The sequence below is a fragment of the Ctenopharyngodon idella genome, chromosome 3, assembly GCF_019924925.1.
Source record: "Ctenopharyngodon idella isolate HZGC_01 chromosome 3, HZGC01, whole genome shotgun sequence".
Lineage (NCBI taxonomy): Eukaryota > Metazoa > Chordata > Actinopteri > Cypriniformes > Xenocyprididae > Ctenopharyngodon > Ctenopharyngodon idella.
In genome coordinates this window covers 49,348,012-49,492,190 of record NC_067222.1, presented here as the reverse complement: position 1 = coordinate 49,492,190, position 144,179 = coordinate 49,348,012, and the positions used below count along the sequence as shown (strand labels likewise).

General features: G+C 39.4%; 2 protein-coding genes and 1 long non-coding RNA gene across 6 annotated transcripts; 2 read left to right on the top strand and 1 right to left on the bottom strand.

Moving 5' to 3' along the window:
* Positions 1 to 29,684: 29,684 nt before the first annotated feature.
* LOC127508741 (NLR family CARD domain-containing protein 3-like) lies at positions 29,685 to 119,563 on the bottom strand. 4 transcript variants are annotated; one of them, XM_051887074.1, is made up of 9 exons: positions 118,650 to 119,563; positions 102,751 to 102,918; positions 96,678 to 96,800; positions 70,187 to 70,309; positions 68,050 to 69,933; positions 67,701 to 67,874; positions 42,393 to 42,578; positions 32,252 to 32,298; positions 29,685 to 31,995 (listed from the first exon to the last, which is right to left on the bottom strand). In XM_051887074.1, the coding sequence occupies exons 2-9, from the start codon at positions 102,900 to 102,902 to the stop codon at positions 31,475 to 31,477; spliced, it is 3,210 nt and encodes a 1,069-aa protein (XP_051743034.1). In that variant the 5' UTR covers positions 102,903 to 102,918; positions 118,650 to 119,563; the 3' UTR covers positions 29,685 to 31,474. The 4 variants fall into 4 exon arrangements, with proteins under 4 accessions (XP_051743034.1, XP_051743032.1, XP_051743035.1 ...); XM_051887072.1 differs by having other exon boundaries at positions 68,050 to 69,936; positions 118,650 to 119,561; XM_051887075.1 differs by having other exon boundaries at positions 42,405 to 42,578; positions 68,050 to 69,936; positions 118,650 to 119,558.
* LOC127508983 (uncharacterized) lies at positions 78,724 to 81,103 on the top strand. Its single transcript, XR_007929065.1, has 3 exons — positions 78,724 to 78,936; positions 79,287 to 79,364; positions 81,027 to 81,103. It is a non-coding gene; the product is annotated as an uncharacterized LOC127508983 (long non-coding RNA).
* LOC127508804 (uncharacterized) lies at positions 83,460 to 93,890 on the top strand. The gene is made up of 5 exons (XM_051887183.1): positions 83,460 to 84,449; positions 84,565 to 84,630; positions 91,507 to 91,644; positions 91,792 to 91,863; positions 92,285 to 93,890. Exons 1-5 carry the CDS (start codon positions 83,771 to 83,773, stop codon positions 92,494 to 92,496), a joined length of 1,167 nt encoding a protein of 388 aa, XP_051743143.1. The 5' UTR covers positions 83,460 to 83,770; the 3' UTR covers positions 92,497 to 93,890.
* Positions 119,564 to 144,179: the final 24,616 nt, after the last annotated feature.

Genomic DNA, 144,179 nt, shown 5'->3' with positions numbered 1-144,179 from the left:
TGATTTTGATTAATGGGCTTTCCTGCTGAAGGACTTGAGTGGGAAACGGTGGTTTCTGCAGGACACTGGGCGTCTGGTGATGAGGCGTTTTCTTCCTCCTATTGGCCCGTAAACCGGCTGCAGGTGGAGCCATGAGTGATGGGGAGTTAATTGAGCATTTTTGTTCATTGTTCAAACATTTAGAGTTTATATGCTGTTCTTTCTTGTATATAGTTAACTCCATGTTTCCTAAGAGCTGATTTATGTTGTTATTGTGATTGTATTGTTTCGTTTTGTCATTAATTTATTTTATTAATCATTGTTATATGCTTTGTATATAGTTCTGTGTTCCCAAAATAACATTTCTTTTAACCTGTTTCATTTCATTCTCATCTTTTATATTGTTTATATGTTATTATTCAGTATAAATATTACATCAGTATAATACATTAAATCATATAATACATTTTTAGGTCAATAATTTTATATATATATATTTTATATAGGGCTGCTTAAGAAAAGCGTGCACGCGCAAATCATCTTGACTAGGTAAACCTGGATCAAATTAGCAGGACTGCGTGAACTTCAATTACCTTTTATAAAACTGCTTTAACCCCAACTTATTTGTTAGGTTCATTCAAGTCAGGTTTGGAGTTCAATCCTCACTTTTCTTAGCGTTTTTTATGAAACAGCCCTCGGGTTAACAAATGGGACTTAAGTGTTACCTGTGAGCAAAAATTTACCTATGAAAATTACGTACATGTTTGTAGGTTACAGCTAAAAGAAACACATTTGACCTATAATATTTTAACGTTTAAATTATTTTCTGTAGAATTTGTTCTGTAGAACTTCTTTAATTAATCATATATATATATATATATATATATATATATATATATAAAATATAAATAAATAAATATATATATATATAATACTTTATTGTGATTAAACTTTTAATTTGTTTTGTACATATTTCTGTGGGTGTAATTATATATAAGGTCTGCATTATCCTTACAAAGAGGGACTCTCTTATTTTGATGGGTATTATGGTCTGAGTGTTACTGATCACTGCAGTAATGAACAAGAGAACGTGTCGTGCACATTATTACGGTTCATCTGAGTTTTCTTATGGATAGAAAGCTTACCAGTTTGTTAAGCAACCCTGAAAAGGCATCAAGCTCTTAAAAACGTACATTTCATGGTAGCTAATGTACAATAAAACTTCATGAAACTCATCAGTAAAGTTTCAGCCATCATTCTTTATATTACCATCAGGATCAGTGAATCGGGATAAAGGCTATGCATGAATTATGATCATTCACAGATCCCCAGCTATAACACCTCTACCTGACGCGAGCGGCCCAGACCGGCGCGATGCAGCATAAGGCATTATAATCATTACAAACAAACGGATTACATTATTAGTGTCCATGTACATGCAGCTATAGTGTCTACAAGCGGCACGGTGAGAAACGATGAGTCAGTGGCAGTAAACAGATGTCCCATTCAACTTGCACATGTATAATACCAAATGTGAGCCTGAATGAGCATCAGTGATAACAGTATGAGCCTCGGCATCACTATGGTTTTGGATCATGCAAATAAAGAGATTGCAATGCTGAAAAATACATTTTTTGTGTTTATTTTGGATGTTGTAAATAACTTTTACAATAAAAAACTATTAAGTCTGATAAATACTAATTAAGTCGCATAAAATATAATAGTTTGGCTTGGCTTGACATACAGTCTAATGGTCTTACGAAATATAAATTTTAAAACTCTTTTTACTGTACCATTGTTTAAGAACCCTCTACATACTTTCTAAGCCAATGCAGGACGAGACCGCCCTGATTGTAAAGCAAAACGTGATTGGTTGTAGCGAAAGTGTGCTGCGATTGGTCAGCGCAACGTGGCTGTTATCTGATTGGCTTGAGTAGTCGGTGGGTGGGGTCGACCTATTTTTGGATTTGTCTGCAGTCCTGACGCTAGAATTGTTCCAGATTCCACAAATGTGTGAGGTGATTCACAAATGCGCAGAAAGAGATCCACAAATGCACAGAAAGCAATTCACAAATGTACAGGTAGTGATTCACAAATAAATGCAGGCAGAGTTGTGCTTGTGACATAAAAACATATTTGTGAATATGTTTTTTTATTAGCAAATCTCTTTTTATTTAGTTGTGCATTTAATTAATTTTTGTGAAACTCCTAACATATATTTGTGGACCTCATTCTATTCATTTGTGCATACGATTATTTTTTGTGAATATCTTTACATTTATTTGTGGATCATAATCTATTTATTTGGAATTTTGCTACAATTCTACTCCCATATTGGGTCGCACATAAGTCGAGAAGCGCAGCGCCGCACCACATCTTTAAATTTCGAACACATTGTTTTCTATGGGGCCGTTCACACAGAACGCGTTTTTCCATTCCACTCTGTCTTTTTCAACATCTCGCGCATTCTAAAGCCATATCAGTTCAACTAAGGTAAAATCAGTTCAAACTTTTTTTTTATTTAAAAAAAGGCATCTCGAGACCTTGCGTTCCCAACCAACCCCCAAACCCAAAACAGCAAAGCGATGTTAAAGGGACAGTCAACACGTAATAAAATGCATTTATATTTTTTTCCCCGGCATCACCGGGGCCCTCCCTCAGCCCGGGGCCCTGGGCTTAAGCCCAGGTAAGCCCGTGCATTAATGCGGCCCAGAACATCACAATATAACACCATTTTGTTTCGTATGCACGTTTTCAGAAGGTAAATCCGATATTTTTTGAAACCGGGTCCCAGAGTTGATAAATCTGAAAACGCCGTCTTTGCGTTTTCATGTGTTCAGCCAATCCGTATATTTTGTGAAACAATGATGTCATCACCCTACATGTCAACCCTAGTCAGACAGCGCTAACAGCACAAAACAGCAACAACAACAACAATAGCGGACCCTAGATGCTTGTGTTCGTGCTGCAGATTTTCAACAGGCCAATTTTAAAATACAAAAAATAATATCTATTGCAATTGTTCATACATTAAGAATGTTGTGTACACATAAATTCAAATTTTAAATTAAATGATTTTAGTGTTTTTTTGTTTTTTTATCTAGATGAATTGGCCATAGCTTTAAAAAATGTCATATGGTGTGACCGTGATTTATCTTAAAATGAATTCATTTCCTTAACATGCTTAACGGTTTTTTTTTTATTTATTTATTTTTACATGTTCTCAGTAATTAAAGTGTTTAGAAACAAAGTATTTGCAGTTCTTTTGAGATTCAGCAAAAAATGACCTTATATTTTTGTTGATATAACTATAACTTCAGAGTTGCCTTCTTAATGTAGTTAACAGACTTATTTTACTGTTAATCGCATAAAACTGATAAAAATGTTTTAAAAATACCACTCACTTAAGCGTACTGTATTAGTGATTCATATTTCAGCCACAGAAATTAGATATTTGTAATTTAACACAGTTATTGCTATTATTGGTCGCACCACATGTGTGGTCACTCCAAATGACACAAAGACCTTAAATATAATTAAAAATCTATTTAAAGAGATCAATAAACAATCAATTTTATACAAAAAAATAGATTTAAACCAGATTTGATTCATTTCACAGGATTTTCTTAAACACAATTTTATAAAAAAAATTATATTAAAGACCCCCTGTGGTGAAAATCAAGTTTTTAATGTAGTTTATATGTCTATGTGGTGTTTTTAATATGCTTTAAGACAAACCATGTGCAAATTCATAAGTCAGCACCATTGCTTTTTTTTAGTATTTTATGTTTGAAACTGCAGTGAACCAAAGACAGCCTAAAACCCGCGGTTTGAAATCGGTGGTGTTTGTGACGTCACAGACTACCGTGTAACCAATCACAACAACGTGCCGGCAGGCTTTAGCATATCAGTAACTATGACTGCTCTAAAGCAGGAAAGTCTCGAGAGAAGCCAGGTTATTCCGGTGTATTTTCTGTTGATATGAAAAATTGTGTAGATTTATCAATATAGCGAGTCTATTACGATGTTATGATGAACTATTCGCGATTCATATGTCAGTCAGTGTGGAATCGCCCATCAAGTTCTGAGAGAGCTATTCAGTCCATTATAAATTCTGAATTTGACTGCCTCTGGAATGGATCAAACCATAGATATTAGCCTACCTGATAAGTTCAAGTAAATATGCTGTAAATCCGCACTCATTCAAGGATGTGCATTTATTTCATGTACGGAGAAGGCACGGTCCTGCAGGATTTTTGTAAAATTTTTGTGAAATTGTCAAACATCCATTTGGCGCATGTTCACAGAGGAAAACGGCTGCTTGTTCTCTCGATACTGTCTGTTTTACTGAGAAATCGCTTCAGGTGATTCAGTGAAAGAGCAGTCCAAATTAATGTAAGTGGATTCAGACCATTCTGCAAAGGGCGTTTTACCAATTCATAATTTAAAACACAATTTAAGCGTCAGAAATTAAACTGAATATACGAAGCAAAGCAAGCTTTTTTCTTAAATATCCACAACACAAACAACAAATTGCTCATCACTATAGTAACAGTAGACTCTCCGAGCTGGCCTGAGAGAGTGGAGGTGGGGCTAATTTGCATATTCATTGATCCGTGTATATTAAATGAGACAAGGGTGTAGAGTTACATTCAAGCTATTTTAAGGCATGAAGAAATTATTATTATTTTTTTTTTTAAATATGTCATTTTAGTGATCAAAGATGAGTTTTAAGGGATAAAATAATGGACTACAGGGGGACTGTAAAAGAATCACATCACAAACATAAGTGCACCGTTTCATTTAAGTTGACTTTCATTTAAGTTGAAATTAATGAATACTTTAATTCATCAAGGACACATTAGGCCTAAACTGATCAAAAGTGACAGTAAAGACATTTATAATTTCACAAAAGATTCTATTTCAAATAAATTCTGTTCTTTTGGACTTTCTGTTCATCAAAGAATCCTGACAAATAAAATGTATCACAGTTTCCACAAGAATATGAACATTGATAATAATCAGAAATGTTTCTTGAGCAGCATATCAACATTTTAGAATGATTTCTGAAGGATCATGTGACACCGAAGACTGGAGTAATGATGCTAAAAATTCAGCTTTGATCACAGGAATAAATTTCAGTTCACTATATATTCACATAGAAAACATATTTTAAATTTTAGTAACATTTCCCTCCTCTCCTAGCAAGGTGTAACTCTGTTCTTGCTGCAGGATCAAAATTAACACAAAGGTCACTATGAAATTTGTAATAAAAGTATATATTTGCAGAAATAACTAGCCACATACCAGCCGTTAAAAAGGTTATTTTTTTCCCATCTTTAAGACAGAGTTACAAACCTGCTCGCTGCTTCCATGGGTCCTTCACAAATTGGTATATGATGGAACGTCCTGTCTTTGAATGGATTTCAACAGTAAAGTCCCGAAGTGGTAGTTTTTTGATGGTCGCACCACATGATATTTCATAAAATGGACATCATCGGACAAAGTTTGTTTGTATATTATGATGGAAATACAAATATGAATGCTTTGCAATTTCATACAGGATTACAAAACAGGTTGGAAATCATGCCAAATAGTGCAGAAAATTAATTTGAATAAATTTAGAGTAATTTTTAAAGACATTTCCAAAACAGAAGTTATGGCCAGATGGTCGCACCACATGATATTTTGATAATTTAGTTATTTGTAATTTTCTGTTATTTAATGTTTTTTGAAAAGGTAAAGTGAGTACATGCACGAAAGAGGAACCACAAATAGATGGTATCTTTTTAGGCATTTTAACCAAATTTTAACTGAAAAATTGCAATCGGACAGAAAATGTAGGCGTCACATCATTGACCAATATTGTGACCTTTAGTTTGGAGGAAGAGAAACTGGGGGAGGGACTTTATTGTGTTGGATGTGTCAGTGTCACTTTGCTCACATCTGATTGGTCCAATTTTGGTTTGAGATCTCTTACCCAGAACAAAACCTGCCCTGGAGCAGGTTAGCCATGGAGCGTAAGTTACTATGGTGATGAACACCGCTACAAGCCAATTCACTTTCATGGTACCGAAAACCCAGGATTGGTGCAAACTAATCTGAAACTTACCTGGCTAGCCGGCTAATCCGACTTCATGGTACAGGCCCCAGGGGGCTTTGTTGGTACCATGATGCTGATCATCAACTTTCTCTGTCAACTCAGGCTTTGATCCTGAGTTTGTGGAGCGTATGCACATGAATGTGTGACATCAGTGGCAAACAGTCAATCACATGCCTTGCAACAGAAAGAAACTGTGATTTACTTCTCGCGAGAGAGTCAACGCGATTCAAAACTCTTTTGCTGAAGAAAATGAAGAATTTAAACGCATTTACACTAAAGAAGAAACTTGTCCATGAAAAAGGACAAATAAAAGAAATTATCTTGCTCTATCAGAGCAAGTGAAAATTGTCAAGTGTTTATATAGTTTATTATATACAGCAATAGAGACTCAAACATGTAAGGTTATGTAGTCATTTTTAAAGAGTTATCTGTTGATTCTACAGCTTACATATGATCTGTATATATTAATATTTATTTAAAATAAATGCTTAATAATAACTTAAACTAAAATTGCTTGTGTGAAATGGATTAATAATATAGATCATATAATAATTATTTAAATCATATATAAATCATAAAATAATTCTATAAATCATTAAAGCAAGACAATTTCATCGTTAAATATTTGTTTTCACTATATAGTGATCTTTAATGTGGAGGAAGAGAAACTGGGGGAGGGACTTTATTGCGTTGGATGTGTCAGTGTCACCTTGCTCACATCTGATTGGTCCAATTTCGGTTTGAGATCTCTTACCCAGAACATAACCTGCCCCGGAGCAGGTTAGCTGTGGAGTGTAAGTTACTATGGTGATGAACACCGCTACAAGCCAAGTCACTTTCATGGTACCTAAACCCCAGGATTGGCACAAACTAATCTGAAACTTAACTGGCTAGCCAGCTAATCCGGCTTCATGGTACAGGCCCCAGGAATGATGATGATAATAATAATAATAATAAATATATAATGAAAGTAAAACATCTAGGCCGTGTTTATAGCAGAAAAAAATGATTGCATTACATGGTGATTTTATGGGGGAAAAAGTGCAGTTCAATTTCTGTTCACTTCTGTTCTTGTGTGACATCTAAAACAGCCTGCATCAGTGGAAAATAATTGCACGTTGCTCTTTTCTAAGAAGCACTTGTGAAACCAACATAACAGGAAGTGTGGCGAGGTGTGAGTATGTGTCAAGCACATACATAAAGAACATCTGTTATAGCTTCAGGCCTCTGTCTCTATATTCTCATCCTTATATGGTAACATGTTTTATGATTGGTTTGAGGTAACAAGGAACAATTGTGGGGCGAAGGTGTCCTTCTGTGTGGAGCTTGCATCTGCATGTGAGTAACCATTCTTGCAAGAATAAAATTATCAAAGACATTTCTTGAGTGATTGTTTTCATTAGAGTCTCACCACTAAAGAACATAATTTTCCACAACAACAGATGGACTGTAATATTCTAACTAACTATTATTCTAATATATGCAGCGTGCGGGTGGGGTGCGTCAAATTATCCATTGGTAACAGATAACAAAAAAGAATGTTGGTCGAAACATCAGATTCTGTAAAACTTCACCCCAGCTGCTCACAAGTTCCACGCAAGTTATGGGGATGGTTGCCCAGAATCCTCGGCCATCGTCACCACAGGCAACATCCAAGAGATCATCCAAATAAGAATCCCTGCTGTTAATTTCATTCACCTGCTAGGTCATGCTCAGACAGAAAAGAGAGCGGTCAGAATAATCTGGGCTGAGGCGCACTATATAGAGTAGCGTTTCTCAACAGGGGCGTTCAGAGAACAACGGGGGGGCGTTGGAAGCAATTTTTGATGGGGGGTGTTCTTGGGGGGGCGTTCACGAGTTTACACCAAAGATCCAGGCAAGACAAGATTAAACTTGTAATTACTTGCAAAAGAATTGCCTACAACATTCTAAAATCTGCCAGTTTAATGCGACATGTTAGCTATGTATGGTTTCTTTTACAACGACTTATTATTTCAGTCATAGACTAGCGCTCAAGCACTGACTAGAATCCAGCACTGACAATAATCAGCATTCACGTGCACAAAAATGTGTTTCGCGCTGACAACAATCCGGTGGTGGCTAGAATCCAGCGCTGACTAATCATAGCGGAAGAATGGAAGGTTGACAAGCCATTAAAAAAGTATTGACTTATGAACCACTTATAGTATTTTCAAATATTTTAAATAAATCATGTTTCCATTCACTCAGGTGACAAATGAATTAAACTAAATATTGTCAAAATTATCAAAGAAATTCAATACGCAGACTCAGATTATCTTGAGTTTTGCGTTGTAGTTCAAATGCGTGTTAAGGTGATGGAAACAATTTATTGGCATACTCATGATGTGTTGTGACCATTTGTGTGTAAACACCATGGCATTATGCATTAGGCCCAACAAAGTCTGACAAATACAGCCCTTGACAATTCAGATGTTTAAACTCGTAGTCATTTTGTGCACGAGCGCATTCATGTGGAGGCTGCCAGTGTATGGGCATTTAATCATCCATATTTCATTAGTTCTTCTGCGTCTCCTCATAGAATTTTAATAAAACGATGTCCAAAAACACAAATAGCTCTCTCTGAAGTCTCCATCACGACAAGTTCCCTTCAAGATATAATGTGAAGCATGCGACTTGCACGCTTAAATTTCAGAAAGCATCGTCATCTAAGTTTATATGTGTAGTTTATATAAAACATTAAGTTTATATGTGTTCTTTATATTGTAACGGTCTAAACGTTACCAGGTTTTTTATTGTATTTTTTTTTCCTGTTTATTGAATTAAGAGGTATCTGGGTCAAGGGTAATTCCACTAGGAGCCGCTTGAGGGCGCTAGTGCACAATAGCTACCAGATATAAGCCCTAGTCACGTACGAGCAAGTTAGGTCGTTTGGTAGAGGGAAACTGCATGAATGGTTGAACTGACGCTACCTATATCTACTCATGTTAATGTCCTGTTTTGAGAACTCTTTGAGACTTTACGCTCAATGTGAGTATTGGCCAACTATGACTTGTGGTATTTGTAAAAAAGGTTGACTGATGAGAACTCTTTTTTTCTTTTGTAGAAAGGACTTTTTGTTTCTTCCATCTCATGTTTCGATTCATTGCCGTCGCGATTATACTCATGCACGTCTCCAGGGTAGCACGAGTAGCCAGTGAATGGGGAAAGACCACGCGGTAGCGAGGCTACAGCGCGTGGCCTAAAGCTAAACAACTCAGCGTTCAGCTCAGCGAGACGCCAAACGCCGTTGACTGTCTTCACCTCTCACACATTGGATTATATCATTGCATCGCTCTCAAAATACATCGTGGATTTTCACTCATCTCATCACTCATCATTCCAGCTCATCTAAAGTTGATCATTGACGATAAGTGTGCAGACAATAAATGAAAGAGACAAAGACAGTTTTTTTTTGCTTATTGGTTATTTTTGTGGCAATTATATGCACGTGTGAATAAAAAAGGAAAGAGTATATTTGTTTGGTGAAGAGGTTTTAATTTTCAGTACCGATTAAATTTCTGTTGAACCCCCCTCAGAGTAATATCTTTTAAAAGGGGAGGTATTACAATATCACAGGTTATCAAACCCTGTGTCAGGAGACTAAAAGAAAAAAAAAAATGGGTTGACAGGATAGTTTGTAGCCTATATTAAAAATAAAGTTAAGGCGATACACCCCAGGTGAATAGGATAAAAAAAAAAAAAATTATATATATATATATATATATATATATATATATATATATATATATATATATATCACTATTACAATCACAAAAGGGCAGAGACACTGGATGTAGAAAGTTAGGTGATTTATTTCACAACCAGGAGAACACCACAATAGCAGGTAAGTGAATGGTGAATCTTCAGGTGAATAGTGATAAACGGAGTGGTAATACTGTCCTTTGTTTTGTAGGTGCAGGTGGATGGCTGAATGTTGGTTTCCAGACACAACAACAGAGCTGGACTTCACACACGAAGACAGAACACACAGGAGGAGAACAGGAGAGAGGTAAGTAATCCAACGGCGTCCTTGAGGTGAGCATACAGGTAAGATGCTAACGAGACCGGACAATGAGCGTGTGTGAAAGAGAGTCCTTTATACTGACGGTGATGAGTGTGCTAATGACGTGCAGGTGTGTGTGGTTAGTATTCTGGTGACAGGGTGCGCTGTAATTGGGTGACGGTGGAGCCTGGCGTTTCTGTGACAATCACCATACTTCCCCAGCTGATTGGTTACATTAAAAATTGCAAACATTTTTTGTATTACAAGTTTTCTAAAATGTTATGTTTAAATATGCAAATGAGGCATTATCTAATTAAATATGCACTAATTTGCATACATTTCTATAACAAAAATCTGAATATTGGATGACGTCAAGTTCAAAATTCTTGTTTAATTTTTTGGACATATTAAATTCAAAGGTTTTTACAGAGGGAATTTTGGATATCTCTTTTTATCACTCCATAAATCAGAAAATACTATCAACAGCCAGAAAAAACAATATTTTCACCATTTTTTTTAGAAATAAAATGTTGTATAAGATCAGGCAAATTATATATAAACAAATCCCTCTGTAAAAACCTTCAGAATATAGATAGGAATAAAACTGTAAAGTTTGGTGTATATAAGTTCTGCTGAAGTGGAGATTTCTGACTCAGAGCAGGAGAAAAAACTCATTTTGAGAAAACGGCCTTTAAAGATATTGAAACCTATAGACGCAAATAGATAAAGTGCTATAAAATATACACTTAAAAGTGTATTTTGGATGTTTTCTTTCCACCAGTCTGAAAAACACTTTATAAAAAGCCAAAAAGTGCAAAGTCTCAAAATTGACAGGTGCCTGAAAAAAGTGTTTTTGCCTGTAGTGTCTCCCCTTAAAATAACAAAATTTGTTTTTATAAAATAATAGTCGAAAATGAATAAATATGCCAAATATATTTGACTTAATTGATTAAAAAAGCGAAAGAAAAAACTCAAATGACAAATAGTAGCCTATATGCTGAGTTAGAAGTTCACGGAAAGGAAACTGAGATGACAAAAAGCGCATCCTGTTTTCTTTATTTTGCAAAAGCACAATGTTCTGTTTTTAGTGTTGAGTGTACACAAATAAAAGTAAACTTTGCAGTATCGAATGATGTCCTACTCATATCTGTAAATTACTGAGTATTTAAGTTGTGTCTGCTGGTATAAAGAATCAGTTGAAGTGATCGCGCCGGCGCCTCGCGTGCGCACACAACATATTCTAGCATTGCAAACTTGACATCACAGCCTGTTCATTATCAAAATAAAATACTGTCATCCAAACATATAAAAAATTACACTGCTCATTTTAAATACTCCGTGGTATATGTGCTGTTCACCATGGCCGTTCAGTGTGACCACTGCTGAAACTGGTCCTGCCAAGCACATTTTTGCTCATGTGAAGAGGATGATTTTTTTCGTCGATATTGAAACGGGAGAGAAGTACAAATCCTAGTTTACATAATAAATGGTAGTTCAGCATCCAAATACAATATGGAAACACTTGAATTTGTGCCGAACGAGAGAGGTAGGCTGAGTGAGAACACGGTTTTTACTTTCAGTTTCGCTATAAATGAATTCGTTTTGGCTTATGTAGCTACTTATAAGTTTTTATTCTTGTTCTGTATATTATAGTATTCCTATACTTGGCTTGACTTGGTTTGGTTGCGTCAATTTAAAAAGAAAAAAAGGTCGCTCTTTAAAACAAAGTTTGACAGCCACTGCTTTAAATTTTGCTTATGTGTCGGAAAACACAAAACACGGCATGGACCACTTTTGGTGTCATATGAGATGGGGGATCCCCCAAATGACGTGCCGGATCAGATTTCGGAGGTGCCGGATCTGGATCCAGCTTGTTCCGGCACAAATTAAGCCCTGCCACTGTTCAGTCAAATCAAATCTGTTATTTGGCTTTCAGTGACATGCTTTTTAAGTGTGTGTGTGTGTGTGTGTGTGTGTATATGTGTATATAATATATATATAAAATATAAGCTGCAGTCCGGAACTTTTGGCACACTAGAGGTAAATAAACAAAATTGCAGGCATCTTGTACTGTGCAGGTACTGTGCTACTCCGCAGCGGTGCCGACTGGAACCAGTCTAAAATAGTCCCAATATAAACACTTATTAAAGGTGTACCATAGTGATTCAGGATAAGACAAATACATGGTTTGGAAAAAGGATTCATGATGTACTCGCTCATTATATAAATTTTGTACATTTTACGGCGTTAAGGGACCTGGATAATAGATAGGGGCGCTGGACCAAAAAAGGTTGAGAACCACTGATATAGAGGGAACAGCAGTGAGGGTCTAGTAACTTCAGGTGCGCTATTTCAAAATTTGCCTTATGTAGTTTTTATCATATTGTTATGAACATAATATCTAAACAATCAGGACAATTTTTTAGTGTGAGGTGACTGATGGCTAAACAATTATCAACAATGATATTGTGGTTAATTAAACAAAATGCTTTAGTGTTTAATTCTAACAAATTCATTACAATTAAACAGAAACTAATTGTCTTTGGACTTGAGAGACAGACTGGCATTCTGAGACCATGAGTTTGTTTGATAACCCTATTGCCACATTTGTTTTGTAGGCCTATTTATGCTGCTTATTGTGAAAACAAAATACAAGAAGTTTGTCAGTAGTCCCATCAGTATCAGTATTTTAACGTTTCTATTCATGTATTCCTTTTGTATTATTACCGTTCCGAAACCTATTTGATTAGAAAAAAATAACTGTCTTTTTGGGTTTTTTTCTTTTTTTTTTTTCTTTTTGGTAACACTTTCTATGAAGCCTCTATTTATAATGCATTATAAGGGTACTCTTAATGCATTATAATGCATGCATAATGCATTATAAACAACACTATAACATATGATTATTTATCAGTTAATACAATAACAGTAGTTATAATACATTATAATACTTGGCTATTTGTAGTTATAACTTTTAAGAATATGATGCATTATAACACCAGATGAACCCTGAATTTATCATGCATCATAAGGTTATTCTTATAATTCACACACAATGCCTGTAGCAAATTAGCTTAAAATAAATATGATAATTAATCATAACTAGTTATAATTAATTCTAAATATTTGGATCAGTTAATAAAATTAACTTAATGTAATAAAATGAATATTACTGTCACGATTCCTGTCAGTTCCTGGACTACACTTCCCATAATCCTCCCTGCCTGTCACATGCACACTCCACACCAATCATCATTTGCCACATACACCTGTAGCCTATTATCTGGACTATTTAAGACTCATTCACACACTACCTCATTGCGAAGTCTTGTTTACCCTGTGTTACAATTCTGAGCATTACTATCCTGTCTGCCTGTCTGTTATTGATCCTTGCCTGGTATTCTGTTCTGTGAAGTGATATCTGCCTGTCCTGACTACTGCCTGTATCCTGACCACGTCTCTGCCTGTCCCTTGCTGTACCTGTTTGTTCCTGTTAGACCATGCCTGTACGACTACGCTCACCTTTCAGTAAAGCTTTGCATATGGATCCCTGCCTGAGTCCAGCTTCATTACAATTACAACCAATGAACCTGTTTGGCCAATGAACACTAAGAAATGTTCATTTCCAGGTTATGGGAAATAATCTTATTGTACAGTACTACTCAGAGCTTGTAGTCAGGATCTGCATGATTGGGGACTCCAGTATGAGCATGAAACACAACTTTACATGTGACATGAACAAGATTCTATTAACTAGATAAAACACTTACTACTCTAACATTCACACACATACATGCATACAGTTTACCAAGGGAAAGAGAGAGCTGAAGCAGAATACAGGAAAGCAAGAAGTTACAGCATTGTTTGAAATTCATCAGATCAACAGCCTTGAGCAAACCATCAGTTTAGTTCTAACATGCCCTCCTTTAAAAGGGGTAAGGATACTTAATGTATCAAATAATGAGACTAAGTTTGGTACTTGCATGTCTCTCCCATTTGAATTAAAACTGTCCTGATGCAATTTGCGGAGGCTCCCGTTGAATTTTTGCTGATATTGTCTTGATGAAAGAGAACCAGTTGGATTCAGAGGATCTTTGGTGAATGGAAGGTCTAGGCCGAAGCCTGGCACAAGCTTGGGGTTCCTTAGAAGCTTCTAGCTTCTTAGCATCATCTTCACATCAGCATTTTTAAGTAGAAGAGAAGAGAGAGGGGGAAGAGAGCGTGGTCTTGTGATCAGTGATTTTAAGGGGTGAAGATGCCACATTAATTACCAAACAGGAAACGGAAGTTGGAGTCCATCGATACCAAACATGCTACCCATGTGATTTTAGTTAACCGTAGTATGCAACTCTGAAACAATAATACCAAAAGAGTTCAAAAGAGAGAATTAATGCATAGGCCAAAGCCTATAAAAGGAAAATCATGAGATGGAAAAATTGGATACATGTTTATACATTTCTCAAGTGGATATATATAGAATGTGTAGGATTAAAAAGGGTTTATTTGTTCTTCTCAACAAGAGTTAAGTCTGAGTCACAAATTCCTGAAGGTAATAAAACAGGAACAGGACACCTATTCTGCCTGTGTGTTGCAGTTGTGGGGGATGGGTTAACAGAACTTGTGAGGGAGAGTTTCTGGATTATTTATTAAATAAAATGAATAATTGTGTGTCTGGTCCAAAAATTATAATGTATTGTATAATCTCATGAATAATCATAAAAGCAGTAATAATACATACCTATTTGTAGATGTAACTATTAAGAATATGATGATTTATTTCACAAAATGAACAATTTTATCCACTTAAGTTACAATGGAATATATTTCCCATAGTTTAATATTTTAAAGTTTCATATCTTGACATTGTTTACTGAAGATCTGCATAGTATCATGCTACATCTTATGGAATTTTACTGCTTATGGTGACAAAAACAAAGTCTTCTTATAAACATCTAAAAAGCGTTATAATGTAGTAATAATATTTATGAGTGGTCTTTATGTGCTTTAAGTAAAGTAACAAAAGTTAAGTATTCTTATAAACATCCGTAAGATATCTTGAATGCTTTGAACTTTTTTTTATTGCGATACTTAGATACTTAGTGTTGATCTACCACATGTACATTTATTTTTAACCTATTATTTACATACAGCGTTAAAATGTACACTACTTAAAAATTAACAACTTTACTGAGGTATTTTATTTCCGAATATTAAAATCGTGGCAATAATGTTTTGATTCTATTGAAGGCATATACATATTTTCAGTCGCATTTATTAAATGTAGTTTACTCATTCTGCTAATATGAAATAGTATCGTTACGAAACTGCTCCAAGACTGAGTGAAGATCCAGATGCAGTTTTAATAGAGGGACAATCCTGAACCATAATCCAAAATAACAGGCAATATCCAGGCAGTCAATCCAAACAGGCAAACAAATCAGAGAACACAGGCAAAAGGGTAATCCAGAAGACAGGCAAGAAATCCAAAAACCAAGAGACATGAAACCAGATAGAATGCTCAGAGATGCAGTGTAACAACTAACAAAATCTCGCAGTAGTGATGTTACGTATGACACTGAAGCTTCGATGTGCGTATCACGCATGCGACACAATGTCTAGTGAAGCCCCGTTTCGGGGTGTGTATTGTTTCCCAGAGTCACGTGATCGACAACAAATGAAGCCTCACTTTCTGTCCAATCACGTGCGTGTTTCGCTTTGCGTATCGGAAAGTTCAAACCCCCAGATCTTACTTTATGAGTAGGTTTTCATTCAGACTTATTCAATTACATTTTTAAATACTCAGTCATACAAGTAATATGAAGAATACAAATTATTTCAGGAAAATAAAATATTTGCCATATGCAATTCATATATGTGTTTGTTTATTCTTCTGTTACATCTTATTGATATTCATACTGGCATTAAATGCCACAGTTTAATGGGTAAATTAATTTATCACAGAGATAAATTCACACACGTGCGCACTAATAGGCTTTTATTTGAGGACGTAACATGAAACTGTGTGGTGGCTGCTTCGTCCGACGAAGCTTCTTTCACAGGGTTTTGGCTGCTTTATTTTTTACTAAACACCAGATGGCGCTGTTTTCGACACTCTCAAAGCTTTGAATCTTTTCCAGAAACAATGAGGGGAAAGCCTCAATGCCACATGAGGCTTCATTTGCCCATCACTACTTTGCAGTGAGACACATGTGCTGTGTTCGAAATCGCCCCCTATACCCTCATTCACTATTCCCTACATTACTCCACTAATATAGTCCATTTGAAGGAGTGAATAAAACGAGTGAGTGAATTCGGACACTGAGTGCACCGGAAGGGCTGCCAATTTCGCATAGTTTGTGCTGTTGTTTAATAATCTTTTGAAATGTAGCAAACTGGCAGCTCCAGTAGTAATGAATATTTATGTTGAACTAGCATGTTCAAAACTTTTAAACGATTTAATGATTAATTAAAAAGGAATTTATACCTGTATGATAATGCTGGACCAGCGCGGTTTGGAAAATGAATGGTTGACTGATTCAGCTGCCGGGGTTTCATCTCCTGGCGAGACGCAGGAATGCATTCAGCGCGCAACTCTCACAGTGCATTATGGGTATTCTCTAGCCGTTGAGAGCGCATCGGTTGTACCCTCGTTATTGCGGTGCATTGTGGGATTGAATGAGTGCACTCAACATCGTCTGCTATGGTTTCGGACACCACTACAAATGGCTCTCCCCTCAAATAGTGCCCTATTTAAGGGTATAGGGGGCGATTTCGGACACAGCCATGGTGAAACAGGCTTACATAGACAGGGCTAATGAGGTTAATAACAGACAGCTGTGAACAATCATGGCTGATAGACCAGGTAGTGGGTTATGGGTAATGGAGTCTTTGACAATAATAGTAGTCCAGGTTGGAGTGCCCTCTGATGGCAATGGCGGGCACTCTCACTGGTGATCGTGACAAGTATTCACTCTGTTTGTGGCTTAAAATTGGATTTGTTCTCGCAATCTTACAGATTCTAAAGATTTGGATTACAGCGAACTAATAAATGTCTTTTGTGAATTAATTTTTACATTTTGGTGTATTTTACCAACACTGGGAAAGAGTACCTTTTCCATAGGAAAAGGAATGCTGCGGAAGCCACATGCTATCATAGGGAGGTTCTAAGTGGAGTAAACACATATTGACTAACCCCATATGGCCGTACTACATACAGTATATAAGTCTCCAAGGTGACTCTCGCACAGTTTGGGAGGAGGCTACATGTGGCAGAGATGGCAGAGCGGACTCTGCCAAGGGAAAGACACGGGCTTCCATTTAGGAGTTTTACCGTGGAAATTACACATATGGGATACCCTCGGGGTCACACATATGGGTACCCAGCCTAGTACTGGTTCACAAGGATACAACAGATGTAGGCCTGGCACCAGATGCTCCGCCACGTCCGGCCCCTGGGGGTGATGGAGGAATTCAACAGGGTTAGGGCGCAGCAAGCCAACATTAAGCCGGGGCCTCTTGGTGTTTCTACCCGTTTGAGGTGAGAACACAGGAGGATACCGGCTCAACACGAAGGTTATAGAATCTAGCGAACATATTGGGTGTTGCTCAGGGTGTAACTTTACAAATATCTGTCAACGAGGCACCACGTGCCAGCACCCAGGAGGATGCAACACTTCTAGTAGAGTGAGTGCGCAACCTGAGCAGGCAGGGCACACCTTGTGCTTGGTAAGCAAAGGCAATGGTATGCACTATTCAGTGGGCCAGCCTCTGTTTGGAGACAGCCTTTCCTTTCTGCTGACCTCCGTAACTGATAAAGAGCTGCCCTCTGAGAAAGTAGATCCTTCCTCAGAGGAATCCGCCAGGGAGGGGCTGTCGCCAGGAGCACCAGTTCTGGGAACCAGGTCCGGTTGGGCCAAAAGGGCACAACTAGTGAGACCTTCCCCTTGTTCTCCTTGACTTTGCACAGGGTCTGTGTGAGTAGTCTCACTGGGGGGAACGCATATTTGAGCAGGCCCCAGGGCCAGCTGTGTGCCAGTGTGTCCGTGCCAGTGAGAGGTTTCTGGAGAGGCAAACAGGTAGTGAGAGGTTTCCACTGGATATGCTCAACCCTCAAATGCAAAGCACAGGAATGGGCTGTGTCGAGGGAGAATCGAGACATGAAAGTACATATATTTCAGGTCAATCACTGCAAACCAATCTAGGGGACGGATGCATTCGAAAATGCATTTCCACGTCAACATTTTGAATGGTAGGTTGTGAAGGGCTCGGTTCAAAACTCGCAGGTCCAAGATTGGTAGTAACCCACTGCCTTTGAGTACAATGAAGTAGGGGCTGTAAAACCCTGACTTCATATTGGCTGGAGGGACCATCCTTCACCAGTACGACTGCGATCTCCGCATGCAAGGCATAGGCATCGACAGCTTTCACTGAAGTGAACTGGATGCCTCTGAACTTGGGGGGACGCTGGGCGAACTGAATCGCATAGCCGAGATGGTCCGAATGAGCCAGCGAGACGGACTGGGGAGTGCTAGCCAGGCTCCCAGAGACCGTGCAAGCGGGACCAAAGGGGAGAAGACTTGGTCACGCTCTCGAACCGTCCACTGCTGCCTGCTGGCGACAGAAGAGGAGGATGAGAGTGGTGAGGTTTTTCGCCATCCAATGTACTCTGTATCCTCTTGGGACCCAGAAATAGAGGAAGCTGCTCTTTTACTGAGAATTTGAGTACCGCTGGCTGTGATGCCAGTGGCAGAACAGAATTTGACTCAAAAGATTCTTCGCCCGGCCCTGCTCCGGGGGAAAAGCAGCCCCGCCCATCTCCGGGTTGCCCGGTTGCCGGGTGGTCACAGTAGAGCAAGCTGTGCCAGAGGTTTTTTTTTATTTTGCTGCAGGGGAACAATGCACTTGGCGACAAGCAGGCTGAGGGGCAGCCTACGAGGGACTCTAGTAGCTCTTGATTGCCTCTGCCTGCAGAGAACTACTGGGCACAGTCCTCGACAGCATCACCGAAAAGGCAACCTCATGAGATAGGAGCAACGAGAAAGCACACTTTCTTGGCATCGCGTAACTCACAAGGTAAGCCAGGTGGTGCTTCTGGACTATCAGGTTGAACATCGTCTGGCCGAGGGCCAGTGCTGTGATTTTAGTCACGGACAATAATGGCAAAGAGAGAACTCTGTGCTCTCGCCAAGCAGATCAGCACGATCTTGGAAAACGCACTCTCTGCAGAGCGCATTACTTGCCAAGTCTTCCAATAGCGCAAAATAAGCCATTGCACTGAGACAAACATTTTTCACAGCTGTCTTTTATAGGGTTTGACACCAATTATGCATCGTGTTTAAAACTAGACAAATGATAAACTGAGTGTTTTATAATTAAAGGAAACACAGGACATATGTGGATTGCTTAATGCATACATAACGCAAATTGAAAGTAGTCAGTAATATGAGATCACTGATTGGATGAGGTTAGAGGTTAATCCCGCCCCTAGAGATCGTTAGAGAGATAAGGCCACTATTCAATTTTTTTTGTGACCCCTCTTAATTTTTTTTCCTTCAATGCTAACTGAGACAGTGAATACGAACTGAGACACTGAATGCGAACTGAGACATTGTCTTTGTTTATTTTATTTTTTTTCTTTTCCTTTTCATTTGATATTCCAATTGAACAAGACACATACTGTTGTTCATATGGTGTTTGTTTTTGTTTTTTTCATTTCAAGAGTTAAGAAAAAAATCCAAAACTTATCTAATACTTACCTTTGAGTGGTTATTAGTTAAAGAACATGAAAAACGTATTTTCATTCATGTATTTGTATACATTCATGTATTTGTTACAGCTGAATTTATCAAATCAACAGAGAAACACTTTTGTTAGTTTTGTTGTTAGTATTTATTTTTTATAAATGCATTACTAGAAGAAAAATGCAGTGCTTCATTATGCAGTGAATCCTGAACTGTTTTGCCAACATAAGAGTGTGTTTAGTTTGCTGTGTTAATTGTTTTGAGAGCAATTGCATTCATTTGGAGAAATGGTCAAATCGATTGAGAAAAACTGTAATTGAATTAGGCCTATTCTCTAAATAAGAAACTAAAACTGCCAGTAGGTGGTGGTGATTGATTGATTGATTCATTCGATTTATTCAAACAGCTAATTCATTCAGGAGTGAAGTAAATGGTTCTCTATGAATGTTGCATTGAATAATTTGTTCACTCGATTCATTCAAAACGCAGATTCGGAAATGAACTGCCATTGTGTGTTGCTCTGAGACGAACAGTTCTGCTTGGTCTTTATATTTGTTTTTCCTCAATTTTGCCAACAAATATATATAAAAACAGACAATATGGTGTCTAAAATTACACAATATTAACATTTTATGTATTGAATTGTATAAAATCAGTAATAAAATCAGTAAAATCAGCACTTGTCCAATTCTGACAAAAATAGCGCTCGTGTGATAATTGCGCTATTACTTGTGTGATATTGCTTCACTATGTCATATGATGCAAATATAAGAAAAACCCAAACTGGGGCATTTTGCCCCCATATCTTGAATTTTAGGGTCATTCTAACTGCATTCTATACTGCCCTACAAAGGCAAAGTGCAGTAACTACTGTTGATATCAGCCACACCCTGCTTCATTAGGGAATGCAACTTTTCTATGCTACTTGTACCTCTTCTGCTTATAAAGAATAATGACAACACAACTGAGATTTGAAGATAAAGAAAAAAAACAGATGTTTGACTTACAGAGAAAAACAAGAGATAGCTGTTTATGAAGGACAGCTGTCATAAGAGATATATTGGAGGAAGAGACATGTTTGATAATTTGTTTGTGTGTAAACAGTGAAAAAGAGTTATGAGAGAACTGTTTATGGAAAAAAAAACTGAAAAATGATATATTGGAGGAAGAGACATGTTTGATAACATGTTTGTGTGTAAACAGTGAAAAGATGTTAGCTGTTTATGAAGTACAGCTGTCATAAGTGATATGTTTATAAACGAAAAATTATAACAGAGATAGCTTGTTGGAAATTATGTGAATTAAGTGATATGTTTATAAAAGAAAAATTATAACAGAGTTGGAAATTATGTGAATTAAGTGATATCTGTTTATAAAAGAAAAATTATAACGGCGATAGCTTGTTGGAAATGATGTGTAAGAAAAACAGAAGAATTTTTTTATATGAAAGAATGTAGAAAAAAAAACCCAACAACAGATGTTTGTATTAAAGAATGAAAGACAACTGGTATTGTAACGCCTTTATTAAAACATATATTAATTACTTATTAAAGAAGACAAGACAACTGTTATTGTAAAAGTACTTTAATAATAAGAATGTAGTTTATAAAGAAAAGAGACAAAACACTTTATTGTTATAAAGCTTTATTAAGAATATGTTTATAAAGGAAGACACTACAACTGTTGTTTTAAGATTTTAATAAAGCATGCTAGTAGAACAGTACAGACATAACATGTATTAATAAGAAAGGTAATCATTACTGTTGAAGGTTGTCTTGATCAGAGGAGAAGAGTCCGAGAACAAAGAGACAAGACCTCTATATATAGACAGATGAGGGGAATTCCAAAGAAGATGAATCAAGAGGTCAGATAGTCTATAAAAGGCTGGAACGAGAAGAGAACAAGGGGGGCTGCTTCGCACCTGAGGCTGCTTCTCCGACACCAGAACCAACGCTGATGATGTCTCCATCGCTGATATTGCCTTGACTGAAGAACTTTTTAATACTTATACTTTATTTAATTACTTGTATAGAATGTTTGTAGAATATGTAATGCTAGAAATACTAATGTAATAAATAAATGAACTTATAACTTTATAACTAAACTCGGCCTCATGTGGCATTAATTTAAGTCGTTGAGCCTGAACAGACCACGGAGAAGTCTTCTGTCTGATTGTAAGTATTTTAAAATGCTTATAATTGAGATCAGATTTGACTTGCTTACCTAACCTGAGAATAATAAAAATAAGGTAAAGGTGCTTAGAGACGCATCATAAAACACTACGCAAACACTGAAACTGAGAAAAATGCCTTTAAAGTTTTTACACCAGCCAGTCAAACATGTTGTGGGTAGATTAGTGGTAATGCATTCATGTATTGCCTTCTTAGGAAGAAATTGTTTATAGATAAAAACCATGACCGCCAATGTGATCTTTGACCCCCAAAATTTAGATACTGCACTCTGCCTTTGGATGACCTTAAACAACTAAAACACTATTGCAAAATCAAAGTACAGTATCTACAAACTAAATGTGTTTATCCAACTTTTTTTCATGCTTCTTAATATTGATTGTTTTTAATAACTGTAATACTTTTATTGATGTTTGCATGTTGTGAATGTTAAAAATGCTCCTTTTACCACCAAGAGTTTTTTGCTCATTTTATTTAAAAAATAATTCATTAGACCAAGGTTGCTTTAAAAACAGTAGTTAAAAATTTAAAAAATAGAAGAACAACAAACAAGTTGTTAGAGTGTGTGTGTGTGTGTGTGTTCCAAAGGCAGTTTTTTTAATTCAGGTTCTCCCAAAACTGACAGTGGATTCGAGCAGAGCTGTATCAGTTTCTTCAGACCAAGAATGCTTTAAAATCATTTGTTTTAAGAACATTAGTTTTAACCATTCATCTTAACAAAAACAATAGAACAAGTAGGTAAGATATACTTGTGTGTGTGTGTGTGTGTGTGTGTGAGTGAAACTAGGCCAGGAGGGGGGCGGGTGTCTGATTAAAACCGAATCTAACTTACATTGTACGCGAGCTGCGCAACACGACAAATGCCTCGTTCTTAATGTGTCATATTATGTGTCATGTCAAATTATATGTCACAGTATTGGCATAACATCATATGTGAACATAAACATATTCGCATACAGACAAACAACAACTTTTTAAAGAGATAAGCAACTTTTCTTACCGTCCACTGCGTTATGCCCTTGCGTTCCAGACGGAGTGGCTGTTCGGTCTGGGACATTTGATTGAGAACCATTATCCACTTCATTGGCAAGTTGTCTTAAAATATTAGCAATGTCAGCCATGGTACTTGCATGATGTTTTATGCACAATAACTTACACGCAAGACATTAAAATGGCGCCACAAAACCAAATTAAAGCGGGATGAAGCTTTGATCTCTAACTGTCCAATGACAGTGAGTGTTACAAGTGAGAGAGGGTTGGCTCTTCAAATTGAGGCGAAAGTTGATTGGTTGCTCCCACGTGTGTACTGTCCAATGGCATTTTACCACTCGATTGACAAATGGATGAAAAGCATTTGGCAAACCGACAAAGAAAAGCAACTGGTAAATAGAGAGAAAAAAAGCATTTGCCAAATTCTTTTTAAAAAAGCGATTTAAATGCGCATTTAAAATGATTTACTAATGTACTTTTTATTGTTTTATTGATCTATGTTTTAAAAAATGAATTAAATAACCCGTTTCAAATTTGTCTATTTATTTATACATTGAAAAAAGATTTTTTAAATTTATTGTTTTGTTTTATTAAACTACTTTTAAAAACAGGAATTAAATAACTTTAAATATGTCTATTAATTTGCCCATATAAAAAGTGATTCATTTATATACATTTTTATGTTTGAATTATTAAATTAATTAATTGATTCTTCATTTTATTTTTAAGTGGCACTCCTGGTCCTCCATAGTCTCTAGCAGTTTTTTGAAAATGGCTAAGGACTCAGCTGCTCAGATAGAGCGTGGTAGGTCATTCCACCAGCCAGGAACAGACCCGGAGAAGGTCCGTGAGAGTGATTTTGTGCCCCTTTGGGATGGCACCACAAGGTGCCGTTCACTTGCAGAATCCAAGCTTCTGGAGGGTGCATAAGTCTGAAGTAGTGGGTTTAGGTATAGTGGTGCAGAGCCAGTGGATGTTCTGTAGGCAAACATCAGAGCCTTGAATTGGATGCGAGCAGCTAGTGGCAGCCAATGCAAACTGATGAAGAGAGGTGTGACATGCACTCTCTTCGGTTTGTTAAAGACCAGTCTTGCTGCAGCATTCTGGATCAGTTGTAGAGGCTTGACAGTGCATGCTGGAAGGCCTGCCAAGAGAGCATTACAATAGTCTAGTCTGGATAGAACAAGAGCTTGGACAAGAATTTGTGTGGAATGCTCCGATAGGAAAGATCTAATCTTCCTAATGTTGTACAAGGCAAATCTGCAGGATCGGGCCATTGTAGCGATGTGATCTGTGAAGCTTAAACAATCATCCATCACCACTCCAAGGTTCCTGGCTGTCCTGAAAGCAGTAATGGTTGACAACCCAAGTTGAATTGAAAGGTTATGATGAAGTGTTGGGTTGTTATTTTGCGTAAAAAAAATATTATTAATAAATTGTAAATAATAAATAATCTTTTTTAAAATAATTTACTTGATTTTATGTCTCAAATCCCAGTCAATTATTCAATGAAGAAAGTGAAACTAAAAACTCAGCGATGAGCTCTACTTCAACATGTCCTGATAACACTATTTAACCTTAATTTATTTCTTAATATTTTTCTTGTGGCCCATACGTATTGAAAAAAATGGGAAGAGATGTAGGTGTTAAACAAGTTGTTTTTTAAAATGAGGAGTTAGCTAATCTTATTACAGCGCGTCGGTTATGCGTGATGCGCTATAAATTATTAAAGGGCAAATTTCCGGATTTATGGATTGCCGTTTACGGATTTGTGCGCGGACATTTACGGTCCGGAAACGTGCCTTTTCATGCAGTGAAAGTTAATCTATGATGATACACACAGACATCAAGAATCAGCGTATGAATCTCAACAATGGTGACAATCAAAAGTGCCATGCTGCAATGAATGTTAGGTGTTTTGTACTATGCTGAGATGACTCTACTTAATATACACAGATTTTATGGCTCAGATAAAGTCCAGTTTAGGTTTATTTCTTTGCTCTTGGCTGACATGTGGCATTGCTGTGGCCTGCTTGAGGCTCCGATCTGGCAAACAGAAATGGCCCACATTCATTGCGGAATGTGGGCCAGATCATCATGTCACATATGCCAGATGTGGGCCGACATTGGGCGTTTACACCTGGTCACTTCATGCGTTTTCTCTGATCAGATAGCTATCTGATTTATAAAAACGATTGCATTTACACTTGGCCACATAAATGTGTCTCCGCAAAACGGATATAAATCTGATCTTCAATTCCCACGCTATATGCAGATTTCATGGAGTTCACGTCACCGAAAGTAGCAAATATGAGCTGCATTTTATTGATCATCAGCTAATTTTAAAATCAAAGACCGCAGTAGGAGAGAGCACGGCAACAGCACTGGTAAGATCATTTAGTCTCATTACTTTAAATGAAGATGATTGTGTTTTGAGCGCCTGCGACTTACTTTCAGTTTGATTTGCGGCAGTTTGCGCGTTGTCTTGCTGAAGAGATACTCAGCTGCTCATCTACGGCAATGCGTGATGCAGTAGCACTGTCATATCTGACCTTAACATGTTATTTAGCCTATAACACGCTCTCACACGTTTATTTTTTAGTATTTTTGAGAGGAGTAAAATTTACATATGTGGTTTCAAAAGCCAGATGCATTTAGACCTGTTCAGTTTTGACTGGAATGCATCCCAGACCACCTCCTAAAGTGGTTTGAGCGATCGGATTTATATCCGTCTCTAATGCGTTTCGGAGGGCATTTAGACCTGGTCTTGCTAGCTATCCGATCAGAGAAAACGTATGAAGTGACCAGGTGTAAATAGGCCCATAATGTTGCTATCTGGGCACTTGTTTTCTGGGAATAACCCATTTATTGTCACCAATCAAAAGACAGGTTTATGTGGTTGTGACTGTGGTTGTAGTTTTCTATAAAAATAAGACCAGTAACATAAACATGAATATTCATAATAATAATAATAAATATAGCTGCAAGCAGCAATTACGGGGCCAAGCACAAAAAAGAAGCCAACCAACATGTCTGTGAGCAATTAAAGACCTATTAAGTTCATTTTAGGCAAAATAGCTGAAAAATGATATATACTGTCAAAAGTAAGGATTTACTGGTTCATCACTTTCGACCAATAGGTGGCGCTGTGACCAAATTAATGTGGTATGGTCAGAGTGAGGTGACAATAACACTTGCAAAGTTTGGTGTCAATATGTCAAAGCATTGCAGAGATGCAGAGATACAGACTCAACAGTCATTTTGGCATCATTCCTCTAATTCGTTGCTGCAGTATAGGAAAATGGTTATGTCTATCGACATGAAATCCATAAGTTTTTGCCGGCATGGTCTGAAGATGATACAATTAGATTTTGGTGAAAATTGGACCAATGGTCTAGGAGGAGTTTAAAAAAGTGTGATTTTAAAGAAAATCAAAGTAGTAGAGGCTTAGTTATGCTGACTTTGGCAAAATTGGCATCAATGTTCTCAGCATGACCCACGGAATTTAATAAGACCAGTCTCATTACAATAGGCCACATTTTTATAAAGTGATTAGCATTTTTTAAATGTTTCCTTATAAAATTTGACCACAAGGAGGCGCTATATCAAAACCTATTGTGTACCTTCAGAGCATGATGCCAATGGCACATCGTGATTTTCGTACTGGTACATCAATGCATTCATATAATATAGCATTTTATATCATAATACTGCATTGTAGTTAATGGAAATTTCATGTTTTGTTCAATTATAGCGCCACCAAGAGGCACAATCCCACCAATTTTTTTATGTGTCCTCAGGGTGACCCCATACATGTGTGTGTCAAATTTGGTGCAAATATCTCAGTTCGTTTTAGAGTTATAGACATTTATATGTATGAGATCATAAAAAATGACCCATGGATGACTTTGTTTTGATTTTTTTGCCACTTCCTATCAAAATTTTGACATTTGGGCTGTGACATATAGTTAACCAGCTTAGGTTTCGTGTTTCCTACGCTGGTTTCGTCTCGATTGGACTAATGGTTCCGAAGATATTCGCAATCGTTTTTTAAGTGCTAAATCACCACGCCGCACAAACCGTAAGTCAAAACCTAGCATGTTTGGTATCGTTGGACTCAGCAAGGATTCAGGAGTCTAAGGATGTGACTCATCTGAAAATAAGCCAACTAGATCAAAAGTTATAAGCATATGAAAAAAAAATATCCACTAGATCCACGTAACGATACGCTAATGCGTTCATAAAATACAGCATTTTAGCACAAAATTCAAATGGCCGATGGACAAAATGGCCGATATGGGAAAATTGGATATCATTTGACTTGGCATGATGCCCCGAATCCAACAAGACCAAATGTATGATTTTTGGACAAACCCATCAGCAGTTGTAAGCAAAAATAATCATTTTTTGTATCTCCGGACCAGTAGGTGGTGCTGTACCGAAACGCTGGATGATGCCTCAGGTCATGCTTGTGTACCAAGTTTGGTCTGAATACGATAAAGCGTTGCAGAGATACAGCATTATGTCTATTTTCGCAAGCGCTACGTAAAATTCATTTGCGTGTTTTTCGAAAACAGTTTGAGAAATCAACTTGAATTCCGTAATTTTTTGTTGGCATGGTCTGAAGATGATCTAGTTAAATTTTCGTGAAAATCAGAGTAACGGTCTAGGAGGAGTTCGAAAAAGTACATTTTTCAGAAAATTCAAAATGGCGGAAAAAATTTTCATGACGGAAAATTACGTCATATGGACAATCGATTCGTCTTGACCCAAGGAATTTTGTTTCTAACCCTTACGGTTCAAAAGTTATTAACATAAATATGAGTGCAACTTTGGACAGCTGGTGGCGCTAGAGGGATTGAGTTAGCTATGGAAACAGTTCAGACAGTCCTCTAACTGTGTGTCAAATTTCATAACTTTCCCACAAGTGGTTCTATGGGTGGCCATAGACTTCCAGAGCGGAAGAAGAAAAAGAAGAATAAAAAAAAAAAAAAAGAACGCCAACGGATACAATGTGCCTACGCACCTTCGGTGCTTGGCCCCTAATAATGAATTACAATGATTAAGCATATTGGCAATAATACAGCACAATAAAATAAGATTAATAATTAAACATGAACATTATTATCCTAAAACTAAAAGCAAATATAAGGTAGGACGTAACTTCTATATTATATGCGGTGCACAGCTGTAACCTGACATCTTGTAAGAACTGCAAACTTGTATGGCACCACCCTGTCTGGGCTATTGTTTACAACAATTTTCCCACTAAATATAGAGAAATACAGTGAACTTTGTTTCGAACAGGAAGATAACGTAATAATAACAAAAAGTAACTCTAGTACTGACAATATAATAAAGATATACAAACAAACAGAGGGTTACAGGCACACTTATTATGAATACATGCATATATACATCTTGTTACATCACGGGCATAATAATTATATAGTCGATGAGAAATTAATTCGCTCCTGTAAATGAGTTAAGTTTAACAAAAGCTCATGTGGTTAAATGTGTTTGAACAGCCACTAAAGACCGCCTACTCTCCGCCTGCTGACCTAATGCTTAAACATTATGGGAAGAGCGCTAGCCAGGCAGGATTTAAACTCGGCTAGAGACCCAAGTTTGGTTTGAAGATAAAAAACATACCAAGCACAATGTTTTCTCACCATTCCTGATTTCTAACACGCACTCACCGTTTTTGTGGCTGTCAGAGCAGAAACGAAAGCTGATGCTCTCTGTATGTTTTTCCGTCGTCTCCTGGCACGTTCATATGTAAATTGCACAAGCTTACTTTGTCCATTAGATCGAAAGATCTGGAAAAAAAAAACCCATACATTTACCCACCCATAGACCCTCCCCTTGAAGAAATCAGGACAGGAATGGTTGGAAGTGGACAAAAGAGAGATTAAAACACCAGGTGTAAACGGGAATTTGTCTCCCTTTTCTACTTTTTCTGATCCATTCGACCAAATCTTAATACTAGGTGGAAACAGGGCCTCTATTTGTCAATTGTGACTCTGTATGTGATAAAATGCTAATTCACAATCTGGATTTACATCTCACAATGAGAGTTTATATCTTAAAATGTGACTATACTGTACAAAGCTGGTTGAAAATTGGCAAAGTTGTTCTTTTAAGCTTTATTAATGTTGGTTAATAAAAGTACCATTGTTCATTGTTTGTTCATGTTCACATTACCTCTGTTCATTCCTTTTCATATGTCTCCATGGAAAAAAAGCTTTGACAAGAGTTGTTTGTTATGCATTTATGAAATATATATATAATTAAATCATAACGCGTTATGATCAATTATAATATAAATCGACCAAAAGGGAATTATGTGTGTGTGTGTATATATATATATATATATATATATATATATATATATAATTACAAAGGATTATAACCAATTATGAATATATATGGTCTAGAATTATTTCTAGTTTTAATTTTACTCTAGAAATTTTAAATTTTACTCTTTTGTCCAGCAAAATTATCAGTCTGATTTTTCTTGTTAACTCTTAAGAACGAAGTTTTTTTCTGGCCAAGGAGAATTCTCAGTTTTAAGTAGACTACTTACAAAGCATATAACGAGCAAAATCAAACGTTGAAGGGACTTGGATTCATCAATGAGCAGCAACACAGAGACAATAAAGCATAACTACAATGGATTTAATATATGAAACTACAAATATATATATATGGCTAAATATAACAAAGAATACATACATAGAATAAACCAAAGTAAAGTCAGGAAAAACAGAGGTGATCAAAGAATGGCAAATTACACACAGTTAAACCTTTGAGAGCCAGCAAGGAATCACTTCAGAAAATGTAAGCTTAAAACACAGCGGAACAAATGGTTCTATACTTGCATAGATAACTTTGGGTGCTGTAGTTCATACGCTGTTCTGCAGAAGTTCTGCGTTCGAGCTGGAGCGATTGGTCCTTTTCCCGAGGTATGGTCTTCAGTGGGATTTTCAAAAGGAGTTTAACTGGAAAGTAATAAGACCGAAAATAGGAAAAGGAAAAGCTCTTTGTCTCGTCCGAAGTAATGACGACTGGGAGGGAGGGTTGCACGTTGGTTTGTTATAGAGCAAAACACTACATTCCTCCTGGGTTGGACCAGCCAATGGCCAGCATGGATTTTGAAGTGGGAAAAAGCTTCTTTGTCTGTTTTTATGCCTTCATTTGCATAATTTATGAAGTGTCAGATCTGGGTATGTTTTTCTCAAAAGTACTTTAAAAGTAGAATAAAACATTTTACACTAACATAACATACATAGTTGGTTCAAGCATCCTGAGAGGTTTAAATCAAGATTAAACACGTTAGGATGGAATTACATAAGAAAGCACACATATGATTACAAGGATTTAAACTTATTCTAGAATAACTAAAAATCACAACTAGGCTAATTACACATGTGGACATGCATACATAAAAAGGGATACACCATATACTTTTTTGAAAGAATGGTTAACTTATAAGTTGCATTAAAAGAGTTTTCTCTATATGTGTGTGTGTGATGTGTATTGGGTAGGGCTGCACGATTTATCGCGATAAAATCGCACGTGATTTGGCAAAGGCTGTGATTATTTAATGCGTGGCTTGTCAGAGCTGTACGGCTCTGTGATCGGTAGTAAATGCTTCTCCATCTGAAAGCCAGAGGGCGCTCTTGTGCAGAAACTCAAAATATGCCCTGCAGCAGAAGAAGATAACACGCATCATATCGCTGTAGCTGAATAAACAGAAGATTGAAACGCTTTGATTAATTAAACATGACTAATAAACACACGACTGCCTTATTCTGTGTAAGAAGCCACATCATCTCACAGAAGGATGCTCAACTGTCGTTATGAAGTGAGTTTGGAGTAAAACATGTTATTAAATGTTGTCTTTTGTTGGACAAGATGTTAATAAATGCTTCTCATGTCTGAAAAGAAGTTTGACGCTTTTGCTTTTTCAAATGTACATTATAAGTGATTCAAACTTGCAGTGCTTTCAGATAGATTAGCATTTGGAGCCATACTTCATTGACAAGCCGCGCATAAAAAAACAATCGCAGCTTTGCCATTTCATAATCGCACTAAGAATCGCGTTTAAGCGATAATCGCGTTCAAGTTCAATGTTATTTTTCGTATCGTGTGATATATCGTGCAGCCCTAGTATTGGGTTTTCAATGACGTCTGGGGTGGCCACATGGTCTCTGTGGCCAACAGGGGGTCAAACTAGGAGGCCCTTTGAAGTTACTTTTGGTCCCATGAGGTTACGAAAGTGTTCCTGCCAAAACTCTCTGAGGTAGTAAACATGACAAAAGGGGCTACATGGCCCAGACACGTCGGAGCTATGTCTGTGAGTTACAGGAAGGAGGTCAAACGTCAAAAGCTTTCACAAAATTTAGAGTTGACTCGATCATTGTGATTCACTCCAGATGCTACAAATCTAACATAGAGACACTGAGGAATCATAAACCCTAATTCCAGCATAGAGGGGTTCAGTGAATGTGGTGTTGAATGTGTGTAAGTGTGTGAGTGTGTGTGTGTCAGAGACGCTGTAGAAGGACAGAGTGCCGGCCGACCAGTCCAGATAGACACCTACTCTATTAGAGCGGGATAAAGGGACAGGTATGTCTTTGTTTTTACTATTGTGCCAAGCACTGTATCTGTCAGCAATACAGAAAACACACCAGGATATTTCATTATATCCAAATCTACAGTGATTTCCTCCTCCCCTGCTGATTCCTTTATATGTCATTCCTATATAACTCCAGCCAGTCCATTCAGCCTCCCAGTAACAGCGTCCAGAGAAACTCTCTTTAGACAGAACCTGCTCATAGTGTTTAAATCTCTCTGGATGATCAGGATAAGGCTGTTGCTCTTTTACATATGTCAACTTCCTGTTGTTCTGAGACAGCACGAGACGAATATTTGCTGTGTTTGGATCCAATGTGACATCACAGGCATCTGAAGACAAAAAGATTAGACAAAAATGAATTACACATGTATGTGTGTGTGTGTAATAAAAGTATTAAATCTTAGAAGGCTAACACATGAACAATGCTGCTGAAGAACCTTCCCTCCAAATACAATTCATTCCAAATACATTTAACATTTTCAAGGTTGGAATTTGCGTTTTATGGTCTCAAGACATCACTTCATTTCTGGACTTATTAAGATAGTTGACAACACTATGAGAGGAAGAGTGAGGTACAGGACTTACATTTTTGCAATCGTGGTATGATCCTTAAACACGCTCTATGGTCCAAACTACAGAGAGACAAATGCACAAAGCAGATAGCAAGTGTTTGATTAACATTTTAACTGCTGGTGAATAGTTAAGAAAATATGACTGAGTAAGAGAAACTACTCTGGGACCCTCACAGCTAATGAGTCAGCTACAATGTGGCCTGAAAAAAAGTGAAAGGTTAATGTTGAAGTAAGCACGTTTAAGGGGAGGGGGGTGCGTTGCTATGGGCTATGTGCGTTTTGATTGGCTGACTGATTTTTCACAGTCTGTTCGAAACCTAAGCTCTCAAGCCATATATGGCGAGTGCCTACATGGCTTGATAGAAGGAAAAAATAAACCAAACAATTTTTTAAAACTTTTTTTCATCAATAATCAAAGCTAGTGTGTCGATTTAATTAAAAATCCAAATATTACATATTTTAAAATATAACAATTCATCAATGCCCGTTTGTCATGTATAATACACCAACCAATCATGATATGGCACAAGAAGTTCAAATTTCATTGGACAATGTGAAGTTGAGCGGTAATTTTCTGTTCTAATTCATTAATCAGTTGAAAATTACATGAACAGACGAGCTTGCATTTGTGGAGCGATTTCTGCGTTTTGTGTCATTTTTATAAATCAAAACGCATCTGTTACGTCCCTATGTGAGGTTTAGTTGTGGCGTAGGGTGTTTTTTTTGTATTTTGTTTTTTTTCTCTCCCGTTTCTTTTTTTTCTTTCTGTCGCTCTCTTTCACTTGTGCAGATGCAAGCTGATTGGTTGTCTTGGCTGCCAATCATCCGGGACAAAACGGATTGAATGTGATGACGTCAGGATGTGTTCCAATCGGTACGCTGTGCGACGGGGAGGGAGGCTATATAAGGGAAACGCCAGCGCGCAGACGGGAGCCGGCTCATTTGTGTGAACTTGAACTCTGTTCTTTGTATTTTGTTTTTTTTTTATTTGACCTTTTTGGTTGTTTTTCCTTCTAGAGTTAAGTTTGTTAGTGTTCTTTGTTTACCATGTGAACGTTGATTTTTTTCTGAATTCCCCTATGTTTCCCCATTTCTGAATGTTTGAAAGCTTTACAAGGTTCTTTACAAAAACGTGTTGAACTGAATTGGAGAAGGGTTAGGTAAGCATGTCATGTGACATACATGGTGCACACACTTAGTTTGAATTTTGTTTAGATACATCAGGTCAGGGATCTGTGCCACCCGTTGTATTTTTGGTTTGCTAGTTAGTGTAGAAAAGATACGACGTCTCGGACGTTGAAGATTTTTCTTTCTCTATTTCTTTTGTATTAGTTAGGTTCAGTTTATAAATGGATTAGAAAGATTACTTTTTGTTTTATTGCTTTCTTTCATTTGGCACGGTCTAGTTTCCCTTTGTTTCTCCTCAGTTCTTAAATACTGTACAAAATGGATGTTAACTGACTACAACGCACTGCACAAAACAATGCAGCACCAAAAGTCACATTAATGGTAAGTAAGAAATGTTCAATTCATTTAGTGTATTTATGTATATTGATACATTATCATAGTTAATGAAGCCCAAGTGCCTATTATGTGAAGCGTAGCCTGGAGAAATGGTGAAAGGACTTTATTATATTACCATTTTTGATAATTATGCAGCATTATGAAAAAAGTCTCCTAAGCTTATTACAATTTAAAATAATGGTTTTCTATTTTAATATACTTTAAAATATAATTTATTCCTATAATTTATGCTGTTCTTTTTTAACATTTTATTCATCAAAGAATCCTGGGGGAAAAAGTATCACAGGTTATAAAAAATATTAAGAGCACAACCAAAATTGATAATAAATCAGCATATTAGAATGATTTCTGAAGGATCAGGTGACACTGAAGACTGGAGTAATGATGCTAAAAAAAAAATCACTGAAAAAATGTTTGCTTCACAGTAATAAATTATATTTTGAAGTATATTAAAATAGAAAATCATTATTTTAACTGTAATAATTTTTCACAATATTACTGGGGGTTTTTTCCAGTATTTTTGATCAAACAAATGAGGGCTTGATGAGACTTCTTGCAAAAACATAAAATAGTAATGTATCCAAACTTTTGACACACACACACACACATATACAGTGGGTACGGAAAGTATTCAGACCCCCTTAAATTTTTCACTCTTTGTTATATTGCAGCCATTTGCTAAAATCATTTAAGTTCATTTTTTTTTCCCTCATTAATGTACACACAGCATTTTTGCAGATTTATTAAAAAAGAAAAACTGAAATATCACATGGTCCTAAGTATTCAGACCCTTTGCTGTGACACTCATATATTTAACTCAGGTGCTGTCCATTTCTTCTGATCATCCTTGAGATGGTTCTACACCTTCATTTGAGTCCAGCTGTGTTTGATTATACTGATTGGACTTGATTAGGAAAGCCACACACCTGTCTATATAAGACCTTACAGCTCACAGTGCATGTCAGAGCAAATGAGAATCATGAGGTCAAAGGAACTGCCTGAAGAGCTCAGAGACAGAATTGTGGCAAGGCACAGATCTGGCCAAGGTTACAAAAAAATTTCTGCTGCACTTAAGGTTCCTAAGAGCACAGTGGCCTCCATAATCCTTAAATGGAAGACGTTTGGGACGACCAGAACCCTTCCTAGAGCTGGCCGTCTGGCCAAACTGAGCTATCAGGGGAGAAGAGCCTTGGTGAGAGAGGTAAAGAAGAACCCAAAGATCACTGTGGCTGAGCTCCAGAGATGCAGTCGGGAGATGGGAGAAAGTTGTAGAAAGTCAACCATCACTGCAGCCCTCCACCAGTTGGGGCTTTATGGCAGAGTGGCCCGACGGAAGCCTCTCCTCAGTGCAAGACACATGAAAGCCCGCATGGAGTTGGCTAAAAAACACCTGTAGGACTCCAAAATGGTGAGAAACAAGATTCTCTGGTCTGATGAGACCAAGATAGAACTTTTTGGCCTTAATTCTAAGCGGTATGTGTGGAGAAAACCAGGCACTGCTCATCACCTGTCCAATACAGTCCCAACAGTGAAGCATGGTGGTGGCAGCATCATGCTGTGGGGGTGTTTTTCAGCTGCAGGGACAGGACGACTGGTTACAATCGAGGGAAAGATGAATGCGGCTAAGTACAGGGATATCCTGGACGAAAACCTTCTCCAGAGTGCTCAGGACCTCAGACTGGGCTGAAGGTTTACCTTCCAACAAAACAATGACCCTAAGCACACAGCTAAAATAACGAAGGAGTGGCTTCACAACAACTCCGTGACTGTTCTTGAATGGCCCAGCCAGAGCCCTGACTTAAACCCAATTGAGCATCTCTGGAGAGACCTAAAAATGGCTGTCCACCAACGTTTACCATCCAACCTGACAGAACTGGAGAGGATCTGCAAGGAGGAATGGCAGAGGATCCCCAAATCCAGGTGTGAAAAACTTGTTGCATCTTTCCCAAAAAGACTCATGGCTGTATTAGATCAAAAGGGTGCTTCTACTAAATACTGAGCAAAGGGTCTGAATACTTAAGACCATGTGATATTTCAGTTTTTCTTTTTTAATAAATCTGCAAAAATGCTGTGTGTACATTAATGAGGAAAAAAAATGAACTTAAATGATTTTAGCAAATGGCTGCAATATAACAAAGAGTGAAAAATTTAAGGGGGTTTGAATACTTTCCGTACCCACTGTAAATGCCTTCTCTATTAGTTATATTGACGGTTTGTATATAAGGATGTATGCTCTAAACATGCAGGCTATCTGTAACTGTATTTTGTAAATATTAAAATAATGTTAACTGAATGTGATGTGTGATTATTACATAAACATGCTCATTTATCTATTAGTATTAAGTATTTGAGATTTTTAAAAACGAAAATGTTAACTGTGTAAAACTTCAGTCCAAATGAAATCAACATCGTGTTTCACTCAACTGATATGTTGTTTCAGCATAAGGTAAGCAAACCATCTGCGTCGATTTTCCGTTAGTTTTGAATGGCGTGTCTGACGTTGGTCTTTGATGCTGTGAGAAACATTGATTCTAGGTTGATTCTGTGCTATCTGGGTGTAGCCTGAAAGGTTCAGTCTAAATAAATAAAGGCCCTATAAAGCCCCTGCACAGCGGCCAGTATTTACAGCTTTGCATCGTCCACACATCGGCCGGAGAGCATTCGCGATCAGAGGCCAACGTCTCGGCGACATTTTCCCAATTAGCAAACGCTCCCTGAGCTACGTCCCAGCGATGGAACTTTGTCCTTTGGGACAACATCGGCCCGACGTACGTGTGCTATGTGGGTATTTATATATATATTGTAATTTATACCCTATTCTCTATTAAAGTGTACATATGTAAATGTGGAATTACTTACCAATTACTGCAAATAAAGTAGAGATTTATCCAGAAATAGATCTACAATCACCTCAGAAATAACTCCTCTTGGCCACAGAGGGCGCGCGCGGGAAAGAAAGTGAGGGAAAACGCGTCATCACCTGAGGTGTGTACTTTAAGGTAGGATATACGCGATCAGCTGAGTGAACATTTGTGCACGCCTGTTCATCTCTCTCTCTCTCTCACTTTTTCTCTCTCTCTCAGATCATAATCTTTCAAGTAATAATGCTAACATTATGGTGATATGTAAATTTTCATGATGTTTTCGTTATTAAAATTTTGTTTCTAAAATGTTATTAGAATAAATTGTTTTCTGAAATGTTCCAATATACAGTAATAGAGATCAATGTAATATATGCCAGTAAATTTCACAGCAATATCATGGTGAACAAATATGCGCTGGTCCCCTGCTGTAACGTGCTGGTTGAGCAGAAACACACGACGAAGAAGATAAATCTCAAATGAGTCTTTACTTGGAAATCCAACGGGAGATACAGGTACAGGCAGGAACGCAACACAATAAGCATACGAGACCAGACAATGAACTGAGGGAAGACAGGAACTTAATACACAGATGATTAACTAAAATGACATACAGCTGTGATGATCTGGTTAATGTCCATGGTGACAGATTGTGGTGGAAAAACGGAACAAAGGAGCACATGTGACAGATGTAAACCAAAACAAACTGAATGTGACGGCGACTGTGACACATGCATATATTTATTATGAACCATCCATAACGGTCACGTCCGTAACGCATCATTAAGGTTGTTTAGAGCAAAAAAGTTAAATGAATTGTAAATCATAATTAGCATTGACATATTTTGTCTTTGCTCAGAAAGTATTAAATTATTTGTATTAATAATTATTATACAATATAACCTTAATCTGTAAATCGTTTGTGACAGCACTGAAGCGTCATGATTTCCTAAATATAGCCCTTATAAATTTAAAAGGCAGTGTTGTTAACAAAGTGATTGTATTTATATCTCAGTCATGCCCCCATCTTTCTGCAAAATGCTTACTGTTAACATTAAGTGTAAAAAAGGGAGTCTTTGATTCATCTTTTGAAAGCATGAAATATGTTTGGTTGAAAATGTAATTTCAGTATCTGTGCACACCTCATTTATGGTGAATAAACAAAAGCAATTTCCTTAAAATTTCCATGACAGCACATCAATACAATAAAATACAGACCTAAATGGATAACTTAGAACAGGTTTTGATATTTTGGTAAAAACTTTATTTTTTCATGACCAGGTTGACATTTGCATGGAATTGCTCAAATCAAACTTAACTGGGTTGTGACTGTAGTGTGCAGCTTTGAGCCATTTGCCCGCTATTGAAGGTTGGAGCAGTAGGGAGACAGGTGCCATTTTCTTTTGTTATCATTTTCTCCTGTTATTGCTAGTTAGAAAGTAAGGTAAGAGTAAGGTAAGAGGTTCTGTTGTTTATTTGTATTTATTTTGCAGGTTAATTAGATTGTTGTTATTATGCCTTACCCACTCCTGAAGAACATGCTTTCTCTTTATGTTGGAATTTTTTTTCACTGTATATATGTCATTTCTGGTTTATTGTAAGTAAATCTATTTAAATCTTATTTTGTGTACTGATTGCTGGGAACTGATCAAACATTCTCTTTGCCACTATTAACCTTTACTTTAAAATGTTACTTCCCTTTTGCCCCTACAAATCTAATTGGGAACGTAACACTAAAATATTATATATATATATATATATATATATATATGTATATATATATGGTTTCTTTTTTCTTTTTTTAACATTGCCCCTTTTTTACATTTGAGCCCCTGCCCCTGAGGAACTCTCTGCACGTCCCTGTGTTGAAGTGTGTAATTTCTGTGCCTCTAGTGGCATGTGGTAAAATAATGTTGAAAATAAGCATTTAAGCATTTTTACTTAAAGGCAAATGTTGCACTGCAAACATCAATGACAACTTTAAATTGTCAGTGCTGGTAAAAGCAGGGCCTTAAAGCTCTAATATACATACTCAAACATCTTGTATTATAATAGCAACACACCCATCTGAGGTCTTGGAGTCTTTTGGGGAGCTCCATCCTCCGGAGGTCGCATTTGAAGGCTGCATACATTGAGGCGGTCTCATTAAAGAAAAATAACCATTGGATTGCAAAGTAAGAAAGAAAATACAGTATTTTACACCTCACAAGGAATAATCATCAATTTTATGGTTACTTTTTTTAAATAAGACATCCTTGATGACGTATGCAGCCTTCAAATGCGACCTCCGGAGGACGCAGCCTCCGAACTGAGACGCAGTGAACTCTACTCCAGCAAAGTGTTTTCAGCCACATAATGTTTCTTTTTAGGTTTCAGACATTTAAATACACTTAAGCACCATTAAAACAATACATTTAGAGTTTATAAAATACACACTGATGTCAGACATCAGTGGAAGCAGCATTATATGACACATTATGTGTGTCATATCAGACACACATAATGGGCCTAAGTAACTATAAAGTTTACTCTATTATTCTTCCAGTTCACCAGCCACTTGTATATATTTCGGGAAAAACTGATGAATTCACTTGCTGTAAATCCGACTGACAGAAACACTGCGAACTGCAGCGCAAACTAAGATGGCGGCGCCCATCTTGCGTTATAGATCAAGATAAAGATCATTTATAAAAGGTTTTTAAACGATAAAACACACTCACTTACACATATTTGAGAATCGGAATATCAGATAGTTGATGACATGGCAAGCAAGTTTGTGAATATTTTAAATAAAAAAGGACAAAATAATAGCGATCCAGTCATACAGTGTTATAGACCCTTTTCACAGACTGTGATGACACGTTTTAACGGTCATCAATATCGTAAATCCTGCAAATTTTTTTATATTTTCATTTTTTAAAAAACATATGTACATTTATAACACTATACTTAGTATTATATTACCTTTGCATCAAATTACAAAAAACTAGTTAACACTGCTGTGAGGGTGTTTCTAATACAGCGGCTATGGAAGTGACAGTAAAAATGACATCTTTCTGTCTTCTGACTGCCGTTATCAATCTCACTCTATTTTTTTTTTTACTCTTTTTGAAGTTGTGAAAACACTATTGTGGAGTTTTTCTTTTGCTATTTGAGCAAATGGAAACACAAAAACTATATTTAATCAGGCTCGGTTCCTGGCAGCTAGAGAAGGGTGGGCTGGCAGATATACTGGGTGGGCAATTTTTATTTATTTATTTTTTGAGTGGGGGGGGTATACACGAAATAGATATAGTTGTGGTCAGAATTATTTGCCCCCTTGGTAAATATGATCAAAGATGGCTGGAAAAAAATCTGCATTGTATCCTTTTTTTTTTTTTTTAATTTCTTTTATTATTATTATTTTTTTTATTTTTTTTATTAAAAAAAAAAAAAAAAAGTCTAACCTTTCAATGAGGGGGGAAACACATTATGAAATAAATGGTTTTTACAACGTCCTTTTGCCAAGTTAACAGCTCTGAGTCTTCACCTATAATGCCTGATGAGTTTGGAGAACAGCTGACAAGAGATCAGAAACCATTCCTTCATACAGAATCTCTCCAGATTCTTCAGATTCCCAGCTCCATGTTGGTGCTTCTTCTCTTCAGTGTTCAGGTCGGGGGACGGCCATTACAGAAGTTTGGTTTTGTGCTCAATGACCCATTTTTGTTTTGATTTTGATGTTTGTTTTTGGATCACTGTCCTGTTGGAAGATTCAACCACGGCCCATTATAGGATTTCTAGCAGAGGCAGTCAGGTTTTGATTTTTTTTACCTGTTGGTATTGGATAGAATCCATATCTGAACAAAATGTCCAGGATCTCTGGCAGAAAATTAGGCCCACAACATTAAATATACAGCAGTGTATTTCATTTTACACACTTTTTATCCTTGTGTGCACCAAACCCATCTTCAGTGTTTGCTGCCAAAAAGTTTTTTTTTTCTTTCTTTTTTTTTTTTTGTTTCATCTGACCATAGAATTACAGAAAATGAGTGGATTGAACTGAAGAAAAGAAGCACCAACATGGAGCTGAGAATCTGAAGGATCTGGAGAGATTCTGTATGAAGGAATGGTCTCTGATCTCTTGTCAGGTGTTCTCCAAACTCATCAGGCATTATAGGAGAAAACTCAGAGCTGTTATCTTTGGAAAAGGACGTTGCAAAAAGTATTTAATAAAAGGGGGAAAATAATCCTTTATCAAAACGATAAACAATGCAGATTTATTTTTTACAGCCATCTTTGATCATATTTATGAAGAGGGCAAATAATTCTGACCAGCACTGTAGATAGGTAGATAGATAGGTCTATTCTTAAGAACTTATACTGAAGATTTTATAACATGCCGCTCCATGATATGGGAGTTTTTATCTTAAACTTCAAATAAAATGCTACCATTTTCACTACTGTCCAGTGAGAACTTGGAAAGTAAATACGACGAAAGCCTATATGTGGGCCGTTCCCACAGAAAACGTTTTTCCATTCCATTACGCTACTTTTACATTGTTTTTCAATGAAAACACATGCAAGACGGACTTTGACCGTTCTCTAGACCTGCGTCTCACGATTTTAACCGCAAAACCGCATTTAACCGCGTTCTGTGTGACTGGTCCAAAGATAAACAGCGCATTCTTCAGTGTTGCCTTGTACATTCAGTTTAACAGCATTAACAGCAAGCCAAAGAGGGCAAGGTTTTAAATGAACAATGCATATGCATTTTAAACACTTGCATTATATTCTTGCTCTGTCCATGCAATAAATGCATGTTCTTGAATTAATTTTAACTGCTCAACCCATTTTAGTATGCACTGACGGCCAAATGACACTTTAAATCAGTCAGAGCAATAGAAATGTATATATTAATATTTACAAGTAATTTAGGCTACAAATCCCTGTAATTCGCACCTTCATAGCACGGAAATTTTTCTGCCCATTTTGGCTCGTATGATTGTCAGCCTCTGCTTTTCCGCCACACACTGAAGCGTGCTGTAACGTGCCTTGCCATATGCTTTCAGCTAAGAAAAGAAAAATTAGCCTACTGCAATTTTCTTTTATTATTATTATTATTATTATTATTATTGTTTGTGTATTCTACAGCCCTTCATCAAACTCCTCAACACACAGCCCACCTCAGAATGTTTTGATTCAATGCAGAATTCATAAAAAAAAAAACTGATTAACGATTTCCTAAATTCTGATTGGGTGGGCAAGGCAGACGTTTGGGTACCCCTGCCCATGCCTAGAGCAGGCCCTGTATTTAATGTATTCTTTCATTCACCGCTATAGAGTTTTACCCAACTATGACGACTTCTGCTTTTGAGAAACCCGGAAATGTGAAAAGGGTCAATTGTGGTTGTGGTGTGTTACATGACACACATAACACGTTGCCATGGAAACAATAAGGGCAAACATTCTAAAATAACGGTCGCCTTAAAAAAAATGTACTCTGGGCGGTCAGTTAGAATATTTTAATCTCACGCTTGAAAGGGTTAAATTTAAATATATAAATCTAACAAACCCATAAAAAACCAAAAACAAAAAAAAACAAAAACAAATGATGACATCCCAAAAGTCCCTGTGATTTACTGGCCCTGCCTAAAATGTTGGGACAGGCTCCAGCAAATTTGTGACCCTACATAAGATGGTAACTGTCAAGTTTAGTTAAGTTCTGGGGAAACACTTCTCAACGCATAGATAAGAATGTATTTATACAAATAATTAAATGTGTCTTACTGCATCACATACTTGAGTATCTGCAGTGAGCAGTTTGGATCCATCAGTTTGTCATTAAGCAGCTGGGCTCCTGAGTCTCCTGGGTGATTGTAGCTCAGATCCAGCTCTCTCAGGTGTGAGGGGTTTGAACTCAGAGCTGAAGACACATAACCACAGCCTTCCTCTGTCACCATACAGCCAGATAATCTAAAGAGATATGTATTATGCTGCATTAGAATTACATATTAAAATTTAGAAACCTTTTATATGTCTGTATAACAGTCTATCCATAGAATGTTCTATGGTGACTGTTGAAGTCACATACAAAATAAGATTGAATAAACAACAAACTGTGTGCATATAGGAACAGTACTGGATGAAGAACAAAAGTCAAGCAGTTCAGTAAAAATACAGATAGTTTATTAAAATAGTGATGACTGTGAGATAAAAACAACAGGTGACTGTGAGACGGCATAGTAGCTGGGCAAAACACAGCTGTTCCGTTCCAGTTAGAACATCAAACAGGTTCTCCCCACTCAGTGACGCACCAAGAATCCTGTTGAAAGTGCACTAGTTATTGGCGATTCTATTACGTGAAAATAGAGACACCAGCCACCATAGTTGTTTGCTCCCTACATGTTTGCTGGGAGCCAGAGTGCCTGACAACAAAGCAAATTTAAAATTGCTGGCTAATGCTAATTGTAAATACTCTAAGATTATTATTCACGTCGGCACTAATGATGTCCGACTTTGCCAGTCGGAGATCACTAAAATTAACATTAAAGGGTCATGAAACCCCGTTTTAGCAGCAGTCAGTTCTCACCATAGTTTTGAAAAATGCTACAGAAGTGGGCATGGTTAAGCTGCGGAGTGGAGGAGGATGAGGGTAGACTGACAACACAGCAACAGCTTCTGATTCAGACAGTTTTATTTCGCTCTTATTTAAATAATTTAAAAAAAGCTTCCCACAAATGCACACTGCAATTACATGCAACACAACATGGTATTTGCTATAATTTAATATATAATTTAATACACAAATAAATGCGCAGCCATTCGCATTTTGTTCTCTGCATTGAATACGAACACGCTGTTGCATCTTTGATACATTTTTAGACTTATTTTGTGGTGTTTTTATAAGCCGTTTGATCGGTTAAAGAGCCGTAAAGACCGGTTACACTCACAGTGTGGATGAATCACGTTTGTGTCGAGACAGATATTGAAGAGAACTTGTGCGACGCAGAAACTCTTACAAAGCAAAAACAAACACTTGTTTTTGATCCATTAATGCATCTCTCACTATATGTGTAGCGTCTGTGCAGGATCAGCTTAGCAAGTCAACTATAAACTTTGTTAAAGTGTTACCTTCTTGAACTTTTGTTTGTAAATCTCACATTGGCTCTGGCCTGGCTGACATTAACAGCTCACTTGACACATTTTATGGCCGTGTCGACGGATCCACGAATCTCTCCCTTGTGACTTCAAAGGATCGCGCTAAACTCAGATTGAATTACGGCAAGCCATGCGGCCACATTCCAGACGTCGTCAAACTCCAATACATGTATGTGCACACACAGAGGAACATACCAGGACTCTCTTTAAGTCACATTCATTAAAATATGATTAAAATGTAATCCTGTAAGCCTGTATTTCAGTTTAATCATGTATTTAATATTAAGTTACGACTATAGTTGTGTGAATTGTACCCCAAACCTTTATATGCGAGTGTAAGACTGTATCTATGTCTTTATGTCTTTTTCACCCGGCCATGTTTAGGCTTGTTTTAAACCTCTCTGAATGTTCTAATTAACAATGTATGTTATGTTACTGTAAAATGCATTTTTCTATTCTTAATAGTATTGCGAAGAAAACGTACTCAGATCTGACACTTCATAAACTATGCAAATTAGGTCGTAAATGGAGACAATGAAAAAGTTTGCCTGCCAAACTTCCATCCTCGCCATTGGCTGGCGCATCCAAGGAGGCGTTTTGGTTTGTTTGTGTTTAAAAGACGACGACACACGTCCTTCCTCTGTTGAGTCTTCTTCATCCATTGAGTCTTATTCATCCGTTGCCCTCACTACGTTATCTACGAGACGGACTCTTCCTTCTTTATTTTCCGGTTATTTTACTCTTAAGTTAAGACCTTGTTTGAAAGTCCCACTGAAGAACCCTTAATCGGAAAAGGACCAATCGCTCCAGCCGCACGCATTGAAACTCCTGCAGAAAGACGAAGTAACCGCAGCACCTATGCAAGTACAGAACCATTTCTTTCAAAGTGCTTTACGCTCCATGTGTAAGTTGAGTTTCCTTGCTGGCTCTCAAAGGTTTTAACTGTTTGTAATTTGGCTTTTCTTTGATCACCTCTGTTTTCTTGACTTTACTTTCATTTTATTCTATGTATGTTCGTTTGTTGTATTTTTAGTCATATATTCGTAGTTCGTATCTATTAAATACATTATATTCATGCTCTATTGTTTCTGTTGCTCATTCAGAAAATCAAGTCACTTCTACGTTCCGATTTTGCAAACTGCTTTATGCTTTTATGCTAGAATAGGTAATTACTCTTCGTGGCCAGAGGAATAATTCCCTTTTATTACAGTCAATAAGGAAGCTAATAGTTTGCTGGACAAACTAGACCAGTCTTTCTCAATTAGCTATTAAACTAGAACTAATCCTGAACCATATATGTAATTAATTATAATCCGTGCTAATTAATTCACAATATATGTGCATAATCCCCTTTTTGGTCGATTTATTATAATTAATCATAACACGTTATGATTTAATTATATATATATACAGGTGCTGGTCATATAATTAGAATATCATCAAAAAGTTCATTTTTTTATTATAAATTATTTTTAAAAATGAAACTTTCATATATTCTAGATTCCCTACATGTAAAGTAAAACATTTAAAAAGTTTTTTTTTTACATTTTGATGATTAGAGCGTACAGCTCATGAAAGTCCAAAATCCAGTATTTCAAAATATTAGAATATTTCCTAAGATCAATCAAAAAATGGATTTGCAAAACAGAAAAGTTCAAGTTCTTTAAAGTATGTTCTTTTGTGCACTCAATACTTGATCGGCAGGACATACTACAGCAAATGACTTGCTCCTAGCACAAATTACTGCATCAGTGAAGTGTGGCATGGAAGTGATCAGCCTGTGGCACTGCTGAGGCACTATTGAGCCTTCAGATCATCTGTATATTGTTGGATCGACTGTTTCTCATCTTTCTCTTGAAAATATCCCATAGATTCAGGTCAGGCATATTGGCTGGCCAATAAAGCACAGTAATATCATGGTCAGCAAACCACTTGGAAGTGGTTTTTGCACTGTGGGCAGGTGCTAAAGTCCTGCAGGAAAAGGAAATCAGCATCTCCATAAAGCTTGTCAGCAGATGGAAGCATAAAGTGCTCCAAAATCTCCTGGAAGATGGCTGCATTGACTTTGCACTTGATAAAACACAATGGACCAACACCAGCAGACGTCACGGCCCCCCCCAAATCATTATTGACTTCAGAAACTTCACACTAGACTTCAAGCAGCTTGGATTCTGTGCCTCTCCAGTCTTCCTTCAGACTCTGGGACCATGATTTCAACATGAAATGCAAAATTTACTTTTATCTGAAAAGAGGACTTTCAACCACTGTTCACTGTCCAGTTCTTTTTCTCCTTAGCCCAGGTAAGATGCTTCTGACGTTGTCTCTGGTTCAGAAGTGGCTTGGTAGTCCTTTTCCTGAAGATGTCTGAGTGTGGTAACTCTTGATGCGCTGACTCCGGCTTCATTCTACTCATTGTGAAGCTCTCCCAAGTGTTTGAATCGGCTTTACTTGACAGTATTCTCAAGCTTGCGGTCATCCCTGTTGCTTGTGCACCTTTGCCTACCCAATTTCTTCCTTCCAGTCAACTTTGCATTTAATATGCTTTGATACATCACTCTGTAAACAGCCACCCCATTCAGTAATGACCTTCTGTGACTTACTCTCTTTGTGGAGGGTGTCAATGATTGTCTCCTGGACCATTGCCAAGTCAGCAGTCTTCCCCATTAGTGTGGTTTCAAAGAACAAGAGATACCCGGAATTTATACTGTAGGGATGGTCATTTAATGAAACTCAAATGTAAATATTCTAATATTTTGAGATACTGGATTTTGGACTTTCATTAGCTGTACGCTCTAATCAACAAATTTAAAAAAAAAAAACTTTTGAAATGTTTTACTTTACATGTAGGGAATCTAGAATTTATGAAAGTTTCATTTTTTAAAATAATTTACAATAAAAAAATGAACTTTTTGATGATATTCTAATTATATGACCAGCACCTGTATATTTCACCCATAATTTGAGCTAATTAATTAAATACCTGTAATTTGTTACATATGTGATCTCACACTCGTTTTTGATCCATTAAGGCATCTCTAGCTTATTGTATGCAATCTCAGAGTTTGAAGCGCCTGTCAGAGGATGAATAAGGCCAAAATTCCACCTTTCTCCAGTTCTCGTAGCTCTCTCTCGAGAAAAAAGCTTGCTACACACAAACAGTTTCGATGTCTCGGTAGTTGATGGCCAACCAACCGGTGTAGATTTTAAACCCGGAAGACGAAAATAGCGGGGGAAAAAAATCTCAAAATTAACCACTTTCCCCCTACAATTAAATCTAACAGATACTAACATTGTATTCAATGATGTTCATTACACATACCTCTGTTAAAATCTCAGAAAATTTTGTTTAGGGTTTCTTTAAAGAGGTGTGTGAACTTGCAAGTATGATGTTAGACACTGTAATTTGTTCTGGCAACCTCCCTGTTCGCCGCAGTGATGAGACACTTAACAGACTGTTATCACTCAATGGCTGGCTGTCTAAGTGGTGTCCGCAGAATAATATAGAGTTCATAGACAATTGGAAAAGTTTTTAGGGCAGACCTGACCTGTTGAAAAGAAATGATGTTCATCCCTCATGGGATGGTGCAGCTCTTCTCTCTAGTAATATGGCACATAGTCTTAGAGCTAAAACATAACAAACTGGGGCCCAGGTCAGGAAGCAGACAGACTGGCTAAACCGACTGTGGAAAAGGATTATTTAGAACTGTATGTGCACTAGTCCAGGTGGGTTTGTGTTTGCACTGGTAGCCTGAGGCAGGATTCAGTTCCACATTTTAATAAGTGATTAAGAATTGACAGCAATTGTCAGCACAGACCACAGGGCATTTCTTATTTAGGCACAGGTTGTGGACATTTGTGTAGATGTGGTCTGAAATTAACAAAGAATGAACAAAGATAATCAGTAGACAGTAATAATCGTCATAAGCAAGAAACAATTATATATAATCATATTCATACATATAAGTATTTAACATGTACTGCAAATAAACATTATTGTAGTACTGTGTAAGGCCACAAGGTGGTGCATGAAGCTCACAGATAGAAAGTAGGTGAAAGGTCATTGGGCCCTATTTTAACGATCTAAGCGCATGGTCTAATGCGCACAGTGCAAGTGCACTTAGGGCGTGTCCGAATCCACTTTTGCTAGTTTAAGGACGGGAAAAATGGTTGTTGCGCCCGGCACATGGTCTGAAAGGGTTGTCCCTATTCTTTAAATGAGTAATGGGTGTGTTTTGGGCGTAACACGCAATAAACCAACCAGAGTCTCATCTCCCATTCCCTTTAAAAGCCAGCTGCGCTCACGCCATGGCGTATTCGCTATTTACTAGGGCTGCACAACGATTAATCGCGATTAATCATTTGCAAAATAGAAGTCTGTGTTTACGTAATATATGTGTGTGTTCTGTGTATAATAATTATGTATATATAAATACACACACATACATGTATATATTTAAAAAATGTTATTTATATATAAAATGTATATTTATATGTAATATAAAAAATATATAAATATATATATTTATTTATACATGCATATATTTCTTAAATTTATACGTGTGTGTATTTATATATACATAATTATTATACACAGAACACACACATATATTACGTAAACACAGACTTATTTTGTCAAACGATTAATCGTTGTGCAGCCCTATTATTTAAAAGGCGGAATTTGCAAGCGGAAAAACTGAACGCATCTATAGTGAGAAAACGGATCTGCTCGTGCGCGAGCAGACCGTCTACGGGAAAAGCCAGATTCCACCAAAGCATTTTTATCTTTATTCATACAATAATAATCTTTTATATTGTAATCCTTTTATTTTTATTTGGCATGTTTGTGTGCTGCTGCGCTTCCGTGTGTATAATAAGCAGCATGTACGCGCGTTGTGCACCAGCATATAGGCGCATATTACTAACGCGCTGTTTAAATAACAAAATAAATATTGCACCATTGAGTTTAGACCAGGTTTCAGTTGGTCAATGGCGCAGTCTATTTCAGTTGCCTCAAAATAGTAACGCACCAACAACGTGCCTGAACACACCTCATTTTCAACTTGGGTAAATTTAGTTTTATATTCGCACATTCGGACTTCCGTATAGGCTACAATAACTTTGTACACTACATTGGACATTCAGTGGACGTTCGCAAGTAAGTATGCCATTAAAATAACACTTGCCCATTTTGATCGATTGTGAAAAATGTTGTAGGGTTACAATCGTTGGTTGTAAATATCATGTCGCTGTTCAGAATTTGCAAACATGTACTTTATTGCACATTATTAGAACGTTCTTAAACGCGGAAGTCCGAATGTGCGAATATAAAACCAACTTTACCCAAGTTGTTTTCAGACCAGCATGCCCATGGGCGCAAATACATTTGCTATTTAAATAACGTGGCACAGGACATGAAAATGATAACTGCGTTGGGCTGAAACTAGCAAAAAACAATTGCGCCGGGTGTATGATACGGCCTATTATATTTTACTGCGCCATTAAATAGAACGGTAAATATGAATTAACAATTCACACAAAATACAATATCCAATACTATGAATTTAGTACATACAAACATCACTTAAATCTATGAAGTAAAGAATTAAACTTGTTAGGAAGGCAATACAGCAGAAGAACTTGTACACGCGAATTGCTATTGCTGCTCCAGTGAGTAAACAAGCTAGCGGTAATATACTAATACAATTATACAGTTACTTGACAAACATAAATAAAGAGTCTCCTATTAAAGTATAACACACAGAAAGCACACTTACATTGTTTCAATGACTCACGAAATAAATGTCCACTTTATGGAAAATTATTGTTATTGTTCAGCCTCAGAACACATGATGCTCCCCTCTTCAGTGAGTGATCACTGACTGACGTCACAGTAACAAGCATGCTTATTGGCTGTGACTTCTTATCACCGACCATCTGCTAGCTGTCTCAAGTCACAGAAGTCAGATAAATCCCAACACATAGAGACTCTTTCACCTAGATATCATCACATAGAGACTCTGGCTATGTTCACACAAAGCCGGAGGTTACCCAAAATATACGGATAGGTTGTCCACACGAAAACGCAAAGACGGCGTTTTCAGATTTATCCACCCTGGGACACGGTTTAAAAAAAAAAGTGGTTTCACCTTCCGAAAACGCCGGATCCGTGTGGACGAAACGCCTATCAAATACAAAATTTGTCTCCGTGTGGACGGGGCCTCTGTCTGTTCCCCGAATTAGTAAATACAAAAAACTCCTAAATAAAAAACTAGAAGAACTCGGTCATCCGTGTCATCCGAAAAAATGAAGAACAGTTAGTACTGACTGCAGATAAAGTCCTAATTGTTGGTGATTTTAATATCCATGTAGATAATGAAAGATGCATTAAAATTGGCATTTACAGACATTCTAAAGTCTATTGGAGTTAGACAACACGTGTCAGGACCCACTCATTGTTGTAATCATACTTTTGATCTAATACTGTCACATGGATTTGATATTGATGCCGTTAAAATTCTGCAGCAGAGTGATGATATCTCAGATCATTATCTAGTCTCCTGTATCCTGTAGGCTGCAAAACTGACTACCTGTTACAAATGTAGCAAATTAGCTCAAAAGGGAAATATGAATAATTAATCATAATAATCAATTAACTTGATGTAGCTGAATTAATATTACAATTGATTCATTTGTTCGGCCAGCGAACACTCAATATTGATCTTCTTTCAACTCTTCAGAAAGGATATTTTCTATAGCCACAGAAAAAATAACTCTTTCTTAGCATGTAGCTATGTAATCGACACTGCTTATTGGTTAATAAGCAGATCAGAATCAAGTTTTATTTAACTAAATCATAAACACATAGCTAGATAAACACACACAGACATACAAATCACACATACATAGGAAATGATAGAGTGGAAATTAATTTGAACCGTAGCATAATAGGGGAATGAATCTATGAAAATAGTAATTTAACGAGCTGGAAGAACCATCAGTTTCTCACTATAAAGCACCTTTGTTAACAAAGGGGTGCAAACTAAATCACAGTTTAGTTTTGAAATGTCCGGTGCTGAAGTTGTAATCAATATCTTCTGCGTTGAATGAAGAAATGACGACGAACTTGCGCTGTTAATTTGACCCAGTTGTCGAGGAAGTTGTGCATGGCTTGAGTTGACCAGCAATCAGTAGAATCAGCAAGAACAAAGGAAGAAGACCAGAAGAGCATAAGAGTGATGTGTGAGGGGGCTTTTTAACCTCTACAGAAGTCACATCTTTGAGTTTTGGCTTGACCAATGAGAAAGGTGCAATTTCCAAGCGGGAAACTTTCAAGTGGACTCGTTTGCATGAGGGGAGTAAAGCCCCAAGTATACTTCACTTTCCGCACCCGGACGCGTCTCGCGTGCAGTTGCGTCCACGCATCTTTCAAAATATACTAAACCACAGATGTGCGCAGATGACCGAGTTCGACACATGTGTAGTACAGTTTTTTCTATGCTCTTTACCAGACATCATGTCATCAACGGGACATTGGCTGGGCAGGATCGAAGAAGAAAAATAGTGCATCCACCATTGCAACATAGTTTGGAAGATACACCAAGAGAACAGGAATCAAAAACAATGGAGAAGGCATGCTTCTGAGTTGACTTGTCTTGTTTTTGAATCGCTCTTTACACACTCTTCTTTGACGACTGCACATTGTGCTCAGTACTGTGCGTATTGTCACCTAGTGGACTCTTCTGTCCTTCTTGTGCATGCGCTGTTGCATGTACACTGTATGCGCAGTCTCAAAATTTGGGCTGCAAGCCGACGGGGTGTGTGGCTAGCCGCGAGCCTTCCGCATGACGAAAATTACGTCATGCAGGCAGTGCACGAACGCAGATGCCCGGGGCTTAAGCTAGCAGTTTGTGTCCATTTATACTCTGATAAATATAACAAACCTACAATGCATTCTATGAGATGGTGATGTCCACCAAAGTGTGAGTCATTAACCCTCAAAAACCGAGACGGCCGCCAGCGGCCAAAAAGAACTATCGTTCTAAAATGTTTAATAACTTTTGAACCGCTAATCCAATCTGTATGCTTTAAAATGTACCATAAAGAGGATTTTCGGCTTTCCAGTGATATCGCATTTATCTCATTCTGACATTCAGAGACTCTGTGGTGACACTGGTTACGTCATCAAAATCTGCAGCATTGATTCGTTAAGGCAATGCATGTGGTTTGTTCATCTAAGCCAAACAGGAACGATTGTTGATGCCTAGTCCCGCCTCCTATGCCCAGATTGGTTCAAACCATCATCATCTCAACCAATAAACATAGGTTTTGGTCATTTGAACCACGATACTATCATGTTTCTTTGGAAGTATGAATAAGCGCAAAGGTAAGCGCAAGTATTTGCGTGCGCGTCTGTCTGCGTGTATGAAAACAAACACAAAAATTACTTATTTGAATGAGAACACTCATGTTACAAAGCATGACTTTGACATAACATGAACCAAAAATGAGGATAAAACAGTTTCACATTGGATAAGCTATTGAAATTTATGTTTTCAAACGTGTCTCTACGCAGTGAACCGGTGCAATCAAATGCGACACTTTTAGTGAGGAGTACAGCCACAGGACTGATCTGTTTGGTTATTATATTATCTAAATACTTATTCTCTAATAAGTCACTTTTGCTTTAGTGTTCTGTTGTATAACATTTTTTTGTATTAATTTTACTCCCTGGTCTTTTTTGGACACACATTATCAATAAATAAAGTATACCTGTTTATCCCTAAAGAGTAATATTGTAGTTTTATCTAGAGTAATATTGTAACAAATGGCTATAACTTGCTTAGAGATTGTTAAATTTAAACAACATTTCATTTCAATTTCACTTTTTAAAAGAAAAAATTCAAACTTCAGGAGGTTTTTTGTGAGTTTACAGTGAAAAACTCAAGATTTTTGCTGGCGTTTTTTTGAGAATTTTATCCATTCTCAGACAAAATAAATGTAAAATTGGCACTTTAAATGAGCTAAACTGAAACTTCAAGTTGTCCTGTTTAAAATGATATATGGCACTTGATGCTGACTGCTAGAATGGGTTAGAAAACCAGAGAAAAGTGCAGGCGAGTCAGGATCCCCAAAAATGCTCTACGTCTTTAAGGGTTAAACAAGGAGTAATTTGATAAGAAACATCACCTAGATGGCTACATTATCTAACAGTTCTATTATTAGACATGCATAACACTATACAATATACAAAATAACAATATACAAACAGCAATGATACACTGGTGATATGATACTGGAGAAACACTGGATACTGGAGAAACACCTGTTCATTCATTTAGACATTTGTCAATGAATTAGTGGCAAGGATTCCATTTCTGTGGACTGAAGGTCTGATTCTTGTGGCCTGTACTTTTCTGATCAGGCACTATCTCCCAAGTGTCTTTGAAATGTACTACAGCATCGTGTCAGACAGTGCAATGTAGTGTCCCGGAGGAAAAATTCCATTCATTCATTGCTATAGCAGAGGAAGAACTGTCTAAACTCATTAAATCATCAAAATCAACAACATGTATGCTAGACCCTATACTGACTAAACTCTTGAAAGAAATGCTTCCAGAGGTCATAGATCCTCTTCTTAATATTATTAATTCATCTTTATCACTAGGATACGTACCGAAAACTTTTAAGCTGGCTATTATTAAACCTCTTATAAAAATAAATAAATAAATAAAAACTTGATCCTAGAGAATTAGTCAATTACAGGGCAATCTCGAATCTACTTTATCTGTCAAAAAATACTAGAAAAGGCAGTATTGTCCAAACTATGTTTCTTTTTAGAAAGAAATGGTATCTGCAAGGATTTCCAGTCAGGATTTAGACCTTATCATACAGTAGTACTGAGGCTGCTCTCATTAGAATTACAAATGATTTGCTCTTATCATCAGATCGTGGTTGTATCTCTCTATAAGTGTTACTGGATCTTAGTGCTGCATTTGACACTATCGACCAGTCTTTTGAATAGACTCGAAAATTATGTTGGCATTAATGGTTTGAACCATGGCATGGTTCATACTTATCTGACCATTATCAATTTGTAGCAGCAAATGAAGAGATGTCAATCACAAGTTCATGTGGAATACTGCAAGGCTCAGTACTAGGACCGTTGCTTTTCATTCTGTACATGCTACCCTTGGGAGATATCATTAGGAAGCATTGCCTTAGTACTCAACTCTATATTTCTTCACGCCCTAACAAAACTTACCAATTCACAAAATGAATGGAATGCATAGCTGATATAAAAAATTAGATGACTAGTAATTTCCTACTACTAAATTCAGAAAAAAAAAAACAGAGATTCTGATTATTGGATCAAAAACCTCTGCAAGTAATAACCTAGAATACTGTCTAACACTTGATGGCTGCTCTGTTAAGTCTTCGTCGTCAGTTAGGAACCTAGGTGTGCTTTTTGATACCAATCTTTCATTTGAAAGCCACATTTCTATCATCTGTAAAACCGCATTCTTCTATCTTAAAAATATATATAAACTATGACATATGCTCTCAATGACAAACGTGGAGCACTAAGTTCAAGCGTTCATGACCTCAAGGCTAGATTACTGTAATGCTCTACTGGGTGGTTGCTCTGCAGACTTAAAGGGATAGTTCACCCAAAAATGAAAATTTGATGTTTATCTGCTTCCCCCTAGGGCATCCAAGATGTAGATGACTTTGTTTCTTCAGTAGAACAAAAATGATGATTTTTAACTCCAACCGTCGCAGTCTGTCAGTCGTATAATGCATGTCAATGGTAACACAATTTATGAGAGTAAAAAAAACATGCACAAATCCAAATTAAACCCTGCGGCTCGTGACGACACATTGATATCCTAAGACATGAAACAATCTGTTTGTGCAAGAAACCGAACAGTATTTATATCATTTTTTACCTCTAATACACCACTATGTTCAACTCCCTTGAGCATGTGCACGGCATCTGGTGTGTGAGGTGTGTACGCGCTCTGGCGTAGTTTAAAGGATTAGTTCACTTTCAAATAAAATTTTCCTGATAATTTACTCACCCCATGTCATCCAAGATGTTCATGTCTTTCTTTCTTCAGTCAAAAAGAAATTAAGGTTTTTGATGAAAACATTCCAGGATTATTCTCCTTATAGTGGAACGGTCTCTCCAAACAGTTGAAAGTCAAAATTACAGTTTCAGTGCAGCTTCAAAGGGCTTTAAACGATACCAGACGAGGAATAAGGGTCTTATCTAGTGAAACAATCGGTCATTTTCTAAAAAAATACAAATGTGTATGCTTTATAAACACAAGTGATCGCCTTGCAAGTGCTTCCGCTTTCCGTATTCTTCAAAAAGCTTACGCTGTATGTCCTACGCCTTCCTTATTCAACTTATGGAACGAACGCAGCGCCAATTCTGTTTTTTCCGTAAACTACGCCAGAGCGCGAATACACCTCACGCACTGGAATGTGTGCGTGTGCTCAAGGCAGTTGGACATAGTGGTGTATTAGAGGTAAAAAATTATATAAATACTTTTCGGTTTCTTGCACAAACCGATCGTTTTGTGTCTTAGGACATCAATGTGTCGTCACGAGCCGCAGGGTTTAATTTGGATTTGTCTGTGCATGTTTTTTTTTACTCTTATAGATTGTGTTACCATTGACATGCATTATATGACTGACAGACCGCAACGGTTGGAGTTAAAAATCATCATTTGTGTTCTACTGAAGAAACAAAGTCACATACATCTTGGATGCCTGGGGGGTAAGCAGATAAACATCAAATTTTCATTTTTGGGTGAACTATCCCTTTAATAAACAAACTACAGCTGGTCCAAAATGCAGCAGCTAGAGTCCTTACTAAAATCAGGAAGTACCATATTAGCCCGGTTCTGTCAACACTGCATTGGCTCCCTATTAAACATCGTATAGTTTTTTAAATCTTGTTAATTACTTACAAAGCACTAAATGGTTTAGCTACCCAGTGTCTAAGCGAGCTCTTAACGCATTATAGTCCTTCATGTCTTTTGCAATCTCAGAATTCTGGCCAGTTGGTAATAAATAGAATATCAAAATTAACTGCAGGTGGTAGATCCTTTTCCTATTTAGCACCTAAACTGTGGAACAGTCTTCCTAGCATTGTTCAGGAAGCAGACACACTCTGTCAGTTTAAATCAAGACTAAAAACACATTTTTAACCTGGCATACACATAACACATTATCAAATATTTTCACATCCATTAAAGGATTGTTAGGCTGTATAAATTAGGTCAGCCAGAACGAGGAACACTTCCTATAACACCCGATGTACTCAGTACTCATCATAAGAAGAATGGCATCTACGCTAATATTAGTCTCCCTGTTTATCCCGAGGCTTACCGTAGTAAGCCAGATCCAGGCCATATCCAGATCAGAAGAAGGACCTGTGCCTAAACACAAGCACAATATATCCCTGAAATGTCAGCTAGGCCATCTCCTGTGAAGACCTTATCGACACGACAGCCAGTGGCATAGATCCCCAACAAAACCGTTTCCATACCAGCGTGATCTTCAACCAGATGGAACTGGATTAAATATTTGTTCTGATGACTGTTCTGATCCCAATCTGACTTCTGACCTGTAATGCTGCCTGAATCATTATCATGCACTGTTCATTGCTGGCCAGAGGAAAACTTAATAACTAATGATTTTTACAATGGAATAAAGCAATATTGAACTTAAGCTGAACAATGACACCATTTTCTTCTAGAGCTGCTGTACAGACAAAATTATGTTCCCTGTATCACTATAAAGCTGCTTTGACACAATCTGCATTGTAAAAAGCTCAAAATAAATAAAGATGACATTGACTTAACTTAGTTGTGGGTAATGAGAGTGGAAGAGAGCGCTGTTAATTCACTCCCCCCCCCACCTCCATTTCCTGCCAGTACTGAGACTCAAACCTCAAAAAAAAAAAAAAAAAATTCATTAGGCCATTTAGTAGTTCAGGTGAGAATTAAATTAAATGTATATGAATGCACCTCATATTATATTTAATAAGTATAGATTAAATCATTCTCAGAAAGACACAATGTCTGGAAAAGAATCAACTTTTGCACCATTTCAGGCCACTAGTTGACGCACGATCAACAGGTTGTTTCCCAGGCAGGATGCAGGTGTTTCTCAGAAAAGGTAGCAAATATCAAAAATCCATTCAGTAATTGGTGTGCAACGAGTTTTAATCATTGGTGCACAGCAGCTGATATTAAATCACTGGAAGATTTGGGAAATTTGATAGTGTTGGAACAATTTAAGAATTCAGTTCCGAGTTGCATAGCTACATATATTAACGAGCATAATGTAAAGACTCCAGAGGAAGCAGCTGTGCTGGCTGATGATTTTGTACAGATGCACAAGTCCACTTTTGTTGATTTGAGTGTTCGTGATAATCCTTCTACTTTCCTTGCCTAAACCTGATTGTGTGTTCATGGGAAAATTTGACCCGATTAAAACGTGCAATTACTGTCGTGAGAAAGGCCACTGGAAACTGGATTGTCCGGTCCTTAAAAATAAATCTAAACGTATGCGGTCCCCTGTTAAGCTGTCTGTTCCTGTCGCTCTGGTTCTGTCTGAAGGTAGAGACACTGAACAAAAATCTGTTGACTTTTTCTCTTCTTATTCTCCTTTTATTACAGAGGGGTGTGTATCTTTGTTTAGAGGAGAAGAGGAGATTCCTGTTAAAATTTTGCGAGACACAGGATCAATGGATTCATTTATTTTGGCATCAGTTTTACTTTTTCCTCGCAATCTCATACTGGTAAGAAGATTTTAATTCGAGGAACAGGGATGAATGATTTGTCTGTGCCTCTTCACATAGTAAACCTTCAGTCTGATTTAATCCAAGGTAAGGTTGTACTAGGTGTGCGACCAGCTCTGCCAGTTGAAGGAGTTCACATTATTTTAGGAAATGGACTGTTAAGTGAACGGGTCTGGGCTGATGGTCCAGTGTTTCCCATAGTTGCACTTAATAATACAAATGAAATTGAGCATGGTTCAGTGGATCAAGATGCTGTAGGTGTGGTCAATCAGGCAATGACACGAGTAAAGAGGGGTGAATTGAATGATCAAAAGGACATTTCATCAATTGTGTACTAATGTGTTTATACCTGATTTGTCCACTTTGACAAAACTGATGCTTACAAAAACATTGTTTTCATTTTCTTACTTCCTTGTTTTTGGAATTAGTTTTTGATTAATAAAGTTTTTTTTTGTGTGTGTGTGTGTGTGTGTGTGTCCCTTTTTGTTGCTTCCCTTTGAGCCAGGGGTTGTAATCAAGTTAACACCTCAAACTTGTTGTTCTTCTCCTCAAACCATTCCTGAACCATTTTTGCTTTGTGGCAGGGCGCATTGTCCTGCTGAAAGAGGCCACAGCCACCAGGGAATACCATTTCCATGAAAGGGTGTACATGGTCTGCAACAACGCTTAGGTAGGTGGTACGTGTCAAAGTAACATCCACATGGATGGCAGGACCCAAGGTTTTTTTGAGATTGCCCAAAGCATCACACTGCCTTTGCCGGCTTGCCTTCTTCCCATAGTGCATCCTGGGGCCATGTGTTCCCCATGTAAGCGACACACACACACCTGGTCATCCACGTGATGTTAAAGAAAACGTGATTCATCAGACCAGGCCACTTTCTTCCATTGCTCCGTGGTCCAGTTCTGATGCTCACATGCCCACTGTTGGCGCTTTCGGCGGTGGACAGGGGTCAGCATGGGCACCCTGACTGGTCTGCAGCTATGCAGCCCCATACGCAACAAACTGCGATGCACTGTGTATTCTGACACCTTTCTATCAGAACCAGCATTAACTTCTTAAACAATATGAGCTACAGTAGCTCGTCTGTTGGTTCGGACCACACGGGCCAGCCTTCTATCCCCATGTGCATCAATGAGCCTTGGGCACCCATGACCCTGTCGCCGGTTCACCACTGTTCCTTCCTTGGACCACTTTTGATAGATACTGACCACTGCAGACTGGGAACACCCCACAAGAGCTGCAGTTTCAGATCCAGTTGTCTAGCCATCACAATTTAGCCCTTTTCAAATTCACTCAAATCCTAACGCTTGCTCATTTTTTCTGCTTCTAACACATTAATTTTGAGGACAAAATGTTCACTTGCTGCCTAATATATCCCACCCACTAACAGGTGCCGTGATCAAGAGATAATCAGTGTTATTCACTTCACCTGTCAGTGGTCATAAAAAACAAACAGAATGCACATTCTGCCATCTCTCTCTCAGTGAAGTCCATTCTGAAACACGTCTGAAAATTAACTATAACCTGGCAAATACTTGCCACACAGACATGAGATATGTCTATAGAAAGCTTTAAGTGTGAAGTGATTCATACAAAATTATGATTTTGTATTATGAAATTATGACCATTATGATTAATTATAAATATAAATCAACCAATAAGAGAATTATGTATATATATTGATAGTTAATTACAACGGATTATAATTAATTCTGAATATATATGGTTTAGAATTAATTTTAGATAGACTGGTCTATTTTGTCCACCAAAACTTATCAGTCCAATCTTTTATCAACTCTTAAAAAGGAGGTTATTCTCTTATCCTACAAAACATAGCTAGCGAAATCAAAAACATTAAAGTGACTTGGGTTCATTCATGAGCATCAACAGAGACAATCAAGCGTGAATACAATGGATTTAATACATGAATATAAGAATACATACAACTAACTCTAAGCGAAGAATATATACAGAATAACGAAAGTAAAGCAAGAAAGAGCGATAAAAGAATGGCAAACTTACAAACAGTTCCTTGAGAGCCAGCAAAGAATCACATCACCTTATTAGGGGCATATAAACTTAGCGCATCTAAAATCAATAGAAACGGTGCTTGCATGAATTTGAGTGCTGAGTTTCAGATAGATACGCATGGATATTCCGTGCATCTGTGGCTGGCGTTCGTTGGCATCTTCCGTGTGTCCGCGGGAAGTTTTGAACTGAGGTAACTTGAAAGTAGGTATTGCCGAAAGTGGTCTTCTCAAAGAGGAGATGAGCATGCGATGGGAGCGTGATTGCCGGAAGACAAGAGACATACGGGAGACGCGTACGTGAGATGGCGAGAGACAATCGAGAGACAATAGACCAGACGTGTTGTTGTCTTTTAAGGACAAATAAGCCAAAACGCCTCCTTGGATGAACCGGTCAATGCCGAAGGTACATTTTGAGTGGGATTTTGGGGGGGTTTTTTGTCTCTTTTTACAACCTATCTTGCCTGATTTATGATGTGTCAGACCTGAGTAAGTTTTTACTCCAAAGGATGATAATAATAGAATAATGCGTTTTCTCGTAACATAACATACATTGTTAATTAAAGCATGCCAAGAGGATTAAATCAAGACTAAGCACATTAGGGTGGGAAGACATTAGAAAACACATATCTGGTTACAAGCATTAAATAAAATAAATGATCCTAAAATAACTCAAAATCATAACTAGGCTAATTACACCATGGGGACATGTAAACACAAAAGAATACATCATATATATTCTGGAATTGCATTTACTTATGAGTTAAATTCAGAGAGTTTCTCTATGTGTGTGTGTCTGTGTGACGTGTATTGGGGTTTTGGCCAGTGTGTCTGTGGTCACATTGCCCTTCACTCACCATGGGGTGCAAAAAGTTTTGAAAGGCTAGTAATCACTCACATCAAAGACTCTGTACCAGTTGATCTAGATAAACATCAGTTTGCCTACCGGGCTAATAGATCAACTGAGGATGCCATCTGTACAGCCATGCATGCTGCCCTTTCACATCTGGAAAAGTCCAACACTTATGTCAGGATGCTCTTCGTTGATTACAGTTCGGCATTTAACACCATCGTACCAAGTCAACTGAACAACAAACTTCATGTATTAGGACTAACCCCCTCCATATGTAGCTGGTTACTGGATTTTCTTACCAACCGCCCTTAGTCAGTGCGGTTGGACAAGCATACATACTCTACCTTAACTTTGAGTACTGGTGTGCCACAAGGATGTGTGCTGAGCCCCCTTCTTTATGCACTTTTCACCCATGACTGTCAAGCTATCCATGAATCAAACATTCTAGTTAAATTCGTAGATGATACGACTGTCATTGTGCTCATATCAAACAATAATGAAGTTGCATATAGGGAGGAGGTTCAGAATCTGACAGCGTGGTGTGACATCAACAACCTGGTCTTAAACATCAAAAAGACCAAAGAAATTATTGTGGATTTTAGGACCACTAAAAAGATCACCCACAGTCCTGTGAATATTAAAGATGAGGTTGTAGAGAGAATCCCCAGCCACAAGTTTCTGGGAGTTACCATTACAGAGGATCTCTCCTGGGGTGATAATACTGCATGTTTAATAGGCAAAGCACAACAATGCCTTTACTTCTTGAGAAAGCTAAGGAGAGCTAACCTTCCTCAGAAGCTGTTAGTCAACTTCTACAGATGTACCACAGAGAGCATCTTGACTAACTGTATGACAGCCTGGTATGACAGCTGTACTAAAGCTGCCAAAAAAGCTCTGCAGCAGGTTGTGAAAACAGCACAGGGCATTGTTGGCACTGATCTACCATCTCTTGAACATCTTTATAAAACTCACTGTTTGAAGAGGGCCAATAACATCATTAAGGATATCACTCATCCTTGTCAAAATTTGTTTCAGTTCCTCCCATCTGGAAGGCGCTTTCAATCAATCCGTGTATGCACAAACAGACTAAAAAAAACATTTTTTTTCCCCACAGCAATAACTCTGTTGAACTCTGATATGTCCCTGACCATGTAAAATTAGTTACCGCTCAATAAGTTCAACAATAATATTTATGCTGCCATACTTTAAATTACTCGTCTTAACACTGAAGTTTATTTTTATAGTAGTATTTATTGTATGAAGTCAATTATTTCACTATTTATTAGTAACTGTTTCATGTTTTTAACTATTGTATTTTAGTGGATGTTGTTGGTCATTTGTATTGTCTTCTTAATGCACTTTGGGGTTTGCACAATGACAATAATGTACTTGTAACATTGCCTTTGCTCACCATGGGGTGACCTAGGTGCTCTTTGAAGTTGTTTTATGTGCCATGAGGCTTATGAGAGGGTTCCTGCTTAGGATCTCTGAAGTAACAAAAGTGACAAAGGGAGATATTTGGCCCAGAGATGTCAGAGCCAATTTGTGATTTACACAAAGGAGGTCAAACATCAAAAAGCTTTCCGAGGCTTATAGTTGGTTTGATAATCTTTATACCGCCCAGACGTTACAACGGTAATTAATATGATTAGCGTTTTGCTTGACTACCTTATCAAACAGCTAATAATGTGTTGCTAATGTTACACAAACTATGGTCACATTCATGAATCAGACAGTCAGCCTTGTAACAATCAGTATCCTTAGAAAGGCTTTGAACAACTCAGAACATTAGTGGAGAAATGCATAGGCAATAGTTCATCATAACACCATAATACGCATCATACACCCGCCATATTATGAAATCTACCCGATTTTTCATATCAACAGAAAAACATACCAGGATAACCTTCTTTTGAGACTCCCTTGCCAGTCAGTTAATGATATGCTAAAGCCCACCGGCACGTTGATGTGATTGGTTACAAGGTAGTTTGTGACATCAGAAACACCAGTGATTTCAAACCGCGGGTTTGAGACTGTCTTTGGTTTACTGTAGTTTTAAAGAGAAAATACTCAGCAATAGTGTTGACTTATGAATTTGCACATGGTTTGTCTTAAAACATGTTAAAAACACCTCATTGACATATAAACAACATTAAAATCTTGATTTTCATGACACGGGGACTTTAAGATTTACCTCAGAATAAGAATGTGATTAATCCAGCTGCGGTAAGTAATTTATTCTCATTAGTTAACGTGTTGTTACATAAACTTGTACAACTATTGCCAGAAACATGTTGAAATATGAAATATGGGCAGGTAGGCAACCTTTAAATGCTAAATAAATATAAATGTATGACACAAGGATTGCAATTCAATTGAGAACGCAATGAGTAATTGTCAGGCAGTTTCTGTTGAATTAAACAACAAAGTTAAGGGGGCAGATAACCCAGTATGGCTTTATATATATCAGAAAATACCAGTGCATTTTTCTATGAATTTTCAACGAAGGCCAAGCAACCCTTTTGTATAAATCACAGTGGTGTGTTAAAAATGTACAATCAGTAATTAATCTGAGAACACCATGGTAAAGAGCATCCAGAGAGGTGAGAAGGTAAGAGGGAGCATGCTGATACACTACATCCCCATAATCAATAACTGGTAAAAAAGTAGCAGACACTAGTTTTCTCCTCGCATTGAGTGTGAGGCATGACTTATTTCTAAAATAAAATCCTTTTCTTTAATTTTTGCCTCAAAAAGTTAATATGTGAACTAAAACGTAGTGTGTTATCAGTAATAAAACAGAGGTATTTGTAATCTGACACTGATGTAATTAGACTCCCCTGAGAAGTCTGAAGAACAATGGCATTTTCTGAGGGAATTTTATAATTTGAGAATAACATGCATTTTTTATTTATTTAAGACCAGCTTCAAAGCACAAAACCTATTTTGTATGATGTCAAAAGCAGATTGTAAAAAAGCCACAGATTGCTGCTTAGTGTTACAACACAGAAGGGGACAGCGACACAGGAATATAGGTGCAGATGTTTTATTGAACAACCAGAATGATGACAGAGTGCAGGTAAGTGAAGGAAGGTTAATACGTTGGCAGATATTGTAGAAGAACTGATACTTGTCTTGGTTTTTGCAGGAATGGCAGATGGATGACAGACTTGGAGCTTGAGCAGACACAGAAGAACTCACGGGAGAGGAGGAGACAATGAGGAGTCGAGGGAACACACAGGAGACAGGTAATTGAGACTCGCATTATCAATATTAAAATCAAGACAGTCTATATATATATATACTAAATAATAATGGCCCCAACACCGATCCTTGAGGAATTCCCTTAACGACCTCCAAAGGATCTGAATGAATACCATCCACCTGTACACACTGGGTTCTTCCCTTTAAGTAAGCAGTGAACCACAAAGTTACATTCTCTGATAGTCCTACCGATTGAAGCCTTTTTAATAATATTTCATGATCTACAGTGTCGAAGACCTTTGAAAAATAAATAAAAAGACAAGCACAATGTTTCTTGTTATCTAAGGACTCCACTATATCAATTAAATGGCTGTAGATGTACTGTGGCCTTTGCGGAATCCAGACTGGTTAATAGACAAAATATTATAACTAGTTAAGAACCAAGTCAATTGTTCACTAACTAATTTTTTTTAAAGTTTTGGGAGAATACAAAGTTTAGATATAGGTCTATAATTATCTATTAAAGGATCACCCCCTTTTAATAGAGGAACTACAAATGCTGACTTCCAGATCCGTGGAATTTTGTTAGTTAACAAAGAAAGATTAAACAAATACGTCAGTAAAGGAGAAATACAATCAGCCGCTAATTTTAAAAACAACAGAGCAATATAGTCCAGACCTGGCAATTTATGCACATCTAATTCTTTTAAAACAGAATAGACATCAGAGGAACTAATTTGTTCAAAAGCAAACTCTCTTGGCCATAGATTGTGTTCTGCTTCGAGAAATTTTAAGTTTGAATTTATAGAATTGTTTATTTGAAGATACTATAAAATTACTATTAAAACTATTAAGCATTTGTTCTTATCTACAGTTTTAATAGAATCTTTCAGTTTACAAGAAGGAAGCTCTGTAGTAGTTTTTTCACTTTATAACTTGCTAAATATGGATATTTTTGCTTCAAAATGATGCCTACTCATTCATATAAAACAATATATTGATTTAAATTTTGTAAGACACTTTTTGTCAAGAAAGACAGTATGCGGGAAGCGTGAATCTTCATGAATAATGCTGTGATTCACACCTGAGAAGACAAAGACCCACATAATGACCTGCATAATGACCCGCATAATGAGCCCTTTCAGTCAGGTAGGTTATATGAGAGGACACTAAAAAAAAATCAAAGTACAAAGTAGTTTTTTTTTGGTAGTTTATTCAGAATATAGTTAACAATATAAATGAGACACATTTTGAATAAATGAGGGCACATTTTGAGTATAGAGTTTTACCTGGAAATAAATCCTGTTCAAAGATATAAGTGAATATCACTTACCTGGCATTCCAAGGTGTTTGGTGTTTCTGCACTGGAGAGTGGAAAAAAAAAAACCTATTCCTGCTTCCAGTCAGTATTATATTATATTCATTCAGAATGTCCAGTGTGGGCCAATATCTGGTCACTATGATTCTCAAATCTCTGAGATAAAAGAAAAAAACCCTCTGTGAGCATGCTGATAACAGAATCATATCATATAATGTCCACTCTTAACAGAAAACATGATTTTTGTGATGTTATGCATGCATGTATTTTTGCACATCATGTGAAGAAAATTTTGTATAGGCGTACATTTAAAATTACAGTACCAGTCAAAAGACTGGACAAATTACTATTTATAATGTTTTTGAAAGAAGTCTCATGCTCATCAAGTCTGCATTTATTTGATCAAAAATACAGAAAAAACAGCAATACAGTGAAATATTATTACAATTTAAAATAATGTTTTTCTATTTTAATATACTTATATGCTTATAAAATAATGTGTTTTTGTGATTCAAAGCATCTAAACATTTATATTACCTCTATTTTATATATTATATATAGAGCCTAAATGTTAATGTGCAGTTTAATACATTGCTAACACATTTTATTTCAGTATTTATTACATATTTCAGTCGATTTCACTCATCTCAGTATAGCAATATAGTTTAGGAATAGCTATGGCAATTTACTAATGTTGTAAGCTGTGTAGTAAACGAAACTGCACGTTGATCTGCCCCATTAATTCACAGATTGAGACACACAAAACTTGCAGGATTCATATTTAAACAGTCTTTTTGCGGTTTAATATTCACAGACACTATATCGTGATTAGAATTAAGAACTTAAGAATAAAAAACAACTTACCTTTCACAATCATCGGCTCTATAGTTGATCCTTGAAATGAAAGTGAAACCAGCTCTTCCTCTGAGGTAAATCCTTTTAGAATTATTCCTCACCGCATCTCAAAACGATGAAAAGTACATGAAACTGACCAAGCTTGATTTTTCATTTTTCTGAGCTGATGTTCACTCTGTTGAATGTATCACCTCAGAATTTGCGTCTGAATAGCACACCCGCTCCGTGGGAGTGGCTGCATTAGCGGATAATGAGCTGAGCCGCCAACATCTGACATGTCTCTCTTTTCATACATATTACAAAAAGAGAGAATATTGGTTTTCGATTTAACTTACATGTTTTAAAACCTGACATTTCAACGTTTCAACGACATTTAGTTTTTACTGTGAATGTACACAAATGAAAGAAGACATTCTATAGTTTCAATTGATATATTACTTCTGTCTCTATGACAAAAAATTTAAAGTATTTTAAGTTGATTTTGCTGCTATGTGAAAGAAATCCAACAAAACGCGCCGGCGCCTTTCCCAACTCCAGAGTGTTAATACCCCCCATGCAAATATGTAGCCTATATAATTCACGTTTCTATTTTTTTTAGTTTTATTACAAGAAGGAAATAATATAATACATAGGCCTATTATGAAATATTTTTAAAATGAAATACAAGGTATTAGTTCTGCATTAAAGCGCAGCCCATGAAAAAATAAACACATTTTTTACATTTACTGTAATGTTTGAATTCATCATAAACAGCAAATGCTTACACGAATGCTTACATTTACTACATGTGGTTATGCGAATGTGATTTTTAAAAATCTTAATGATTGTATTTTTTGGTAACGCTTTACATTACAGCCCGGAAAGTACTGCGTAATTACAATGTATTTACAGCATAACTTCCGGTAACTATAGTGTACCTATAAAGTAAGTACATGTAAGTATAGGGGAACAATATGTAAAATCTTGGGAATAAATGGGTAACAGCCAGGAAAATAAATTATTTATACTGTAAGTATTTTAGAACTAAGGGATACTCATACTATTACGATAGACAACAATCTTATGTTTGGGAGCAATTTAGACATACACCAGAACATACACTGCACACCTTTTTGTAATAATAGTGTACAAATATATAAAGGTTTTTTTTTAATTTACGGGGTAGGCTACATATCAGTGCATTTACACAGTATTTTGTTTTTATTGCAAAAGTGCACTGATTAAGTTGTTTCAAGGCAAGTAAAACTACAACTAATGCAATTTTTTAGTACTGGGGAAATATACTTTTGTTTCATATAGTTACAGGGTAAGTATGACATTGCGAGCTGTAAATGAAAGTGGTGCTTGTTACCCTCGTTTCATGTAGTTACAGGGTAAGTACAATAAAAAACATCATCACTGACTTCGCAACCTTTATTTGAAAAACAAAATTTAACTTAAGTACCCCTTAGTTCTAAAATACTTACAGTATAAATAATTTGTTATTTTCCTGGTTGTTACCCCTTTATTCCCAAGACTTTACATATTGTTCCCCTCTACTTACAGCTACTTACTTTATAGGTACACTATAATTACCAGAAGTTACGCTTTGAATATGTTGTAATCACGCAGTACTTTCCGGGCTGTAATCTAAAGCGTTACCGTGAAAACCTATGGTTATAGCACCACTTAGCGGTCAAGAAGTACCCGCGGTGACAAAAGTGCATTCTGGTTGAGTACCATCTTTAGCAAGTCAAAAAACACATTATGTTTTAACAGACCCTACCGAATAATATGAATAGCTGGAAAGCAAAATTATTTGTGCTTGTGAAAAAAGTAAGCACATTTGGTTGTGTTGGGTGTGAATCTCCCAATCTGTTCACAAACCTCAGTATCTCCAGCTGACAATTTGGACTCTTCAGTCCATTAGAGAGCAGCTTCACTCCTGAATCCTGCAGGTCATTGTTACTTAGATCCAGCTCTCTCAGTACACAGTTTGAAGATTGAAGAGCTGATGACACAGTTTCACAATCCTGAGCAGTGAGATTACAGCAAGCAAGACTAAAAGAGAGTAAAACAACAACATGACTTCTTAACGTGACTCTGCAACTTTTATTTTCAATTGATTACATTTCAAAAATCAGTAAGAATTTAGTTCTTGTTAATATGAATTATAATTCTTTCAGAGGGGATAATGCTGCTTTGCAGAAACATTTTCGTCAATAGTAATACTTACAGGGCTTTAGTGCAGTTGATCACAGCTGGTATCAGTCTTCTTCTCCCATCATCTGATGTGTTGTATTTCTTGAGATCCAGCTCATCCAGCACTTCCTCTGACATCTGAAGCATGTAGGCAATTGTTGAGCAGTGAGCAGGAGAGAGTTTTGTTTCTGAGTGTTTGTCTGATTTTACAAACTCCTGAATCTCTCTGGACAGAGACTGATCTTTCACTTCCAGCAGACAGAGGAACAGATTGATGGATCTTTCAGTGGAGAGTCCATGTTCATCTTTGATCTTCTCTTTAATGTACTTTGTGATTTCTCTGATGCTCTCTGAGCTGTTCTCTGTGTGTGTCAGTAGATCATGTAAGAGTCTCTGATTGGACTCCAGTGAGATGCCAAGCAGGAACCGCAGGAAGAGATCCAGGTGCCCGTTCTCACATTTTATGGCTGCATCTACTGCTCCTTTAAGCAAATTGTGCAGCTCAAAATAGGTTAATGTGTTCATAATAGTGAACAAATTGTAGTTAAAAACAAAGAAACCAGCAAGAAACTCCTGAACGCTCAAATGAATGAAGCTGTAGACTTTCCTATGATGAATCACAGATTCCTCCTTAAAGATCTCAGTGCAAATCCCAGAATACACTGAGGCGTCAGTGATGTCTATGCCGCTCTCTCTCAGGTCCTCTTCATAGAACGTAACATTGCCCTTCATCAGCTGTTTGAAAGCCACTTCAGCAAGTTTCACAATCACTTCTCTGTTGGACTGCAGGAGTTTCTCTGGATCTCTCTCTTCATACTTCTGATTCCTCATGTTGATCTGAATCAGCAGGAAGTGGATGTACATTTCAGTCAGAGTTTGAGGGATTTCTGCACTCAGATCTTCTTTCAGAAGCTTCTGAAGCACAGTGGATGAGATCCAGCAGAAGACAGGTATGTGGCACATGATGTGGAGGCTTCTTGCTCTTCTGATGTGTGAGATGATTCTGCTGGCTTGACGTTCATCACTGATTCCCTTCCTGAAATATTCCTCCTTCTGAGGCTCATTGAATCCCTGAATTTCTGTCAGACGGTTGATGTATTTGGAGGGGATCTGATTGGCTGCTGCTGGTCTGGAGGTGATCCAGATGAGAGCAGATGGAAGCAGCTCTTTTTTCATGAGGTTTGACATTAACACACCCACTGATGAAGTCTCAGTCACATCAGAAACTTTCTGAGCGTCTGAAAACATCAGTGTGATTCTGCTTTCATCCAGACCATCAAAGATGAACACAATTTTACACTCCTCATAAATCTTTGAGTCTAGATCTTCAAGTACAGGATGAAAGTCCAGCAAAAGTTTGTGAAGACTGTACTGATGATCTTTAATCAAGTTCAACTCTCGAAATGGAAGCACAAACATGAAATCTACATCCTGATTGGCTTTTCCCTCAGCCCAGTCCAGAATGAACTTCTGCACAGAGACAGTTTTTCCGATTCCAGCGATGCCTTTAGTAACAACAGTCTTGATTTGGTCTTTCTCCTCACATCCTGGTTGAGGTGAGGCTTTAAAGATGTCATTGCAGTAGATTGGAGTGTCTTGTAGGTATTGTGTTCTAGCTGTTTTCTCCATCTGTAAAAACTCATGTTCTTTATTCACTCCTTCACTCTCTCCCTCTATGATGTAGAGCTGTGTATAGATCCTGTTCAGGAGGGTTTTATTCTCTTGGAGTTTGATTCCCTGAAATAATTGTTCATACTTGTTCTTCATGCTGGTTTTGTGCTGGTCTTTGACTCTCTGCAGGTCTCCAGTCTCCAGTGTGTGTGTCTGCAGGACTGCTTCAGTTTTGTCCTGCCTGATGTGAGTCAGATGGTGGGATGAAGAAGATGGCACAGGTTTGATCAGATCTTGTACCTCCACCCTGCTGTAATTATAAAGAAAAGAGCAGCAATTGCAGTCATTAGAATGACCATTAAATACCATCAAAAATATATTGGTAACTAGATAGGATTTTTGCAACCCTCTTCATGTTGTGCATATGGTTGCACACTCCATTTTAGGATTTTATTTAGTGGTATTTAATTTTTGTTGTTGTTGTTTGCATTTTTTTACTGACTTTTTTTTATTAAAATAATTGTTAATCTGAGATGCACTACAACAATATTAATACTAACGGAGGATCAGAGGTCACTGGTCCATCACTGAATCTATAGGGTTCCATCATGGATGCATTGCTCTTCAGAGACACACCGCTGGGATCTGGAGACTCTGATCTCTGTCCCATCCTCTTGCTGATGCTGACAAAAGACAAACAAAACAGCATTTTAGAGCACTAGCTATACTGTATAACTTTAAAGCACCATATATTTACACTTATTAATTTACCAGACACTTTTCATCTAAATCCATTTACAAATAAGCAATAAAAACAATTCATCCAATAAAGACGGTAATATGAGAAAAATAAAATACAAAATACAAATGCTAAAGTACAAAGTTCTAAAATTGTACAAAGGGCATGCTTGAAAAGAGATAAAGGTAAGAAATGGTAAGTGAAAATGTATATACACTACTAGTGAGAGAGAGCGAGCTTATGGTTTAACAAAATTTAGTCAAGTGCTCAAAGAGAATTCTTTAACCCTTTCAAGCGTGAGTTTAAAATATTCTAACTGACCCCCCAGAGTGAGTTTTTTTAGAACGTTTGCCCTTATTGTTTCCATGGCAACGCGTCGTGTGTCACTTTCCTTTTTTATTTAAATATTCGCAAACTTGCTTACCATGTCATCAACTATATGATATTCCGATTCTCAAATATGTGTAAGTGAGTGTGTTTTGTCATTTTAAAGCCTTTATAAAATGATCTTTATCTTGATCTATAATGCAAGAATGCTATCTTAGTTTACGCTGCAGTTCACAGAGTCCTTTCAGTCGGATTTACAGCATGTGAATTCATCAGTTTCTCCTGAAATATATGCAAGTAAGTGGCTGGTGAACTGGAAGAATAATAGAGTAAACTTTATAGTTACTTAGGCCCATTATGTGTTTCTGATATGAATAAATGTCGGCAAATTATATTTGAATGGATTGTTATTGCTGCTTCCACTGATGTCTGACATCATTGTGTATTTTATAAACTCTAAATGTATTGTTTTACTGGTGCTTATGCGCATTTAAATGTCTGAAACCTTAAAAGAAACATTATGTGGCTGAAAACACTGCATAGTTGTGATATATGACAAGAGCTGCATGCGTCCGTCTCGCAGCCAATGCGTGAAAGCACAGTTTGAATCTGGCAGTTATGTGACGTCACTGAACGTTCTAAATCCCATATGTGGGACCGTACGCCCAGGGGCACAGAAATAAAAATCCCATATGTGAAACCGTACCGCTCAAAGGGTTAAACACATCTTGAAAATTCCAGGGGACTGTTTGGGAAAGTTTGGAAAAACATTTCACCATGGAGGAACAGTGACAGTTCAGGAAAGAGACTTTGTGCTTCTCTGTGATTTTATCACCACTCACCCACTGCAGGCTTCTGGAATGCACTGTAAAATAGGGCTGAACGATTTTGGAAAATAATCTAATTGCAAATTTTTTTTTAACCAATATTGCATTTGCAATTTAATAACTAGTTTTATAATCTAAACTGCTCGCTAAAATAAAAAGATCTTCAGAGTAATATCACCCTGACTAAACTAGATCACAACGAAGAAGATCAATCTCAAGTCTTTACTAGATAATCCAACAGGCAAACACAGATGAAGGCAGGAACACAACACAGATACAATACAAGACCCGAGGAAACTGAGAACTGAGGAAAACCAGGAACTTAAATACACAGACGATAAACTCAAATGACAGACAGCTGTGATGATTAGTTTAGTGTCCATGGTGACTGATTGTGGCAGGAAAACAGAACAAAGGAGCACATGTGACTAATGAAAACAAACAAACTGAAAGTCCATGTGGTGTGAGGGTGTGACACTCTTAAGCCTGTATTTTCCTTAACAATGAAAAAAATCAAATGTAACTTGTAATTAAATACTTTGAGAGAGTATTTTGTATTTAAAATACTTAAAATACATTCAAATATTTTATTCTCACATACAATAACTTTCATCTGATTGGCTGACGCTTGCGTTGGCGCTTGAAAGTTACGAAATTTTCAACTTCTGCCATGAGCAACACGAGTGAAGTGACGAAACGGAACCCACAATTCAGTTCCAAAATGCATGAAGTCACCCATTCAAAGTAAATGAGGAGCGTTAACGCCGACGGCCTGTGTGAATGCACCTTAAAGGTGGCTGCTGTTTTGATTGCGGAGCTTGTGACTGACGTCTGTCTAACTCCGCAGAGCATGAAAAGTGCTGATGACGTGTGATGTCTGGTATGAAAATATGGGCAGGTAGAACATTGTATCATTGCATTCGGACCGAATACAATGATTGGACGAACATTTTATTGTCCTACGCCTTCCACAGATGATATTACATATTTAGACGATTAACTTAGTAATTGCTAATAGGGTGAGAAAAGACTTCACAAATCACCTACCCTGCCTTTAATAGGACTACCAAATAGCCCATCACAGTTTTTTGGCTAGATGCAAGCAAATCATGTGACACATCCTATTGGATCCATTCTAGCAGGCTTATTGTGAACATGGTCAGAAGCAGGTAAAGAAGCTGCTTTTGTGCTCAGTCAAACTGCTTTAAGGTAAAATATACTATCAGATATTATTCAATGAATGTCTTTATAGGACAGAAGATTAATGCAAATAGCTAGAACTTGTGAATTGACTTGCTAGCTAAAGCACGACGTGTGCTGTCTAGTGTTGCGCGAAATTGCAGTTATACCCATGGGCACTGTGGATAATTGATGGACAGGTGGGTCAAGTAATAATATCATTATGATTAATTGCGAGAGAAAACACAGTTGGTCGTGTCTTTAATTAATGTAACCATTTGGGTGAAAACTGGATGTGTGTCAGTATATTCGGTCCGTGTGTTCGTTCTTAAAGTGACAGCAGCCTAATAAACCTGCTGCTGTCTGTCATTAATGTAAATCAAGCAACAAAAGAAAAAGACAAAATCACTCACTGCTCCTGACTGAATAACTTTAGTATCTTTATAAGGATCATCAATATATTTTTAATTCACACAGTGAGGACTGTGCAGTGGTTTTACATTTGAGTATTCATTTTCTGTATTATTTCCTACTTGAATGCTACTGTTAAATAGTTGTTAGTGTTATTTGAATGCTTTGGCTATACATAGCAACTGAGAGCAACTCTCTCTTACAAATATCTAACTTCACTGTTATTCTCACACTTCATGATTGTGTGTAAATTTTGTTTATATTTTTGTATTTTCAAATTACAAATTTTAATTAAATAATTTTTTTTTTCACAGCAGTATTTTGTATTTTATTTAAATACATTTGATGAGTAAGTATTTGTAATTAAATACTTTTTGATGTATTTCTGCCCATCTCTGCCCACAACGCATATGTATGCTCTCAATGTATGTAACAAAATTAAAACAATTGCATGTTAAGATTTTAAATATATAAACTAATATAGCTAATAACTAATATAAAACATAAAAGCTAGTAACCTAAACAATATCTTTATTGTTAATAAAAAAAATAAAAAAAACATATTACAAGCAATAAACAAAGAGTGCTTTCAGTATTTAAGAGTTCCTGAATGTTTTCCTTTCAAAATAGGCATTTTCTCTGGGCCAAGGCTCATTTAAAATGGACTGTGGCAAAGTGGAAAACTGTTCTGTGGTCAGACGAATCAAAATTTGAAGTTCTTTTTGGAAAACTGGGACGCCATGTCATCCGGACTAAAGAGGACAAGGACAACCCAAGTTGTTATCAGCGCTCAGTTCAGAAGCCTGTATCTCTGATGGTATGGGGTTGCATGAGTGCGTGTGGCATGGGCAGCTTACACATCTGGAAAGGCACCATCAATGCTGAAAGGTATATCCAAGTTCTAGAACAACATATGCTCCCATTCAGACGTCGTCTCTTTCAGGGAAGACCTTGCATTTTCCAACATGACAATGCCAGACCACATACTGCATCAATTACAACATCATGGCTGCGTAGAAGAAGGATCCGGGTACTGAAATGGCCAGCCTGCAGTCCAGATCTTTCACCCATAGAAAACATTTGGCGCATCATAAAGAGGAAGATGCGACAAAGAAGACCTAAGACAGTTGAGCAACTAGAAGCCTGTATTAGACAAGAATGGGACAACATTCCTATTCCTAAAATTGAGCAACTTGTCTCCTCAGTCCCCAGACGTTTGCAGACTGTTATAAAAAGAAGAGGGGATGCCACACAGTGGTAAACATGGCCTTGTCCCAACTTTTTTGAGATGTGTTGATGCCATGAAATTTAAAATCAACTTATTTTTCCCTTAAAATGATACATTTTCTCAGTTTAAACATTTGATATGTCATCTATGTTGTATTCTGAATAAAATATTGAAATTTGAAACTTCCACATCATTGCATTCCTTTTTTATTCACAATTTGTACAGTGTCCCAACTTTTTTGGAATCGGGTTTGTAATTAGCTGATTAGAGTGTGGCACCAGGTGTCGCCAATATTGAACCTTTTCACAATATTCTAATTTTCTGAGATACTGAATTTGGGATTTTCCTTAGTTGTCAGTTATAATCATCAAAATTAAAAGAAATAAACATTTGAAATATATCAGTCTGTGTGTAATGAATTAATATAATATACAAGTTTCACTTTTTGAATGGAATTAGTAAAATCAACTTTTTGATGATATTCTAATTATATGACCAGCACCCGTATTTTATGGAAGGTTCGAGTAGTGTGTGTCTGAGGAATTGGAAGCAAGCAGAATACGGGTGTTTCTAAAACACGCACAGCATCATCTCACATCTGTGATTAAAAACTAAGCTCAGAATCTATTCTGAAATTCTCAGAATCGATCCAGAATTGTTGGAGAGAGAATCTTTTCTCCCACCCCTTTTGTATAGTATGACCAACACAATATTAGATAGGTTAAACATAAACTCTTCTTTCGTGTAGGCCAAGCATTTAGTTATGCGTAGTGTGCAAAGTTGATGCTTCCTCTGCAGACTGCTTTACTCTCGTGTGTCTTGTGACCAGAGTGTAATCGCAGCTTTTGCGGTTAAAAACTCACGTTCATATCGCAATGTTATCACAAATGCAATTAATTATTCAGCCCTACTGTAAAACACTTTGAATACCGATATGGGTTTTTCTATAACCAATGCCAATGCCGATGTTGAGAGGTCAGGGTCAGCCGATGGCCGATATGTGCTGCCGATTTTTAGGCCGATATCTTGAAGTTTTCCCATTCATTTGCAGGCTAAAATGTCACACTAATAATAAGTGGATGCACAACATTTCTAAACTTAACATAATTTATTGAACACTGACTTGATTTACATAAAAGTTTTAGAGCATTTATAAAGCTGAATTTGTCAAGTTTGTTGGAACATAAATGTAAACTTAAATATACATTTAAATAAAATAAATACAACTTTATAAATAAAAATCTATTAAAAACTTTGTCATGTTGCACAGCCTTGTATGCAAGGACAGTGCTAAACTCTTAGTGATTTCTGACATTCTTGACGGTTAACGTTAATTGTGCGACAGCAGATATATACATATATACATACATATATATATATATATACATACATATATACACATACATATACATATACATACATACATACATATATATATATATATATATATATACATACACACACACACACACATATATATATATAGTGTGTGTGTGTGTGCTCTTGTTTTCATGACAAATGAGGACATTTTTATGATAACACACCTGCAATATGAGGACACTCGGAAAAATGAGGACATTTTGGGGGTCCTCATTTTTCCATGCTCACTAAACAGTTGTAGATGCTCCTAGAATGCCTCTAAACCAAAAACCTCCAATGTCCTGAAACATCACAATTTTATGACATGAAGTGTGTAAGTGTGTTTATGTTTTTTGCTCATTTGCGGATACGCCAACTAGTGGTCAGATCTGGAACTTTAACACACTTTTAACACACATTGATGACGCACTCAACGGGTCCTCATATATAACGTTTTCATAACCAAAATATTTATCAGTTATTTATTTATGACTTGTTAATTTGTTGAAAGATATGTGCTATCTATCCTGTGAAGCGTTTTTGTTGTATGCTGATGATTGTTGTATGATTTGAGTCATTGGTTTCAATAATAAAAAACAAAAAACGTTTTCATACACACCAACTTTTTAAGCTAGTTTAGAATTAGCCTACTCTAATTCACACATTCCACGTAATCAGAGTAAAATAATAACATCAATTTACTACTGCTGATTAAGTATCCTGTTTACTTTGTAGAGAATCAGTTCCTCAATTAATTGAAATTAATCAGCTGGATAAGATAATGTTAGCTTATTAAACAAAGAGGACAACATCATTAATAGGTGGGCCTGGGAATATCTGGACATGCATATTAATTAAAATAAATGTAATTAATTAATATTAAGAACTTCCTTTCAGAAACAGCATAATCATGCCACGGTGGGCCAGCATAAAAACACGGTCCGGATCTACCACATAAGGTGGAGTCTCTCCTGGTCTTTGAGTTGAAAACCTTGATTATGTCATAATCTATCAATAAACTATCAATAATGTTTAATATATAATTGGGAGTCTAAATGGCCAAATGACCAGCCAAATAACAGCAGTAAGTGGCGCTTTCCTCCCGTCGTCCGGTTGTCTGTTTGGACAAGTGAAGTGCGGCCTGCATGCTATGTGTCGGCTTTTCCCACATTCCCAGAGCCACCGAACGTCTCACGACCGTCTTACTGCTGCTGCTGCAGACTTCTCCTCAGGCATGACCTGGTAAGTGGTAAGTAATTACTTTTCTTCATTTTCAACCACAACGACAGTTATTCTTTGAGTATATGTTAAATTTGACCGCTCTTTAACAGAAATTTGTGCTTTTTTATTACACTGTTGTAGCTGCCTTTGCACAGTGTTAGCAAGTTAATGACATGCATTGGTGAGAAAATGAGTAACGTTAAGTTAAAGTTACATTTATTTCTATAGGCAGAGTAATACCATGTATACATCCTATTTTATTCAAGTATGGGTCTTTTTTGGTACTTGTTTTGCTGACTTTTTGTCTTTAATATCTATGTAGATCTTTGCTAATTGAGGAGCACATGGTCAAAGAGCATGTCAAAAAGGAGAACCAGACTTAGCCCTGAGGCTGAGGCTATTCAGTTTATTTTATCTGGAGGTGAAAAACCTTGTTTTAAGGTCAAGTGGATCAGTGATTTTAAAGGTATGTCATATGTGGTTAAAACTTAAATATTTATATTATAACCTAGGGTTGCCACCTGTCCCTTAAAATACGGAAGATTGCGTCCCGTTTTGAATCAATACGGGACACGATTTGTCCCGTATTTTCATAAACGGCCCATTCACCAGAGGTTTTCAGTTTGTGTAAGAGACCACTGCAAAAATTAAGTTTGTCTGGTTTGACATTTGATAGTATGTCTTTGGGTAAAGTTAATATTTTTGTTTCATTTCATATAATACTGATAACATTTCTCTCAAATTCTAAATAAAAATTTTGTTTTACAGACTATTTATTTGCAGAAAATGACTACTGGTCAAAATACCTTAAATAATGCAAAGAAAATAAGTTAATATTAATTTATAAACACAATAATAATCTGTTAACTTAAGAGTTCAGAAATCAATATTTAATAATAATAATAATAATAATAAATGTATAATAATTGTCTTTCATGCATCTTGGCATGCTCTCCACCAGTCTTTAGCATTGATGTTGGGTGTCTTAAGCCAGTGGTTTTCAAAGTGGGGGCCGCCAGGGGGGCATCAGCAAATTGAAGTGAAGATAAAGTGAAAAAATGATAAAAGAAAATAGCTATGGACAAACATTTTTGCAAGGAAAAGGCCTGACGAGCAGATAAAAATTTGCAGGGCTTAAAGTATTCCAGCACCATGCCGGATCTCCGGCGTGCGGTCGTGAGGAAAAATATATATATTTGGGAACTTGCATGCGGTTTAATATTTTCGAGTCAATTGATTTCACCTACCAATCATATGAGAGGAATGCAGCTCTAACTAACCAAGCCAATCTAAAGCAGAGCAGGGCTCTAAAAAGTTCAAGCTCAGGATTTTTTTTTTTAACTTTAACCCCTGAAATACCCACTTTAACCCCTTTTCAGGTTCTACTGAAGCTGTTTGTTACCCACAGCATTAGCCGACTTAACCTGCCACTGTGCAACACTAACACTCATATGTTATTTATTTTGTTAAAAAGTCTGATGTTTGTTTATTTTGTAATTTGTCAATATCTCGTTAATAGCGATTTCTTAACTAATTTTGGTTGCATAACTTGACACTATTTTATTAATTTTTCCTCAGGACGTGGTGTATTTACCTGCACACCAATTGAAAAGGGATCGTTTGTCGTCGAGTACCGTGTGGAGTTAATATCACAATATGAATAGGACAAGAGGCAGAAGAAGTACACAGAAAAACAAAATGCTTTCTTGGTTGATTTTGAATTGAACAATGCTACATGGTGGTAAGTCATGGCCTATACAAGATCAGTTATTCTCTAAAGCCTTGTGTTGTTTTGTGGAAAAACCTTTTGTTTCCTCCTACTTTAGCATAGATGCGTCCCGTGAAGATGGCTCACTGGGAAGGCTGGTGAATGATTGCCACAAGTCACCAAATTGTAAAATGAAAAGGTTGACAGTCCAGGGTAAACCTCATCTTTGCTTATTCGCAATTGAAAACATCCAAGCAGAGACTGAAATAACCTACGATTATGGAGATTCTCAATGGCCATGGCGTAATCTGGTAAGTAAGACCTCTTGATAGATCATACGATATAGGATCTGTTAAAATATAATTAGATAATTAATTTCCCTTCAGGAGTGTATGCTCCCCCTCAATATCTTCTTGTGGAATTACTTTACTGATGAAATTGTATACACTATGTTCAGTTAATTATGCACCATGAGGTGTGCTTGCATGCAACGAAGGAAAGATTCTTCAAAAAATAAAAGTAAAATACTAATTGTTTGATTAAAAGAAGTGAAGGAAGAAAAGGGTCTCTTTCTGCATTGATACTTTTTTAATTAAAACTTATTGTTGTATTATAGTACAATATATTTCTGACTGATAATTGTTGTTATACTTCATTGCAGACACCAAGTGGCATGATCCAGTCTCAACCTTCAGGAGACCCAGAAGTGAGCGAGAGATCCAGTTCGACCTTCCAACAGGTTACTACACATTTACTCTGGATTTCTTCTATTTTAATACATGTCTCACACAAATCTTATGCATCAATAAAATGCATTTCCACCTTCTTCAAGCAGACTAATGTGAAATGTTCAACAATCAATATTACCATCACTAGTTTCTGCATACTATCGTGTAGGGAAATTACCCCTAGCATTTGATAGATTTAGCTACCCCTCAAAACATTAAAAATTATCTTAATTTTCACAAAATTCAATGTTTTTAATTACTTCAAACACATGTATTGACCATGTAAGCTTCTGCTTATCAGTTTACATGGTTTAACTTCTAGGGAAGTAGATCCCTGTCCATTACTGTGGAGATTTTAGCTTTCTTTTACTACAACAGTATAACTTAGAAGACAGGAACGCTGACTCTTTGTGTGTTCAGTCGTTATGTCCTCATTTTGCTTTAGGCTGTGAAAGACTGAACTGTGTTTCAGACGATGTCCTGATATTGTAGGTTTCAACGTTTAGAGTGTGTGTGTGTTTGTACAATATCTGTTAGCCACAATATGAGGACATTGTTAGTTTTAAATATTTCCATAGAGTCTTGAATGAAAAGCCCAGGTCCTCACATTAGCTATTTTTACTACAATTTGTGTTCCTTAAATGCAAAGTTGATGCAGCCCTTGACTTCAGCAATGAGTCTTAGCCCAAAGGTGATTATGATAGAATGGGGGTGGGATTTCTTTGAACTGAAATAGGTAGGATCATTAGTTTGTTATAGTTCTGAATATTTCTGACTGATAATTGTTGTTATACTTCATTGCAGACACCAAGTGGCATGATCCGGTCTCAACCTTCAGGAGACCCAGAAGTGAGCGAGAGATCCAGTTCGACCTTCCAACAGGTTACTACACATTTACTTTGGATTTCTTCTATTTTAATACATGTCTCACACAAATCTTATGCATCAATAAAATGCATTTCCACCTTCTTCAAGCAGACTAATGTGAAATGTTCAACAATCAATATTACCATCACTAGTTTCTGCATACTGTCGTGTAGGGAAATTACCCCTAGCATTTGATAGATCTAGCTACCCCTCAAAACATTAAAAATTATCTTAATTTTCACAAAATTCAATGTTTTTACCTACTTCAAACACATGTATTGACCATGTAAGCTTCTGCTTATCAGTTTACATGGTTTAACTTCTAGGGAAGTAGATCCCTGTCCATTACTGTGGAGATTTTAGCTTTCTTTTACTACAACAGTATAACTTAGAAGACAGGAACGCTGACTCTTTGTGTGTTCAGTCGTCATGTCCTCATTTTGCTTTAGGCTGTGAAAGACTGAACTGTGTTTCAGACGATGTCCTGATATTGTAGGTTTCAACGTTTAGAGTGTGTGTGTTTGTACAATATCTGTTAGCCACAATATGAGGACATTGTTAGTTTTAAATATTTCCATAGAGTCTTGAATGAAAAGCCCAGGTCCTCACATTAGCTATTTTTACTGCAATTTGTGTTCCTTAAATGCAAAGTTGATGCAGCCCTTGACTTCAGCAATGAGTCTTAGCCCAAAGGTGATTATGATAGAATGGGGGTGGGATTTCTTTGAACTGAAATAGGTAGGATCATTAGTTTGTTATAGTTCTGAATATTTCTGACTGATAATTGTCGTTATACTTCATTGCAGACACCAAGTGGCATGATCCAGTCTCAACCTTCAGGAGACCCAGAAGTGAGCGAGAGATCCAGTTCGACCTTCCAACAGGTTACTACACATTTACTCTGGATTTCTTTCTTTAAAAGTTACATAATTCTTTTGGTTCTCATGTAAATTACACCCCTTTTTACCTTGCTACAACAAACATTTATTGTAAAACTTGTATTGTAAAACTTGTAAAAAATGTATTTTTGTTTAAAACTTCAGTATGTTGCGATTTCATCTCAATGCCATATGGCACTATGTTTGTAACATGTAAGTAAATTATCCTCAGGGTTAGGTTGAGCATAAAATTGTTCACCTATGAACCAAAATGATTTTCTTAATTAGTATTATGTATTATTTTGTTATTTTCAGTTATAGTACTAAAATACATATTTATTCATCTTTTCATTTAAGGCCAACCACTCCACTGGAATTGCATCCTTCCATCATGTACTTACTGCAGAGCAGGTGAGACAGCTACATTCAAAGTTATTTTTCTTCTTTAACTAATGTGAATATTTACTGTTAGGAAATAGTGTATAATTCCAGGTGAGACTACGGGTTTGTACACATGATGTTTGATTTGAACAGCTTAAACAGTGTCTGCAAAATCTGAAGCGTCATCATGATTGTTGTGAGGATCGTTATGAGAAGGCTGATCCAAGCCTAAATCAAACCATCTTGTAATTATAAGAAAAGTATTTATCTTTAGTATTTTAATGTTACAAGAACATTATTTCTATAACATAAATTAGCCTAGCCTTTTAAGAATAGCTTAATTTCTTACTCCAAAGACTTTAAAGAAATGTTTCTCAGATGGTTAATCTGAGAAACATTGACATCTAAATGTATTTACAATTATATTTAAAAAGATTTGTTTTTGCTTTCAGTCTGATGCTAAATTAAGTGGAGAGTATTAATTTGTATATAACATGTAGAATAGATATGATGCAAATTATTGACCACAGGTTCCTAGGTACGCATAAAACTGGCATTGGGGGAATACATACGCTATCTCGGCTGCAGTCTGAATGGAAGCGGTGTGATGTGAATTTGGGACAATCAGCATTAAGTGGATATAACTTGGGGTGAACATTTCTGTTTGATGAAAATTATTAATCATTTCAAAGGTTGGACCTCCCTCAGTCGATGATGGTGGATTTCATGATGAAAAATCAACAAGCTCAAATGACCATGTAATAAATACCAATAGACAACAATAATGAAATAGTAAAACACAAAACATATTAAGAAGCTCAAATATTACTTTTAATTTTATGGTTTTTATTAATATGTTTAAATGTTGTGTTATGCACAATGTGATGGTACTAGGATAACAATATTCTAGCTATTATTAAATGTTTAACTTATTGATGGAATTAGATGCTTTTCTCTCCATTTTCCTTTAGATCTCTAATGACATGACTGATGAATCTTCGGATGCAACCGACTATGATGATGCCAACTATGTTCCAGATTCAAGTGGCAACTCCTCTGACACAAATTATTCTAGTAGAGATCTAAAAATCATAGACAATCATCTTCCCCACAGAGTGTTAAAAGAAAAATCATTGGGGATCGATACAGCCCACAGTTCGGATAGTACCAACAGTTCCAAGGAGCAGAGAAGTTTTAGTTCCTCAAAGATGAGCAGCGGCCATTGTAGTTCAGTGATAAGTTGCAGTGACAGTTCATCAGAGAAGACCTCGCACAGCTCCATAAATGTCACTTCGTTGCCAAACACAGCAAAGCAAAGCAAGTACAACAAGAAACAATATTGTCTATATTGTAATAAGGCCATTTCTAAATTGGCAAGACACCTCGAATCCGCTCACAGTACACAGCCTGATGTCGCAAAGGCTTTCAGTTTTAAGAAAAGATCTCGCGAAAGAAAAGATTTGTTACGCTCTCTTAAGGAGAGGGGAAACTTTAACCATAATGCCACTGTGGCAAGCAGTGGTGTTGGAGAAATGGTTGCTTGTCGAAGACCCACTAGAGTCAAACAATCTAATGACTTCAGTCACTGCAAGTTTTGTCAAGGACTCTATGCAAGAGATAGTCTATGGAGACATGTCAGAAACTGCCCTCAGAAGTCTGTTGAGGTGGAGACTAGAGTTGGGCAAAAACGGATCCACATTGACCTACCAAAAGCTGATACAGTTCATGATGCTGTTTGGAAGATTGCTTGTGAAATGAACCAGGATGACATTTCTTAAGTTGTAAGGAGTGAAAGAGACATCCTTAGTCTTGGCGAGTCAATGTACAATGGCAGGAAACCAAATGAGAAAATAAATGATTACATACATCAAAAAATGAGAGAGATGGCTAGACTCTTGATAACTGCAAGAGCTACAACACCTTTGAAGAGCACTGAAGACCTTGTTATGCCCAGTAATTTCCCCCACGTGATACAAGCAGTGAGATCTGTTGCTGGTTATGACTTGGATAGCAACTCATATAAAACCCCATCATTGGCTTTAAAATTGGGTCACAGTTTGGCTAAGGTTGCAGGCATTGTGCAATGCAATGCCATCATTGCAAATCGCAATGCTGTCGCAGAGTCTGCCAAGCAATTCTCCACTCTGTATGAGAAAAGATGGGCGGAATCCATTTCAAGTGCCACACTGGGTACACTTCATCAAGCCAAATGGAATAAACCACATGTTTTGCCCTTTACACAGGATGTGTCTCTGCTGCACAAGTTTCTTGCTACTGAGCGTGCTAAGTGCATGAAGGACCTTGAGGAAGAACCCAACATCAAAAGCTTTGGGAATCTTGCACAAGTGACTTTGACGCAGGTGGTACTATTTAACAGAAGAAGGCAAGGGGAAGTTTCAAAAATGGAACTCCAGGCTTTCACATCCAGAAATCGTACAGAGTTGAATCCTGACATTATGATGGGCCTTACTGAGTTTGAGAGGAAGGTTGCAAAGTACTTTGCCAGAGTTGAGATTCGAGGTAAAAGGTCACGAATGGTGCCCGTGCTTCTCACACCTGACATGATCACTGCAATGGATCTCCTCATTAAAAACAGGAATGAGTGTCAAGTCCACACAGAGAATGTGTACTTGTTTGCACGCCCATGTGTGCTTTCCCATTACAGAGGCTCTGACTGCTTCCGCAAGTATTCAAAACAATGTGGTGCAAAAAACCCAGAGTCACTCACCTCAACAAGATTGAGGAAACAAGTTGCCACTTTGTCAACAGTACTAAACTTAAAAGAAAATGAAATGGATCAACTTGCTACCTTTCTAGGACATGATATAAGGGTCCACAGGGAATTCTATCGGCTTCCAGAGAGTACCCTGCAGCTTGCAAAAGTTAGCAAACTGTTGATAGCAATGGAAAAAGGAAGACTGTCTGACCTGCAAGGGAAAGGGCTGGATGACATTGAGATCAATCCTGGAGGTGAAATTCAGTTTTAAATGTAGTTTATAAGTACTTCTTATATCACATTTATACTTGTATTTAGTCTTTGATTTAAATACTTGGTCCAAACTGTTTTTTTTTTTTACCCAACCAGATGAAGTAGGCACGAGTGATGATGATTCCAGTGAAGAAACCATTGCTGACCTACATCAACATGAAGGTATACTGACTTATGTGATAATATACTGACTATATGTGATAATATCTTTAGGTTATGACCAGGGAGACAGACAGTAGAGACCTGATGATAGTGTTAGATGGGCTTAAAGGAACAGTTTTAAATAAATGTAAAAAGATGGGAGAGATTATGTATAAACATGGTGCTGAATTATTTAGAATCATTAATAGAAAGAAGGTGGACAGGTTTTAATCAATTAAGTCTAAACAGCAGCAAGAAATAAATAAATAGTGAATGAGAGAAGACAATTAAGAAAGCAATAGTTACAGTACATGATAAAGGTAATTAATGTTTTGCAAAAAGTCTGGTTAGCAGTACAGAAGGAGTAAGTTAGGACAGCCTTTTATTGGGATGTTAAGTCAAAAGGAAAAATGTAACTTTGAACATTTAAATTAAGAGGTAAAGTAAGAGGTAGAGGAATAGTTAACTTAAAAGATTACTCCGATACAGAAAACAATAGAGAGGTAGCCCTTCCTCTTGATATCCCACCATGAGGAGAGATATACTACAGTATACTTTTTGATATGAGTGGGCCTTTTCAAGCCAGCAGGTTCAGACTTCCACTAAGCTCTTTTGTTGTCTGACATTGAGGTTGATTTCATAGAATAATACAATCAAGTCAAGTCACCTTAATTTATATAGCACTTTTAACAGTATGGATTGTTTCAAAGCAGCTTGACAGTAATAATAGAAATTAGCGTAACAGTGAAGTTGCAAAGATCATTAGTCATTAACTTAGGGGCCGCTAACACGACACCGTTCTAACAGAAAACCCTTAACGCGCTCTGGCCGCCCAAACAATTATCCGTTTTCTCTGCGCAAACCCGCGAAAAACACAGACAGCGCGCACATGCGCATCACGTGTTCGGTCGATAGGGAGCTTTCCTGTAGCTCAAACAGTAGAGCGTCTAAGTTGCTCTGGACAAAAGCGTCTGCCAAATGCATAAATGTAAATGTGAATGCGCATTTGAATATATATGTGCGCAGGCGTGTAGTCCTTCACAAATCGACCATCAACAAACTACTTGTTAGGCCTTAAAAATGTATAATTCAGGAATTTTGTCACGTCTGCGTAGCCACGCGAACTGGAATTATCCCGACAACGTTTTATCTGTATAGAGGTAAAGGGAAAGAGGCCTTCACAGGGAGAGACTAGCTGACACTTCAGGACTGCTTTGTTGTCGTGTCCTGGCGCTGGTCCTTCATGAGATCTGGATCCGGCGGACTGCGGTAAACCTCGGGATAAACAGAGACTAATATTAACGTAGACGACAGTACATGAGTACATGAGAAGTACATCAGGATTTATGGGAAGTGTTCCCGGTCCCGGCTGATCTAAACTATGCAGCCTAACATTGAATTATACAAGTCTATAATGGGTTATGTGTATGCTAGGCCAAAGAGATGTGTTTTTAGTCTAGATTTAAACTGAGAGAGTGTGTCTGCTTCCCGGACAATGCTAGGAAGACTGTTCCAGAGTTTTGATGCTAAATAGGAAAAGGCTGTACCGCCAACAGTCGATTTTGATATTCTAGGTATTATCAACTGGCCGGAATTTTGAGCAGTAGACGTGATGGAGTATAATGCGTTAAGAGCTCGCTCAATGCGTTAAGGGAGCTAAACCATTTAGTGCTTTGTAAGTAATCAGCAATATTTTAAAATGTATCTTCTTCTTCTTCTTTCGGCTTCTCCCTTCAGGGGTCGCCACAGCGAATCATCTCTCCACCTATCCCTATCTTCTGCATCCTCAACACTTGCGTCCACTAGCTTCATATCCTCATTTATTACATCCATATACCTCCGCTTTGGCCTTCCTCTTTGCCTCCTGCCTGGCAGCTCCATGTCCAACATTCTCCTACCAATATACTCACTCTCCCTCCTCTGAACATGTGCAAACCATCTTAATCTGGCCTCTCTAACTTTGTCCCCCAAACGTCCAACATGAGCTGTCCCTCTGATGTACTCGTTCCTAATTCTGTCCAACCTTGTCACCCCCAAAGAGAACCTCAACATCTTCAGCTCTGCTACCTCCAACTCTGACTCCTGTCTCTTCCTCAGTGACACTGTCTCTAAACCATACAGCATGGCAGGTCTCACCACGGTCTTGTACACCTTCCCCTTGATTCTCGCTGATATTTTCCTATCACACAGAACTCCCGACACCTTTCTCCACCCATTCCAACCTGCCTGCACTCGCTTCTTCACCTCCTTCCCACACTCCCCATTACTCTGGACTGTTGAGCCCAAGTACTTAAACTCCTGTACCTTCTTCACCTCTTCACTCTGTAATCTTACTGTTCCATTTCCCTCCCTTTCATTCACACACATGTATTCAGTCTTACTACGACTGACTTTCATTCCTCTTCTCTCCAGAGCAAACCTCCACATCTCCAGGTTTTCCTCCACCTGTTCCCTGCTCTCACTACAGATCACAATGTCATCTGCAAACATCATTGTCCAAGGAGACTCCTGTCTGACCTCCTCTGACAGCTGGTCCATCACCATAGCAAACAGGAAGGGGCTCAGAGCCGATCCCTGATGCAGTCCCACCTCCACTTTGAACTCCTCTGTCTGACCTATAGTACACCTCACCACTGTCATGCTCCCCTCATACATGTCCTGCACCACTCTGACATACAATACCACAGCTCTTCTCTTGGCACCCTGTCGTATGCTTTCTCCAAGTCTACAAGCACACAGTGCAACTCTCTCTGACCATCCCTATACTTCTCTATCAAAATTCTCAGAGCAAAAATTGCATCAGTTGTGCTCTTTCTGGGCATGAAGCCATACTGCTGCTCACAAATTTCCACTACCTTCCTTAACCTAGCTTCAACTACTCTTTCCCATAGCTTCATTGTATGGCTCATCAACTTTATACCCCTATAGTTGCTGCAACTCTGCATGCCACCCTTATTCTTAAAGATCGGCACTAACACACTTCTTCTCCATTCCTCAGGCATCTTCTCACTAGTTAAAAATTCCACTGCTGCCTCTCCTAGACACTTCCAGACCTCCACCAGGATGTCGTCAGGACCCACTGCCTTTCCACTTTTCATCCTCTTCATAGCCTTCCTGACTTCATCCTTTCTAATCTTATCTACTTTCTGTTCCACAGAGTTCACCCCTTCTTTTTTTTTTTCCCTCTCATTTTCCTCATTCATCAGCTCTTCAAAGTACTCCTTCCATCTTCTCTGTACACTCTCCTCACTTGTGAGCACCTTTCCATCTCTATTCTTAACTCTAACTTGCTGCACATCCTTCCCATCTCGATCCCTCTGCCTAGCTAACCTGTACAAGTCCTTCTCTCCTTCTCTAGTGTCTAACCTAGTGTACAACTCGTCATACGCCTTCTGCTTGGCCTTAGACACCTCCCTCTTTACTCTGTGCTGTAACTCCTTGTATTCCTGTCTATTCTCTTCAGTCCTGTCCATGTCCCACTTCTTGGCTAACCTCTTCCTCTGAATACTATCCTGAACTTCCTCATTCCACCACCAAGTCTCCTTATCTTCTTTCCTCCTTCCAGATGACACACCCAGCACTATTCTTCCTGTCTCCCTGATCACTTCTGCTGTAGTTTCCCAGTCATCTGGCAGCACTACCTGACCACCCAGAGCCTGCCTCAACTTCTGTCTAAATTCCTCACAACATTCCTCCTTTTTCAGCTTCCACCACTTGGTTTTCTTCTCTATCTTTGACCTCTTCTTCTTGCAGACCATCAAAGTCATCCTACACATCACCATCCTATGCTGTCTGGCTACACTCTCTCCAACTACCACTTTACAGTCACTAATCTCTTTCAGATTGCCTCTTCTACATAGGATGTAGTCCACCTGTGTGCTCCTACCTCCACTCTTGTAAGTCACTCTATGCTCCTCCCTCTTCTGAAAATAAGTGTTAACCACAGCCATGTCCATCCTCTTAGCAAAGTCCACTACCATCTGTCCTTCAAGGTTCCTTTCCTTAACTCCAAACTTGCCCATCACCTCCTCATCACCTGTGTTCCCCTCACCAACATGTCCATTAAAATCTGCTCCTATCACCACTCTCTCACCCGTGGGAATACTCTCTACCACCTCATCTAATTCACTCCAGAATCTCTCTTTCTCCTCTAACTCACAACCTACCTGTGGGGCGTACCCACTAACAACATTCAACATCACCCCTTCAATCTCTAACTTCAGACTCATAACCCTGTCTGACACTCTCTTAACCTCCAGAACATTCCTCACAAACTCCTCCTTCAGGACCACACCTACCCCAATTCTCTTATTATCCACACCATAATAAAACAGCTTGAATCCTGCTCCTATACTACGAGCCTTGCTACCCTTCCACCTGGTCTCCTGTACACACAGTATAACCACCTTCCTTGTCTCCATCATGTCAGCTAGCTCTCTACCTTTCCCTGTCATAGTACCAACATTCAGAGTTCCTATTTTCAGTCCTATATTCTTACCTTTTCTCTTCTCTCTCTGACTACACACTCTCCTCCCTCCTCTACTTCTTTGACCAACAGTAGCCCAATTTCCACTGGCGTCCTGTAGGTCAACGGCGCCGATGGCGGTCGTTGTTAACCTGGGCCTTGACCGATCCGGTATGAAATTCAGAGTACTGATGATTCGCATGATCAAATTTGGCAATGTTTTATGCCAGATGCCCTTCCTGACGCAACCCTCTCTATTTATCTGGGCTTGGGACCGGCACAGAAGTCACTGTACTGTGACCCCCATGGCTAGATTCAATATTTTAAAATGTATACATTGTTTAATAGGGAGCCAGTGCAATGTTGACAGAACTGGGCTAATGTGATCATACTTCCTGGTTCTAGTAAGAACTCGAGCTGCTGCGTTTTGGACCAGCTGGAGTTTGTTTATTAAGCAAGCAGGGCAACCACCCAGTAGAGCATTACAATAATCTAGCCTTGAGGTCATAAACGCATGAACTGTTCAGCATTTTGCATTGAAAGCATGTGCCGTAATGTAGATATATTTTTAAGATGGTAGAATGCAATTTTACAGATGCTAGAAACGTGGCTTTCAAATGAAAGATTGGTATCCAAGAGCACACCCAGGTTCCTAACTGACGACGATGACTTGACAGTGCAGCCATCAAGTGTTAGACAGTATTCTAGGTTACTACTTGTGGAGTTTTTTTGTCCAATAATTAGAATCTCTGTTTTTTCTGAATTAAGTTGCAGAAAATTACTAGTCATCCAATTTTTTTTTACATCAGCTATGCATTCCGTTTATCTTGTGAATTGGTAAGTTTCGTCAGGGCGTGAAGAAATATAGAGCTGAGTATCGTCAGCATAACAATGAAAACTAACGCCATGCTTCCTAATGATATCTCCCAAGGGTAGCATGTACAGGGTAAAAAGCAACGGTCCTAGCACTAAGCCCTGCGGTACTCCATACTGAACTTGTGATCGGTGTGACATCTCTTCATTTACTGCTACAAACTGATAACGGTCAGATAAGTATGATTTAAACCATGCCAATGTAGTTCCACTAATGCCAACATAATTTTCGAGTCTATTCAAAAGAATGTTGTGGTCAATAGTATCGAATGCAGCGCTAAGATCGAGTAACACTAATAGAGAGATACAACCACGATCGGATGATAAGAGTAAATCATTTGTAACTCTGATGAGAGCAGTCTCAGTACTGTGAGGACACTGTGAAGACACTGCCTTTTCTAGTATTTTTGACAGAAAGGGTAGATTTGAGATTGGCCTGTAATTGACTAATTCTGTAGGATCAAGTTGCGTTTTTTTAATAAGCGGTTTAATCATAGCCAGCTTAAACTTTTTTGGTATGTATCCTGATGGACAAAGATGAATTCATTATATTAAGAAGAGGATCTATGACCTCTGGAAGCATTTCTTTCAGTAGCTTAGTCGGTATAGAGTCTAACATACATGTTGTCGATTTAACGAGTTTAGAAAATTCTTCCTCTCCTATAGCAATGAATGAATCAAATTTTTTCGTCAGGGAGACTACAATGCACTGCCTGATGCAAAACTGTAGTAGACGGTTGCATAATTATAATTTTCTCCCTAATATTATCAATCTTGTAAGTAAAAGAAGTTCATAAAGTCATTACTGCTGTGCTGCTTGGAAACGTCTGAGCTTGAAGCTTTATTTTTCATTAGTTTAGCCACTGTTTCAAATAAATACCTAGAGTTTTGTTTGTTTTCTTCTAACAGGGTTGAAAAATAATATCGAGTTCTTCTAAATTGATCAGGAAGATTATTAATAAACATATTTGTAACACGGAGTCAGCTTTGCAGCCTTAGCTAAATTAAGTATACATGACACTAGGTAATGATCTGAGATGTCGTCGCTCTGCTGCAGAATTTCAACGGTATCAACATTTATTCCATGTGACAGTATTAGGTCTAGAGTATGATTACAGCGATGAGTGGGTCCTGGCACGTGTTGCCTAACTCCAATAGAGTTTAGAATGTCTCTAAATGCCAATCCCAATGTGTCTTTTTCATTGTCTACATGGATATTAAAATTATCAACAATTAGTACTTTATCTGCAGCCAGTACTAACTCTGATAGAAAATCAGCAAATTCTTTGGTAAAGTCTGTATGGTGGCCTGTAGCCAGCACAAGTCTCAAACGTGATTTATCATTTACACTAGATATTGTTATATTAAGCACCAAGACTTCAAAAGAATTATATTTGAAACTAGACTTCTTAGTAATTCTGAAAATATTACTATAAAATACAGCAACACCTCCCCCTTTGCCTTTCAGATGAGGTTCATGTTTATAACCGTAATCTTGTGGGGCAATCAAACAAACTTATTGTCATTTAATGCTCATATTTCATTTTTACTTTTCAAAGGCTCAAGAACTGAGACTTCTGGGGATCGGACACTTCTGAGGCACTCGCATGCTTCAACCACCCTGGATCATTTGGGGGGCACTTCTGCCTCAACCGTCTTGGACAACGTAAATGTCAGCAACACTCAACCAAGACATGGTAAAATATAAAATGCGCCAAAATACAAAATGTGCATACCAAAAAGTGAATGTGTTCATAATGAAAACAATTATTTATTCTTGCCTTCACAGAGAGGGCAGTATGTGAAGCTTTTATCTGAAATATATTTAAATTCATGGTTTTCAGATTCCCAGCAGAACACAGCACTTCAAATGGTTACATCCCAAACTTCTTCAAAGGGCTCCACTGCAAAGCAAGGTAAATACTGTAAGCATTTTGGATCCACATTACTCTTTTAGAAAAATTTATTAAATTTAATGAATGCCATATACTATCATAACTACTAAATTATCACGACTGGAAATGGCAGTCAGGTATCCAAATCACAAGGCTTAGGCGGAGTCAAGGTACACAGAATAAAGGTCAATATAACACTAGGGGACTAAGACTGGGAAACAAAGGATGCTGGAACACTTACTGATACAGAGAAGATAAACTAGCATCAATAAATAGGGACAGACATGTGAAATAAAACAGGAAATACTAAACGGAGAAAAAAAAAAACTTATCAGAGAACGGATGTAACAAAATATATATTTTTTTATCAAATCCTCAATGTTTCACTTTAGCAGAGCCATTGTTTCATCTTTAATACATTTCTTTTGTTTACATCCGACAGCTGGGAAGGTGAGGAGCAAGTGGACAGGTAATGAAGTGAAGGCTGTGGAGCGGCACATGATTCATTTCATAACCAGCTGCAAGGTGCCAGGTAAAAAGGACTGTGACTCCTGCCTCCAGGCAGAACCAGTGGCTCTGAAAGACAGAGACTGGGTTGCAATCAAATACTACATTCACAACAGAATCATATCAATTGAAAAGGAAGATGAATAGATAGAACTAGAACATGCCAACTGTGGCTCAGGTGCAATTTAATTTCTGTTGAACTTAGAAAATTGCTCACTGTGTGCTGTTATAATCAGTGTCACCTTAGATATCCAGTGAAAATGTTGGTAATGGGTTTCGTTTTGATATTCTCATTTTCATTCAAGGATTGCTATTGATGATTTCTTGTACAAGCATTCCACCTAGTTTTGACTGAAGCTGCCATGTTGACATGTATTCATGAGGGCTATTGATTTTTTTTTTTTTTTTTTTTGGATCTGTCACAGTTGGTTTCGTGTTTGGCTTCACGTTTGTTTTAATGTCTCTTATTTTGTAATCTCGTCATGTTTCAGCTCCCGGTCTTGTCATGTGATTCCCTTCTCATCATGTGATCATGTCATATGCTTCCCTAGTCTTGTGTTATGTTCCTATTGGTTGGTTTAGTTGTCATATCCTGATTGGTTCCCTTGTTTCATGTGTCTTGTTCTCATTGGTTGTTGTAGTCATGTGATCCCGCTAGTCCTGTATAAATACTCCTCATGTTTCCATAGTCTCTTGTTGAGTATTGTGATTGTTTTCTGTAACCGCTGCCGGTGAGTTCTCTGACAAGTCTGTTCCAAGTCAGGTCTGTTCATGCTTCAGGTCTGTTCCTGCTTCAGGTCTATTCATGCTTCAGGTCTGATCCTGCTTTAGGTCTGTTCCTGCTTCAAGTCAAGTCTGTTCTAGTCGAGTCATCGTTTATGTTGTATCTGTTCACGTTTGGAAATAAACTGCACATGGGTTCATCACTTCAACTTGCCTCCAGTGGACCTACGTTACATTATCCCCACCCTTCAGACATTTTTTTTTCTTTTTTTTTTTTCTTACTACTTCAGGATCCATATCATAATGCATTGTTTCAATTAACTGACATCATTTTTTTCATAGAATAAGGTTTAAAAGTATATGTAATCTATACCCTCAGTGTCAACAAGCAAGTACTTAAAGGGATTGTTACTTTCACACATATTTCCCAGGTTTTCAGTGTTGCTTTGTTTTTGCACAAGTTGTTTAATGTGCTCTTTCAGCTATTGAAAAATCCTTATGAGTGGGTGTTACTTTTAACAGGCCTTGTGTGTTAAATTCCATTAACATAATTGGGATGTACATTCTGACATTATTAAACTGGTTAGCTGAACACACTGTAATGTTTCAGGCTGAAGCTTTAATAATGTATTCATAATTTTCTTCTTTATAGAATGACGCTAAAGAGAGTAGTTCTTTAAAGGACAATTCCGGCGCAAAATGAACCTAGGGGCGATGCATTGAGAACTTTGTAAGTGTACAAACAGTTTAATAAGAAGATGCTTAATAAAGACAGTACATTACACGTATACAGGCAGGAGCCATCTTGGAAAACAGTCTCGACCAGTCGAGCCACGAATGGCGTGCTAAGTGAGCTGGTCAATAGGTTTAAGTCAGGTCATCTCGCGTAGCACGGCGTTTGTGGCTTGACTGGTCAAGACTGTTTTCCAAGATGGCTCCTGCCTGTATACGCGTAATGTACTGGCATCTCTCCTTGATCAGCTAGCTGCCTGCCCCCTGAATACTCTGTGAAAAAGCCCAGTCTCGGGAGACAACACAGGAATCGTAATGTCAAAAAAACACTAGGTGCACAGGTTCTGCTCCAAAATACAACAAACCACATTCCAGCCAATCACCGACAAGATGGCTGGCATTTTCTATCGCAGGAAGGATGAGTTAGCTTTTATATATCTCTGAGCCACTCAGTTTTACTAGATTTTATCAACCTGTAAATATGAAAAAGGTTTACTGAGCATTGAGCATGCCTGTATTGTACACCGCTGCTTCTAATGTAGAAAGAAATTTCAAACATTTAACAGCAGCCAGATTGCAAATATGCACCCTATTTTATTCATTACTGAGTCTTTATAAGTCATTTAAATCTGAAAATTGAATGTGTATCTATGGGCCTCACAAATCACTTAAACATGAAATGACAGTGTTTGTTGTTATGACCTCATAAGTCACAAAAACCCAAACATGTCCTCACAAGTAGCATCAAAATCAGGTCTGCCCAAAATATAGCCTTAGACAAAATCTCAACAGATGGATCTATTCCTTGAAGCATTGGTAGGAAATTATTTGATAACCAGGTCTGTTGGACATTGGGAAAGGTATGTCCTAATATTTCATGTTTTTTTCACAAGTCCCGATATATCATGAAAACAAGTATGTGTGTGTGTGTATTATAAAAAATATATATATATATATATATATAATTTTTTTTTTTTTTTTTTTTTAATTCGCATTACACAGTTGATGGAAACACACGCAGATGCGCATATTCTTGAGCTGAATTTTCATTAATGCAAAGTTAGATGGAAACCCGCTATTATCTGCATCAAACCATGCTTCCGAACAAATGTCATACACTTCTGCGCAGTGGCGTAGCGCAAATCCGCAGGGCCCTCCGAAGGAAGGTTCAACCAAGAAGGGGAGCCAATGGATATCACACAAGAAGCAACGTGCAAACTTTGCGGAAAAGTTATGCCGGTAAAAGCTTAACCTCGGTTAAGGTGAAAGTAAAAGTGACGGTGCTGCCTTAACGGAGCATTTTCTCTCAGAGACGAATTTCAACATAATATGCTGATAACGGTATATAATTGTCTTAATTTATTCTATTATTTCTCTTGTGGCCCATACATATAGTGAAAAAAATGAGAAGAATAGTATTTCGTGTTAAACAGCTTTTTTTTTTAAAGTTGGTGCTTGAAGTAGCCTAAAGCTGCTCTTAATTTTCATTTATGACTGCAGTGTTAGGAAATATTATAGACTGTTAATAATTGTAATTATTGGTCTAATTCATTGTATAATAGACCTAAAAATGTTTAAAACATTTTCAAAGAGGAGCTAATAGCCTAATCTTTTATTATCCTCACAGCACGTCAGTTATGCGGTGATGCGCTGTGAAATTATTGCGGGGCAAATTTATTATAATAATTTAATAATAAAAGTAGCTTACCTAATAGTAATAATAATAGACTAGAAGAATGTAACAGGCTTACATTAATTGGAAATGCCAAATCCTCTTAATGTTGCTGTAATGAGGAGATGGAAGCAGTGTTGGAATCCATGTGCTGAAGTTTATTAGGAACAGTCCAAAAGGAGCGTGAAGCCAGGCAAAGGGTCAAAACCACAAAAACAGTCCCACAGGCAAACAGGTCAAGGGGTAATCCAAAGGCAGGTGTCAAAAAGGCAGGCAAGATGGTCAAACACAAAAGCAATCCAAACAGGCAGCCAAGTCAAAAAAGGAAATCCAATAATCAGTAATCAGAGAAAGCAGGCAAATGGTCATACACAAGGTAAACAGACAGTAGATACAAAACGCTCGGTAAAGCAGTAGAACTGGCCATACTTCACAAGGCCTGTTTGGTCATGCCATGCTTAAAATGGCTGCCAAACAGGAAGTGACTGTAGACTGAGCAGAGGGAGTGGCACACAGTCAGAATTCAGGCGAGGGCTACCTCTGCTGGTGTGGCATTAAAATTGCCAATATTTGTCGGAGTAACGTAGCCCTCAATCACGCTGCAGTGTTTGTGAGAGCTGCTGCCTTGTCCACCCCAAGCACAGAGTAAAATTCTCCGACTCTGATACAGGAAAAATAAAACAGAACTTATAACATTGGGGCTAATATGTTAGCAAGCAAGCTGCTGGTAGTTTTGGACTACAGTCCTTAAAGTTAACTACAAGTAAGCGAACCTTCAACCAGCTGTAGCATTATGCCAGTTCCCGACGGTTCTATGCTATCCGTTGTTTCTTTCACTAAGTGAAGCAACACTTCATAGTTTACTAGTAATATATAGTAAATATATGGCCATAGGACTTTGAAATATCAGAATTTAAGCCTTAGGCTACCTTTATCTCCCAGTACTGTTGTTGAATCTTCCAAAAGTTTCAATTCACATGCGGCAGCAACACATTCCACCGCACCAGTAACACAGGGCTGCCCGCGGACGTGCCTGGCTTTAAATTGGCGCTACTAAACACAGATATCGGCCGATGCCGATATATTAAAAAATGCTCATGAAAATGCTTCATGCTTCCTGCTATATCGGCCGACCGATATATCAGTCGACCTCTACTTTGAATAAAAGCATCTGTCAATGCTAAAATGGCCAGTGTCTTACCTGGGGTCAGAGGTCACGGATCCATCACTGAATCTATAGGGTTCCATCATGGATGCATTGCTCTTCAGAGACACACTGCTGGGATCTGGAGACTCTGATCTCTGTCTCATCCTCTTGCTGATCCTGACAAAAGACAAACAAAACACCATTTTAGAGCACTAGCTATACTGTATAACTTTAATGTGCCATATTTACACATATATATATATATATATATGTATGTATATATATAATATTAGCGGGTAAAATAAGTATTGAACACGTCACCATTTTTCTCAGTAAATATATTTCTAAAGGTGCTATTGACATAATTTTCACCAGATGTTGGTACAAACCCATGCAATCCACACATTTAAAGAAATCAAACCATAGATGTCCATAAATTAAGTTATGTGCAATAATGTTAAATGACACTGGGAAAAAGTATTGAACACACGAAGAAAGGGAGGTGCTAAAAAGGCATGGAAAGCCAAGACAATCAGTAATTAGAAAGCAATCATGCCCCTTGTCAGCAAAGTGTCACACAAGAAACATCTCATGATGGGTAAAAGAAAAAAGCTTTCTCAAGACCTTCGCAACCTTATTGTTGCAAAAAATATTGATGTCATTGATTACAGGAGGATTTCAAAACTTCTGAATGTTCGAATGAGCACTGTTGGGGCCATAATCAGGGTTTCTACAGGTTTCATCAAATCTAATTTAATGCTTTTTAATGTCTTTTTAATGACAATTTTTAAATTTTTAATGCCATATATATATATGTCGCTACATCTCGATAGATGACGTCATACGGCAATTAGAATATTCATCATGTCATTGTTAGGGATGCACCGATCCGCCTTTTTCGCTTCCGATACCGATTCGATATTCAAGTAATAATAAAAAAAAGTGCTAAATTGCCTAATAAACTGTATGCCTCACTTAGGGCTGTGACGGTCGGCATGGAGTGTCACCGGCGGTAGTCTGACGTGTATATATATATATATATATACACAATATATAATCTCAAAGGTCGCGTTAACTGAAAATTTTCCGTCATTGATGGAATTTTTTTTAGCAGTGACAGAAAAAATCTGCAGCCTGTCCGTCATTTTGACAAATTACTGAGGCTGATGTTGCTTGTAACTGTAACTCCCACCCCTGTCCAGTTGGTGGTGAGTGCGCTCCAGTGTGGCAGCAGAGCGAGTTCAGTCTCCAGAATAAAATGAAAACAATGCGTTTGATTACACGCACCCAGTTTGTCCATTTTATTATATATTATAATACTCATACTTACATAATTAAGTTTCTAATCCATTTCGTTTTGTTTTAAATAGTTTGTTTTATTTTTCTTGCTGCTGACTATAAGTTTATGGTCAACGAATTTCTGAGGTATACGTGACATTGTTTGCAACACTGATTGAACTGACGTGATACAGATTTCGGTAAGCTACTGCAACTTTCAACATATTTTTTGATTTTCATTCATGTTTATTTCCTTCTGTAAAGCAGTAAAGAGGAAGAGTAATCGCGTTCACTCATGATCCTCAAAGTGTTCAAGATGAAAACTGAAAAGTGACGCAGTCTTTAACTTTCTTTCCATAATACTTTCTTTTCATAATATAAATAAATGCATAGCCTAGGCCAATTTGTTTATCCTGTAAGTTTGTGAATAAATATGAAAATGTGGACGAAATCAGAAGCTATTAAATGTCTTATCATTAAAATATAAAAAAATTAAAATGATGCATGGTAATAATTATGACGGTATTTTTACGATCCTGTCCGTCAAAATGACGGCGAAAATCTAACGCAACCTCATATATCAAAAGTCTAGTGTAACAACTGTAAATAAACCAATAGCTTCACTAGCTCGGTAGACATTCAAAATAAACAGGAGTCCAGCTGATTCCTTCATCCATGAATCATGGCTTGTTTTTCATGAATGTTTGAGTCATAATACATGAACTAAATATATTTATATATAAATATAGGCTATACTATAAAATTAAAAGACATTTCTTTAAAATTTATAGCGGAGTTTTTTTAATGAGGCAGCAACATATGATAGACAAAAACATATGATGAACAAAAAAAATACTATTAACAATCTTTCATTGCGCAAAAGTATTATAATATGAACGGCTCCCATACAGAGCGGCACAAAGCGCTTATGCACATCCCGTGTGCAGAATGATGCGCTTGAAGCATCATGGAGTCACAGCGCGCAGCGGCAGTGCTTCGCATTGAAAAGTTCAAAGTGAAGATATATTGATGCATATTGTATTACCAGTATCGTTATCTACAGATGAAGTATAATAATAGAAACATTGATTCATCTTGGAGAGAGTTTCATTGTGTTGACTGTCGTAACCGAACGCGACACGCAGTTTGAATGCTGAATTGAGAATGACTGACAGCTGTAGCGGAGGGAGGCATTTACGTGAACTTTAATTTAACGGCTTAAATATTTATCTGTACCTCAAATTAAACTATGGAATGGCTTCAGAACACTTGGAATATAGTGCACAGAAACTTTATGGTGCTTTTTAATGTTTTTGTGCATTTTGTGGAGCTTAACAATAACACAGAATAGTACACGCGCAGTATCGGATTTGGATCGGTCCCATCCGGCTGATACCCAATCCGGCAAAAATGGCAGTACTAGAGCCGATACCCGATCTGAATATCGGATCGGTGCATCCCTAGTCATTGTTGTATTCGCATTCTGCCAAGTGTCAGCCCAACATTTGTTTGCTTCTCTGGTGCTACCCTTTTTGCTCACATAATATATTTTATTACAGCCAAATTCCCAATAAAATTGTTTCATCTATATATTTTTCTGTTTTTGTTGTCAGACAATATGAAATGGTGACTGAAACGCGGCCCATTAAGACTACATACAGGGCTCGACATTAAGCCTTTTCATTCACTTGTGCGGTTCTTGTACGATTCATGTAAAATGTATGATTCATCTTTCATTTTAAATTCTTAAATTCGATCAATAAATTTAATTAGAATAAGACACTAAGGGCTGTTACCAATCAAATTAAATAATTTACAAATTTACAATAAAAAAAGTTACAACTGCATTAAATAATGTTATGGGATTGTAAGAAATGTTGGGGGGAAAATGATTAAACAATTAGAAAATAAGTGAGTCATTCATTTAAACGATTCATTCCAATGGCTGATTCATTCAAGAATGAGCCAGTTGTTTATGAATGGGTCATTTAATCTTTGACTCAACCGATTCATTCAAAACACTGAATCATTCAGTAATGAAAACAAGGCTGAGTGTTGTTGGCTTTGTTTGAAACTATTTTTGCTGCTAAAATAGAACAAAAACAGTCAATGTTCCTTCTAAAATGTAAGTGACTTAATACTAACTGTTTGTTAACTGAACTGTTGTATGAAATCAGTGTCACGTTTTTAATCGTGACGGTAGCCTATTTAGGAAAACAGCATTCTTGGTCATGTGATTTTGCTTACCTGTATCAAGTTATAAAAACTCCACATTTTGAATTTTTACCGCAGTATGTTTAACTGAGTTTCTTTTTGTGTGTGCTTCGCTCATGTTTCCATTTCTCCTCGAGATGCTGCGCGAGCCTCAACAGCACAACCTTGTTATCGTCAGTACATTATACAGACTATTATTATCCACTATGGATCGCCACTTACATTAAATGTAATAAAATCAGTCATTCATTTTTTTTTTTTTTTGGTATTGATGTTTTAATCAGGTCCTTGCTTTAATCAGAACCTAAAATTCTCTTTCACTTGCCCCTTCAAAAAAATACACTTATCCCAGACTAATTGTCAAGCGTTAGTGTCGATCCCTGACATGTTAAACCAGCGCAAAATTCTGATTTATAATCGAGATGTTGTCTGACATAATCACCATACACATAAGATGAAGACAGTTGCTGTGATTTTGGCTATATGTACACGTAAAATGATCACTCAGGTTAGAAGCAATAGTTTCTATTTTATTTGTTCTCTGACAGAGCGCACAGCCTCAACTGAATGTGCTGCTCCTCTCAGCCACTCACTGAACAGAGCAGATGCAGAGAGAGGTGCGCCTGCGGCAGGAAAGCAAGACCTTGCGCTTGTGCGGCAGTACCGGGGAGTCTCGGAAGCTAGATCAGGTTAACAAGTATATTCGTCACAATGCGCTTTCTTGGAAAAAAGTCGCAAAAGGGGTCTGAGAAGTTGCTAAGTTGGTAACACTGATGCAGCCTTCCGTCTCCAGGTGCCAGCCCGCCGCTGTCCAAAACAGTGTTATGGCAATTTTGCACTGGACGGAGGCAATTACCAAACCGGTTCCGTGTGTATCACACCAATGTACATATTTTATGACAGCAAATCAAAGTTATTAATTATGAAGGCTATATTCAATGTAAAATTGTATTATTTTCCTTCAAAACTATCTAAAAAAATGTAATGCCTGTAGGAATAAAATTTAATGCTTTTTAATGGCATTTTAGGCCTTAATTTTCACAAAATCCATTTAATGACTTTTAATGCTTTTTAATGCCCCGCAGATACCCTGCATAATCCTGAAGTGGAAAGAATATCATTTCACCATAAAGATTTCTGACAGAGGAGTGAAAAGAATGATCAGAATAAGTTGTGTAAGAGTCAAGGAGCACTTGTGGACACCTTCAGAAAGACCTGGAATTGGCAGGTACAATTGTTTCAAAGAAAACAGTAAGTAATGCACTCAACCGCCCTGGCCTGTATGCACGCTCACCATGCAAGACTCCATTGCTAAAGAAAAAGCATGTTGAAGCTTGTTTAAAGTTTGCTGCACAACATTTGAACACGCCTGTGAAATACTGGGAGAATATAGTCTGGTCAGATGAGACCAAAATTGAACTCTTTGGATGCCATAATTACACACCATGTTTGGAGGAGAAATGGCATTGCACATCACCCCAAAAACACCATACCAACAGTGAAGTTTGGAGGTGGGAACATCATGGTGTGGGGCTGTTTTTCAGCATACAGTACTGGCAAACTTCATATAATTGAAGGAAGGATGAATGGAAAAATGACATTCTTGATAAAAAAATCTGCTGCCATCTACCAGGATGATGAAGATGAAACGAGGGTGGACATTTCAGCAAGACAATGATCCCAAACACAGCCAAGGAAACTCAATTAGTTTCAGAGAAAGAAAATAAAGCTGCTAGAATGGCCCAGCCAATCACCTGACTTAAATCCAATTGAAAATCTATGGAAAGAACTAAAGGTCAGAGTTCATAGAAGAGACCCACAGAACCTTTAAGATTTGAAGACTGTTTGTGTGGAAGAATGGGCCAAAATCACACCTGAGCAATGCATGCAACTAGTTTCTCCATACAGGAGACGACTTGAAGCTCTCATCACCAACAAAGGCTTTTGTACGAAGTATTACATAAATTTCAGTAAGCGTGTTTAATACTTTTTCCCAGTGTCATTTAACATTATTACACATAACTTAATTTATGGACATCTATGGTTTGATTTCTTTGCATGTGTGGATTGCATGGGTTGGTACCAACATCTGGTGAAAATGTCAATAGCACCTTTAGAAATATATTTACTGAGAAAAATAGTGACGTGTTCAATACTTATTTTACCCGTTGTATATACACTTATTAATTTAGCAGACACTTTCCATCTAAAGCCATTTACAAATAAGCAGTACAAACAGTTCATCCAATAGAGACAGTAACATGAGAATCGCTAAAACACAAAGCTCCAAAAGTGTACAGAGGACATGCTTGAAAAGAGATGAATGTAAGAAATGGTGAAGTAAAGAAGAACTTTTTTTAAAATGTACATGCATTTCTACAAAGAGAAAGTGAGTGGATAGTTTAACAAAATTTAGTGCTCAAAGAAAATTCTTTAGACACGTCTGTAAGGGACTGTTTGGAAAAGTTGTAAAGATCATTCCACCAGTAAGAAACAGTGATAGTGAAAGTTCAGGAAAGAAATTTTGTGATTCTCTGTGATGGTAACACCACTCACTCACTGCATGCTTCAAGACTGCACTGTAAAAGACTTTCAATAAAAGCATCTGTTAATGCTAAAATGGCCAGTGTCTTACCTGGACTCAGAGGTCACTGGTCCATCACTGGATCCAGAGGGTAGTTTCCTCATGGATTGATCACTCTTCACAAACACACAGCTTGATCCAGGAGATGGAGAACTCATTTTAGAGGCAGTGTCCTCTTCTTCTCTCTTGACCTGGAAACTCATTTTAGTGTTCTCCTGACTCAAAAAAAAAAAAAAAAAGCACTTAGAGACTAATTGCAGACCTTTTGTGTGGAAACAATTAATTCTTTAATAGTTTTCTGTAGTTAATTCTGTAGTTAATAAAAATTTTCTGCACTGTAAAAAAAAAAAAAAAAAAAAAGTTAAATTGAGTGAATTAATTTTTTGGTAGTTATCTTTTTGCACTGACTCAGTTAAGTTGAATTTACGTAGAATAATAAGTAGGGTTGGGAATTGTAAGAAAATTTCCGGTTCCGATTCCGGTTCCATTGAAATAATTAAACAACTAATAAAAAAATAGTAGTAAGGGAAAAATGCACAATACACAACTCAAACAGTCCTTTTTGTGTTTATTATTCTTGTAAAATTAATTTAACAGACTACTAATCTCATATTCGCTAACACTTTACAATAGTGTTCATTAGTTAACATCAGTTAACTAGGCTTACATTAACATGAACTAATAATGAACTGCATTTCTACAGCATTTATTAATCTTTGTTAATGTTAATTTCAACATTTACTAATACATTCTTAAAATCAAGAGTTGTATTTAACATTAGTTAATGCACTGTGAAGTAACATTAACAAATTATGAAAGGCTTTATTTTTATTAACTAACATTAACAAATACATTAACAAATGTATTGCTCATGGTTAGTACATAAATGAACCTTATTATAAAGTGTTACCACAGATTAGATAAGATGCTTGAACACACATGTAAGATCCAGACAGGTGAGACAGAATATTTTTATAAGTTGGATTCATAAAGACTTTCTTAAAGAATGATTCAGTGATAGACACATTTTTAACAGTAATTTGTTGCCACCTAGTGGCGTAACAATGCAATCGATACAGTCGTTATTTGAAGTCAAGTTACTTTCAGAAGGTAATATATTTTGATCGGTAACATCAGCGTTTCTACCTGAATAATAAACTTTTGTATACTTCTGTTATAATTGGAATATTTGTCAGAAATAATGATACTGTGCGTTTGAAAAGATTGTTTGTGAAGCTGTTAATATCTACACATGACAACTCTCTTTAGATCAGCGGCAGCGCGAACGCAGATTTGAATGTCACGATTTTATTTTTATCAAAGGTTTAATATACACGGGCAAATCGTTGTCATTTAGGAATCATCTCATGTGGGTGATACAATCGAGAGCTTGATCTTTTAAAGATTAATTGTGCAGCTTTGTGCATCTCTCTCTCTCTCTGTTGATATCTGATGTATATGAGTAGCGTGAGGGTTTTCACTGCATTAATTGCTATTATATTCATGAGGTGTGACATCTCTATTAAAGGATATGCTCCCCGCACTTCGCCCACCCATCACACCAGAACTGTTTTCAGAACCGAAACTTAGAAATCTTGCACGGTTCTGGTTCTTTTCAAAAAACACTACCGGTTCCAGATGAGAACCGGTTCTCGGTTCCCAACCCTAATAATAAGTATATTAAACTTACCAAATTTAATGTTGTTTGAACTTATAAAGATTAGTTGGATTAACTTTATGAAAATAAGGTGAACTTACTTTAAGTTTTCAGTACAAACGTTCCCTGTAAAATAAGTTTTTGTTCACGCAACAACTTTTTGAGGTACTAATTTCCACTGACTTATTTAAGTTTTAATTACTTAGAATGTTAAGTATTTTCAACTTGACAAATTTTGTTATTTAAACTTACAGTTTGTGTTAATGTTCATGTAACCTAACTTGGCTTATTTTATTAATTCAACCAAATAATTAATTATTTTATTTAAATTGTTCTTTCATGTCAATTGTAAATAATTATTTTATTTCAAATGTTTCAGCCATGTTTCAGTCGAGTTCATGAGAACTCCATGGGAGCTTGAGTTCATGGGAACTCAAGCTGTGTCGAGACGCGGTGGGAACGCCTCTGCGTGATTGCATCGTAAACTGTCTAATAGCGTAACGGAATGTCATAGGTGGGTGACGTCACAGACCAGGAAACTATAAAGCATACCCAGAACAAAGAACGCTAGCTTCTGTGTCTTCAGCAAGCGCTCTGTGTATCTGTTCTGTCTTATTTATTGTTGTCTATGAAAATCACAATATACATAGGCATTATAAACATTATTGCGAGCAGTTTAGACCGTGTGCTTCTCCCTACCCTCGTTACATCACGTGGCTTGCATTCCTCGTGGTTCGAGTCCCGCTTCTGCCGAGGTAGAACGGCGGCTCAGATCATGGGGTTCGCAGATGGATCTGGCAGAGGGGTTAGGGACAGGCACCGCCCTTTCTCTGCCCTCACCTGCCAGGTCCAGTGCCTTTTCCCAGGTAGAAGCACGCTCTGCGGTTTCTTCACAAATCCAGTCCGAGGTTGTGACGATCGATCTCAAGGATGCATACTTCCATATATCAATCCATCCTCAATACAGGAAGTTCTTGAGGTTTGCTTTCAGGGGCGAAGCATACCAATATCGGGTTCTTCCGTTCGGCCTAGGTTTATCACCCCGCACCTTCACGAAATGCGTGGATGCAGCTCTGGCTCCTCTGAGACTCCAGGGCATTCACATACTAAATTACATCGACGATTGGTTGATTCTAGCTCGATCCGAGCACATGGCGGTTCGACATCGAGATGTCATTCTCACCCATATAAGAAGGTTGGGATTCAGGCTCAACGCCGGAAAGAGTGTGCTCGTTCCATCTCAGACGACCTCTTTTCTAGGCGTGGTTTGGGACTCGAAGAATATGTGGGCTCAGCTCTATCCTGCCCGTATTGCTTCAGTTCTCTCAGCTATGAATGCAATAAAACTAGGCCAGTCTATCACTGTAAAACAGTTTCAGAGACTGTTAGGTCTGATGGCTGCAGCATCCAACGAGATACCTTTTGGCATGCTGTACATGAGAAGTTTACAGTGGTGTCTCAGGACCAAAGGGGGGGTTTTCCCTCTGGGGAAATCCGTTTCGCATGATCAAGGTCACACGGCGATGCCTTCGTGTCTTAGTCATGTGGAAGAAACCTTGGTTCCTGTCCCAAGGGCCTGCGTTGGGAGTTCCTTGTCGTTGCGTAATGCTAACGACGGATGCTTCCCTCACGGGTTGGGAAGCGATCATGAGTGGTCGCTCAGCTCAGGGTCTATGGCAGGACCATCAACTTTCCTGGCACATAAATTGGCTGGAAATGATGGCTATGTTTCGAGCTCTCAAACACTTCTAAGACCTGAGGGGCCATCATGTGTTGGTCCGCACGGACAACACGTCGGTGGTCTCTTATATCAACCATCAGGGGGGTCTGAGGTCACGTCACTTATGCAAGCTGGCCCATCGGAACCTCCTGTGGGCCCAGGGGAAGCTGCTCTCTCTGAGGGAGCAGACGTCCTGTCGAGGCAGGGTCTGAGGCCCGGGGAATGGAGAATCCACCCCGAGGTGATGGAGCTCCTTTGGAAAAATTTCGGTCGTGCAGAAGTAGACCTCTTTGCATCTTGGGAGAGAACTCAATGTCAGTTATGGCTCTCCCTCACTCATTCAGCTCCTCCGGGGCTGGATGCTATGGGACAGACGTGGCCGAGGCAGCATCTGTACGCATTTCCCCCAATCGCTCTGCTCCCAGGAGTTCTGGAGAGGGATTGCTAATATTGCTAATAGCCCCATTCTGGCTGACCAGAATATGGTTCTCGGACCTGGTGTCCCTTTTAGATGGTCCCCCATGGAGATTACAGTCAGACGAGATCTCCTGTCTCAGGCAGGAGGAATGATATTGCACCCTCATCCGGAGTTGTGGAAGCTGTGGGCATGGCCCCTGAGGGGGCTCACCTCATAGATTCCGGTCTCTCCACCGAGGTGATAGAGACCATTCTCCAATCGAGAGCTCCTTCTACGAGGAAATTGTATGCCATTAAGTGGACACTATTTTGTTCCTGGTGTGAAGAATTTCATCTAGACCCAGTCTATTGCACTGTGGGTCATGTACTAGAGTTCTTGCAAGAACGTTTCTCCACAGGATTATCTCCTTCCACCATTATAGTGTATGCAGCAGCTATTTCGGCTGGGTCATCTGTAGGGAGAAACCCGCTGGTCATACGGTTTCTTTGTGGCACTCAGAGGCTTAGGCCTGTTCAGCGCTCTAGAACACCGGCTTGGGACTTAGCCATTGTCTTGGAGGGTCTTACCCTGACTCCTTTTGAACCATTGGAAGAGGTTCCAGAAAAGTTCCTCACTCTAAAAACCATCTTTCTTCTGGCCATTTCATCTCTTAAAAGAATTGGAGACTTGCAGGCCCTGCCGGTTGCTCCATCATGCCTGGAATTTGCTCCAGGCATGGTTAAAGCTATTCTTCACCCAAGACCAGGTTATGTGCCTAAGGTCCCTCTTAATACTGTAGGTCCTATTATGCTGCAGGCATTCTGTCCTCCACCTTTTTCTCAAATCTGCTCACTGGACGGCCCTCACCTTTAGCCGTTCAGGCTCATTCAACTAGGAGTATGGCTGCTTCTAAAGCTTTGATTTCGGGAGTATCCCTGCATGATGTCTGCAATGCAGCAGGGTGGTCTTCTCACACTTTTGTCAGGTTCTATAACCTGGATCTTGACTCCACTCCGGGGTTTCTGTTCTCTCAACCTGATACAGACAGGCATTTGGTATTATGGCTTAGTGGGTATGGTGTTCCCACCGCATCTCGACGCAGCTCAAGTTCACATGAAAGGGAACGTCTCAGGTTACGTATGTAACCTTGGTTCCCTGAATAGGGAACGAGACGCTGCGTCGCTCTGCCATACTCCCTGTATGCCTGTGAGCGTCTTGCTTCATCCAATCAGAAGCTAGCGTTCTTTGTTCTGGGTATACTTTATAGTTTCCTGGTCTGTGATGTCACCCGCCTATGACGTTCTGTCATGCTATTGGACAGTTTACACATGTGCTTCACGACGCAATCACACAGAGGCGTTCCCACCACGTCTCGACGCAGCATCTTGGCTTAGCTTGTTGATGCCAAGTTTGAGTGCGGAATCTTGGGAGATGTGGTCTTCACCTCACAGCCGGTGGAAAAAAATTGGGATAGGATTTGGGCAGAAATCATGTTCATGGATGCGATTATTAGCGTTACTGTAGTATGAAGCAGAGCAGGACTGAGTGTTTTGAGAGACTGTCAATTAGAGACGAACGCAACACATGCCTCGCGAGCAGCGGAACTTTTATTATGCCACAGTCGCTGGCGCCGTTTCTCAGGTCAAGTGTATGAGGTAACGCAGCTCTATTTATCATATTAGATACATCTGACTGTGTTGAAAATTATGTTATAACATTACTCTGTGCGTTTGCTCGGAGGCTGCTGTGAGACACACTGCAGTAAGATTTTAGAATATCATATTAAATGCTGGATGGCTTGTGTTGATAAATGGAATGCAATTTATTTTAAAATGTATTGTATGATGAAGAAAATTCTGTATTACTGTTACTAAAAATAAAGCTGCATCTCATTATGCTTTGTTAGCTAAAATAGTGTTTTTCTCTGAGGCATGGTAAAGCATGATACTCGGAGAAAAAAAAAAATCAAGAAAATTAAACCAAACATGTAATAATAATGAGCAATACTATATAACAATAATTAGTTTTCTGTCTATAAATGTATCAAAACACTTGTTGCCTTGTCTATTAAAACATGTAATATATTAAAGCGCCTTTGGTGTTTCCATGGTTTCTACAAAATAAAACCGGAAACCGAGGGTAACGCAGATATGACGCCATTGACAGGCGACTCCCGGACACGTCCCAGATCCTTGGTTAAAATAGCAATTTTCTCATGATTTACAAGTAGTTGGAAACATTTGGGATATTGTAAGTACTCAACTGAACAAAATATATAACACTGGCCAAGTGGTTTTTGGATATTTTGCTGCAAACAATTTACATATTGCAGCATTAAATTCATTTCTACTGCAAATAATAATTGATCTGATTTCAGCTACTGAAACAACTGCAATTTAAAATAAATTACTTGCTTTTACCACATATAAATGCTTGTTGTACAGTGATTTAAGAGCCTGTCCACACGGAGATGTGTTTAGCTGTATATATAAAATTTTTGTATCGTATTGGCATTTCATCCTGATAGATCCGGCGTTTTGGGAGCCTGACACCGCCAGTTTTTGAAACCAGGTCCCAGAGTGGATAAATCTGAAAACGACATTGCATGCTCCAAGTCTTCTCCGTTTTTAGCGTATCTCTGTGGCAGTATTACAGTGCCACATACTGGTCTGGCATGTTTACTACATCATTTTTAGTCGGTTTCAGTGGTTTCGTGTGTACGCAGATATTTCTTGAGACAACGGCATGTTTAGAGAATTCTCTTGCTTCGTGTATGTGGCCTAAATTACTGTTTAAATGACAATTGAAAAAAAAAATACATTTTAAAGCAAATACTGTAGTAGTAAGGTTGAAGCCCTACTGAACTTTGAAAATAAACAAATTTAGCTGTGAGAGAAAGAGCACTAATGCATTAACACTGACACAAACTGAGAATATCCATAACATCTTTTGTGCAACAATTTTAACGCAGACATTTAGAGACAATTTGAGATCAACACTCATCATACTAATAATGCACTGCAGCATGAAGCTTTTTGTTGATTGTCACCATTGCTGACATTTATATGCTGATTCTTGATGTCAGTGTGTGTCTGAAGGATGCTGTAGCTCAAAATTTACTGTCCAGCGTGTTTTCTTGTTTTTTTTAAATTCATCAAATGATCAGACTGTCATGACTGTCATGACTGAGACGCAAAACAATGCTGTGGACTTTGGAACTATTTTTTGATTGCGAAACAGGTGATTTGGTGTCTGAAATGTAAGTCAATTAATATAAACTGCTTGTTTATTAAACTGTACGTTGTATAAAATTATCACATTTGTAATCATGCTGATATTTTGAGAAAAATGGCACTCTTCGTGTAATACTGGTTAACTATATTAAATTATATACAAATAAAAGACATACAGGGGCATTTATGCCACTCGTCTTGAATTCTGGGGCATTCTAAATGCATTTTAATAGACTAAATCACGCAGTGAAATCGTGCACTCTAAATAGGCACGCCCACTAGACTAACATACTAGACCAGGTCACGTAGTGTATGCGTGCACTCAATGTGTGTTTTTGTTGTGTGGAAGTGCCTTACATTGTTGATTGTTCCCTGTCTTATGTACATTAAGCAATTAAAAAAAAAAAAAAAAAAGATGTTCACTTTACTTTCATAAAGTTATTCCAACTAAACTTTATTAGTTAAAATAGCTAAATTTGTCAAGTTGAAAACACTTAATATTTGGAGTAAATACAACTTAACTTAGTCAATGTAAAAAAGATAACTCAAAAAGTTAAGTTAAAGAAACTACGCTTTTTTTTACATTGTGATGAAGGAACTCCCAATAAATAGACATGAAATTGGCTGTGAAATGAATACACTCAACAGACATGTTCAGGTGCCCTGTGGAAGAGCATCTTTTCCTCAGAGTGTAAGAGGAGAATTAGGAAATGGTCCTCCAAAATATCATGAAACAGTTGGAAGATTCCAAAGAGCCTTTTACAATTACACTGTTAAAAAAACAAAAAAAACAAACAAAAAAAAACAGGAAGTTTCTAACTTAATTTTTTGTGTTATCTTTTTACAGAAAACACGCTTGTTGTGATAAAGAAAAACAGAAATCAGTTGCTTGCTATTGATATAAGCATCATAAAGTTGTTTGCTTCATTGATCATATCTAAAAACGTCTCGGTTACGTATGTAACCCTCGTTCCCTGAAGGAGGGAACGGAGACGTACGTCAGTAGTGACCGACGAATTGGGATATCGCTAGAGAGCCCTATCAGCTTCGAGTGAACTACAACAGGCCAATGAAGTTGGCGTGCGATATTTGCATAATGCGCACCGCCCCCGCCAGGTGGTATAAATAGGGGAGCAGATGCAATCGCACTCTGTTTTTCGCTGAGGAGACAACCTAGTCTGCACTACAGCGAGGATACAGCAACTGTGGCGACGGGACGTACGTCTCCGTTCCCTCCTTCAGGGAACGAGGGTTACATACGTAACCGAGACGTTCCCTTTCAGTCGGTCACGTTCGACGTACGTCAGTAGTGACCGACGAATTGGGATCCCAAATAAAGCGCCACAGTATGAACCCCTTCCAGTGCCCAGCGCAAGCTCTAGCCACCCGGCGCACCAGTGGGACGGGGAAGGGGGCGAGCTTACGCCGAGAGAGTCTATTGCTGTTCCGATATACCCACTAAGTAAACTAGACTACACTGGGGAAGCGAACCCGTAGGGGACGCTGCGGAGACCACTACCCACCTGTAGGGGAGGAATTTACGTGGAGAGTACACATATGGACTGGCCGTGGGCAGTACGCATATGGAGTCCCTGGGATGGCTCCACCTGGGTAGGGGGGAGACTCATCTGACAGGTGACAGCAGAGCTGGCTCTGCGAGAGAAAGACACGGGCTCGCCGTAGGGAGTTGACCGTGGACAAATACACACATGGGACCGCTCACGTGGAGGGGTCACGACATGTGGAACCCAGCCAAACGTCAACGTCGGTGACGGAGGTTTGGCCTGGCATCAGACACTCCGCAATGTCCGAGCCGAAGGGGGAGGCGGAGGAACTCGACAGGGTTCGCCAAGCGGGGAACTCGACTGGAGTAAAAAGGATGCACGTATCCGGCCCAGGGGGCGGGAGTGGCATTGCAAGCCGACACTAGAACGGGCTCTTCGCGTCTACCGGCTGGTGGAAGCGAGTACACGGGAAGATACCGGTTCTACACGAAGGCTATAGAATCTAGCGAACGTGTTAGGTGTCGCCCAGCCCGCAGCTCTACAGATATCTGTCAGCGAGGAGCCGTGCGCCAGCGCCCAGGAAGAGGCCACTCCTCTGGTGTAGTGGGCTCTCAACCTGAGCGGGCAAGGCACGCCCTGGGACTCATACGCCAGGGCGATGGCGTCCACTATCCAGTGGGCCATCCTCTGCTTGGAGACAGCCTTTCCCTTCTGCTGGCCTCCGTAACAGACAAAGAGCTGATCTGAGGTCCTAAAGCTTCGCGTTCTGTCCACGTACAGGCGCAGAGCGTGGACGGGACAGAGCAAAGCTAGGGCTGGGTCTGCCTCCTCCGAAGGCAGCGCTTGCAGGTTCACTACCTGATCTCGAAAGGGAGTGGTAGGAACCTTGGGCACATATCCAGGCCGGGGTCTCAGGATAACGTGAGAGTCACCGGGCCCGAATTCCAGGCACGATTCGTCAACCGAAAATGCGTGCAGGTCCCCTACCCTCTTGAGCGAGGCCAATGCAACCAGGAGGACGGTCTTTAGGGACAGTACTTTTAACTCGACTGATTGCAAAGGCTCGAAGGGACGACCCCGGAGAGATGTAAGAACCAGGGTCAGATCCCAAGAGGGTACAGAGGGGGGCCGGGGAGGATTAGTCTCCTCGCCCCCCTCAAGAACCTGACGATCAGATCGTGCTTCCCTAGCGATTTACCATCAACTGCATAGTGATGTGCGGCGACAGCGGCAACATACACCTTGAGGGTGGAGGGAGACAGCCTTCGCTCCAGGCCCTCTTGCAGAAAGGAAAGCACGGTTCTGACCGAACATGATCGGGGGTCCTCTCGCTCTGGTTGAGAGGAACACCATTCGACGAATAGGTTCCACTTCAGCGCATAGAGGTTCCTCGTAGAAGGAGCTCTAGCGGAAGTGATGGTGTCTGCGACCGCTTGCGGGAGATCACTCAGAACCTCCGCGTCCCGTCCAGGGACCTCACATGGAGTTTCCACAGGTGGGGACGCGGGTGCCAGAGGGTGCCCCGTCTCTGAGTCAGGAGGTCCTACCTCAGAGGAATGGGCCAGGGAGGTGCTGTCGCGAGGAGCGTGAGGTCCGAGAACCAGGTCCGACTGGGCCAGTATGGAGCCACTAACAAGACCTGCTCCTCGTCCTCCCTGACTTTGCACAGGAGCTGTGCGAGAAGGCTCACTGGGGGAAACGCATATTTGCGTAGGCCCCGGGGCCAGCTGATTGCCAGGGCATCCATGCAGAGCGTGCCACCGGTCAGGGAATAGAACTGGCAGTGGGCAGTCTCCAGGAGGCGAACAGATCTATCTGTGCCTCGCCAAAGCGCTGCCAGATCAGCTGGACCACCTGGGGATGGAGTCGCCATTCGCCCGGAAGCGGAGGCTGCCGTGAGAGCTCGTCGGCTGCACGGTTGAGCACGCCTGGGGCGTGAATGGCACGAAGCGACCTCAGATGCTTCTGACTCCATAGCAAGAGATGGCGGGCGAGTTGCGACATACGGCGGGAGCGTAGACCACCCTGATGGTTGATGTACGCAACGGCCGCAGTGTTGTCCGAGCGGACCAGTACGTGCTTGTCTGTCAACAGCTCCTGGAAGCGGCCCAGTGCAAGACGTACTGCTAGCAACTCGAGGCAATTGATATGCCAATGCAGTTGGGGCCCCGTCCACAGACCCGATGCTGCATGCCCGTTGTACGTGGCCCCCCACACCGTGGCAGAGGCATCTGTGTGGACCACAGCATGCCTGGACACTTGTTCGAGGGGAACTCCAGCCCGCAGGAACGAAGAGTCTGACCACTTGGTGAGGGTGCGACGGCAGTTCGGTGTCACGGGGACACGGAACGTACCGCGCTGCCACGCCCATCTCGGGACCCGGCCGCGGAGCCAGTGTTGAAGCGGCCTCATATGAAGCAATCCGAGCGGCATGACTGCGGCTGCGGATGCCATATGCCCCAGGAGCCTCTGAAAGAGTTTCAGTGGGGCCGCCGTCCTGCGCTTGAGCGTACTCAGGCAGGTCAACACTGACTGGACGCGCTCCTCAGAGAGGCGCGCGGTCCAGGCGACCGAATCCAGTTCCCTACTGAGATAAGAGATCCTCTGCCCGGGGGAGAGTTTGCTCTTGTCCCAGTTGACCCGAAGACCCAACCGACTGAGGTGAGCTAACACCATGTCCCTGTGTTCGCACAACTGCTCCCACGAGCTGGCCAGGATGAGCCAGTCGTCGAGGTAGTTGAGATGCGAACGCCCTGTTCCTTGAGCGGAACAATGGCCGCCTCCGCAACCTTCGTAAAGACGCGGGGCGACAGGGCCAGCCCGAAGGGTAGGACTTTGTACTGATATGCCCGACCCTCGAACGCAAACCGTAGGAGTCTGTGACGAGGCAGAATCGAGACATGAAAGTACGCGTCCTTCAGGTCGATCGCTGCAAACCAATCCTGGGGACGGATGCATTTGAAAATGCACTTCTGCATAAGCATCTTGAACGGCAGCCTGAGAAGGGACCGATTCAGGACACGCAGATCCAGGATTGGCCGTAGCCCACCGCCCTTCTTGGGTACAATGAAGTAGGGGCTGGAGAACCCTGACTTCAAATCGGCTGGAGGGACCGGCTCGACTGCATCCTTCGCCAGGAGGACAGCAATCTCCGCCCAGAGAACAGGTGCATTGTCCAGGGACACACGAGTGTAATGGACACCCCTGAACACCGGGGGACGCCGGGCGAACTGAATCGCATAGCCGAGTCTGATGGTACAAATGAGCCAGCGGGACGGGCTGGAAAGCGCTAGCCAGGCTTCCAGACACCGAACCAGCGGGACCAAATGGACCACAGATGTACCGGGCATGGGGCAGCGAGGTAGAGTGCTGGACCCGACTCGGACGGCATAGCGGCCTGTAGTGTGGTCAGACTCTGCAAGGTGGCAGTGTGAATGGGAGACGGCACATGGGAGGCGGCCTCAACCAACACACTGGGACCTGCTGGCGAAGTGAGAGGGGGCTGAGAGTGGCGAGGTGGGGCCTTGCGCACTGCCAGCCGCGCCCTCTTGGGACCTGGAGGGTCAGAAAACAGTTCTACTCCGTGGGCACCGCTGGTCTCTGGAGAGCCAGCGGCGGAACAAACCAAAATTCTCCACCCGGCCCTCCTCCGGGGAGGGAGGGATGCGGGCATCGTCTCCCGAAGAACTGTTTACCTCAGCTCCAGGTCACCAGTTTCTCCAGGACCGCTTCTCGCTAGCCAAGTGGCTTGGCTGCGGGCTGAGCGGGCTGGATTTTAGGCCAGCTTGTGAGATGAGAGCATCGAGAAAGCGTACTTAGACGATGACACACCTCTGCAAGGCTAGCCAGGGGTGTTTCCGGACCACCACGGTAGACATTGTCTGGCCAGGGGCCTGCGCTATGACTTGCATCATGCGTAGCTCAACCCCGACTCAGAACTACCCATATGCAATGAGTGCTTTGGCCTTCCACAGACTTGCCGGGGGCCAAGACCCATGCAGGGCAGAGGTGGTGTGCCCGTAGCACTGCCACCCCACCACAGAGGGTAGTGAGAGAGAAAAAACTTTTAATGCAGATATGACCCTTTTGGTGTTCCATATTTGGCACCAAAAAAGGCTTCCAAACTGCCAAGTTTTTCATGCACGTCCGGGCTAAGACAGGGGGCGTGGCAAGGCGAGTACGCGTCACACCACGCCCCCAGGGGCCCGGGAAAGCATGGTTGTTAACTCTGAATCTGATTCAGCATGAGCACATCACAACCGTGGGACGCTCAGCCTCATCTTCATGTCCAGAGCCCAACAACCCTCTCTCCAATGTAGCAGTCGACATCTGATCCTCTGCTGGAGCCCTGACTAAGATGCTAGGTCCCCCATGAGAAGGACCAGCAATCCACCCAGAAGCTACCAGCCATGTGAGAGAGTGAACGTGGTCGTCTAACTGAACGACACACGGCGCTGAGCGCCGACGTGGCCATGTTTTTACCAAACATAAACCACCCATGAACACAGTCACAGCATGTTTGCGATGCGCTAGAGGAGTGGGGGGCCCACGGAGATTGGCTCGGCAGGTAATGCCCCACTGTGATCCTCTGGTCACCCTGGCTTATTCACCAAAAGTAGTACTTTTCTGATTCAGAAAGAGAAACTAGATCGGGGAATAGGTGAGAGGACTCCACCTCGTTTGAGGCACTCGAGTCTCGACCACGCATCTAGAGCGCCGAACAACGCGCTGGGTTGCCATGGCAACGCGCGCTGTCAGCCGGCAGCTCGACAGCACACGGCGCGCTGAGCGCTCAAGCCCTTACGAGAAAAGCAAGACGAACAACGCGCCGACGTGGGCATGCTCTCTTTTTTTACAAGAGAATATGAACCACCCACAAACACAGTCTCAGCACGCTAAGCAGACATGAGAGAAAGTGATTGTGGCCGTCAGTGAGGATAGGAAACGACCGCCTCCAGAAACGCACAGACAGAATGACGTCTTGAAAAAGACGCAGTGTCTGTCTGTGAAGCTCTTTTAGAAGCTCTTGTTCTTTGTGCCGAAGCACACAGGGAACAGCCGCGATGTGACTGCAGGTACACTTTTCACTCCCTGAGTCACACACACAGAGGAACCGGCCCAAATCGCAAACCAACGGGGCAAATAATGCTGTGAAAACAGCAGTTGAGAGCTGTATAACAGCTCGAGAAGCTCACTCTGGGAAAGCTCGCGGCCTCGCTGTAAGGTGCCATAAAGCCAGCACTGTAGAACAAAAGCTCTTCAAAGGCTTGCGAAGTCACTCTCAGACTAACAGCAGGAACACACAGGTTGGCTCCGAAGCGAAAGACAGAGTGCGATTGCATCTGCTCCCCTATTTATACCACCTGGCGGGGGCGGTGCGCATTATGCAAATATCGCACGCCAACTTCATTGGCCTGTTGTAGTTCACTCGAAGCTGATAGGGCTCTCTAGCGATATCCCAATTCGTCGGTCACTACTGACGTACGTCGAACGTGACCGACTGAAAGGGAACCTCATCACTGGTTGTTAGGGTTTAGTGTTATTAGTGCCTCTAAACTTTCTACTAATCATGTGATACTGCAGCATTTGCTCCAGCAGTGTCATGACAGTGATCATTTGAAGAATTTCTTTAAAAACAAACAAACAAACAAACAAAAACACATGCTGGACAGTAACTTTTGAACTACAGTATCATTCAGACACACACTGACATTAAGAATCAGTGTATGAATCTCAGCAATGGTGACAATCAACAAAACCCTGAATTTTAGTAGTTGTTTTGTCACCATTGTTGAGGTTTGTATTAGTGTTGATGTCAAAGTGTGTCTAAATGCCCAGTTTGAAATTGTTGCATAAAAGATGTTTTGGATATTCTCAGTTGTGTCAGTGTTAATGCACTCGTGCTTCCAGCAAAAAATTTAATATTTTCATAATTCAATAAGGGCCTCAAAATTGAAAATCTACGTATTGTAGCTTTAATATTCTACATTAATAACTTGGAAATTAGTACCTCAAAAAGTTAAGCTGAGAGAACAAAAAACATTTTACAGGGAACTTTTGTACTGAAAACTTAAAATAAGTTCACCTTACTTTCATAAAGTTAATCCAACCAAACTTTATAAGTTCAAACAACATTAAATGTGGCAAGTTGAACATAATATTCTACGTAAAGACATCTTAACTGAGTCAGCGCAAAAAAAAAAAAGATAACTCAAAAAGTTAAGTTGTAAATGATTTTTTTTTTTTTTTTAAATTTCAATGTACAATTATACTTATGTTTATTTTTTAAATGATAATTATTCTATAGTTCTATTATTTGATGTTGAAATATCTTGGTAACACTACAATGATGTTTCATTTGTTAACATTAGTTAATGCATATTAACTAACATGAACTAACAATAAATAATATATTTTATTAGCCTTTGTTCTCCCAAAAATAAAAATTACCTCATAATAAGGGTATTTATCTTACACAAACGCATCGCTTTGCTTCAGAAGGCCTTTATTAACTCCCCAGAGCCATGTGGAGTTTTTTTATGATCGATGGATGCGCTTTTTTTGAGCTTTAAAATCTCCAATCACTCCCATGTTGCACATTTTTATTTAATGTTTATTTTGAATTTTAAAATAAAAATTATATTTGACATTTAAATATCCATTCTCTGTGTCATTATGTATTTGTTACAAAATGAACATAAAGTGAATATTATCTCTTAATAGCCTACAATCAAATGAAAAACACTGTTAGTTAACTACACTGATCAAAATGAATATCAATAAATAACCAGATCATGTATTTTTAATAAGGAAAAACAAGGTATTGTTATTAAATATTGTACATAAATCATATAAAATCCATGCGAAAATAGCTCGTATTACATACAAAATAAAATTACACTAAAAACAACTGTAGGTGGTGCGACTCTAATAAGACCCGCTTTACACCATAGGCTATATGGTTCGCCTTCACTTCTGGCCCGAGACGTGTGGCCTGGCTTGTGCGTCCTCCTGAAACTGGCTCTGCTGGGCTGCAACTGGATTTAACTAGTCTTACTCACGTTTGTGCAAGAATCAACAATCGGTGACTCTTTAAAATTGTTTTTAATGTGATCATATATGCAAAAATAACATTACTTTTAATAATGAGATAATCATAATGCTATTGAGCATTAACATATCCTGTTGGACAAATGTTTTCAAACTCGAAATGACTATCATTATTTTATGTACATGATCTAGCAATATGCATATACAAATAAACAATGTCTTTCATTTTAATCAAAAGTACCCCTAATTTATTTAAACATTAATCATCGTTTCCGCCATTTTGGATAGTTGGTTTTGGTTATTTGAAATGTTTCAAACCCCATAAACATAAATTACAGCTCATTTTAATATGTCTGCATGGTTGCATGAAGAATAGCTTTGAACTTACCACTAAATATGTGGCTGTTTAAACACCCAATGTTAACAGGTTTAAAGCCTCGAAAATGCGTCTCTTCATCCTCTTCTTTTACTTTCGTTTCTACTTGGTTAAGGTGCGTCTTGTTTTGTAACTCCACTAATATGAAAAACAAACCTACTCCCTCTAGTGGCGCAAAGCGTCATCTCAGGCTCAACAGGACTGTAGCCACAATACCTGTGTGTGTGTGTGTGTGTGTGTGTGTGTACTGGTTTGTGAGGACACAAATGTGTATAAAACATAGATCCTCCCATGTCCTCGTAAACCTAATGTCTTTTAAAAAACATACTATACTGTGGTAGTTTTTTTTTTTTTTTTTTTTCAAAGAAAATCCCAAAAGTTTTCTGTGATGGATAGGTTTAGAGGTAGATTTAGGTTTAGAGGATTTTGCGAAACGCCATGGGGGTATTCCAGAAAGCAAGGTTAACTTACCGGTCACAAATGCCCTGAACTCTCGGTTGATTAACCCAAACCTTGCTTACTCAAGGTATGTTGGTTCCAAAAATGCGTCCGGGAGCAAGTTCATTATTGCATTTCTATATTGCACTATTCCCTTCAAAGCAAACAAACCAGCCCACCTTTATTTGTTGCTTAGTGACGATTATGTTGAAGTAAGCCAGAAATGCACAGGTACTGCTCAAACTCAGCTATATTTAATATTTATATTGACTTATGAGTTGAGTATGTGCACTAAAGCTGCGCAGATTACATAAACTTTGCCAGCAAATTGAGTGAACATAATTTGTGAAACATAACCTGCCAAATTGCCTAGTGTACTGATTTGACATCTTTACCCTCCAAAGTTGACTTTTCATTTTAAACCCATGTCATTATGAAATTGCACAGAACATCCTGTGTGTGTAAAAGCAAACTGTTTAATTACATTATGACAATACAGTATAGTAGAGTTCAACTAAAGTTGTATTCGTTGGCAAAATTACATATCGATACTTATGTCAATTAAATTAAGGTTATCATTATGCTACTTTATGAGACTCTAACGTTAAGGTATGCAGGCAGACCTAGCGGAGGTGACTCTCATCCATCGCGCACTCTTGCCAGGACAAAGCTCTTGCTTAGGGCAAAGCCAGGATGTCAGAGTTTTTTTTTTTTTTGACAACTTTCATTCATGGTAGATTTCATTCACCGTGACCCTGTCCGTCCTCTTAGACGCTATGTCACGTAACAGCAACAACAACAATAGTGGACTACATGCTTGTGTTTGTGGCGCAAAAGCTACTGGGTCTATTAACTTTATTAAATAAAGCTTTATTTCTAAGTTTTACTAACCAGATAGCAACATTATGTCGGCCCAGATTCGGCCCACATCTGGCACATGTGGCATGATGATCTGGCCCACATGCTGCAATGAATTATGGCCCTTCCCAGCAAACACAGTACCTTGTGACGTCGTCGTCAGTCGTCATTTGGTCAGCGTGATATTACTTTATGACAACGTTATGAGGACGCCGTGGTAGAGTTCCAATTTTTTTTTAGAATCTTGGCTAACGTTCCAGAAACGTCACGGGCATGTCCTCAAAAGACATCGCTGGTTAATCCCACGGAGAACGTTGTAGCGACGTTGTCCACTGGTCTCCAGATAACTTTCCAGACAATTGCATTATACATTATGTGTTTGTTAATATAGGCCTATATGACATTTTGAAAGTATAAGTTTAACTTAATTCATCTAGAATTTTAAATGAATCTATGATGTATTTATTTTGTAGATATACCAATACTATATAAAAATATATAAAATATTTGCTAGCAAATTGTGATTATTCATATTATCTTATGTTTGTGAATGAAAGAGATTCATTGGATGGGACACGCGCGAGACAAATTTAAACTTTTAAACAAGCAGGCCAAACGAACTTTTGGAGAATCTGAGTACTGTGCATGTGCATCATTTTGTTCTGTAACGGTCAACTTCCAGCAGATGGACACCGAGTAGTAAGCCCTAAATCTGCTTTTATTCATTGTTTTTGCCCATGTGACACTAAATATCACTTGTGATGAGTAATGTTAGTGCTGTGTTTTGTGTTTTTGGTTTTCTAAATTAATTTCATAAATAAATTCCCTGTTTGGTTAATGTGCGCACAAGCGCTGTCTCCTGTGAGGCGGTCTGAGGTAAAATCTGAGACTCATTTTTATATTTTTTTTAGTTATTTTAAATGTAACCGCTTAACGCTATTACTTAATTTTAATTTTTAATTTTAGACCCTGCCTGCTTCCATGAAGTTCACGTGAACCATATTGAGAACTTAATAAAATATGTATAAAACAGTTAATCAATTCATGATTTGTTTAGCATTACTTAAATTATTTGTAATGACTGCCAATGAACCAGCTAAGTCAATGATTTAGAGTTGTTTATAACAAAATATTCTCATTTGTCACCACTTACTGGTTTACATGTTAGCCTATTCATTCCTATTAATCTAACATACTTTTCATTTTCAGCAGCTGAAGGAGAGACAGCCTGTGCTACAACAAGACAATGATGATTATAAGCAGGGGTGGGTATTAAATTGGTTTCTGACTTGTTTAGTACCAATAGATATAAGGTTCTGGATGGTGCTGCTATATGTATGTAGCGTTCAGTCATTACATTTTAGATACAACCACATATCATTCAAATGATCTCCAAGTGGACTGCACTGCATGGATACAGGATCAGGAGATCATTCATCATGAAGACTATGTTCCAGGAGAAGCAGCGTATCCTGGGTGAAAAACTATGCCTCATTTTTCCAATATCACTTAGGTAAGACTAAATGGATTTAAATTGATTTCAGTCATGGGTTATGTGTATCAGGTCTGCTTGATCATATTGTTGTCCTGGATGTGAGGACATGGTCAAAAGATTTGTTAATCAGCATCCAGCCATAAAAGCAGCCTTCTTGGACCAACTCATTAAAAGGCTCAGGAGGACAAACAGGTAATCCACAGGGTTGAATTTCACAATTCAAATATTCACAGAGACAAAGAGATGTTAATAATTCTGAATGTACATGGCAGCTTGCAAGCATTTTTTTTCCATGTCAGGAGAGATTGTGTGGAAATCGTTGATACTTGCATGTCTGCAGCTCATTCAAGCTGTGTCCCAATTCAGGGTCTGCAGCCTTCGAAGTGCGTGAAAGGGGTGGGCCGTTGAGGTGCGGGGTTGCCAGGTCTGCACAACAAAACCATACCAAAAGTAGCGTAATCACAGCAACAGTGTAATAGTAGCCCATTTTCAGACTTGGCAACAATGAGCCGAGCGTTGTTACATGGCCTAGCAGCTGTGTGATAGCTAACAGTGGAACGGACGTTTGTGAGTTTAATAAGGGAAATGGATGCAGAAAAGTACGATAGCCCTAAACGGCCATGGATTATTACTTTTTTTACTTTTTTACTATTATTATCTTGTTTTCTCGTGATCACAACTTAATCTCTGCTCAAAGTTACACAAATGTGCCAACAGGTGGCAGCATATTACCAAAAAAAACTGATGGGGTGCGGTAAATATGCACTTAACTGTATTAGTATTATTCCAGGGCCCTCGTTTATCAACGGTGTGTACGGACAGATTTGTGCGTAAGAACAGTTTCACGCAAAGTGTGGGATTCACCAACTTGTACTTTTACGTAGAAATGTGTGTAAATATAAACACACCTCTGAGCATGCTTATGCAGAGAATCTAGTGGTAGAATAGCGACACTACACATAAAAAGCATTTAAGAGTGTCACAGTAAGCAATCCACATATGTCCTGTGTTTCCTTTAATTATAAAACACTCAATTTATAATTTGTCTAGATCTGCTGTGCTGATCTGCTTGGCTAGAGCACAGAATCCTTTCTGTCATTATTGCGGTGAGAAAAAAATACAATCACATGATTTTTAAAGGAAAGTGTTGTCACCATATATGGTTAATTGGAGGTGTTTCCGAATGCTAATGACCGTGAACGTGAATGAGCAGAGTACTTGCGCACGTGGGATTTATCAACAATGATTACTTACTAATGTGCGTAAGAACTGTGTGCGCACATTTGATAAATACAGATTTTCTTGGCACATTCTAAATTTTATTTGTAGGACAAAATATAGAACCTTTTCTACGCACTGTTGATAAATGAGGGCCCAGGAACTAACAGAGGCTTCCAGAGATCGCTAACCATGGCTATAACATGCAGATAGACACTTTTGAAGATAATGAATACATGATTGTGACGATGTATATATGTATTGCCTTAGAATTTGCGTCTGAATAGCGCTCACTCCGTGGGCGTGGCCGCATTAGCGGATAATGAGCTGACTCACGGACGTCTGACATGTCTCTATTTTCATTCAGATTACATAAACAGAGAATTTTTGTTTTCGATTTGACTTACAGGATTTAAAACCTGACATTTCAACGTTTCTTTAGACATAAGTCTCATTTTTCTGTGATTAGTATTAACTAAGTTACAGTTCATTTTCTGAGAACTATCAGATTGGACTTCGTTCAGAGGGAGACGAAAGATCACGCATCATGTTAGTTTTCTTTATTTTGCAAAAAGCACAACATTTTGTTTTTACTCTGAGTGTACACAAATAAAAGAAGATATTTCACAGATTAAAATGGTGTATAACTCTTAATTGTATGTGCAAAATTGACAGTATTTTGAGTCTCTTTCATACTGATAAGAAAAAAAGCAAGGTGGTATCGCCGGCGCGACCAGCCGACCTCTGAGTGTTAATAAGACGAGACGCTATGGGGACAGTACACCGTGCTACACAGGGGGACAACAGGGGGACAACCGAGCATCAGTGCAGAGCACTTGAAAAAGGGCTCGCGACAGACACTCAAGACAGGGTAGCCCAGACAATGGGGTACTGAAACACTGTAGTCATCCACCCAAGCCCATAACTAGGGCACCGGAGGAGCCTAGGGTACATATATAGAGAGCACAGAACATAGTTACGCCCAGACGTGGTCGGGGTCATAATGGAGAACCATAAGCTGGACACAGCAGGGAGGCTCATGCAGAAAGGACCTGCGACTGAAGCGCAGGGACATCCAGATTATAAAACCTGACAAATGTGGACGGTGAGGCCCAGCCGGCCGCCGCACAGATGTCAGCAATGGAAACGCCACAGGACCACGCCCACGAGGAGGCCATACCTCTCGTGGAATGCGCTCTCACACCCAAGGGGCATTGAAGGCCTAAGGAGGAGTAAGCGAGTGTTATAGCGTCGGCTATCCATCTGGAAAGTCTGGGCTTCATGACTGGAAGACCTTTTGTGCGGCCACCAAAGCACAAAAGCACAAAAAGCTGTTCCGTCTGACGAAAGGAGGCGGAACGGTCAATGTAAGTCCTCAGGGCTCTGAAAGGACAGAGTGGGTTCAACTCCTGTTCATCCTGAGAAGAAGGTAGAGCGGAGAGAATGACCATCTGCGCCCTAAAGGGGGTAGATAGGACTTTCGAGAAATATCCATATCCAACTTTGGAGTCGTTAGGCCTGAACTCAAGACATGAGGGGCTCACAGAGAGCGCCTGTAAATCTCCCACAGGCTTAACTGATGCTATAGCTAGCAGCAAGGCAGTTTTTAGCGACAGCGGTCGTAGGTCTGCAGTCTGGATTGGTTCAAAGGGAGGGCCTTTAAGGCCTCTAAGAACCACAGAAAGATCCTAGGTAGGAACCGTGAGGAGACAAGGGGGATTCAACCTCCTGGATCCCTTAAGGAAGTGAACAACAAGGTTGTTTCTCCCTATCGACTGCCCCGCTATAGCAGCGTGAGAAGCTACTATAGCTGCAACATAGACTTTAAGGGTAGAAGGAGTACAGCCTCTATCCATTTAGTCTTGAAGGAAGGACAATATCTGGGATATGTTACAAGTCAATGGGTCCTCGCCCCGGGCTGTACACCAGGCGGCAAAGATGGCCCATTTCAGGGGGTAGAGATGTCTTGTAGACAGAGCTCTGACCTGAGAGATATAGTGTTTAAGACCACATATGAAGGTCCCACAGCTCAGGTCTGTGGTGCCATATTGTCCCTCTTGCTTGGGAGAGGAGGTCCCGTCTCAGAGGGATTGGCCATGGCTCCAGGGGCGATAGCCGAGATAGCTCCGAGAACCATGGTTGGGTCCTCCAAAGAGAAGCCACCAGGAGGACTTTGTGAGCACCTTCCCTGACTCGTCTGATTACTTGGGGAATCAACTAGAGATCGACCGATATGGGTTTTTCTATAACCGATGCCGATGTTTAGAGATCAGGGTCAGCCGATGGCCGATATGTGCTGCCGATTTTTAGGGCCGATATCTTGAAGTTTTCCCCTTCATTTGCATGCTAAAATGTCACACAAATAATTAGTGGATGCACAACATTTCTAAATTTAACATCATTTATTGAACACTGACTTGATTTACATAAAAGTTTTAGAGCATTTATCAAGCTGAATTTTTCAAGTTTGTTGGAACATAAATGTAAACTTAAATATACATTTAAATAAAATAAATACAACTTTATAAATAAAAATCATTTAAAAACTTTGTCATGTTGCACAGCCTTGTATGCAAGGACAGTGCTAAACTCTTAGTGATTTCTGACATTCTTGACGGTTAACGTTAGACAGGTTTAATGAGGATAATAACTGCGACATATATAGTCATTGGTCGGGACACATCACTTTATTAGGCTGATATCCATTTCGCATTACATAGATGATGGAAACACACGCAGATGCGCATATTCTGAATTTTCATTAATGCAAAGTTGGATGGAAACCCGGCTATTGTCTGCATCAAACCATGCTTCCGAACAAATGTCATAGACTTCTGCGCAGTGGCGTAGCACAAATCCGCGGGGGTTCAACCAAGAAGGGGAGCCATTGGATATTACACAAGAAGCAACGTGCAAACTCTGCGGAAAAGTTATGCCGGTAAAAGCTTAACCTCGGTCAGTATTCAAAGTGAAAGTAAAAGTGACGGAGCTGCCTGACGCTGCATTAACGGAGCATTTTCTCTCAGAGACGAATTTCAACATAATATGCTGATAACGGTATATAACTGTCTTAATTTATTCCATTATTTCTCTTGTTGCCCGTACATATAGTGAAACAAATGAGAAGAATAGTATTTCGTGTTAAACAGCTTTTTTTTTTTTTTTTTTTTTTGAAGTTGGTGCTTGAAGTAGCCTAAAGCTGCTCTTAATTTTCATTTATGACTGCAGTGTTAGGAAATATTATAGACTGTTAATAATTTTAATTATAGGTCTAATTCATTGTATAATAGACCTAAAAAATGTTTAAAACATTTTCAAAGAGGAGCTAATAGCCTAATCTTTTATTATCCTCACAGCACGTCAGTTGCGGTGATGCGCTGTGAAATTATTGCGGGGCAAATTTATTATAATATTAATTTAATAATAAAAGTAGCTTACCTAATAGTAATAATAATAGACTAGAAGAATGTAACAGGCTTACATTAATTGGAAATGCCAAATCCTCTTAATATTGCCAATATTTGTCGGAGTAACGTAGCCCTCAATCACGCTGCAGTGTTTGTGAGAGCTGCCGCCTTCTCCACCCCAAGCACAGAGTGAAATTCTCCGACTCCGATACAGGAAAATAAAACAGAACTTATAACATTGGGGCTAATATGTTAGCAAGCAAGCTGCTGATAGTTTTGGACTACAGTCCTTAAAGTTAACTACAAGTAAGCGAACCTTCAACCAGCTGTAGCATTATGCCAGTTCCCGACGGTTCTATGCTATCCGTTGTTTCTTTCACTAAGTGAAGCAACACTTCATAGTTTACTAGTAATATATAGTAAATATATGGCCATAGGACTTTGAAATATCAGAATTTAAGCCTTAGGCTACCTTTATCTCCCAGTACTGTTGTTGAATCTTCCAAAAGTTTCAATTCACATGCGGCAGCAGCACATTCCACCGCACCAATAACACAGGGCTGCCCGCGGACGTGCCTGGCTTTAAATCGGCGCTACTAAACATGGATATCGGCCGATATATTAAAAAAAGACAAATATCGGCCCGATATATTGGCCGACCGATATATCGGTCGACCTCTAGAATCAACGCAGTCGGGGGAAAAGCATAAAGGAGGAGGCTGGGCCAGTCGTGGGCCAGCGCGTCCCTGGCTTTTGAGAAATATATTGGGCAGTGATGACTGAGGCAAAGAGGACGACCTCTGCCTTCCGGAAGACGCCCCAAATTCTCTGGACTGAGTGGGGGTGGAGTGAACATTTCTCTGAGGGAAGGCTGCTCCGGGACTTCATGTACGCCCTGTATGTGTGCTACTCTCAACAAGAGCAGGTTGCACTGGGCCCACTCTAGGATGGTTTTTGCTAGAGAGATAAAGGGCTTTGAAGAGCCCTGGCAATTTATGAAGGACTCCACCGTCATGCTGTCTGACCTGACCAAGATGTGGTGACCCACCAGGAGAGGAAGGAAAGCCTGGAGAGCTCGATATACCGCCATCAGTTCCAGGCGGTTGATATGTAGCTCACTTTCTGGGCCATTCCAAGCGCCAAAGGCCAGACGGTTTTCGCACAGAGCTCTGTGAAGACGACCTTCCTCTTGTCTATCGCCCCGATTGCCAGGCCGTGCTTAAACCAGCAAGGGTTTATCCAAGGGGCCAGGGTTGTGACACACGCCTGGTTCACCTTGAGCGAGCAACGACCATGTTGCCAGGCTTGGGGCGGGACCCGTGGTTTCAGCTAGAGCTGCAGAGGGCGCATGTGAAGCAAGCCCAGCTGCAGAGCCGGAGATGCTGAACTCATTAGACCTAGCTTCTTCTGAAAACGTTCTGAACAGCAGAGAAGCCCTGGGCATAAAGGTCTGTATGAGCTGCTGAATTGCCAGAGAACGCTCGAGTGACCATGGCCCTCATGTGGGTCGAGTCTAAAATTATCCCCAAGAATGACACACGTTGGCTGGGAGATAACGAGCTCTTTGTAAAATTGACCCTGAGCCCTAAGCACTCAAAGTGGTTGAGGATGATGGATCAGTGGTATATTAGCTCCGCCTCCAACTGGTGCCAGAATGCGCCAGTCATCAAGGTAGTTCAGTGTGCGCACACCCATCTTTTTCAGGGGAGAGAGCCGCATCCATGCACTTTGTAAAAGTGCGGGGAGCCAGAGATAGCCCGAACGGAAGGACCGTGTATTGATATGCCACCCCTTCGAAGGCGGATCTCAAAAATCGTCTGTGATGGGGGGCTATCCGGATGTGATCTTTCAGATCCAAGTTAAAGAACCAGTACCCCGGGTGTATTTGCGGGAAGATCTGCTTCAAAGTGATCATTCCGAATGAGCGCTTTATCAGGGCCCTGTTCAGATGTCTGAGATCGAGGATGGGTCTGAGACCGCCATCCTTTTTGGGGACGAGGAAGTACCTGCTGTAAAAACCTGACTCGCTCAGTGCTGGGGGAACCACCTCTATGGCTCCTTTCGCCAGCATGGTGTTTACCTCGGAACGCAGGACATGCGCGTCCTTGCTTTTCACAGAGGTTTGGACCACGCTGTTGAAAAACAGAGCCCTTTGAGTGAATTGGAGTACATAACCTCATTTTACTATGTTCAGCACCCAAGCTGACACTCCGGGGATGGCCTGCCAAGCCTCGGCCCATGTGGCGCACACATGGGGTGTTTTATCTTGTCCGCTACCACAGCGGTTATACACTTGGGCACTAGAACGGGCCCCTTGCGTGCAATAAACACATTTTCCCGCACCCGGAATTGAACGGGGCGACTGGGAACACATACGAGGCTGTTTGGGTCAGTGAATGCCAGCAAGCGAAGCATACAGTGATTCAGTATTAGATAAACACCAGAGAAATCTGCTTTCTCAGAATTAATATATTCCATGAGTAAGGGGAGAGCATCATGTCATATTCAGCTGAGCGCTGTCAGCATTAACCCTCTGGGGTCTGAGGATTTTCGGGCCCTGGAGAAGTTTTGACATGCCCTGACATTTGTGCTTTTTTCAGTTGTTCATAAACATATTAATGGAAAAAGTGTCATTACACTGTATTCAGCACAAACTAGGCTACCATAATATGTGAGGAACATGTATGTACATGTTTGTGTTTTTGAAGGAATAACGTTTATGCGTGGTTATTGAAAAAACAAAAAACTTAAGTCACTGAAATAAAGCCAAAAAATATATATTAAATCTGTGCTCACAAGACTTTGGGTATTGGAGGTTGTAGACTAGAATTTTTGCTTCAAAATGATGTAAAAATTATCCTGCATACTCGTTCATTTATAACAATATATTGATTTAGTTTTTGTAAGACACTTTTTGTCAAGAAACACAGTATGCGTGGAGGCGTGAATCATCATGAATAATGGGTGATTTACACCTGAGAAGACAAAAGAATCGCATAAAGAACCTCTAATGAGCTGCATATTAATGAGGCCTTTCAGTCAGGTAGGCTGTGAAAAAACCCTCTGTGATCATGTCTCAAGCTCATCATGGTGTATATCAAACATACAGAAAAAAACAGCAATACTGTGAAATATTACAATTTAAAATAATGGTATTCTATTATATACTTTAAAATATAATGTATTTCTGTGATGCAAAGCGTCTGAACATTCATGTTACCTCTATGGCATTTCATATAGTCTTTTAGCTTAAAAGCATGCACATTTGGAGAAATATTAATGGATTCTCATATGTTTATGTCAATTTTCTATACAGAGGAGTAATATTTATTCAATATTTATTGTCATCACTATGGACACTGGATACTGTTTTCAATTCATACTTGCAGCCGGAGGGCGCTCTGTACACCTTTAGTCCACAGATTACTCTAAAGAAGAACAGGAAATTCAGGAACTAACGGCATGTCTTCCAGAGATCGCTAACCATGGCTTTAACATCCAGATAAACACTTTTCAAGACAATAAATGCATGATTGAGATGATGTATACATGTATTGCCTCAGAATTTGCGTCTGAATAGCGCTCGCTCCGTGGGCGTGGCCGCATTAGCGGATAATGAGCTGAATCACGGGCGTCTGACATGTCTCTTTTCATACAGATTACATAAACACAGAATATTTGTTGACATTTCAACGTTTTTTTAGACATAAGTCTCATTTTTGTGTCATTAGTATTAACTAAGTTCCCTTTCGATACTTCACTCGTACTGCGTATGGGGAAAGGTCTCCTTTTTCCCCGTTACTGAAGCCTTTTTCAATAACGCAGTGTAACTGCATCGTCATTGGTTCACTCATGGAAAGTTGTTGAACCAATGACGGCGCGGCATAGCTGCGCGGCCTATGGCGACAAAGCGCGCGAAGAAGCCCGCCAAAAAAGGCGGGGCTTACAGCTATATAAGCAGGCATTTCGCCATAGGATTTCAGTTCTCTCTCCTTCAGCGACGACAACGTATTCCTTACTGATTTCCGAGCTGAAGCCTTCGCCGCTCTAGAGAAGCTCTCGCCGCCGTCGAACAGGCTCTCGCAGCGGACTGAGCTGAGCTCGCCGGACAAAGACAGCGCCGCCTCGAGCGCTGCTCTCGAGCCGCCCGCTTCCCGCTTCCGGCGCGACTATTAGAGCTTTTTCCCGCGGTTTTTCGCCGCTCTAAAAGAGCTTTTTCTCGCGGCTCTCGGCGCTCTAAAAGAGCTTTCAGCGGCCCTCGCCGCTCTAAAAGAGCCCCTCAAACGCCGTTTTTACGGCGGCGGCGTTGCTGCAAATGCCGCGCCACTCTTGTGGCACATGCAGAGTCCCTCTGCATGACAACGACGGGCACGGTGAGTGCGTCGGCTGCCTGGGCAAGTCCCACGCAGAGGCTGCGCTCACTGGGACTTCATGCTCTCACTGCGAGAGCATGAGTCTAGCCTCTCTGCGCTCGCGGATTGCTTTCTTCTCTGAAAGTGGTCCCGCCGCTCGCACCCTCCCGTCTTCTTTCTCCCGCGAGCCGGCTAGGAAGAGACAGCGGGGTAGAGTGGATCAGCACCCGGAGTTGTGCGAGCTCACGCCGGCTCAGCCCCCGCGTGCCTCGCCCTCTCCCACTAGAGAGCAATCCCCCATCTTGTTCTCACGCCTTGAGCTGCGTCCCTCTGCAGATGCGAGCGACCTCGTCTCATTTGGCGGATCGGATGAAGAGCCGCTCGACGACTCCATGTCTCTCGCGGCCTCTGAAACAGAGGGATGGGCCGGTGACTCGGAGGACCCCGCCCACCTACCCTCGCTGGAGCCCATTCACTGCAAGCCGGGCATGGACGCCGAGCTTTTCCGCGTCCTCTCAAAGGCAGTGGAGGAACTGGACCTCGAATGGGCCCCGCCAGAAGAGCCATCGCAGAGCAGGCTTGACGAGTGGTTCCTGCCGGGCCGTCGCCAGGCCCCTCGCCAACGCTCCGCCCCGTTTTTCCCAGAGGTGCACGACGAGCTGACGAAGTCGTGGCGCGCTCCCTATTCTGCCCGCCTACGCACTACGCACCATTCAGCTCTCACCACTGTGGACGGCTCTGAAGAGAAGGGCTACGAGCACCTACCGCCCCTGGATGAAGCAGTGGCAGCTCACCTCTGTCCCCCCGCGGCTGTGGGCTGGAAGACGAAGAGGGCCCTTCCATCCAAGCCCTGCAGGACCACCTCTGCCCTGGCTGGCAGAGCCTATGCGTCCGCAGGCCAGGCTGCCTCAGCGCTGCACACCATGGCGATCTTCCAGGTGTTCCAAGCGAAGCTCCTCCGCTCTCTGGACGAGTCCGGCATTGATGCACCTGCCTTTCGTGATCTCCGCAGCGCCACTGACTTAGCCCTGCGTACCACAAAGGCCACAGCCCAGGCCATTGGACGATCCATGGCCAGCCTGGTCGTGCTCGAGCGCCATTTATGGCTCAACCTGACCGAGATAAAGGACCTGGACAAGACGGCCTTCTTGGACGCCCCGGTCTCTCCCTCCGGTCTCTTCGGGCCAGCGGTAGAGGGCTTCACGGAACGCTTCACAGCAACACAGAAGTCGTCCCAAGCAATGCGACACTTCCTGCCCAAGCGCTCCAGCTCTGCTTCTGCTTCCAGCTGCCCCAGGCCTGCACCAACTCAGCAGAGCAAGACTGCCCCCTCCACCTCTCAGGCAGCACCTCCCAAGGAACAGCGCCAGCGCTCACGCCCCGCAAAGCGCTCCTCCTTCCCGAGACGTCAGGGACCCCGGCCTAAGATTTCGCTGGACCCGATGCCTCCTAAGTCTTCCTGATCTGCCAGGAAGGAAGAGGATGGGGCTAAGTCTCGCCGAGGCCGGACCACCCCAAAAGCTCCTTCGTTCAGTCTCCCCTCTGCCCCGTTTAGTTCCAGGCGTGGGAGATATGTTCAGTGTTGCGCTAACTGGGCCCACAAATGTTGCGCCCATGCAAAACGACGTTCTCATGGCGAACACTATAAATTTTTTACCTCCTCAAAAAATGAGCAAACTTCCTCTTACACTCTTTCCGGTGTACGGGCCCCCGACCAGCGGTCCGTCATCCGATGCCATACAACCCCTTGTCACACGGGCCGAGGCCTGGCAAGCCATTCCCGGGGTGTCAAGTTGGGTCCTGGGAACCATAAGTCGGGGCTACTCGCTTCAGTTCGCCCGAAGGCCCCCGCGCTTCAACGGGGTGCTTCAGACTTCAGTAAACACGGACAACGCTCATGTCCTCCGAGCCGAAGTCATGACTCTACTGAAGAAAGGAGCTATAGAAATAGTCTCCCCCTCAGAGAGCGTATCAGGGTTCTACAGTCGTTATTTCCTGGTTCCCAAGAAAGATGGCGGTCTCAGACCCATCTTAGATCTCAGAGTCTTGAACCTCTCCCTCATGAGACGGAAGTTCAAGATGTTAACGCTGAAACAGATCCTCGCGCAGATTTGCCCCGGGGACTGGTTCTGCTCGCTGGACCTGAAAGATGCTTACTTTCACATCCAGATAGCCCCTCGTCACAGACGATTCTTGAGATTCGCGTTCGAGGGAGTGGCTTACCAATATATAGTCCTTCCCTTCGGGCTGTCCCTAGCTCCTCGCACGTTTACCAAGTGCATGAACGCGGCGCTTTCCCCACTGAGACAGATGGGAATCCGTGTTCTGAATTATCTCGACGACTGGCTCATTCTGGCCCAGTCGAGAACCGAGCTAGAACTCCACAGATCCGTGCTCCTCAGCCACTTGGAGTGTCTAGGACTCAGGGTCAATTTTGCCAAGAGCTCGCTGCTTCCCAGCCAACACATCACGTTCCTGGGTGCAGTTTTCGACTCAGTCCGTATGACGGCGGTAGTCTCGCCAGAGCGCTCCCTGGCCATTCAGCAGCTCGCGGCTTCAGTCAGAAACAGAGCCTACCTCCCTCTGAAGTTCTTCCAGAGGATGCTAGGGCTGATGGCTTCCGCCTTCCCGGTTCTGCAGCTCGGCCTTCTCCGGATGCGGCCTCTGCAATACTGGTTGAAGTTTCGGGTCCCTCCTCACGCCTGGCGGCACGGCCGCCTGCGTCTCAGGGTCAATCAGGCCTGTTTGACAGCTCTGAAACCCTGGACGAACCCTGTATGGTTCAGTCTTGGAGTATCCCTACAGGCGGCGTCCAGAAGGACAGTGCTCTCGACAGATGCGTCCAACATGGGTTGGGGCGCTCTTTGCGAGGGCAGACCGGCCTTCGGCTCGTGGTCTCGCGAAGAAAGCCATCTGCATATCAACTGCCTCAAGATGTTGGCAGTGTTCCGAGCCCTTCAGGCGTTTCAGGCATACCTGACGGGACGCCACGTCCTAGTCCAGTCGGACAGCATGACAGTGGTGTCATATATAAATCACCAGGGCAGCCTTTCGTCCAGCCGCTTATGCACACTGGCGAAACGTCTTCTGGAGTGGGCATTTCCGAGGTTACAGTCGCGGGAGAACAAACTTGGGAGCAGATATGCTATCTCGGAGCAACGTCCCCTCAGACGAGTGGATGCTCCACCCGCAGACGGTTCTCACGATCTGGGAGTTCTTCGGGAGGGCAGAGATAGACCTCTTCGCCTCAGAAGACAACTCTCACTGCCCAATTTATTTCTCGAAGGAGGAAGATGCTCTGGCCCACGACTGGCCCTGCACCCTCCTTTACGCTTTTCCCCCGATCGCTCTGATCCCTCAGGTTATCAGACGAGTCAGGGAAGACAAGCACAGAGTCCTCCTAGTGGCCCCGCTCTGGAGGAGCCAAATCTGGTCCTCAGAACTGTTCAGGCTTTCCACGGAAGCCCCGTGGCCGATGCCCCTGAGACAGGACCTCCTGTCTCAGGCGAACAGGATGATCTGGCATCCCCAGCCAGAACTCTGGGCTCTGCACCTCTGGTCCCTCGATGGGAGCCTCCAAACCTCCCAGGGGACGTGCTAGATACCATCTCTCAGGCGAGAGCCCCGTCCACGAGACGCCTCTACGCCCAGAAATGGTTGGTCTTTGTTGACTGGTGCTCTGCACGCAGCATAGACCCTGTGGAGTGTGTCGTATCACTGATACTGTCATTCCTCCAGGAGCGTTTAGATATGGGTCGCACCCCTTCAACGCTCAAGGTTTACGTAGCAGCCATCGCAGCGTTTCACGCTCCTATCGCTGGCCAGTCAGTGGGACGAAACAGCCTTGTGGCGCGTTTCTTGAGAGGTTCTAGGCGATTGAATCCACCTCGTCCTCTCACTGTTCCCACCTGGGACCTCTCTTTGGTCCTCAGAGCTCTCAAAGGGCCCCCCTTTGAGCCACTGTGTTCAGCTGACCTCAGGCCCCTGACACTCAAAACCGCTCTGCTGCTTGCACTAGCATCGGTCAAACGAGTCGGCGACTTGCAGGCCCTCTCTGTGAGCACTGCATGCCTTGAGTTCGGGCCCAACGACTCCAAAGTCGTTCTGAAACCTAGGCATGGCTACGTTCCGAAGGTGCTCTCGACTCCATTCAGAGCACAGGTCATTTCCCTCTCAGCGCTTCCTCCGTCGTCAGACGAGCGAGAGCTGGAATTACTCTGCCCTGTCAGGGCATTGAGGACCTATGTTGAGCGATCACAACCTTTCCGGCAATCCGATCAGCTCTTTATCTGCTTTGGCGGGCGCACCAAAGGGTCTTCGGTCTCAAAGCAACGTCTTTCGCGTTGGATAGTCGACGCTATTGCTCTTTGCTACTCCTCTATGGGCCTCAAATGCCCCATAGGAGTTAGAGCCCACTCCACTAGAGGAATGGCTTCCTCTTGGGCATGGTCCAGTGGAGTTCCTATTAAAGACATCTGTGAGGTGGCCGGCTGGTCCTCACCGTCCACTTTTGTCAGATTTTATAACTTGGATATCCCGACCTTACAAGCTCGGGTCCTCTCAGTATGATACGGCGGCCTCTATCGAGCTCCGCCTCATGCCACCCCGGGAGTTAGCTCCCCTCTTGCAAGTGTAACACATGGGTTCGACAGCTCCGGCCCTCTCACTTGTCCACTGGTTCCCTCACGGTGTCCAAGACAAGTTCAGTCGTTCCCTGCCGTGGCACGGCGTGGTTGAATTCGTTCCCCATACGCAGTACGAGTGAAGTATCGAAAGGGAACGTACTCGGTTACTAACGTAACCTCGGTTCCCTGAGATACGGAACGAGTACTGCGTTACATGCCGTGCCACGAGGCTGCGGCTTCAGTGTCGTCGCTTCAGTCGTATGACCTGAAATCCTATTGCGAAATGCCTGCTTATATAGCCGTAAGCCCCGCCTTTTTTGGCGGGCTTCTTCGCGCGCTTTGTCACCATAGGCCGCGCAGCTATGCCGCGCCGTCATTGGTTCAACAACTTTCCATGAGTGAATGATGATGCAGTTACACTGCGTTATTGAAAAAGGCTTCAGTAACGGGGAAAAAGGAGACCTTTCCCCATACGCAGTACTCGTTCCGTATCTCAGGGAACCGAGGTTACGTTAGTAACCGAGTACGTTACAGTTCATTTTCTGAGAACTATCAGATTAAACTTCGTTCAGAGGGAGACGAGAGATCACGCATCATGTTAGTTTTCTTTATTTTGCAAAAAGCACATCATTTTGTTTTTACTCTGAGTGTACACAAATAAAAAAAGATATTCCACAAATTTTAATGGTGTATAACTCTTAATTATATGTGCAACATTGACGGAGTATTTTGAGTCTCTTTCACACTGGTAAGAAAAAAACCGAGGTGGTATCGCCGGCGTGACCGCCGACCCGAGGGGGTTAAGCTTGTTCTAGCACTCTTGTAGTGAGAGCACACTCCCTCAATGAATGTGAAGCAAGTGAAGCGCTCACATATTCAGCTGAGCACTGTCAGCATTGAGCTCATTTTCCTGCTCTTGAACACGGCTTGCGGGGCGTGGCCAGCAAATGACACGCTCAGAGATTGAGCATTTTATAACAAACGCTGGAGAAATGCTCTTTCAGAGTGAATATATACCATGAGTCTCACCTGAGTCAGGGGAGAGCGTCATGTCATATTCAGCTGAGCACTGTCAGCATTTAGACTGTTCTAGCACTCTTGTAGTAAGTACACACTCCCTCAGTGAACGCGGCTTGCAGGGACGGGGCCGGAAAGCGAAGCGTTTAGAAGTTCGACATTTAATAACAAACACCAGAGAAATGTGCTCTTAGAGAGTTAATATATTCCAAGAGTCTCACCTGAGTCAGGGGATAGCTTCATGTCATATACAGCTGGGCGCTGTCAGTATTGAGCTCACTGTAGCGCTCTCATCGTGAGAGCACACGCCCTCAATGAACGCGGCTTGCGGGGGTGTGGCCGGCAAACGACACGCTCAGAGACCGGGCATATTACAACAATGCTAGAGAAATACGCTCTTTTAGAGTGAATAAATATTCCATGAGTCTCACCTGCTTCAGGGGAGAGCGTCATACCATATTCAGCTGAGAGCTGTCAGCATTGAGCTCGCACTCACGCCTTTTTTTCAATTAACGCGGCTTGCGGGGTTGTGGCCGGCAAGCGACACGTTCAGAGATTCAGCATTTTACAACAAACATAGGAAAAAGCGCTCTTTTAGGGAGAATATATATCATGAGTCTCGCCGAAGTCAGGGAAGAACGTCATGTCATAATAATCTGAGCACAGTAGCGAAAACACAGCGAGCGCGGCTTCTGCGTGGGACATCCCCAGACATCGCACACACTCACTGTGCCTGTCATCAGCGTGCAGAGAGGCTCTGCACATGCCACAGCCGTGGCGCGACATTTGCAACAACATCGCAGAAATTTGCTCTTTTGAAAGCTCTTTATTTTATAATGCAACTGCGTTGCAAAAGGATACACCGAAGTGCACTCGCTAGATGCTGCAGGCGGCTCGGGGGCGAAGCACTGACCAGGCTGCTTAGGAGCAGCATGGAAACGGCTGCTTGAGAGCGGCGAGCTGATCTGGCTGCTGTGAAGCAGCGGGTTGATCAGCGCTGCACGAAAGCAGTGATCTGGCAGAGTGGTGAGAGAGCTGCAGGCTACTCGTAGGCGACGGCTGCTAGAGAGCGGCAAGCAGAATAGAGATGAGCTGACCAAACTGCTGCAGAGCGGTGAGCTGATCAGCAGCAAATTCCAGCTGCTTGCAGGTGAAGGCGGCTTCAAGTCTCGTAGATCAAGCGAAGAGATTATATCTGCATCGCTGAAGGAGAATGAATCGATTTGCCATGGTGAGACGGCGGCTTATATAGCCCAAGACCACGCCCCTTTTGGCGGGTTCGCTCACCATTGGCTCATTTTCTTTAACTTCACGAACCAATGGCCGTGCAGTTCACACTACGTGATTGTATAAAGGCTTTAGAATCAGAGAAAAAGGAGTTTTCCCCATAGCGTCTTATCTTATTAATAATCAATATTAATAAGACGAATGACGCAGTACTTGTGTAGTATCGCAAGGGAACAACTTTTGTTATCTCGAGATCACAAGAAAATAACTTGTGATCATGAGAAAACAAGATAGAAGACAGAAAAATAATAATAATCCATGGCCGTTTACTTCCGTAGTAAAGTTTTCTGACTTTCTATTGGATTTTGACATGCTTCAATGCCGAAGACGGGACACCAGACCATATAAACAGGTAAAATATGTATGGTTAAACTATGTAATGTCAGTTTTCTATTGTTAGCAACTATTTGTTAACCTTGTTTATTTCTTATGTTAAATGTAACGTTAACTGTGAAAATATATTTTCACATTTATACATTTACTCTGTATTTAAGTCTAAATTTAAAGTACAGTACTTTTGGGATTTTATTCACTCCATCTCAGAGACAAATATTGTATTTATGAAAAACTTGCGCTGATATATACCTGCTGACCACGACTATTTGTAACAGGCAAGACAATTGTAAAGCTACGATGCCCAAGACCAAATTTGAAAAGACCATAGAACTGTTTTGCATGTTGAAATATTTTATGGTTTGAGTAAGTTAATTTCTTTTATTCTTCCCTCTTTCTGAAAATATCTCGGTGACATGGCAGCCGTCGATTGAGTCAGCCCTGCAAACTTGTTGGTAGACACGCAGTGGACACTGGAAATATGCACTCATCCCAGATGATGTCCCGCTGGCAGAGGCCTTACCAGGGTCTCTAATGTGGAGCCCATCCAGGTCCAGCAGCTCCACCAGGGTTTGCTCAAAAATGTTTTGTTCTGTTTTATATACTGTTCATTGAAAATGTTATGTTGTTTTTCTGATGTTAAACCTACGTTCTGTTGTAAATAGCTATTAAATAAAGTACTTTAAGTAATATGTAGAATGATTTATTTTAATGTATAAACATTTAATTTACATGATGAAAAAATATTGTAAAGAAGAATGTTTCATGTAAAGATTTATAAGTTGCATGAAAAATAAAATAAAAAATGTACAGAACAATTACTTCTCTTTTATTTACACGTGAACATGCATAACAAAAAAATAAAAAAAGACAGAAATTACTTTGGCTCATTTACAAATAAATTACATTACAAAAATAAATAATGTAAACAACTTATGCATTTCATTTTTAACTTGCGTCACAAAAATAAACTGTACAGAAGTTAGGTTGTTTCAGTGACAAGGTGACATTTAAAAAAAAAAACTTTTGACAAATTTTAATGTACCCATTTTATGTACTATTTTCTTTTCTTGAGAAAACTGGAAAAAAAAAGCGGCATTTGAAGTGCGATTGCGTCACTGTGGTGCGAGGAGGGCTGACGTAATTTGAAAGCGACTTCAAATGCACCCTTCGTTTCCCTGTTAAAATGAAGCATACTGTACATTTGTGGACACATCACAGTCTACCATATCCCATAATTCATTGCGTGCCGGTGACGACAGGAGTTCTATGTGAATTAACTTATAAATGTAAGTAATTCCCCGGTTTCACAGACGAGGCTTCAGCTAGTCCTGGACTAAAAGGTATGTCTGAGCTGTTTTCAAAAAACACGTACTGACATGAATTCAGAAACATGTTCAGAATCAGAATTAGCTTTATTCGCCAGGTGTGCACAAACACACAAGGAATTTGTTACGGTTTTCTACAGGAGCTCTTGTTACATACGTATACACATACATTTGACACGAGAACAGAAAGAACATTTAAATAAGTAAAACTAAGAAAATAATAAATAAATAAATAAAATTAATAATAATACTAATGTGGTATACATCTGGGACAGAAGACATACAGATTTGTACTGTATATACAGCAGGATGAATATATAATATATATATACACACACACACACACACACACATATATATATATATATATATATATACACACACATACATATATATGTGTGTGTCTATATATATATATATATATATATATATATATATATATATATATATATATATATACACACAGGTGCTGGTCATATAATTAGAATATCATCAAAAAGTTGATTAATTTTAACTAATTCCATTAAAAAAGTGAAACTTGCATATTATATTCATTCATTACACACAGACTGATATATTTCAAATGTTTATTTCTTTTAATTTTGATGATTATAACTGACAACTAAGGAAAATCCCAAATTCAGTATCTCGAGTTGCAGAAAAATGATGATAACGCAAAAAATGAGGATATTGTGTTTTTTATTTTAATCAGGTTAGTTAAAAGTGAGAATGATGTTAGTTCATTTGCACAACCATGTATTTGCTATAACAATGAAAAAAAATAAATAAATAAAAATAAAAAACAGTTATAAACAAGTAATGATGCAATCCTTTAAATCTTAATTCTTGAGTGTAATGTAAAATTATCATCATGTCACATATGACACATTTTATTTAATGTGATGGACAAAAAACAGTAACACCAGTGACGCAATGAATCACCAGTAACATATACATAAGACCAAAGATCCTTATTCTTCAACTAGAATTAAGTAGATGGGACTAAATTTTTACATTTGGTACACAATCAAAGACTTATCATTGACACTTAGTGAAAGCAGTCAGTAAAAGATCATAAACAACATTTAAAAAATGTCAAATATGCTGTCTGTAAAGTCGCTGCTTCTCAGCTGCACTCAATTTAGCCATACCTGCCCAAAGGAGGATTAACAATAAGAAAGAAAAGTTAGAATCACCTAATCTTAGTGCTATTTTATGAAAAGAACTAAATGAATAGCTTTAAATAAAGTTTATCTATAAACAGGTAACACCAGTGACAATTTTCATGAAAAATGCATTTTACAAAATGGCTGCTGCAAGGTATCAATCCACATGTTGTCAATCACGGTATATTCACTAAATTAAGTAGTTTAATCCATTTGTATTCTAGTTTTTTTTTTTAAATTCCCTAACAATAAAGTAGGTAATACCAGTGACTTCAACTAAAAGCTTCATATGAAATTATAATTTTCTAATTAAAATTTCTGATAACTGAAAAGAGATAGTGGACTTTCCATTGGCCTTTCTTCATTGATTTTCAGGAAATAGGAAGAAGGAAGTCAAGTGATGTCATCTGTGTCATTTTTTATTTCAAAATAAGAGATTTTTGTTAAAGGTAACACCAGTGACACAACACCAGGGGACCACTACTTTCATTAAATATTTTATAATATTTATTCAGCATTTGGGTTTTTTATGTAATTTACATAATATATTTGATAGTTCTGTATAATTATTGTATTTTAAATGGTAGAAAAAAACTGTTTCTGACCTCTAAATAAAGCACTTTCCCTCTGTACATGACTGTGGGGACGAGCACTTCTGTGGCGCTTCAAATTTTTATAATTAATTAAAAAACAAATATTGTCACATTGATGGCTCAAGAAGGTGTAATTGTTCAAATAACATATTGTTTCATATTAAAATATATAAAAATTTTCACTCCACGTCTCCTGATATATTGCGCATCTTATCTTACTCATGCTGTTCACTTTTCATAATCAAATAGATGAAATAATTTTGAAAAAAATCATTATAATAGGCCTATTTAAACATAAATATGGAACTAAATACGTTTTCTTACGCTTAGGCTATAGTACAGAGAAATGCCATGTCGTGAGCAAGAGCGGATCATGAGTCGAGTCGGATCAAGCAGAATTTATTTTTAGACTTATTTGTTGGCCAGTTGTGGTCTGTGCAATAAATATTAAAAGTTCTGGTAACACTTTACAACAAGGTTGTATTAGTTAACATTAGTTAATGCATTAGTTAACATGAACTAATCATGAACAACACCTCTGTTCAGCATTAGTTAATCTTTGTTAATGTTAACTCACGCATATTTTAATGCATCTATTCACATTAACAGCGCAAGTAGTTAACATTAGTTAATGCATTAGTTAACATGAACTAATCATGAACAATCCCTGTAAATAGCCTTAATGTTTTAAGGTTAACTTACTGTACATATTTACATTAGTTTATGTAACAGTTGACACACTAAGGGTGAACATTTCTAACTCACCATCTTACCCTAAAGGTAAAAATGCCATTGTGTACCTTATCAGCATTATTTATTAATAAGGCATTGATTTAGGCTGTAAACATAATTCAGAAGTGGAAGCCATCTGAACATTAACAGATATATTGTTCATGTTTATATGCACTTCACTATCATTACTTACATTCAACAAAGCATTCATTAATGGAATTTGTGAACCTTGTTGTAAAGTGTACACTATTTCAACTTTAACTGATGTGTTACTAACATTTGTAGACCCTTTATTAACATGACTTACCATTAACAAAGCATTTAAATGAATACAATTTCTGTAATTGTTTAACCATTTTGTAATATTTAGTTTGTTTGCTGTGCGACACAGAAGGCATTTTCTCCTATGCAGCGACTGACAGTACATAAGATAAACCAAAGCAAAACATAAATTCACAAATCACATACATTTTATTTGTTCGCTGTACTCCAAATCTTTAGAATCCATATGTTTGTAAGGAACAGGTCCAAATTTAGCCCTTTATCCGGCGATCTCCCATCAGTGACCGATATGACGAAATATATAACGTTGATACAAGTGATCACTCCGATTTAGACCTACCTATATTGTATTTATATAAAGCGTTCACAAGCCGATTTGCTTTATGTATTTCCCCGGCGTCGAAATCAGGCACATATAAACGTCAGAAAACACGATTCCTGGCTGCATGTCAATATCCATGGATTAGGTTTCTTTGACATGTCATAAGGAACACTTTCGATCCCAACCTTTAGTGTAATTGTTTGTTTTACTCGCGTTTTTGCAGTTTCCCCTATTAAATCCAGTCATGCAGCAGGTTCTTTTGCCACTCAGTCCAGCTGAGGGAGCGTGTTCCGGCGGGAAAGTGACGTCTATGCATACCCTCTATAGGGAGATGAGAGGGTCTGTATCTCTTACCATTGGAGAAAGCGTAACGGTTAACTTACTCACGTGCGGCACCTCTCAGCCTATTGTGTAATGGCAGTGACTTCAGTGCCGTCGTTCAAAACACCTCCCCTGCACCGCCACAGCCGGAGCCTTAGCTGTTACGTTTTTTTGGCTAAAGGTTGCAGGCTTGCCTTCCAGTGGCTTTGACACAACATCTATTGTTCTATCTGTTAAACAGTAATGCGGCACATTTGCTGTTGGTAATGCCGTAAATGAGTCCTACCTGTCGCAACATTCCCTAGTCTGCCTTCTCTTAAATACATTTTTATCAAGCTAAAATCTACATATAGTTCCCAACTGAAGTATTGTTTAGTGTAAAACATGCTGAATTAATTAAATGATTAGCTATTTCCCCACAAAAGCTGTTTAATCAGCATAGTGAAGCCTCTCATCCATTGACATCCATTCAAAAAACAGCCTCTGGTCTCCTTCCCTGCATACCGCCAGAGGCGGAGCGTTAGCATTAGCCATTACGCTTTTTTGGCTAAAGTTTGCAGGCTTGCCTTCCAGTGGCTTTGCTTGAGCCCTCGAGAACCTTTACAACATGGTTTACGGCACTGATATTGAATGCTCATTGGTTCTCACCTGCTTTGTCACAGATTGCGACATGCCGTGTTTCAGTGAGGCTATTAACTATTATTATAAGGCTATTTACAGGCATTGTTAATGTTATCTAATGCATTTACTAATGTTAACTACTTGTGCTGTTGACGTGAATAGATGCATTAATATATGTGTGAGTTAACATTAACAAAGATTAACTAATGATGAACAGAGGTGTTGTTCATGGTTAATGTTAACTAATGCATTAACTAATGTTAACTAATACAACCTTATTGTAAAGTGTTACCAACCATTTAACCATTTATTGTTGCACTATAGTAATGATAATATTTACAATAATATATTGAATTGATAGGTGTCTCTCACATTGTCCCACAGCTAAATAAAAATAGTGTAGATTAGTGTACAATGTTGTATAATAATAATTTATTCTATTTAGTGTCCATTTCATTCATTTAACGTATTTAATATTGGGGGCATCCAAGTTATTTGACATATTTGGGAAAAAATTAAAAGTAACGCAATAGTTTCTTTTATAATGACTTTTATAATTAGTTACTTTTATAATGATGTAACTCAGTTACTATTTGTGAGAAGTAACTAGTAACTAATTACTTTTTTGAAGTAATGTGCCCAACACTGTTCATGATCAACTAGCTAGCCTAATGTCTAGAATAGCGAGTTCTCTGTTTTTAGTAGTCAGAGATGCTCCTCTCTTATAACAGATAGCCTGGGGGGTTGGGAGGGGCAGTTCAGTAGCTTCATCGTGGGGCTGCAGAACAATAGAGGTGTGAATCGTGCTCTTTCATATGGAGAGTGTCGGACAGCCAGCTGGACGAACCGAATCCAGCGAGAGCATCAATAAACGTTACAGGGCCAACATAGGTTAACAGCATGTACGATGTTATCATTTTACTAAATGCCTACTAATAAAAATGACATTGAATAATAAAGCTCTAAAAAGTGTTTCGAATCAATAAATGTACATTTCAAAAAATTTTATTTGTGACAAATAATAAACCAACAAAGCTGGGACTTGAAGTCTGATCGCTGGATGCACAATCTCCGAAATCTTGCAGCGTAGCCCACGAGGCCATATCATCGGGGTATCAAAGCCTAATTCATGTAGCATTTTTATACT

Excerpts from the sequence above, each read along its gene's own strand:
- LOC127508804 (XM_051887183.1), top strand. The coding sequence starts at position 83,771 with ATGAAGGACCTTGAGGAAGAACCCAACATCAAAAGCTTTGGGAATCTT. Across the intron at positions 84,450-84,564 it reads CATTGAGATCAATCCTGGAG|ATGAAGTAGGCACGAGTGAT; the intron begins GTGAAATTCAGT and ends TTACCCAACCAG. Across the intron at positions 91,645-91,791 it reads CAACACTCAACCAAGACATG|ATTCCCAGCAGAACACAGCA; the intron begins GTAAAATATAAA and ends CATGGTTTTCAG.
- LOC127508741 (XM_051887072.1), bottom strand. The coding sequence starts at position 102,902 with ATGAGTTTCCAGGTCAAGAGAGAAGAAGAGGACACTGCCTCTAAAATG. Across the intron at positions 69,937-70,186 it reads CCAGTGACCTCTGATCCTCC|CAGGGTGGAGGTACAAGATC; the intron begins GTTAGTATTAAT and ends TTATAATTACAG. Across the intron at positions 31,996-32,251 it reads CATACCACGATTGCAAAAAT|ATGCCTGTGATGTCACATTG; the intron begins GTAAGTCCTGTA and ends TTTTGTCTTCAG.